The following is a 144,179-nucleotide window of genomic DNA, read 5'->3' on the forward strand; positions in this document are numbered from 1 at the left end:
AATTTCACTGTCCGGATGGTGCTTATTTTGTGTGCCTACACAGAATGGTACTTGCATAATTAACATTAGTAGAAAATTTTACATGCTTTCTTTGTTAGAAAGTCCAGCTAACAGCTATTGCATAGCAATCAAGAACATGTCACATGAGGTAGCTACTTACTAGTTACCACTTCTGGAAATGTTACTTACACAAATATACAGCAAACTAATACACCAACCACAGGCCATTTTCAACCCACTACATACAATATTTTGCCAACTACACAGTTTAGTGTTAATTAGTTTCCATATACAGGAACATACCATACAGAATCTAACACTGGTTCTGGAAACCTAATTCATATATTTCTATACTGTCTTCTACTGATGCAAATATATGGAATTATATTCCTAGTCAAGCTTATTTCATTCAGAGAATGAAACCAAAAAACTTCTGGAGTCACTCATGCTGAGAAATCTGACACTATTGAACAATCCAAAATTTAACAAAAGACTAACCTGGTTAATCTAATTTTTGTAACACCAGACTACACTATTGAACAACCAAACTTTTAATGTGAGACTATTCTGTTTAATCTAATATTTGTAGCACCAGACTAGTTACAAAAAGCAATGCTCATTTCTGAAATATTTTTCAGTTCAGTATATGATCAGAAGCCCATACTTTACAAATAAAAATAAATTTATTAACTAATCAAAGCACTGTGTCATATTGTCTGTAAGTGGTAAGTGTATCTGCTTCTAGTATGCAATGAGGACAGTTTATTCTTTCCAACAAAAAATAAACGAAAATTAAATAAGTTGGAAGAATCAGAAATGTGTGCCGCTAAATACACTAACCTTGTTGACTGAGTTAGTTTAAAACATCACAAACACAGAGTATGTAAAACTTTTAGTAACAGCTAAGTACTGATCATACATGAACAAAGAAACCAGAGTGGGGAAGCAGTTACTTATAGAAAGTATGATGTTAAGTCTGGGCAGAAAAAAAATAATTATAGGAAGTTACATCACCTCACATAGTCCTTAAATATAGTCACATTCGTTCAAAAACAAGTATAACATGAAAACCACCTCTAACGGCAAATATGATAGCTTAAGAGCAAAAGCTATGACCGTAAGCAACTACAAAAAATATGTAAAAGTAATGTCCTGTAAATATGGAATGGATGTATTCACTGCACAAACATTATAAAATATACAACTTATTACTTTGCAATAAAAGCAGTTTTAGAAACAGCACAAAAGAAGACATTCTGCTTTACTCTACAGCACAATATTTTAACAAATATTAATTATGACATTATTCTTTTCTAAGGTGTAGTGTTGGGGAGTAACATGACATGCTACTACAACTTTTAAATTCCACCAGTATTATTTATTTGTGTGTTCTAAGTGTGCACAGTTGGTTAGCAAATTTATTACTAATGTTAATATCTTTAAAAAGCCTAAAAGAACTGTCAAGAAACAAAATATTAAGCAAACTACAACCTATTATGCTAGGTCAGTATGAAGAGGATTTCATACTGTTAAACCCTTACATCATTGTCATCAATTTAATCAGTCCATATAAGTTGGCTTAACAAACCCAACTTTTGTTTAGATCATGTCTCTAACAGTCTGAGAACATCACTAGCAACACTGAGATACCTAACAACAGAACACTGGAATATTTTTAAGTTTGTTTTTAAATTTGTGGTGTTTTATTTTCATAGTTCTCACTCCCTCCCTCCTCCTCTCTCTCAACCATACTTTTATTCACATATTCCACCCAAAGCATATAAAATGCTTCAAAATTTCAGTGAAAGGACACTCATTACAAATTTTTTATAAGTAACACACTGGATAAATTGTTTCATTCTGAAGAACAGCAACAACTTTGAAAAAACAAACAGGTAATTCATTATGTTACACAGTGTGGCACAAAAATTCTGTACAAAATATAAATCAGATTTCTGAGAAAATGCTGAAATGTTCTATGTACATATTGCTTTTGGACATTATACTGGGAAATTGTATACACATATTTTCATTACCATGATATGCTTTTTACTGTTTATGTAATCACATTCTCATAGGAAATATAAAACAGAATGAATATGTCTCTCACACACACATTTATTTTATGCAGTTGTTTTAATATTATTTGTAAAATATACAAACACTGTCTGAAATTATTTCCTTATGTTCAATAAAAACAAAAGTTTTGCATCACATCACAAATGCAGTCTAGCCTAATTCAAAATCATAACATTATTTGTGTGACCACTACAGCATTCCAATTACAAAAGGAACAGCAAGTTTATTGGAGATCTTAAATTTCATGCAGAGTGCTGTATGTAAGTCTCAATGTTTGTACACCCAATCAGTTCAAGTGCGAAGTGAGATTTGTTGACTGGTCCAAAGCATGGCCCACTGAAATCTATTCAAGTCATTACTATATGAAGATTAATTCATCTTATAATGAATGGACAGTAACACGTGAACTCAGAATACAGGCAGATGGTTGAATCGACACGTTATGCAGTCTTAACACTTATGGCAGAAGATCATACAAGTAAGTCTCACAAAACCAACAGGCAGTTTTTTCCCCTAATTAATAACTACCATTTTTCAATTGCCCCTTTAGACAGATTATTGTGGATATGGTGCACTACTCTTTTTGCCTCTGCTCACGTGTGACGATCTATGGAGCTAACACTGTGACAATCCTCTGGATTAAGCCACCATATTTTGTGCCAGGAAATTGTGTAAGAGTGCACTGATCTTCAACACTATAGCACTATGTCAATTCCAGCTGAATTCTTCATTCAACTTCCAAAGCTGAAAAATTGGTCTACAAGGTATTTATATTTATTTGTTTACATCCAGTTTAGTCTTAGTACAGCTCTAAGACTTGTTTTAAAGTAGCTAAATGATATGTCGATTTGAAAATGAAAACTCTGCACACCATTATGAAACGTGATCTCCGAATTCTATGTACCTTAAATGCACCAATATTCCAGTCAATATATGATCTTCACCAGTACAGTCAAATATACAGCCAAACTAAACACAAACACTGCCACACAAAAAGGGATAAAGCAGATCCAGCTGCAGAGGAAACCTCTTGTTCAGAGTGGAATGTACCAAACAATTTTCATACTGCCAGGAGGAAGAAAATGCTTTGTAGCTTTTACTGTTATGAGGCAGGAAACAGCACACACAATAATGGTTTCCTGTGTGTTTCTGACAATACTGAATTCTTTCTCAGTGAGGATAGTATGAAAATTATTTCCCTCCACTCTGGTTTGAGATGATTATTGATGATTTACTCTTGATCTGTACAAATAAAAATTAAAATCACACACAAAAATAACACACAACACACACAAAAATCCACTATAAAAATTTTGACCATCAGATCACAAATGTTCAGTCATCTTAGTTATTTCTTAAAATTACACAAAGTTTTGCTTGCATAGAACAAAAAAGGCATGATTAAAAAAAATGTATTAAATAAAAATTCTCAACTTATTTTTAATGACAGGCTTTCTGTCAGGATACGGCTGTGAAACTATCACATGTGAAACCTGAATCACTGCATGTCAAATGAACATTTTAGGTGATCGTAATATTAGAAACCTTAAGTACATCACACCTTAGTAGCTGCTTATTAGAAGTGGCTTAAAACATAAAATTAACAGAAAAACTATTACAATAATGCAATTAAGAATATTACAGCACAAATTTTGTGTCATAAACACACATTCTTCTAACAGATTACATTTAAATATATAAAAGTGGATTTCCATGTAATACATTTTCATTTTTTGGTCTTTCATGACCATAAATAATTACAGTCTAAAATATAAAGAAATACTGGAAAGAAGCTGTCAACATGTATGCCAAGTTGTCTACAAACTGTTTGACTTTTAATGTTTAGACTTCATATAGGTCTAATGGTTAGAGGAAATATGTGGTATAAACAATGAGCCTATCATATGGGCATCTGAAATTAATAATAATAATAATAATTAAAAAAAATCAACTCAAGTTAATGCAAGCATGACAATATTGAAAAAACTTAAACCTGTCAAATAATTAGTTACTATGCATTTCAAAACTAGTTTCTCTTTTGTTCTCCATATACATAACTATGATGATCTTTAACCAAATTGTTAGAGAAACAATGTGGTTAGTGCAATAGTCTCAGAAGTACAAAATAAATGCTCTGCTTACAAAATTACAACTCTTAACAGGCCAGTAATGAACCTCTTCCTATTAACAATGTCACAGAATAATCAGTACAGCCACTAATCTTGTAAAATAAAGTAATGTGCCAACCTGTTCTTTTCGTGAAGTACAAACACCCAAATATCTTTACTCAAAAGGTACAATAAATTAATTTCCCATGTATGTTAAGCTTACTGCATGTATATTCCAGTCCATACCTATACCATCTCTTAGAAATTACAGTTAAGAGCAATAACAGAAGATTCCCATGAGTATTTTTCATTCAAAACTATGATACTAACTTAGAAAATAACTTGGCAAAACATTGGTACTTATGGCACATGTTACTGTCTATTGGCCCACGTAATAGGCACTAAATGGCAGTACATAACAAGAAAACATGGCAGTAGGTTGCATGATCGGAAGAACACCTCAAGTTCGTGATTCAAAGTTCAGGAAGAGTTCCAAAAATTTAAATTCTTCAACAATATCCTCCCCTTTTTCTGTTAAATTTCATAAAGTGCATATCTTTGTCAAATAGTGTACTTGCACTATAACTGGAATATTTACTTGAATGTAACAATAAAAGTTAAATATGTGACAGTGTACTGATAATCACACAACTGTTAAGACGGATGTCAGACAAGGGCAAGTAATATGGACAAGGGTAGACTGAAAGACAAGACCCTTTATTTCAAATGCTTTAACAACTGCTATGAGCAGTAAATTAAGTTACGAAGATTTAGAAAGCTGTACCATACATCAATCTGAAATTCAATAGATCAAGGGAATTTTGTGCGAATGTTTCTTAGCGTCAAATTCATGGCAAAAGTGGAAAGAGTATTAAAGATAGAAAACCAACGTGACAATCTGTGGAATTTCATTGCAGCTGCAACAGTTTGCATAATGAAGCCTCAAGGTCTGTCTTTCTAAAACATGAAAGTCCAATAATAAGGAAATAATGAACACCGCTACTGTTCACATTGTGTATTTTTATGAGATGCATTGTAACTGAAAATACTCTCATACACTTGGAAAAAGCTACAGCTAACAACATATGCCCTTTCTATCCTACAAAGACCACTCACTATAACAAAATTTTAATACTACAAGGGCAAGTGAAGGAGCACAAATGCAAAAGAACCAGACATGATAAAGGATAGTTTAACAAACATTGTGTATAAGCTGCTAGCAAAGTCACAAACACAAAGTGATCAAACTGTCTTTGTACAAAAGAGAATCGCTTCAATAACCAAATATGATAGTCAATAGAGGGGAGAGAGAAAAACAGACAGCAACATCCACTGCACAGATGAATCAGCAAAGATACAATACATGCAATGTATACCAATAACTAGTTTATCAGCAGTGAAGTAGTTGATAGTACTATTATAAGCTGAAATTGGAGTACTGGCATTTTCTCCCCGTAATATATTCATGATTTTACAATTTAGCTCTCCCAAAAAAAATTGAGATATTACAGTAAAGTTAATTTTGTTCCTTCTCCATTCATTTAATACTACATAACTGAAAAAGGTGATATCAAAATACTTTTTACAAAATGATTAAAATAATTCCATTATAATGTTTCATTGGTCATTCACCATTAGTCAGTCATTATAATTGGTGTTTATATTTACCAGTGAAAATTCTAATTCATGTTGTAGGACTTCTATCCAAGTATTTATTCCTCACTTCCTTCAACATGTTTATCACTTCTATTCTTTAATCAACAAGCTGCTTTTGCTATGGTCATCATAAGAGCAATTGTATATACCTGTGGGTGAGTAGCATACATATAATACGCCGAGGATAATCTACACTGAAAATTTAACTTCTTTCGCAATCTGTCTTCCCCATTTCTCCTCCATAGGGCCTAACAAACCTTCCTGAACTCAAATGTGTCACTGTACAACAATGGGTTGTTACAGATAACAATACTTAACAAATCTGTCCTGTTCTGCTCTTGAAAAATTTCATTAGGGACATAGATCACGTAATACCCTGGCATCTAACTCCATTTCCACTCATTACTTTAAGAATTCTGTTCTCTGATGATCCTTAGTTCTAACTAGTGTACAATCACTTCTGTTCCGACAGGCAGAGAAGAATCTCCATAAAACCTGTTAATGAAAGTTCCTGATGATAATTACTGTATTCATGCAAAAAAGAAAAATGTGAGACCACTGAAAGTGGGGAAGCAGGCTTGTGCAGTGTTTATATATAGTCCAGCAACACACAGTTTCAATACTTAAGCAGTTCACTGAAACACTCTACAATATACTGAAGATATCTTGGCAGGTGTTGACACTGTATCTACACACCAACTGCTCTGGAGCCTTTAACTGGGCTGACAGTAACAGCTACAGGTTGACAAGACTAATGACTGGTTCAAAATATGTTAAGTTTCCCCGTGATTAACTCCATTCTCTTATACATTCACTTAACTAAAAAAACTGTAATTACACTACTAGGATGTTGCTGAATTTCTCTTCTCTCCTAAAATAATTCTAAAGTATGTATCACAAATTGGAGACTTTTGTAGAAGGGTCAAAGTCAAACCTGACATAAGGACCAAACAAACAATAGTACTATGAAGTAAATGCAGAACTTGACACCCCAGATAAAGATAACATCCAGCTAGAACTGGGGTTAATAAAAAGGCTTATATAAAGCTGCACAAATGGAAAACATAATGTGATTAATGCAACCAAAAGCAAAGGAATGTGTAAGTACAATTATTCGAACAACTCTTAAATTACAATCTTAATCAGGTAACCCGTGTGAAGGAAATTATTTTCCTTTGAAACTAGTAACCATCATCCACAAGAATCTCATACCCAGCAGAAATGTTAGACATCTGAATTTAAATGCTAATAATGGTGTGTATTTGCCACTGAAAATTATTCTCTTTCAATTTTTCAGTGTGATATCTGAGAACAAGAACTGAGGACATCGGGCTTGCCTCTTGATTCCTCTCCACGGAAATGTTGCACCTAAAAAAAAAAAAAAAAAAAAAATATAGACTTTTATGTAATATATACCTACAAGACAAACATATCGGAAGGATAAAAGATTTTAAAAGCACTTACTTTGATACTGATCTAAATAGCAAGTGTGGAATTGTCCCATTCAAGATCTCTAATTTTTCCACCATCCCCACCTTCCTCCTCTTCCTCATCTGTTGAGTCTAAATCATCATCACGATAGCTCGAACCATCATCAGATGTGTCGTCGTCTTCACACGCAGCATTGTTACTGCTGTTACCACCAGGTCTCGGTGGTTGTGCCGAGCCATCCAGTTGCTAAAGTTTAAACAATGTTATTAATACAGTTACTCAGAAAAATGAAACATATGACATGTATCTTGCAATACCATTTAATGTTGCACTTTATCATGAACATCAAAAATTTAGTCTAAAAATTAAAATACAAAATTGAGAAAAATAAGACAAATTTTTAAGTTGGGTTCAAACAAGAAATAGCGCTTGACATCTTTGGATTTCTGTTTCTGTAACCCATTTAACATGTCAAGCCAATTGCAGTGCCCCTGGCAGATTATTTCTGTACTGAGACTCCTTTGATGCGAGTTATCATCTGTGTTTACAAACGGCAACAAAACTTCATGTGTGCCTAATGTTGTCTGCTTCTCAGTTTGGAGCCTATATCTGAATAGAGGAGGATACATATAAATAAAAAAGTATATCATTTACTTACAGGGGTTTTAATCATCTACTTGTACATCTAACAACATGCATTTTAATCATAAATGCAACTAACTGTTTCAATATTTTGTGAACACAGTAACTGGATAAAGATTTCATGACAATAGAAGCAGTGCTAAAGTTACCACTGTACTGCAGGAATAGAATGACCAATGAGACTGCAGGAGAGGTGGGTAGATTTGTTATTGACAGCAAAGCTTGTTAGTTAATTGTAGTCAGAATACCATAACGAATTCAGAAACTTGTTGAGGACACAGAAGAGGAAACCACCACACTTTTAAGCAAAACTTGCCAGCTGCCGAGGATCCACTCTCTTTTTTTTTTTTTTTTTTTTTTTTTTAGTTCTGAACCTTACCTACATAGTTGCCACCTACTTCAACCTCTCACCTCTCATATGCTACAAAGTACAGGATGTCTCCGTGACACTTCTCTACACCTGTATGTATCTGTCTGCACCTACCCACAACAACATGATCAGACGGAATACCGGAGACATAAAATTATCTCATTGTGATAAATTGAACTTTCTGATAAGCATGTGTCACCACTACAATGACGTTCTTAGTCCACTCTTTCTATGCAAAATACCACACAATTATAAAATACACGTAATTACACATCTATTGGAATTGTACCAATGACTTGAGAAATTTGAGTGCAACAGTGGAGTTACCTGCAGAATTCTTTAATGGCTCGCCGCATAAACTGTCCAGATGAAAACAAGTTAATTGTTGGATGTTTTTATGACTACCTGATTCAACTGTGATAGTTTTGGAGACGTTCAAACAAAGTTTGCAGTTAGTAGCGCAAAAATATCTAGATGCAATATTATTTGGAGGCAACTTTAACGTATCGCGTGTAGATTAGGAATGCCTACGTATTCACTGCAGGGGGTATCGACAGTATTGCGAAGTGCTTTTGAACAAGTTTTCCAAGAACTGTCTTGAACAGCTAGTTTGGAAGCCCACACGCAAGTGAAATATCTTCAACCTTGTAGCTACAAGCAAGGCTGGACCTTATCAATGGCTTTACTGTAGAGATGGGGGATTAGTGATTGTGGTATCATGGCAACTATGGTTACAAAAGTTAATCAATCAAGAAGGCTAGGAGACTATTTCTGCTGGAAAGAGCAATAAGCTGTTGTTAGCATCCCACTCAAGACAATAAACTGACATTTAATTACAAATGATAGGCATAGAGAAATTACAGGCAAAGTTTAAATGGATTTTAATTCGAGTTCCGGATAAGTATGTGTCGAGTAAGTGGATTAAGAATGGAAAACCCCACGTGGGATTAACAACAAAATTTGGAAAATGCTGAGGAAGAACAGTCTGTTGCACTCTCAGATCAAAATAGAAGGCACAAATGATGACAGGCAAAAGTTAATAGAACTTTGTATGTCTGTAAAAGAATTGATGGCACTACCACCATCATATGTTAGAAAAACATCTTGCTGAGAGCCCAGGAAAATTGTGGTCCTACATAAAATCAGTGAGTGTGTCTAAGGCATCTATCTAGTCATTCACTGACCAGTCTGGTGTGGCAGCACAAGATGGCAAAATGAAAGCAGAAGTTCTACATTCCACATTTAACAAATTGTTCATGCAAGAGAATTATACAAACTGTTTGGCCATCACACAGACTCCTGTATGGAGGACATAGTAATAAGCAACCCTGGTGTAGAAAAACAACTGAAAGAGTTTCAAGTAAGCTGCAGGTCCAGATGGAATCCCAACTCAATCTCTCACCCAGTGCTAGGTCCCAAGCGACTGGAAAAAAGCGCAGGTGACTTCAGTATATATGAAGGGTAAAGGAACAGACCTGCAAAATTATAAACCAATATCCTTAACACAACTCTGCTTCAGAACTATTGAAAATATTCTCAGTTCAAATAAAATTTCCTTGAGAGGGAAAAGCTTCTGTCCACTAATCAGCACAGTTCTAGAATGTATCGCTAGTGCAAAACACAGGTTGCCCTTTTCTCACATGATATGCTGTGAACCATGGATGAAGGACAACAGGCAGATTCCATATTCATAGATTTCCAGAAAGCAATTGACACAGTGCCCCCACTGTAGACTGTTAACAAGGGTATGAGGATACAGAATAGGTTCCCAGATATGCGAATAGTTGAAAGACTGCTTAAGTAAAAGAACCCAGTATGCTGTCCTTGACAGCGAATGTTCAAAGACAATGGTATCACCACGAGTGCCCAAAGAAGTATGATAGGGCCGCTACTATTTTGTGTACACATAAATGATGTGCTGGATGGGGTTAGCAGCAATCTCCAACTATTTTTTGATGATGCTACGGTGTACGGGCATACGGTTGGCTTCATTTTATTGGGAAAGTTTCAGGAAAGTGTAGCCCATCTGTAAACGGATTGCATACAGGACACTAGTGCGACCCATTCATTGCTAAAGTGTTTGGTATCTGCACCAGGTCGGATTAAAGGAAGACATCATCAAAGCAATTCAGGGGTGGGCTGCTTGATCTGTTACCAGCAGGTCTGAGCAAAACCCAAGTATGAAGAAAATCCTTCATGAACTCAAATAGGAATCCCTAGAGGGAAGGCAATGTTCTTTCTAACAAGGGAACCTCCCCATCGCACCCCCCTCAGATTTAGTTATAAGTTGGCACAGTGGATAGGCCTTGAAAAACTAAACACAGATCAATCGAGAAAACAGGAAGAAGTTGTGTGGAACTATGAAAAAAATTAGTAAAATATACAAACTGAGTAGTCCATGCGAAGATATGCAACATCAATGACTATAGGACTCAAGGAGCGCCGTGGTCCCGTGGGTCGCGTGAGTAGCTGCGAAATGAGAGGTCCTAGGTTCAATTCTTCCCTCAACTGAAAATTTTAGTATCTTTATTTTCGCAAAGTTATGATCTGTCCGTTTGTTCATTGACGTCTCTGTTCACTGTAATAAGTTTAGTGTCTGTGTTTTGCGACCGTACCGCTAAACCGTGCGATTAGTAGACGAAAGGACGTGCCTCTCCAATGGGAACCAAAAACATTTGATCGCAAGGTTATAGGTCAACCGATTCCTCCACAGGAAAACACGTCTGATATATTCTATACGACACTGGTGACGGCATGCGTGTCACATGACAGGAATATATTGTCTACCCACCTAACTTGTACACTTGGCGAATGGGTAAAAAGATTCTTCTACCTTGCCCGATTTAGATTTTCTTGTGGATGTGATAATCACTCCCAAAAATTGATGAAAATATAAGCGTTTGTTACATAAACTGAAAATAAAAAGTTAAACTTTTCACCCGATGGTAGGTTTGAACCAAGGACCTCTCATTCCGCAGCTACTCACGCTAACCACGGGACCACGGCGCTCCTGAGCTCAAATGAGCCTTGATGTTAGCTATCATACGTATGGACTACTCAGTTGGTATATTTTACTTATTTTTTCATAGTTCCATACAACTTCTTCCTGTTTTCTCGATTGATCTGTGTTCAGTTTTTCAAGGCCTATCCACTGTGCCAACTTATAACTAAATCTGAGGGGGGTGCGATGGGGAGGTTCCCTTGTAAGGAACTTTACTGAGAATATTTAGAGAGAGAACTGGCATTTGAAGGTGACTGCACAATGATCAATTCTACTGACACCAATGTACATTTTGCGTAAGGACTACAATGATAAGAGAAATCAGGGCTCGTACAAGGCATATGGAAAGTTGTTTTTACCTTGCTCTGTTTGAAACTGGAACAGGTAAGAAAATGACTACCAGTGGTACAGCAAACCCTCTGTCACACACTGTACAGTGGCTTGTGGAATAATCACGTACATGTAGACGATATTAAATGGGTTCTGTAATACAAAGAGCATCAGCAACCACACATCTGCTGTAGATGTAATGTCTTTTGTGTACTCAGAATTTTAGAGCTACACAGATGCCATAACCAATACACAATTGCTGTTGTTGATCGACTTACATTGTGGTTGCCAGCCGATTTACACACTGGCATGTCATGCACACCTATCACGAGTAGTCACCTTTAGACAACAAAGTCATTCCTGTGAAATGGGTTTAAGATTTACTGGTTATATGTGGAAACACTGGCTACAACTCAAACAGCAGTCACAAAACCATCAGATTATTCATGCCACATATAATTTTACTACACAATGAGAGGTATCAGTTTTTCAGAAGGAAACTTTTAAACACAAACTTAACCCTCAGATTCCAAACTTTTCTCCCAAATTTTACTAAAATTGTTACTCCACACACTGAATTATAAATTTAGTAAACAACAGCTGGCTATAAACATTTACATTATTCTGTGGTACAAAATTTGATAGTTTTCCTTTATTAAGGAAAAAAATTTGGTTGACAGTCTATCACCCTCCCCCCTTTACACTCATTAGGAGATGTGATACTTATATCAGATTCCTTGTCTCAAATTCATGGCATATTCCAGCTTTTTGAATGCAGAGGTATATAGCATAAAAAAGTATAGTACTTGCATGAATTTCAGGCTGGCATACATCAAGAATACAACTAGAAATATTAATTCATGGCTTAAGGGGGGGGGGGGGATTACAAGTGATGTGGATTAAAGATGGCTTACCAATCGTCCAAGCAAAAAGCTGTTCTTTCAACAAAGATCTTTTGCTGTATACCTTAATGCAACGCACAGGAAGCATCAGCCCTTTTCAAATTTACCAAGACAGTTAGAAGTCGCTAATCTTTAATCACATTAGCAAAGAGAAAGAATGATTAGGGTGAGGGAGGGGATTAGCGAGAGCGGGGATGGGGTGGGGGTGGGGGGGGGGGGAAGTTGTGGAAGAGATGGAGGTTGCACACCTACCTCTCCGCACAGCCAAGGGCAGTGGGGTCCCACCACAGAGGCTCCAGTGTAGGTCTCCAGTGCAAGTCTACAGCACTGGCTGGGAGCACTGACTCAAAATACCAGAGCCACCACTGTACACTTGTCTATATCTAGACCAATGTGAGCCTCCCAGCTTCAGTCTATGCCCTGCTGTCAACCGTTACTTAATAGTGCAGCCCTCAAAATGTGGAATGTTAGGTTACTGACCCTGTATTGCCTCCGGGCACTTTCATGTCATTGTATGTTGTAGCCTACCAATAAACAAATTCAATAACCAATGTTTGTGCAGTGTGCCATAACACTTACATTCTCCTCAACCCAGATAAGCTGTTATTTTCAAGAGAGCAGAGCAGAGCTTTGGTACTATAAACAGCACAGAAAAAATATCCAAAGAAACAAAATGTACAATAGTGTTACAAGTTTCTGCAAACAAACCTTTTATCAACTGTTTCCTCCACTCTTTAATATTCTACAATGGAGATATCAACCAAGACAAGATGCGAGACAAACGGTTGGTCTTTTAAGTCAACAGTGTCCAGACATACTCGTACATGGTGCGCAACGAGCAGGTACTGAGATGCTCCAGACACGGCAAGACTGTGGTTCTGGTGTTCCAACAGAGACTGCAATGTTATTTATGAAGCTCTCAGTACATGACACTCCAATACCGATGTCTGAGCTGCCTCCTCTTATTTACTCTAAAGACACTGATCTCAGATTCTAGAATTAGCGTAATGATTTTCATAAATTTTTTATTCAAAAAGGATTCACAACATGTGATAGTCTGGAAACACTAATCATGACAATGAAGCAGACTTTCTGACTTCACCATGTACTACTTTTTATCATAGTAACCAAATTTGAGCTTTTCTTACTTTACAGTGAAGATCCTTTAATGGGAAAGAAATATAAGTGACTTTAGGCCCTTGTACAGTTTGAATGGTGCTGCTGTTTCACTTTTTTTTTCGCAATGAGACCGTATACGTATAAAGAGCAATATTATGAAATTTGTCAATTAGGTCTTTTATCACTCTACGTAATCACCTCAAAACAATGAAAAATTATTCCTCGCTTTGCTTATGAGCATCTCCATTATGGAAGTTAGAAAAATGGTACAATATAAAACCCAAGATAAAACAGAAGACGCTACAAAAATCCTTTGATATGACAGATCAGTCCATCCTATTCCTTTATTATAAATCAAATAGTTAGTAGTGTATTTAACACATTGAATTAAATGGATACTTTGTCGTACACATTCATCAGTGACATACCAATCTCTTGTAATAGTGACTCCTTTCAGGTGAAAAATTTCAGTTCAACAGCAACTGATGAGAACCACTACATAAAACAGTATTTCATTTGTAATAGTGCTATTTCAACAAAAGCACCAACACAGATATACTGCCACTCTAATAAAACTGTTTCACCTATTTTAGGTCTCTCACACAAAGGACACTCTGTGAGAAATTTACTTCACTGCAAACAACTACGATCTCTACTATTTCGCCACCTGTGCCACATAGTGGAGTAATCTGATTTTTAATGTTCCAGTGAGAAATTTAACTTCATGAAACATCAATCCATTACACATTGTTTGATACAGTGTTTACAGGTAAGTTGAGATTTTTGATTTGGTTTCTAAAAACTGCACATACCTCCATTGGATTGACGGTTATAGTAAGGGCAGAGTCATCCCAGGCCATTTCAGTGTCAGCAATTTCCTCCTGTGTAGCCCGATGATGTGCAGCACGGATTCTGATTACTCCCAACACAATCATGAACAATAAGAAACCCACACAGACAACTATGATAATGGTGACTGCATGACCTGTGACACAAACAGACAAACAAAAAATTAACAAAACCTCAACAATCTTAAAATAATGTTTATGTACACTACTGTTTTAAAAGATAATATAATCTTTTCAGACAGATTTTCATATTCTTTCATTCCATGAAATGGTACTGAAAACTTGGAAGAATCCTCCACAAACGTTAATAAAATATCACAACTCAGTTGTTTCAGTAAGGCCATTCGAATTTTATATAACATTTCAAATCTGCGAAAGTTTTAAGTAAGCAACATTTATTTCTTTCACACAATTAACTTTTAGGTAAAGGACATTATGCCTATGTGAATGTGAGTTTACATGACTGAGTTACAGCAAAAAATGCCATGTAAATGACAACTGTTTTAAAACTGGAACATAAAGTAAGGATTACATGTTACTCTCCAAATAATGATTCAAGATTTTACTGTCTTGTTACATGAAGTAGGAGGTGGTATTAAAACTGGCTCAGTTTGCTTCTGCATCAGTATGCATGTGTCACCACTGCAATTTTCATGGGCAAATTCAGTTTCACCCACAATGCATATTACAGTGATGTTACAATTCTGCTTCATCCCACAGAGTTAATTATATCTCAAATATGATTGGGCGAAGACATTGTCCCTGTGTTTGGCATTCATCACTTATGGTGTAGAGTCTCTTTAATCAAGTGATGATTAAAATATTAATTCCTATTACAACCATTTCTTTGAACTTTCAGACATTGTTTGGAATACTTAACAATACCTTAACCCTATCCAATCCAGTTTTTCTACTCCCTGCATTCTCCCCAATTCTTATTTATTTTACATGGGTAAGGCATTACATGTTATAACAGCATGGTTTTAAAAAAAGTAAAATGCAATATGAGATCACTTAGACAATTTTCTATTCTTTTACACTACTCTTTGAAACTATATTGGTGTTTGTGTACAATTTTTTTCTGTATGATACTTCTTATAACATTCTCCCATGTACAGTACAGGCTTCCTCTGGAATGTTTTGTAACAGAAAATCTTTTTTCTTCTTCCTCCTTTCTCCTTGCATTTGCTGTAGACCATGCCATCCTTTGATTTTTTTTTTTTCACATTGTAAAATGCATTTTCCCATTTAGTCTTTCCTCAGTGCCAAGACAATAATGGTCTTTCTCTTTTCTTTGAATTTGTATTTCTCGCCTGGCCAACTAGCTGTAGGAAAGGTGAGTCTGAAGTTTTCCACGTTCATTTTTGTCTACTGAGTAAAGAATATAACTGTTCACTATAAGAACTTCATTCAGCCAGAATAATAATTTTTCCTGCCATTTGTGAGACTGCCTTTTAAAATAATAGCAACCACAGTACCAACCAGCTCTGTCAACTCCTCCCATAAGCTTAATGTATTCCAAAATATCAGTAGGTTTCAGGAACTGCACAGGCTCTTTCTTCCTGTAAAGAGTGGTCAATTTGGTTTGAGGACCAAAGAACAAACTCAATGTAGTCATTAACATCTTGCCATGGAATGAAAGACCCTATTTTCATCTCACTTTGATAGGCACATAACTCATATTCAGCAAGTTTTGTCTTTTTCAAATCGCACGGAAAATCCTTCCTACAAGGCATAACTGTACCTTTTATACGTGCAAATTGAGGGCTCGTGTAGAACTTGTCAGTACAGATCTGATAGCCTGAACCACCTGCACAAGCCAGCAATTACTGTTCCAAATGAACCACTATTCGGGTTGCGAAAGGTAAATCAAGAGGAATTAGACTTTCTGTAGTTGTCTTTCCATAATATGAAATGTGAGAAAGAAGAGAGACATTTTCTGAATCACAAAGACAGAAAACTTGTAAACCCCCTTTGTAGGCAGCACTTTAATACTTCCTTCGAATCCTACTGAGTTCTCATCTATAGCCACATTTCTTTTTGGCAAATAAAGTTCTTTGCATTTCCTGTCAATGTCATCAGGATAGTTCTTCACCTTGCTTATTCTCGAATGTTGACACTATTCAGCTGTGACAGGTGGAACTAAATTCAGCATCCGAAATATCTGAGAAAAATGGAGGTGAGAAAAAACATCCTTGGAAAATAGCGTTCATTGTAGCCAGTCTTCTGTAAAATAGTCAACTAATTCGGTCTTCAAATTCAAGGCTATGTTCAATATAACACCAAGAAATGTCTTCAGTTCTTCTACTGAAACAGTCCTCCACAAGTGCACAATGAGTTTTGTAAATGGAGTGACTTTCTGTATCTTTTCTTTGCATACATATTTGTAGCATTCACAATTTTTACTAATTAGACTTTCAGCGAAAGAGAGCTGAAAATACTCAAGTTCGGATTTTGTTCAAACTCCATGAGCAATGGTGAAACTTTGCTCTGTGACACAAACAGGAAACTTCATGAGATCATTGTTGCCATCACAATAAACTTCTGGTACTAGCTACATGTTGTGTCCACCAGTAAATACTGATTCACTAGAACTTTTATCACGGCACACGGTGGAAGTTTCTCCCCAATCACTTTCATCACTAAATTTTCCTTTGTCCTCAAATACATTGATAAGCCACCTGCCAATACAATCATCACTCACACATTTTCCACCAGATGATATCGTATTAGAAATATGCAAATGCAAAACGGTTTGAGTTGTCAGATCTTTGTAGAAAGTGCTGCCATGTGCCTAGTAAATTCCAACAATGAAGTGTACAGAAAGCACCATAATGGAAACATGTACGACATCTTCCAACATCGGAACAGTAACAGAAAATCATAATGTTGGACACAAGTCTGACAGCAAACTGGAAAGCTTTTAAGACTAGTTTTCTTGGAGTTCTACAAATGTTTGTTACAAAATCTGTCAACATCTCAACTTGCATTTATCATACACTGAATACTGGGGAGCACAGCCAAATATGCAGTATGTTGTACCCTGTCAATTTGATGCTCCATTTGGTCAGACTGTACAACCTCTTGTTACACGAGGTGACAAAATTACAACTTTTTGTGGTATATGAAGTTCAAGCCGTAAGTCAAGGAATTCATTTAAATTTTAATTAAGAATTCTAATCACAGACTAGACACTACATGGTTATGTGTCTTAACATAACATAAAGACATCAACCTCCTCCTCCTCCTCCTCCTCCCCCCCCCCCCACACCATGGTTATGTTAAGACCAAAGAGATCAACCTCCCCCCCCCCCCCCCACACACAAAACAGTTTATTAAGCAAAACATCCCTCCATGGAAGTAGAACACAAGAGAGCAACAAGGCTCTTACTATCCTGCAAAAACTACATAGTACTGCATGTTACTGGGAGGTTTACAAATGTATTCTATGTAAAATTACATACCTATTACTGCCAGTCATACTGAGCATGTGGGTAATGGAAAATACAAATCACCTATGTTAGCATAATTCAGAAAAATGGAGAGACACCAGTTATATACTGCACTGACGGTTTCGAGAACAGTGAAAGAATTTATTATATTTGGAAAATTTGAAGCCAGTTTGTATGTTGTTTTAATCTATGAAGTGTTATGTATAAATGGCTGATAAATCTAAGACATGCTTTAATTTTCTTTTGATTCAAAACAAGGAAGTAAGTTGTTATTCGGTAAGATAAAATGATAATCCTGCCATAGCAGGTACCAACATAGTCACATGACTGGGTATAGTCACATTCCAATTCAAAGTTGTGCAGCATGAAAAGTGATCTTGGAAAATACCTTTGCAGGAAGATATGACAACCTGCTGCTATCATTATTAATTTTACTGACAACGAGAACCAGGAAAGTGTGATAGTGCCAACAGCGAAAGTGACAGAAGGTGTAAGCAAACCTTGACAAAGAAAAGTTGAAGCAAGTCAATGGTGTGCAAATCATGGAAGGAGAGACACAATGTCAAGTCGAGCAGGATTTAAGTGTCTGCCCCAAAACAGAACTAATAAAACGCATCTAAGTATTTCACTGACGAGATACGTAAATGCTTTATTAGTCAGCAATTTCTGTGGTACTATGAACAATAAAGGAAAACTCTCTCTGCAAAAACTTCACTGCTTTTGCTGCACAAAACTGGACTTACAGGCTAGCAAAGAAACTAAGAGAAAAATCTATACCATCTACCAGATTTGATTTCAAAAGAAGTCTAAGTGACAGCATCCAACAAGTACTGTCAAACAGCAGTGCCAGGTATTTTTTCATTGTTCCGAACACAGGGTTTCACTTCATTGTCATTTCTCTTCTATGACGATAAGAAGAAAACTTCAGACTATCATGTAAGAATGGACAGTAAATAATCAAAAATATAGAGAGACAATGAAAGGCAAACTTTTTGATTGATTAAGAGCACCAACCTTCTCAAACTTTTGCACAACAATGGTTCCCCACCTCCTACTGCCATACCATCTAGTAAATCCTATTGAACTGGTCTGGAATCTTGCAAAGAAGAAGATCCATAGACATAATACGTCAAGCATCTCTCTGAACCCAAAATAAATAATGGTTGATGCATTTGTTGCTAATAAACAAACATTGTGTATCACCCTTCCTGGCGCAAGTCTTTAAATGTAATACTACTACTACTACGGTGATTTGCATGTCAATTTCACTGATTTTTTTTATTCAATATTAGTCTTGAAGAACCAAGTTTGCCCAGATCGCTAGCAATTCTTTTCATTACTATGACCGGTTCCAACAGAGCAACGGGTCATCATTTGCTCTGAAAGATACAAAAACAAACAGCGTAAATGAAGAGGGTCAAACATATAAGATTTCTTATAGCCACTGTATACACTACTTCAACATTAGACAGTAGCTTTTAACATTATTAGATGTACACGCTTGTAATACTGGAAGTCACATAGTGATGATGTGTTAACTTTTTGTTAAAAGTGGCACAGAAAATCAGTATATAACAAATAAAACAACACAGAGTTAAAATGTACAAGATAAAAGTGATGATTTCCCAGCATACACTAATGGCTTAAACCATGATGGTGACTTACACTTGGTGATCAAAAGTATCCGGACACCTGGCTGCAAATGACTTACAAGATTGTGGCGCCTTCCATCGGTAATGCTGGAATTCAACATAATGCTGGCCCACCCGTAGCTTTGATGACAGCTTCCACTCTCGCAGGCATATCTTCAATCAGGTGCTGGAAGGTTTCTTGGGGAAGGGCAGCCCATTCTTCATGGAGTGCAGCACTGAGGAGAGGTATTAATGTCGGGGTTCCAGAACATCCCAAAGGTGTTCTATAGCATTCAGGTCAGGACTCTGTGCAGGCCAGTCCATTAGAGGGATGTTATTGTCGTGTAGCCACTCCACCACAGGCCGTGCATCATGAGCAGGTGCTCGATCGTTTTGAAAGGTGTAATCACCATCCCCGAATATCTCTTCAACAGTGGGAAGCAAGAAGGTGCTTAAAACATCAATGAAGGCCTGTGCTGTGTGAGTGCCACACAAAACACGTCCGCACAATAACACCACCGCCTCCGAATTTTACTCTTGGCACTACTCATGCTGGCAGATGACATTCACCGGGCATTTGCCATACTCACACCCAGCCATCGGATTGCCACATTGTGTACCGTAATTGGTCACTCCACACAACATTTCTCCACTGTTCCATCATCCAATGTTTATGCTCCTTACATCAAGTGAGGCATTGTATGGCATTTACCGGCGTGATGTGTGGCTTATGAGCAGCCGCTTGACCATGAAACCCAAGTTTTCTCGGCTCCCGCCTAACTGTCATAGTACTTGATGCAATTTGGAATTCCTGTGTGATGGTCTGGATAGATGTCTACCGATTGCACATTTCGACCTTCTTCAACTGTCAGTGGTCTGTCAGTCAACACACGAGGTTGGCCTGTACATTTTTGTGCTGTACATGTCCCTTCACATTTCCTCTTCACTATCACATCGGAAACAGTGTACCTAGGGATGTTTAGGAAAGTGGAAAATTTCGCTTACAGATGTATGATACTAGTGACACCCAATCACCTGACCATGTTCAAAGTCCATGAGTTCTGCGGAGTGCCCTATTCTGCTCTTTCACCATGTCTAATGAATACTGATGTCGCTGATATGGAGTACCTGGCAGTTTGTGGCAGTGCAATGCCACTAATAGGAAAAACATATGTTTTTGAAGGTGTCCGGATACTTTTGCTCACAGAGTGCAGCTAGTATAAAATTTCTCAGATAAATAAGTATAAAGTTGTTTACATAGTGGTGTTCCATAATCTATAAATCGATACATGTACCACGCTGGAATTATGTCTTTTTTTCAATCTCATTAAAATTATTTTTAAGACAATTTCAGTAACATTTTAAATCACAGATTTTAAACAACATTCTGTTTTGAAAATATACAGCATCATTTTTTTTAAAAGTAAAATTTACAATTAAATATACATCATAGGTTTACATGTAATGGATGACAAACCATCATTTTTAGAAAGTAAGTTCACATAGTTCAGATTAACCATACAATATCACTCCACGAAATACTATGAGGTTAACATAATTGTATTCTTTGCACTATGTAAAATTAACTACACCATGTCATATCTGTCTGTGATGCAGTTCTTGTGATCTAAGTACAGCGCATTCATTAAAAAATTACTGGTTAATGTGTCAGTGTAGCAGCATAGCGGAATACTGAAAAATCTTGTGGAATTTGTGGTATAGTTCCTAAGCTATAAGAGAACATGCATCCATTAAAAAAAAAAAAAAAAAAAAGAAATTTGTGCATGTACTGTGGAATTCTAAGCTTACATATGATAAAGTGCTCATAGTTTGCCCTTTCTAGCTTTCAGTATAAGTAGTACATCAGCAAAACATCTTGTATGTTTTAATTGTGTGTTATTTTATTTGTAACACGCAGATGTTCCCCACCACTATTTATTACAAATTGACACAACATCATTATGCGGCTTTCAGTATTGTAACAAGCACCTGTACATCTAAATATGAAATAGTGCATGTCTGAGCCATCATCAACAGGGATGTTTGTTTTTGTAACTTGCAGACCCAATGATGACAACACAGATCTGTCGAAACTGGTAACAGTAATAAAAAGAATTGCTAGCAAATCTTGGAAAACTTGATTCTTTGAGAATAATATAACTTTCAGATTGCTCCCAATGATTGATGCAAAGTCGTCAACATATATTTTATATTCAAGTAGCTTTTCAGCTGGCCGCACAAGACTGTGTGGACTTCTTTGCAGGCGTTTCCACTAGAGACTTTAAGCAGTTGCCGATAATTGAACCTCTGGTGTCGGTGATATTAGCTGAACACATGAACCATTAGACCATTCGGTAAATTTGCTTGTGCAGTTATATTAGATTTTAGTGTTGTGACATTACACGACCCTAAAGGCTGTCAGTCATGTACTTTTAACACTCTGCTGTCCGGCGACACCACAGTGGTGTTGGGCACGAAACAACGGTCAATGGCCAGCGACACCACAGTGGTGTTGTGAGCACAGTACCGCGCAGTGACCGGCGACACCACTTTAGTGTCTTTTGCATTCTGTTGGTGTTCTGTTTAGGTAACAATAAGTTACACACATCAACAAGTTTTTTGTTTTTATAAGTACTTGTGCCCTTTCATCATGGCAGACAAAAGGGACGATACAATTATTTACAATGAATGCGTGGAGAAAAACTTGGAGGTTGCCACTACATCATGTACGTCTCATCACGATCCGGTTGACAGACTTTCTGGTCACGTAAAGCAATATCAACTAATAGGCCTACGTATTTCTGAAATGAATAAATGAAAACCAAGAAACTGCCCAAAAAAAAGCAAACTTAATGTGCAAGTCTTGTGGAGTTGCGTTACACCTTGGAGACTGTTTTGTTGTATATCATATTAAAGAGAAATACTAAGTACCGAAGACAATGTAAATAAAGAAATGTATGAAACAAATTTTTCATTTATTTAGGTATGTATATCTTCGAAATTTCATGAAAGAATGGGAACACGGTTGAGAACTTATGAGAACTAACGATGCGATTAGTAAAACTTAACAATTTATAATCTCTTGATAATGTCAAGAATGGCCGGCAACAAGTCAAGTAATTCGAATTAGCGATGCCGGCACCAATAAATTTGTACGAGACGTGCGGACAGCAAAGTGTTAAGAATACTGGATTGTACACTATTGCCTCCTCCCCTCCCTGCTTCTCAGGTACGAACATGGCAGTGCTGTCACTGTGGCCAGGTTACCAGTTTAATTTGCCATGTAATAAGTATTCTGAATATAAGGGCACCATGTTTGCCAAGTGATTTACAAAAAATAAATAACCATAGAGTGTTGACCTGTATTGCTGTGGGAGTATTATAACACACAGCACACTGTGACTCCTGCCATATACATTATGGATGAAATTTAATTGATCTCTGAAAACCAAATATCAACATTCCTTTGTTGATTTTGATTTCTAATTATCCTAAGGAAAATACACTAAATGATACAAGAACCAAAGGTAACTGGACTATGACAAGAAACCTATCAAACCTAACTTTTTTTGTTTTGTTTTTTGTTCTACTGCAAAATGTGCAATCAAATCAAGCCAGCATCTCAGTGATGAAAAGTTTCACTTAGGTTATACGCACGCATGCACACGTTCTCTTTTGTTCACAGACAACTATACTTACTACCACCAGCAACAGCTGCTTGTGTGGAGTCCATTCCCGAAGTTAGGTAGACATCACTAACAGTCTGAACTGGGCGAAGTTCTACGTGATGTTTGTCTACATGTGCATGCCCTTGCAGTGGCTGCTGCACTTGTTCAGATGCCGCAGCCACATCTGCAGCAGAAGCATGCTGATCTTTTTGTTCCTTCAATAGAGAGTCCTGCACAGATGCTGGTTCCACTGTAGCTTTTGCTGACTCAGTATTTTTACTCGGTCCTCTGTTAGCAGGTGGCCGTGGATGAATAACAGTCAACTAAACAAAAAGAAAATTAATTCCTGTGACTGCTTTATTTAGTGCGAAATTATTAAATCTAATGAACACTATATAGTTCATAAATAAATTCCCAGAGTACAAAGAATTATGAGGGGGTTCCGAATTCAGTCTATAATAGAAACTTAAAACCTTTTTACACAAATGAAAGCAAATTGAGGCAGAAAACTACTATACTACTAAGATAATTTTGTACTTACACATCTCAATCAATTATTAGAATGACAAAAAGTTGTAGAACCAGACGTCCAATAACAAAAGAGAGAACCAATAATGCAGGCATGTGGGATGGAGTGGAGAGGAGTCGGGGAGGAGGGGAGAGGATCATGATCATCATCATGATCATGATCATGATCATCATCATCTGCTGACTTGTCATTATTTACTAGCTTCCTGATATTTCAACGAGATAGACGATTTCGAAACACATCACATCATTCTGAAGTAGAACTAGAAACTGTTGTAACGAAATGAATTGAAGGAATACTACAATCAGGCTAATGTTCAAATAACCACTACTTGCTCAGATAAATGCTGGTTTACAGACATTTTTATGTACCACTGTCATATATTCCTGACTCAAGTTCCACACACAAGCTGTGCTAGACTATTGTTTCATGATATACTTGAAATCAGTGTCATTGGTCACTGAAAAGACAGTGTCAAAGAGCATCACACTCGCATAAGCAAGAAATGTATTTGTTAACACATGCAGACAATTAGGCACAAGCTCATAATTAACTGGGAATATCGTTCACAGAGACTGCTCGCACTGTCCAATTGTTGCCAATGTTATATTATCACCCAGGTGCAATGTATGCTATTCAGCACACTAGGGACTTTAAGAGTATTCTTTACTTTTGACCGATAGACAGCTCCCCAACAGACTCCCTCCTCTGAAACAACCAGATAGTAAAAGTGACTCCAATTCATCCCATCATTTATATGAATCCTAGCCTACCACTGCCCCTTTGCACCCAAATTCCTCCTAGGCAGCCTTCACACTTTTCTATAGCTCCACTTGCTACCTCAAAACATTTTGTATTTTCCATATCCTGGAAACTACCTTATTGTTGTTTTCCATTCCTTAGATTCACTTCTCTTTGTGTAACACTTTACCCTGTATGTTAAATTGGTTCCCTTTTTCCTGTTCATCAGATGTTTCACAACTTGCTCTACCTCACCCTTGTAGGTCTTTGTTTTTGTCTGGTCTGTGACTCTGAACTGAGTGGTGATTCTGTCCTCTAATTCATTGCTTGTTTGGCCTGTATGTGATTCCTTGAGAGGTATGGCATAGTCTGTAACATAGAAGTTATTAATACTAATATCACAAATCTACTCTGCATTATGACTGTAAATAAGTACACCACACGGCACTGGCTGTTGGGCTGGTTTGATTGGAGACCACCACAAGCCATTAGTGTTAACGGTCATCGTACCCTCGAGGCAGCTGAGAGATGACATAGTCACGCATTTACAATTACTGTATTTACCCAAATCTAAGCCACACCTGAAAAATGAGACTAAATTCAAGAGGAAAAAGTAGGTTGCACTTCAAAATCTAAAAAATGTTGATTCATTCTAGTATGACATTCAAATTAGACAGAATGGACGAAGATACAGATACAGTAGTTTGGTTCGAGTCGTATGCTTAACAGTCGCTTAAGCATGGTTTTTTGTAGATTAATTTACTCTTTCGGACATTACTTATAGTCGCAGAAGATTTAAAAATAAATACTAGAAGTGAGCTGCCAGACTTTATTTCTGACTGTACTACTATTCTGCACAAGAATAATACAAATGTAAACATAACATGATTTGTATATTCTTCCACGTTTGCTGTTGTCTCACACGAGTTCGTTAGCTGGACAGAATGTAAGTGAGGTAAAAGCTGAAATCGAAGAATACATGGCGCAATGTTTACAGTTGTGTGTTCTTATAGCAAAGAATGTATGTGATTCACAGTTCACAGGAATCAGCTCGTCACTGGTAGTGACACATCAAGATGTAGCATTGGCCACACAGGCTTGCCAAACAGATTTTCGTAGTAGACCTGAAATGCATGACTAGCAACAGTTTTTTAAAAAAAAAAAAAAAAAAAAAAAAAAAAAAAAAAAAAAAAAAGCAGCTTACAAATTAAAAGCAGAAATAGAAAACAAAATTTTATTAATAATACAAATTTTTACGAAACGTCTAAAATATCAATTAGATTCTATATAAGTCTAATCCATTCCAGCACCATGTCCTCCAAAAGCCACCCACTTTCATTTGCTTGTAGAATTACAGTTTTTAGAAAAACTTCTAATTTCAGTAGTCTTTTCAATTGAAAACTACGAATGGGGGTAACTTATGTTCATCAGCTGTGCAAGCAACCATGACAGACAGCTGTTTTCTGCTCCCTGACGTAACAATACTTATATCTTTCTTTCCTCTGGTGTCAACTATATAATTCGATGGCATGTCAAAATATATATATATATGAGAGTTTGGTCAGCATTCCCTATCTGGCCAAGAAGGTACTGGTTTTCAGTGCGTTGCCTGATTATGAAGCACTGAAATTCCACTAGTTTTTCTTTGTAATTTTTTGTCAGCTTCTGGGCAACTGAAGTTAGCATCTGAAGCGAAAAACCACTGCACTTCATAAAAAGAGCACTCCAGTTGCGACTAGCCTTAAAATTTTCAGTATTTTGCACTCTAGCAATTTCATGTGCCTCAATTTTAAAAGTTTCACCACTCATACGCAGGAATGTTTGACGCTGTTTCTTAACAAACTTGTTTAAAATTACTTCAAGAGCAAATTGGCCACATTTTGGCCCACTAAAGGCTTCCCTGCACTGGAAAATTCAAATAATTTGTCTATTTGCAGTCGCCATTATCTGACGTTACTCTCATTAATCCCGTACAGTATCGCATACCTGTCAGACAGGTAGCATGAATAGAACTTTTTTTCTGCACAAGAAATAACTTCCTTCTTGAATTTGGCTCTATAATGGAAGTGATTCATTATGGTTCATAACACAAGCACTTCACAAAATTTAATGAAACAATACATGAAATCAGAATGATCCACAGCTTACCAACTCATGCAAGAATCTTACAGCCTTATGCATTGTTGGTATTTATGTAAAGAATTTTAATATTTGACCTGCAAAACATGCCTGTGTAGCGTTGCATATATTCAATGGAAAAAGTTAGTCGTGGTGGCTCCTAGCACAATTTTTCAGGACTTCCATTTCCTCTGCACTTGATTCTAATCCGCAGGCTGTTTTTTGGACCCCAAAAACCAGAAAAAAGCGTGGCTGAGATTTGAGTATGTACGATAGTGACATGGCTACCTAATTAAGTGTTCATAACAACGAAAATCAATTATTGATAATATATATACACTCACCAAGTGGCAGCAAGGGAACACACACAGAAGGTTTTAACTTTTACAAGGTTTTGGAGCCACTGGCTACTTCTTCTGGGAGAAGAATTGAAGGGGGAAGCAAGAGGGATGAAGGAAAAGGACTGGACAGGTTCAGGGAAAGGGGTACTGTTCCGGAAAGTCACCCAGGACTTACCGTTAAGTCTCCCCTGACCAGGGGTTCTGGGTGACTTTTCTGAAGAGTACCCTTTTCCCTAAACCTCTCCAGTCCCTTTCCTTTGCACTTCTTCCTTCCCCTTCAACTCTTCTGCCAGGAAGAGGAGCTACTGGCACCCAAAAGCTTGTAGAAGTTAAATCCTTTTGTGTGTATGCTCCCCTGCCACCGCTTGGTGAGTAGATTTTTTATCTGTCCATGTACATTATATTATCAATAATTAAGTGACCAGGAATAATACGGCATCAACTGGGTTTTAAAGACGACTTGAAATTTTGGGGCTATAGGGCAATGTGTTATCTTGGTGGAATGCATATCCACTGCATGCTGAAGGAAAAATAAGCCTCTAAAACTTCCAAGAGCAGGTGTTGGTACTGAGAATACCAGAAAATTGTACGATTTCTAGACGACTGTGGTACCTAACAGTATTTCACCCATAAACAACTCCCATTTACCCATTTTATACAACCATGTGGAAAGACCTAGTATTTACAACATAATGAATGCTTATGCAGTCCCATTTACAGCCAGCGATTCATCCAAAACTACAACTTTTCACCAATATGTAGATTACTGGCCATATTTATGCATCCAATGTAATGTATACTGTTGATGTATAATCGCTCTGCTACAGGAAAGGGTAGGGGGGAGGATTAATTTTTTGCAAAAGCAAATATTTCACTCAAAAACTTCTTACTATACAGAATATAAACTATTTATTCACATTATTATTTCTTTCCTTTCTCAAACGCTATGTCTGGTTAAAAATGGAAAGTGACGCGGACCTCGATCGAGCGTGACTTCCTTTTAACCGTACGGTATATATTACATTGCATTTAGGAACTTTCGGGTAATTGAACATGTATCAATAATTACAGATTTCTGTAGTTGTATATATGCGTTTGGATGTAGCTGTATTGTGGATATTGTGTGGTATGACACCTGTAGTTGATAGTATAATTGGTATAATGTCAACTTTATCCTGGTGCCACATGTCCTTGACTTCCTCAGCCAGTTGGATGTATTTTTCAATTTTTTCTCCTGTTATCTTCTGTATATTTGTGTATTGGGTATGGATATTTCGATTAGTTGTGTTAATTTCTTCTTTTTATTGGTATGATGTCAGGTTTGTTATGTGGTGGTGTTTTATCTGTTATAATGGTTCTGTTCCAGTATAATTTGTATTTATCATTCCCATTGTGGTGCATACTTGTATGTGGGAACATGTTGTTTCATTAGTTTATATTGTACGGCAAGTTGTTGATTTATTATTTTTGCTACATTGTCATGTCTTCTGGTGTATTCTGTATTTGCTAGTATTATACATCCACTTGTGATGTGATCTACTGTTTCCATTTGTTGTTTGCAAAGTCTGCATTTATCTGTTATGGTATTGGGATCTTTAATAATATGCTTGCTGTAATATCTGGTGTTTATTGTTTGATCCTGTATTGCAATCATGAATCCTTCCGTCTCACTGTATATACTGCCTTTTCTTAGCCATGTGTTGGATGCGTCTTGATCGACGTGTGGCTGTGTTCTTATTTTTTTTTTTTCCTATGAGTTCCCGGTTCAGGTACGTTGTGTGGCAAACTTTTAAATCTTTGCATCTAATCGTTTACAAAAAATGTGCTTATTTAGCCAAAAAACTAGATACTAATTTAATCAAAAATAAATGCTACATTTTCAGCTCCCTCATAATAACATTTCAAGTTCAATTACAATTCATTATTCTTCATCTGCTTTGTTCACTGTCAAAATATCCACATCAGATGATACATATTACATCCTTCATAAAAATGTAATTTCGTGAAAGCATTCCTTTATATAGATGAAGAAGTGTTCGCTTTTGAAGATGTGTTCCCTTTTGGAATCAGTAATCATCTAATATGCCATTTTCTGACAAGTAGGAACAGCAACTCTACAACAGCTTGTCTTAAAATAACACTGCACCTAGAACGGGCATTCAAATGAACCCAAGACAGATGGAAAAAAAGTAAGTAAACTGTTCATTATTTCAAAATTAACTGCCATAACTATTACTACATTTATCCTACTGCTAGACGAAATGGTCAATGCCTTCATGAGAAAATGTTTGCAGCCACCTACGGAACCATGATGGTACCAAGATGTGCATCTCTTCGACTGAAGCAAATCAACGGCCACATACGTCTCTTCAGGGCTTCACAAATATGGAAATTGCTCGGGACAGATCAAGACTTTATGGGTGATGTGTATAAGGGCTCCCCAGTGAAACTTTTGCAGCGTACTCTGAAAAATCTCGGCAATATGTGGGTGGGCACTGCCCTGCAACAGCATGATGCTGTCCAGCAACATCCACGGGCGTTTGGACTTCATGGTGGGATTCAATTTTTAAAAAGTGTCCACATACTGCTGTGTGTTTATTGTGGCATGGCACTATATTCCTGGAAGTCAGTGAGTAGAAGGCCTTACAGTCAGGGGAAAAGCTCATCATGATTTTCCTTCAAGGGACTTGCCTGTTGTTTCGGCTATGCTGTAGAAGTTTCACTAGGAAGCTCTTACTCATCCTCCACAGTCCCGATTTCCCCCCATATGATTTCCATATTTTTGGAGCCCTAAAGAAAGACATTTGCGGCCACTGATTTGCTTTGGACGAAGTGGTGCATGGCTGGATACAATCGTGGTTCCATAGATAGCCACAAACATTTTTCCACCAAGGCACTGATCACCTTGTCTCACAGTGGGATAAATGTAACAATTATGGCAATTACTTTTGAAATAATAAACAGTTTACTTTCTTTTTTTCTGTCTGTCTTTTTCATTTGACTGCACCTTAAACTTCTTACTTCATCATTTTTATGCTCCTCACAGACAGCACGAGCAAACATTTGCACATCATACAGTAGTCTAAAATTTTTGAGTTTAATTTTGTATGATCCATTATGTCGCTATTTTGTTATGTATGGATGTAAATTATTTTTTCTTGTAAATATGTCGGATAGTGCTTTTCAGTGATTAAGACACTGTGCAAGTATTACAGGTGAGCTGTAGAATACACTGGCACTCATAAAAACCGAACCATTAACAAGTTCTTGGGAGAAAACTAGATAACTTACAGTTTGGACATATTCATTGCTCATAAACCTCCCATTCATTTCTGAGCATGTCAGCTTGAACACCCTGTTGAGGTAATATGCAGGCTTCCTATTAGTGTACTGTATCTGACGGAGAACCTAAAATAAGAATGTACATGGAGGTCACATGTTAATTCTGTTAAAAAAAAGCAGCAACTTTAGTGTCCAAATTTCTAACTTAGTCCATTTGATCTTTGATAGAAGAGGTGGCATTACCTGTTCATAATTGTATATCATGTCAGCCCCAGACACCATAACGCCATCTTTTGTAACCTTGGCAACAATACCAAACTGTGTTAGCATGTTCTCTGGGAGGGTCACTGTTTCATGATCTGGGTTAAGTGGCGGATAGACTGAAACAGTGCAAGAGTCCAACTGTTTCTCGATAACACTGATTGGTTCTCCTGAAATTCAAACAAAATCTTTGTGACAAACACTGCAAAATCTTTCATGAACTGTTAAGTTCAGTATTACAGAGCTACCATACACATACATAAGCTATTCACTGAAACTGATACTCCTGCCTTAATAAAAATTTAATATATGTCCATGGACAGCAGTAGTTAACTTTTGTACAGTGCGCAAACTACAAGCTCATGGCAGACAGATGTATATTAGAAATTATTAACAATTTATTGATGTATGCTGTTTGCACTGAATGGGTAACTGTAGTGGCATTTAATAAATGAAGTACAGGCATTGTATACTGAGCTCAATGTGTGTTACACATTGAATCAGGAAAGCATTTGATTCTGCTGGACAAGCATAGAAGTAACTGTTGATAACCACCATCTTAGAAGCCAAATGATAATGTGTGAATACCTGTTATCACTGTTTGACTATAGCCAAGCAAACCACGTGACTGCCTTACAAATTATGAGATGCTGCTCATCAAAGCTTGATACACTGCATTTATGTTTTTGGAAAGGATATACCCGAAAAGCAGTACCCCGTTTGGTTGGTTTAATGTGTCATTAATAATGTGATTAATACATTTAGAATGTAAGATACACATTGTGGAACAATCTCCAATGGCTTAATAAATAAAACAATTCATCTAATCAACAAATAATAATAATAATAATAATAATAATAATAATAAAGATTTTATTGTCTTTAGGCCATTACAGCAATTGACAACGTCAAATGAAGTTACAATTTATAATACAGTGTGATAAGGTATTGACTACTGAAATATTTTAGCTTATATTACAATAAATGTACAGTGGGTCATCTGTTGGATTACTACATTTTACAGTTGAAGAATTCATTGATATCATAGAACGGGTAGGCAATAAACCATTCATGCAGTCTTTCTTTGAATGTATGTTCAGGAAGATCCTGTATGGCATGTGGCAGCTTATTAAATAGTTTGTGCCCTGTGACTTCATAGCTATTTATTGATTTTGATAGTCTGTGGTAAGGCGTGTATATGTGTTTGATGCTTCTTGTGTTGCAACAATGTACATTTTCTCTACGTTTCACATCTTGTAGGTTCTTCTTCGTAAAGATTAGGACATTGTATATATAGAGGTTTATTACAGTCATAATTTTTTGTTTAGCAAATAAGGGTTTGCAGTGAGCCTTATGTGAAGAATTTGTAATTATCCTAATGGCTTTCTTCTGCAATAATAGGATGTCATGTATATGACTACAGTTACCCCACAAGATAATGCCATAGGATATTATACTTTGGAAAAATGCAAAATAAGATGATCTGATGTATGTTTCAGGTACACAATTTCTGAGTTGTCTAAATAAATTCCCACGAATTTAACAGAACTAGGGTCATCAGATAGTGGTTTGTCTCTTAGAGTGAAGATTATCTGCTGAGTTTTATTTTCATTTAGCAGGAAACCATTTGCTCTGAACCAATATGCTGCATGAGTGAGTGTGTTTTCAGCACATGTTTTAAGAGCATTAAGATTGTTACTGCTATGAAGAAAAGTCGTATCATCTGCATACAATACAGTGGTGGATCTAATAAACGAGGGGAGGTCATTGATCATTATCAGAAACAGGAAGGGCCCCAGTACAGATCCCTGAGGCACACCTACTTTAACATTTTCTATGTTTGACATTTCCTTACTAACACAAACTACCTGTTTACGGTTGTTGAGATAAGCTTTTATAGTCTGAGACTGTTTTCTTTGATGCCGTAGAATTCTAGTTTCTCTAGTAGTGGCATGTGCTCAACACAGTCGAAGGCCTTGCTTAGGTCACAGAATGAGACCTGAGCAAAGCCTTTGTTCTCAAAAACTTTGAGGATGTAACTGACTACCGTGTTGATTGCATCAATGGTCGACAGATTCTTCCTAAACCCGTATTGTGTAGCATTAATTATTCCTAGATTCTCAAAGTGAGTTGATAATTGTTGGTACATGATGCATTCTATTACCTTGGAGAATACGGGTACTATTGAAATAGGCCTGTAACTAGATGGAGAGTCTTTATCTCCCTTTTTGTATACTGGGACAATCCTAGACAGTTTTAACTCATCAGGAAAATATCCCTCAAGTAAGCACTTGTTTATGCAATGGGTTAAAGGGTAGAGAATGCAGTCACACACTTTTTTTAGCAGGTTGCATGATATGCCATATATATCTAAGCTATCATATGATTTCAGTTGTTTTATGACCCCTTGTACATATCTAGGCGATACTTCGGAGAAGGTTACCATGCTTGTATTTAGTGACTGTCTACCCCAATTTTGGGAGAGTAACTCTGATGGACTAATGTCTGGTTTGATAATTGCGTCTCCTATTTCTTTCACTGAATTAATAAAAAAACTCATTGAGTGTTTGTGGTGGGATATTAATTTTGTCTTTTTTAGTATCTCTGGCAGCACTGTTAATTACTTTCCAAGTGGTTTTGCATTTATTGGTGGAATTATGTATGCTGTTGGCATTGTAGGTTTTTTTGGCTTGCAGGATGTCTTTTTTGTATTCATTCCTGCATTCCACATAGGCTGATTTGGCACAGTCAGACTTCATACTATTGTATATGTTTTACAGTAACAAAACTTGTTTCTTTAGATCTGTCAGCTGTTTAGTGTACCATATATTTTGTCTGTTTTGAGATCTGGATTTGTGGCTACTGTCCATTATTTTGATTTTCTTTATGGGAATACTATGCTTAAATAGGGTCAAGAATGCATTAAAAAATCTATCAAATATTATTTTGGCTGGCAGGTCATTACTTGATGTGTAATGTCCATCGACACTACAATGGACAAACTAGTCTCTGTCAGCAAGGGAATTACGAAATGTGTTAATTTTATCCTCAGTTATGGGTCTGGTAATCACGACTGTTGGGACAGGTCTGTTTGCATTGCTCCTATTGAGGGGAATTTTACTTGCATAATTTAGAGATACGGAGTCATGGTCAGAGAATGGGAACACTACAACTTCGCATGTGTTTTCAGTGGTCTTGAAGTTTACAAAGATGTTATCTAAACATGCTTTGTTTCTTGTGGGCCTGTTATTAACATGATGTAAATTGTATTGTCTTAGTAAGTTTTCCAGATCTGCAACACTACCCTTACATTTAGTAACATCAAAATCAGCATTAAAATCACCTATTGCAATATCATAGTGTAGCCATTTAATATCACTTAATTCACTCAATAGCATGTCCATTTTTTCTAAAAATATGTTAATGCTTCCCTTTGGTGATCTGTACATGGATACTACTATTAGCTTATGACTATTAATTATTATACCTGTAACTTCAAAGTGCTGTTCATCACACAAGGAATTTAGGTATAGTTTGGTTATTGTACAATTGAGTGACTGGTTGGAATAAATTGCCACACCACCTCTAATGTGCTCTTTCCTACAGTAGCTATTTACTATACTAAAATTGTCAAATTTGGCAACTGCAAGTTCATTCTCATTAGCCCAGTGTTCACTCAGACAAAAATATCAAACTGGTTATCAAGACCAAACTCATGTATGATAAGTTCTTTATCTTTCAGTCCTTGAACGTTAAGGTAACATATTTTAAGATCCATGCTCTTATTGCTTACACACTGAACACTATGGTGATTGGTTTTCAAACGTTTTTCAGGGCTTATCTTTTGGATTTCTGCCTCTTGTTGCCTTTTACTAAAAAATTGTTCACTTGGAGTGGTAGCACATCTACTGTTGTATGCCTACTCTTCCCTCCTTGTGATGATATTTTAGATGAGGCTGCTACTACAGGAATTGATGGAACTGCTGTTATGGTGTGTGGAGGCACTGTTGTGGCATCTGGTGACTGAGGAGATACGGTGGATGCTCCTTCTCCTGCTGCTGTTGAATCTTGCTGGTGAAGTGTGATAGGTACTGCTGCTGCTGCTGCTGTAGGCATTGTTGTGGCAACTGGTGACAGTGGAGATCTGGATGTTGCTTCATCTTCTGCTGCTGTTGAATCCTGTAGATGAAGTGTGGTAGGTACTGCTGCTGCAGCGTTTGTTATGTGTGTAGGTACAATTGCTGCTTCCACCTCTACTTCTACTGCTGCAATAGAAGTAACCATTTCTTCAGGCTCTGCTTGTGTCAAGCAAGGAACTGGAAGAGCAGCAATTACTTCTTGGTTGTCAGATGCTTTCAGTATCATGCTGATGTTTTGGCACAGAATCTTCTTGCCTCCGTTATTAAGGTGCACGCCATGTCTCGTGTAACAGTCTCTTTGCAAGGAGTCCATACTTATAAAATATGCATTTTGGTAGCCCCTGCAAATCTTTGAGTATTGCCTGTTTGCTTTTATGATTTCCACGTTCACACATGACCATTCCGAAAGGTCATGCCTATGTGGAATTCAGACTACAAAAACTGATTTCTCTCCTGTTGAATTTAGTATTGCCTTAAGGTTTAGTATTGCACTGTGGAGGTCGTTTTTATATACATTATTGGCTCCAGCTATGACGATAATATGACTATCATTTTCAGTTGCTATGTTTCTAATGAGTTCTTGGATGGGTGCACCTGGTTTGACAATACTAGTTGCTTGTATACAATGACTGTAACGTAGTATTTTTGCGATCTCACGTCCATGGCTATCAGAGAATATTTTCACTTTGAGTTTGTCTTCACGTTTACTGCGGAAGTTTCTGCTCATGTGCTTGTCACTATATAGATTCGGCGTGTTGTTGTCGTCACAGTTTTCCGTGGATTCCACATTTATATCTGAATCTAGTGCATGAAAACGGTTTTTTGTTACCACAGGAATTCTACAGTCACTGGGTTTCACACGACCAACCCTTTTTGGCCTAGTAAACATATGTTGCCTTGTTGTTTCTGCCTTTAGGCCTATATCAACTTCAGAGCACTCGTTTATTGTAGGTAGGACACTGAAACTGCTTTTATTGCCGCATTTCGTTCCATTCGTTGTATTTATCACCTTTTCGCTTCTTTCTTCCGTGATCATGCTAGTCCTGTGCTCCCAGTTCCGTGTTTTACTTGCTTTGGCGATCGGGATATTACGCGCCTTTTTCAGTTCGGCATTTTCATTTTCTAAATGCGCAATGTCTTGCCTTAGTACATCTACAATTAATTGCAGGCTTGATACACGTTCATTTAGCTTCACTATTTCACTGTTATAATCTACGTATGTTCCGTTTTTCACCACACAACTATAACTTTTGTTCACTTTCTCACTATAAACAACTGTACCAGACGCCATGTTGCAACAAAGGAAGACATGACCCCCTGGAAGCTGCAGTATGACTATTCAACAGCTAGTTTTGAGATCTTCATTGTCTAGTCATTGTAATTGCTGGCTATTTTGAGCTATTGCCATCATATACCATAAATCATAAAAATATTAAAAAATTATTTATGTACCTGTATTATTGGCACAGTTTCTGTGACTTGTAAACTTTACAATAAACAAATTGATTTAATATAAAAATGAACTTTTAAGCTGCAGTGTACATACATTAACTATGCTGTTTGATACTATACAACATTTTATGGTCAGCCATGAAATAACATTCACTGTATGAACACTCATATTTTAATTATTGTTAAATGAAACTTTAGTATATATATATATATATATATATATATATATATATATATATATATATATATATATATATATATACACTCCTGGAAACTGAAATAAGAACACCGTGAATTCATTGTCCCAGGAAGGGGAAACTTTATTGACACATTCCTGGGGTCAGATACATCACATGATCACATGATCACACTGACAGAACCACAGGCACATAGACACAGGCAACAGAGCATGCACAATGTCGGCACTAGTACAGTGTATATCCACCTTTCGCAGCAATGCAGGCTGCTATTCCCCCATGGAGACGATCGTAGAGATGCTGGATGTAGTCCTGTGGAACGGCTTGCCATGCCATTTCCACCTGGCGCCTCAGTTGGACCAGCGTTCGTGCTGGACGTGCAGACCGCGTGAGACGACGCTTCATCCAGTCCCAAACATGCTCAATGGGGGACAGATCCGGAGATCTTGCTGGCCAGGGTAGTTGACTTACACCTTCTACAGCACGTTGGGTGGCACGGGATACATGCGGACGTGCATTGTCCTGTTGGAACAGCAAGTTCCCTTGCCGGTCTAGGAATGGTAGAACGATGGGTTCGATGACGGTTTGGATGTACCGTGCACTATTCAGTGTCCCCTCGACGATCACCAGTGGTGTACGGCCAGTGTAGGAGATCGCTCCCCACACCATGATGCCGGGTGTTGGCCCTGTGTGCCTCGGTCGTATGCCGTCCTGATCGTGGCGCTCACCTGCACGGCGCCAAACACGCATACGACCATCATTGGCACCAAGGCAGAAGCGACTCTCATCGCTGAAGACGACACGTCTCCATTCGTCCCTCCATTCACGCCTGTCGCGACACCACTGGAGGCGGGCTGCACGATGTTGGAGCGTGAGCGGAAGACGGCCTAACGGTGTGCGGGACCGCAGCCCAGCTTCATGGAGACGGTTGCGAATGGTCCTCGCCGATACCCCAGGAGCAACAGTGTCCCTAATTTGCTGGGAAGTGGCGGTGCGGTCCCCTATGGCACTGCGTAGGATCCTACGGTCTTGGCGTGCATCCGTGCGTCGCTGCGGTCCGGTCCCAGGTCGACGGGCACGTGCACCTTCCGCCGACCACTGGCGACAACATCGATGTACTGTGGAGACCTCACGCCCCACGTTTTGAGCAATTCGGCGGTACGTCCACCCGGCCTCCCGCATGCCCACTATACGCCCTCGCTCAAAGTCCGTCAACTGCACATACGGTTCACGTCCACGCTGTCGCGGCATGCTACCAGTGTTAAAGACTGCGATGGAGCTCCGTATGCCACGGCAAACTGGCTGACAATGACGGCGGCGGTGCACAAATGCTGCGCAGCTAGCGCCATTCGACGGCCAACACCGCGGTTCCTGGTGTGTCCGTTGTGCCGTGCGTGTGATCATTGCTTGTACAGCCCTCTCGCAGTGTCCGGAGCAAGTATGGTGGGTCTGACACACCGGTGTCAATGTGTTCTTTTTTCCATTTCCAGGAGTGTATAAAACAAAGATGATGTGACTTACCAAATGAAAGTGCTGGCAGGTCGACAGACACACAAACACAAACACACACACACAAAATTCAAGCTTTCGCAACAAACTGTTGCCTCATCAGGAAAGAGGGAAGGAGAGGGAAAGACGAAAGGGTGTGGGTTTTAAGGGAGAGGGTAAGGAGTCATTCCAATCCCGGGAGCGGTAAGACTTACCTTAGGGGGAAAAAAGGACGGGTATACACTCGCGCGCGCACACGCGCGCGCACACACACACACACACACACACACACACACACACACACACACACACACACACACATATCCATCCACACATATACAGACACAAGCCTTTTTTGCCTGAGAAAATAAAATATGCGAGCGTAATCTGGCTAGGGTGAAGGCATGTTTGCGGAGGGAATGTAAATAAAACTTAATGGGGTCGTTGTGGGGAGTGTTGTGAGGGTGACATGGTATTAGAAGGTGGAAAGTGTAACATGAGGTTGAAATGAAAATGAAAGATAAAAATATATGGGGAGAGATAAAGGTGAACTAGAAAGCAACTGGAGATCTGGTATGGAAAAAGGCGAAAAAGTGTTGGTTAAGTTGATCCTGTGGTGAACTTGGGTTGGTAGACAGCGATGTGCATGAAGGTTGGGTGGTTGTGTTGCCGCTAAAACACGTTAAAGGACGGGGAAATTTGGGAAAATTTCGAAAAAACGTGTAAATGTATTAAAAGGAGTGGTGTTGTGGTGAAAGATTACGAAAATGGGGCTAACAATTGTAAATAATGACGTTAAAACCTGTGGGGAGCAGCTAAAAAATGATCAGTGATGTGCGAAAAACGGAAGTGGAAATATAGTGAAAGTTATTAGAACTAGCCGAAATGGTTGTTTTATACGTGAAAGCAGCTGTTATTGAACTAGAAACGGTGGATTTTATAGCAGCGGTGGTGTTGAAAGCGGAAAATAAATTTTTTTGGTTATGGTTTGGAAGTGGGTTACGTATTATTGAGTATATATAGGCGGGATAAAATTGTATATTAGATTACGGTAAAAATGGGAAGGTGAATACAAAGTGAGACTACTGGTAAAAACAGAAAGAGAAAATAAAGAGAAAATAAGACTACAGGAAAGGTTTCGAAATGCAACAGCGACAATAACAAACGTAATTGTTGGGTTCAAATTAATGATATGGTTATAATACAGGGAAACATTCCACATAGGAAAAATATATCTAAAAACAAAGATGATGTGACTTACCAAATGAAAGTGCTGGCAGGTCGACAGACACACAAACAAACACAAACACACACACAAAATTCAAGCTTTCGCAACAAACTGTTGCCTCATCAGGAAAGAGGGAAGGAGAGGGAAAGACGAAAGGATGTGGGTTTTAAGGGAGAGGGTAAGGAGCCATTCCAATCCCGGGAGCGGAAAGACTTACCTTAGGGGGAAAAAAGGACAGGTATACACTCGCACACACACACATATCCATCCACACATACAGACACAAGCAGACATATTTAAAGACAAAGAGTTTGGGCAGAGATGTCAGTCGAGGTGGAAGAGTAGAGGCAAAGAAGTTGTTGAAAGACAGGTGAGGTATGAGTGGCGGCAACTTGAAATTAGCGGAGATTGAGGCCTGGCGGATAACGAGAAGAGAGGATATACTGAAGGGCAAGTTCCCATCTCCGGAGTTCGGATAGGTTGGTGTTGGTAGGAAGTATCCAGATAACCCGGACGGTGTAACACTGTGCCAAGATGTGCTGGCTGTGCACCAAGGCATGTTTAGCCACAGGGTGATCCTCATTACCAACAAACACTGTCTGCCTGTGTCCATTCATGCGAATGGACAGTTTGTTGCTCGTCATTCCCACATAGAATGCATCACAGTGTAGGCAGGTCAGTTGGTAAATCACGTGGGTGCTTTCACACGTGGCTCTGCCTTTGATCGTGTACACCTTCCGGGTTACAGGACTGGAGTAGGTGGTGGTGGGAGGGTGCATGGGACAGGTTTTGCACCGGGGGCGGTTACAAGGATAGGAGCCAGAGGGTAGGGAAGGTGGTTTGGGGATTTCATAGGGATGAACTAACAGGTTACGAAGGTTAGGTGGACGGCGGAAAGACACTCTTGGCGGAGTGGGGAGGATTTCATGAAGGATGGATCTCATTTCAAGGCAGGATTTGAGGAAGTCGTATCCCTGCTGGAGAGCCACATTCAGAGTCTGGTCCAGTCCCGCTGACGACAGCTTCCGCATCCCGCAACTACCCTCCCGGCCTGGTACAGAAGCAAATAACCAGAGCCACTTCCTCATCCCCAGAATCCCCCACAGAAGAACCACAAAAGTGCCCCACTTGTGACAGGATACTTTCCGACGACTTCCTCAAATCCTGCCCTGAAATGAGATCCATCCTTCATGAAATCCTCCCCACTCCGCCAAGAGTGTCTTTCCGCCGTCCACCTAACCTTCGTAACCTGTTAGTTCATCCCTATGAAATCCCCAAACCACCTTCCCTACCCTCTGGCTCCTATCCTTGTAACCGCCCCCGGTGCAAAACCTGTCCCATGCACCCTCCCACCACCACCTACTCCAGTCCTGTAACCCGGAAGGTGTACACGATCAAAGGCAGAGCCACGTGTGAAAGCACCCACGTGATTTACCAACTGACCTGCCTACACTGTGATGCATTCTATGTGGGACTGACGAGCAACAAACTGTCCATTCGCATGAATGGACACAGGCAGACAGTGTTTGTTGGTAATGAGGATCACCCTGTGGCTAAACATGCCTTGGTGCACAGCCAGCACATCTTGGCACAGTGTCACACCGTCCGGGTTATCTGGATACTTCCTACCAACACCAACCTATCCGAACTCCGGAGATGGGAACTTGCCCTTCAGTATATCCTCTCTTCTCGTTATCCGCCAGGCCTCAATCTCTGCTAATTTCAAGTTGCCGCCACTCATACCTCACCTGTCTTTCAACAACTTCTTTGCCTCTACTCTTCCACCTCGACTGACATTCTGCCCAAACTCTTTGTCTTTAAATATGTCTGCTTGTGTCTGTATGTGTGGATGGATATGTGTGTGTGTGCGAGTGTATACCTGTCCTTTTTTCCCCCTAAGGTAAGTCTTTCCGCTCCCGGGATTGGAATGACTCCTTATCCTCTCCCTTAAAACCCACATCCTTTCGTCTTTCCCTCTCCTTCCCTCTTTCCTGATGAGGCAACAGTTTGTTGCGAAAGCTTGAATTTTGTGTGTGTGTTTGTGTTTGTTTGTGTGTCTGTCAACCTGCCAGCACTTTCATTTGGTAAGTCACATCATCTTTGTTTTTAGATATATTTTTCCTACGTGGAATGTTTCCCTCTATTATAACCATATCATTAATTTGAACCCAACAATTACGTTTGTTATTGTCGCTGTTGCATTTCGAAATCTTTCCTGTCGTCTTATTTTCTCTTTATTTTCTCTTTCTGTTTTTTCCAGTAATCTCACTTTGTATTCACCTTCCGCTTTTCACCGTATCTACTATACAATTTTATCCCGCCTATACTGTATATACTCAATAATACGTAACCAAACTTTAAACATGTCTGCTAGTGACTGTATGTGTGTGGATGGATATGTGTGTGTGTGTGTGTGCGCGCGAGTGTATACCCGTCCTTTTTTCCCCTTAAGGTAAGTCTTTCCGCTCCCGGGATTGGAATGACTCCTTACCCTCTCCCTTAAAACCCACATCCTTTCGTCTTTCCCTCTCCTTCCCTCTTTCCTGATGAGGCAACAGTTTGTTGCGAAAGCTTGAATTTTGTGTGTATGTTTGTGTTTGTTTGTGTGTCTGTCGACCTGCCAGCACTTTCATTTGGTAAGTCACATCATACACTTTCAATGTTTAATCATTCACAGTATGTGACAACAATAGGCTGCCAAAGTAGCCAGTACGACTCAGTTATGCTGGCCATATGAAACCTGTATTGAAAGTAGTTGCTGAATAAATTGAAGTCATATTTCATCTTCCCTGCAGTATTACAGAGCTACATACACATACAAAAGCTATTCACTATTTTTAAACACATAGAAGCTGCATAAAACATATCAATTCCTTCGCTCACATCAGATTGCTCCCACATAAGAAAACTTATCAAAACAGCAAAACATAGTTTTCAAAGAATTCATTTTATTATAAGGTTATGCTACAACAGGTGTGCCACCACACTGTTTACAATGCCTGTAGAAGACAAAAAATTATGAAAATAACTATCACAATCCTCTCTACTAACAATAAATAATTGGGAAACAATTATTAATACTTGATATTAAGTATCGCTTTTATATATCATGAGTAGAACACCACAAGGAAACTCACCATGCTTCCATGGCTTTTGGCCTTTTGTTTGACCAACAGTGATTCGCACATCAGTAAATACTCGCACTCCAAGTCTGAAGTCTTCATATTCTCGGGCAACATTCCCTGTTCCATTTATGTCTATGCTTGGCTGCTGTGGCTGAAGGACCATTACATAGCTTTCTACACTAGGCACTTTCACAGAATGCTCACGTTCACAGCTGAGAAAAAGGATATTAATTTCATGAGTATCAAAGAAAGATTAACAAAATTTTGCATAAATTAAAACATAGAAGAACAAAAAAATTATATGAATGCCATTGTGTACAATGAGACAAATTTTACAATTGACAAATGCATGAAAGTTGCACAATATCTGAAAAGCTCCAGTAAAATTTGGAAGCCAAAATAAACCACTTCTCATTCAGGTATTAAGAAATATTGCTACTTGTACAGATCTGCAAAGTACTGGTAAAAACTAATGCCATTACCCAACACTTCAGCAATTATGGGCAGCCAGAACCATTCACATCTGTCACTAATTAGAAGACAAAACATGTGGAGAAATACACGAGTTATTAGAACCGTCTGAACAGATTATAGAGCCTTTGCCCCAGAGGTGCATTATGTTGGGGTTGGGTTGTTTTGAGGGAGGAGACCAGACAGTGAGGTCATCGGTCCATCGGATTAGGAAAGGATGGGGAAGGAAGTTGTCCATGCCCTTTGAAAGGAACCATCCCAGCATTTGCCTGAAGCAATTTAGGGAAATCACGGAAAACCTAAATCAGGATGGCCGGATGCAGGATTGAACCGTCGTCCTCCCGAATGCGAGTCCAGTGTGCTAACCACTGCACCACCTCTGTTGGTGGTGCACTATGCCACCTAGTATTTTCATACTACTGATCATTGTAGCTTTCAACTCAAGTTGTTGACTAACATTATTGGATGAGATCTTCTCTAGTTCTCCACATGCTATTACCTCCATCTGAAGGAACTATCAGAATCTGAACATTTACCTTAGTAAGAGTACAATGTGCATCAACGATAAAGCGCACCACCATAAATGGTTTGTTTCAGTCTTGTGTCCTCATAATTGTACAAAATAATTGAACTTTTGACATGTGTGTAGTCTACATATACACATACTCCACAAGCCACTTTACAGTGCATGGCAGAGGGGACAGTGTACCACTACTAGTCGTTTTCCTCTCCTGTTCCACTTTCAAACAGAGCACAGGAAAAACGACTGTCTATAAGCCTCCACATAAGCCCTAACTACCACCATCTCATCTTCGTGGTACTCACACAAAATTTATGATGGTAGCAGTAGAAGCATTCTGCAGTCGGCCTCAAATGCCGGTTCTCTAAATTTCCACTAAAAAGCTTTATGAAAAGATCATCATCTTCCCTCCAGGAATTCCCATTTGAGTTCATGAAGCATCACCGTAATACTTCTGTGCTGGTTGAATCTACTGGTAACAAACTGAGCAGCGCCTCTGAATTGCTTCGACGTCTTCCTTTAATCAAACCTGGTGGAGATCCCAAACACTTTAGCAGTACTTAAGAATGAGTCGCACTAGCATCTTATATGCTGTCTCCTTTATAGATGAGCTAAAGTTCCCCCAAATTTTCCCAACAAAATGAACTTTGGCATTTGCCTCATCTATTACCCATAGGGTCTGCAAAGACTAGATTAAGACTACCTATATTGAGCACACAGGTATTTACCTTATTGGTCATTCTTCCTATGTTCCATAAGCAAATGGCATGGGAAGAAACCCTAATATGTGGTACAATGGGCAATACCCTCTACCATGCACTTCACATTGGTTTAAAGAGTATAGATGTATAACAAATTTATTTATGTCATATCTGCGTGTGCTCTCTTTATGTCCACAAGATGACAGCTTCAATAAACCTACATGTTGGAGATAGAGATCTGGTGCATTACCTACCAAAGTCAGTCGAGAGCTACAACTGATGATTCTATCACACCGTAGCCTTTGGTAGCCAATGCTGAAACTGATTCAGTAGCACTATACTGACACTCTGCATTTGCATTATATTCTACAATATTTTTTACTCTTGTGTTTTTAAATAACCAAACAGGTTATGTACTTTCTTTTTCAATTTTCATACTCTTAAATCACTCTTGAAACATTGTCTCTCAATCATGGAGCCACCTTGTAATGTTTAAACTACTGGAAGCTAACAAATTCAGAAATAAAGGGATACTATCAGTTGGCATATATGTAGCTGTATTATTAGATTTTTCTCTTAAGATTTTAATTTATTAGAATACATATGAACAATTGGAAATACTTTTGAAACACTAACTGGAATATCATAGAAATCCAAGTAATCGAAAACAAGCAAAAATACGCTGAATGCTTACATCACAACAGTTGAAAGGTGCAAATTGCGTCTGCCAGCAGTGGGAAACTGTCTCAGATTTGTGTAACCAACTTTTCTCAAGAGAACAACAAGATTAGTCTTGTTATCACCTTCAATGCTTAGTTCTGTCAAATCTGCAAAAGAGATTAAACTGTGTACATAAAATAAGACAACCTTAATGACCAATAAACCATATTTATGACACAAAATGTTTCATGTTAACAGATACTTTTAATAAAATTAATATGATGAGCTGTGGTAAACAAAAAGGGGGGATGTCATACAAAGACATTAAAAATTTCAGAGCTTCAATATGAACACACAAAACAATTCTTGCTTGAGATAAGGCTTGTAACCCTTGCCCTGTAGACATGACATCAGCTAAACAAAAATTCATTGCCTGTGACTGTGTGTTTCTAATTAAGCTGCTCAAATGCCACAACATGAAACAAAATCACTACTGTTGAAGATTTTTAGACATGGCTCACTATTTCGTTTCAGCACTGAATGAAGAATATCTGCTTTGGAAATAAGGAAAATCACGTTAGCCGAAAAAGTTTAACAGAATCAATCATGCAGTAATACTAAAATTTCCTGAACAGATTTTTCAAGCAAAGTTTCAAACCCTATTACTGAATTTTCTGCCTATTTTACTCACCACTGTTTGTCAACAGCTCCATTCCAGGTTCCAGTAATTCCATAGCAGGTACCTCTAAACTCTCTTTACATTTATGAAGGCAGCTAAGAACTTCAGGTTTCTCAGTCTTATTTAGAAGTATTGATAAACCTGCTAGGTAGCCTCTGAAATGATGCTTCATCTTGCTGTCAGAACCTGGAGAACAAGATGCAGTCTGAAGTATATAATGAAAGTTTGAGTAAAAATATGTCACGGGGAAAATTCCAGCCAAGCTCACTTCATATCTGGGTTATTAAATGCTATATTTATTCCAGGAATGTCTTTCCTTGCAACCTATGATTCAAGGTATTAAAGAAATATCAACACATTTTATTGCTTTAGCAGCACTACTGCCTTTCTTAAACAACAGTAACTGCCGAGCAATGATACAGAAGGAGTGTTTTAACGAATTATCTGAAGACTTTCATGCAATATCAACCAATTTTGAGAACTAAACAGGAAACAGAACAATGCAAAACAATGGCAGAAGTGACACAGGAAAGCATCAATCTCAGTGACTTACAGACTATGAGGTTAATATTTCACTGAGATCAAAACAGTTTGGCATTCAACCAAGATCAAGAAAACTGCACACATGAGGTTGTGGATCAGCCAAGTGGAACGAGAGAAGTTCTTCAGCAAGAAGAGGAATCCTCTCTTTTGGCATTATTCTCTCTGAAATAATACAAATGTGTAATTACTAGCACTACCATTGTGACTCACCCTTATTCTGGGTTAAAGAAATGTGTTATTTGGGGCTTGCAAAACTATTTTCGGGACAACTCATGTCACCTGTAGTGATACTGTTACAAGGTACTGCAGCCAGAAGGTTGGTTTGCACACCGGCAGGTTGATTGTGTTCTATTAAGCATGAGGAACAGAAGAAATCTTTCTTCGTCCCTTACCAGTGGACTGTTTGATCCAGACCAAGATGTGGGATTTGTTACAAAAGTGCTACAGCTGAATATGGAATTACAAGCACAGTGGAACTTGCAATTCTTTTATATGCATAAGCATTGTTAAGCAAAGTGAGTATCAAATTACAAATCCAAAGGTCCAGGGTTGAATTTTGAGCCAGTCCTAAAATTTTTTTTGACACTAATTTTTTTTACATCTAGCAATATATTTGTTAATGTGCAAAATAGCATGTTGCACTGTAGTTCCAAGTTCACTTTAAACTGCAGGTTGTCTAATAACTGGCATACCACTTAAAATAATACCTAGCAAAGCACTCTGTTGTAAAATGGATTTCTGGGTTACAGGCTGCTTTACTTTTAAAAAACAATACTGGGAAAGGTACATTACGTGCTATGATAAAGATCTAGGAAACATATTTTAACTTATTTTGAAAGTCACTGGAAATGTTGTTTCAAAGAAGTAATTAATCCAATCCAGATCTTAATTCAGGGAAGTGGTTGACATACATTATGATACGAGGCCATCACAGCACAATTAGATTTTCCTTGTTGTTTGGGTCACATTAAGCACTTCCACAACTAACCATGCGATGACAAATATTGGAACTACTTCAGTGATAAACATCTCCTTTGTCACCACACAGTGAATGGCCACACGTCCCTAAACAGAGCTTACAGAATAGTCAGGCAAGGTTTTCCAGTTTGGTTTGTCTACCAGAGGATTTCTCAACATGTCTGGCAACCATTCTAATTGTTAGTATGTAAACAGCAGTAATCATAGGCCTTGCAAAAAGATAGAACCAGCAGAGAAGTGCAAGTAACTGAAGAAAGAATCAGTCTGAATGTTCATTTCTAAGGCAAAAGGTAATGTAACTTAGCACTGACTGTCTGAAAAGCTGAAATATTAAAAAAATTTACAAAGTTACATGGAATGTGTGAACTATGTGAGATCATCATAGACTCATGTACAGAAACTCGGTTTTGACATTTTTAAGGACATGAAACAAAGCTTACGGCACATAAGGTTGGGCAGAGTTACATTTAAAGCCCAAAAAGTTAATGTGGAACTACAGTTACATTTTCTACAGTAAGTAGGTATTATGAAAAACACTGTAGAAACTGGACTGAGTTATGGCCTAAGCATGCGGGATCTTTTCTGAGGCAATCTTGCATTAGGCTGCAGTTCCATTAAATACCTTTGATCATAGAAACATCTATGGTTTGCTAAAGTGGAAATAAACCATACTGTTTACAGGGAAGTCTAAATATTTCATTTTGGGTAACCAACTCCCATGCATTTAAATTACTGTGAGAAAACTATGTTTCCCAGGGTTTGGGAAGTAGAGACTGTCTGCAGTGTGCTTCTGGTGTAATTGATAGATTTTCGGGTGGTTGTGAGTGCATTCAGGTAGCAATAGTGCTTATGTAAGTGATGGCATAGTTAAAAATAAACATATCATTTACTTCTTATGACTATTATGCCTCATAAGGAAATCACACCTACCATATTTCACATGGACTGTGTGAATTATGACTGTGCAAACATTCTACTATAACAGCAGAAGAAGAAGAAGAAGAAGAGATGAGAAATTACAGTAATTTACAGGTTCAGATTCCACTTGTAAAGTTTTATCATCAGTATTTTATTTTTTCATCAAATGAGCTTAATGTTACCCATATCTGCTTAAATAAATATCTCAAATTGTACATTCCCAAACAAGCTTTTGTCAATCCCACCTGTATCTGGAGGTCTTACAATAATACCTCTCCATAATGATAAACTAAATGTATGTGTTTTATACACATTCTTGTCCCATTAATGTGACAACTGCCTACGTTGGACATCAACATGCAATAACCACTCTCCAACAACAGGTGGCAGCACTAGCAGTGGAGTGGTCGAATGATTCAGAAAACACTGCAGTTCTCATAAATAGGAAATTGAGTGATTTCCAAGTGATTCTCGATGGCACAATGGATCAACGTAAGTACACATTGACCTTGAGGACCCCTAATGCAGTATTTTTCCTCAGCACGGCGGCATCCATGACCAGGACAATGCAACATGTCACACAGCTCGTAGTGTGTGTGGTTCAAGGAGCATCAGGGTGCATTTACCATACTCCTCTGACCATCAAACTCCCCGTGGACTTTAACCAAAATCAGAATCTGTGGGAGCATCTCGATCAGGCAGCATGCACCACGGATAATCAACTGAGAAACGTAGCACAGCTGGCCACAGCACTGGAGTGAGTACAGGTACACATCACTGTCAGTACCTTCCAGAACCTCACTGGCACTCTATCTGCAGGTCTCGAAGTGGTCCACACTGCAAAAGGTGGTTATTCAGGCTTCTGACGGGTGTTCACATTAATCTGAGGGACATTGAATGTATGTATGTACCAGTTGGTTGCATATTTTATTATATTTCCAAGGAGTTTGAATTCTGTCCCTGGTTGGTGTAACAATTTTTATGGAAATTAATGAGACACTTTAACTCTGGCTAAGTTTAGCATAAGTTAAAAAAGGCAATATGCACTGTGGTTTTAAATCAGCATTAAACTCTCACACTCTGGGTAAATCAGTTCATTACTTGACGAAAGGAAAGCAATGGCATTGCAATACTAGACGAAAGTTCCCAGCATTGCACTTAGGTGTACAAACTGATCTTCAATTAGTGATTAATTTACTTTTACATGAAGTAACTTTATATGAAAGAACTGCTCTTGTAACTGCAATCTCACAAAACAGTACACAATCTGCAAAAACCTGGTAATACAGAGTTAGAAGTTCATCAACTTATTATATTAAACAATTTTAGTAGTGCTGGGCTGGGGAGTAACAATAGAACTGTCGACCTTACCTTGCCAGCATGCTCCCACAGTGAGTGTAGTATTGATGCCTTTTGTATGATGGAGTGGCCAATCATCTATGATTTCAGGATTCTTCTTCTCTGCTTTGAACATCTGACCATCCACATATAGGGTAATCTCAGGGAATTTTACAGACACTGCATAATGATGCCATTCATTATCACACACCTGATTAACAAGATTAAACAGTGCATATAACTGTATTGCCATGAAAATTTTAAGTATGCTGAAATCAATAAAGCTTTAGACATTTTACCTGTGTTTTAACCCCTAACAACACAAGTGGAGACTATTTGATTATTATTTTAAACGCAATCACATAACAAAAATAATACTAATTAGTTTTACACACAAATAGAAGCTGAGGATGGCCAATGTATGACTGGAATCAGTTATGATTGTTATATGATTGTATCTCAGATAACAAGAAGTGAGTAATACGTCCCAATAAACACATTGTCTGCCCCCCCCCCCACATAAATAAATTAATTTCAGACTCTTGTAAATTCTTTTCTCCAGATCTGACCTGAATATACATTAATTTATGAACTCCACTATATGTGCCTGTTCCTAAACCTTATTCAAACCTGCAAGACCACTACCTGTTACGCTGATATATAATAAAGGTTTCAAACGAAGTTTTTCTGCCACTATACAATGCTATGCTGTAGTTAATGCCATGCTAAGGTTAACTAACTAGGCTGAGATAAACTTTAAGCTGAAAATGATCACATCCATGAAAATAAAGAGTTTGGTGTTATAGCTCCATCTCACTTTCAACTCTGGGAAACACCAATTCTGAAGTATTTCTGTGTAATCTGAGATAATTAGATGGTTGCTAAAGAAAAAGAATGCATAACATAAATACAATGAAAAAATTGTACTGTAAGAATGTCAGACAATTACGTGTCGCAAATATAATTTAGTAGTTTTATAACACAAGGGCCCTTCCAGAAGTTTAAAACTTTTGCCTTGAAAAGGAAACTATTGCTATACATTTTGTGTATGGACTAGAGATCAGAAATAGAGTGAACACAAGTCTAATGTTGAGGGTTGCATACTTTATAAATCAAGGCACCATTGTTACACCATCAGTTCATTTCTGCTGTAGTTCTGCAAGTGGGACGAGTCAGAACTGTGTGCTGCAGCATACTTACCAACTCTTTCTCTCTTACTGAAGCATGCAGAAGTGTACAGCTAGTCATTACTTACTGTTAGTATGCAAGGCAAGTATATGATCTTGTTGCTGTAAAGTAGCATTAACAAGGCTTAACAACTAATTGTCAGGTTCAAATGGCCTTTAAATATGCTGTTTTTTGAGAGACAGTGAAAGGTGTAAGACAAAAATTAACTGAAGCAAAGTATACTATTGCAGATGTGTTCCATTAGGTGACGACTGAAGTCTGAAGTAAGTTTCATGCTGTAGTCCAAAAGTCACATGAAAAAACATACAAATTTCATCCAATGCATGGTCTCTCCATCCTAGATAAGTCCAGCTGGGAATAGCCCCAGAGAGGCAGGATGCAGAAGACAAAGCCTGACGAACCCAATTATATCCAAGAATCAAGAAAACCAAGAGAAAGAAGCAAGTAGAAGTGAGTGAGGGGTTAATGGGTGAAGGCAGGAGAGCTGTCCCACACACAAAGCAGCTGAAGGCCCCTGGGACACAATCATATGATGGGAGACGCACCCTCTGCATCTGACTGGTGCTTCCATACCCTCTGTTACCCCATGAAAATTAGTAACACAGACAAGTTGATAAATTCTTGTGAAAGAGAGCAATGACATTGAGACAGTAAACCAATGATAAAAAAGGGAAAGAAAGAATTAAAAAGGTGAGAGGGGCAGGAGCCAGGCTGGACCACCAGGGTCAGAGCAGGCAACAGGGCACTCCTCCAACGCCTCAAGGGTCCGACGAGGCTAATGTGCTTTATGTCACAGAGAGGAGAAGAAACTACTTTCACTGGCAAAACAAAACCCGATAAGCCACTTTGGTGTCATCTGCTAGCACCAGAGGTAGTACGTCAGCAAGTTTAAGGTTTTACCGTAAGGTGGCCAACTTAGGGCACTCCAGCAAGGTGTGGGCCACCGTCAGTGGATCCTCATTCCCAATGCTAAGCCAACAACAGTAGATTCCCTGCGAGAAGCATAGAAGGAAGACTGCCACATAGTAATGGTCTCCGTTATGGTTCACAGTTCATTCAGAGAAACCAGGGCACACCAATAAGGGTTCTAAGTCTCCAATTATTGACACCAGTTGGGGCACAGACTGCTCTACACTGTGTGTAGAACAAGTACCAAACAAGTCATATTTCAAGCCATTCTTATTTATTTTTCTTTTAGCTACCAATTTTGGCACATCACTGGTGCCATCCTTTGGCTCCTGTACGTGCTGTGCACACGTGTCACACAGAGCTTGTTGCGATACAACAGGAGCCATCAAATACATCCAGATTCCATGAGAATCTATGCACACTGTGAATGGAAGTACCACATAACTTGGTGTAATACACCAGGAGCTAACATAAAAGAATTTGGATTTCATAAATATTTTTTTGGAGTGGATACCCGAACAGTTCAACAGTAACAGTGTAGATGGCCAGTCAAAGACAACAGGTCAAAGATAACATGTTTTGGGCTGCCTTCTTCAGAAGAATATTCATGGAATCCAGATTTATTTGATGGCTCTTGTTGTATTGCACCAAGCTTGGTGGTACATCAATTCAGTTGCATAGGGGCATGGCAATGGCACCAGTGAAGTGCTGAAACTGGTAGCTTAAAGAAAAATAACTGATTGAAATAAAGCTGTTATTTGGTTCTTTTTCTACACACTGATCAGCAGCTGTCCCAAGTCAGTGATGGATCCTAGAAGGCTCTACAAAGCTCCAGTCCTGTCCTGTCTTGGTTATGGGAGTCTGGCATATAGCTCGGCATCATCTTCAGTGTTGCAGATGCTGGACTCTGTGCACCATTGTGGGGTCCAACTAGAAACAGGTGCCTTTTGAACCAGCCCAGCCTAATAGTGGAGGTGTGGGTACCCCTCCTCCCTCCCTCCTATCCCCTCCCTCCTTCCATTGCTTTAACGCAAACACCACACAGGGTATCTGCTCCAAACTACAGCTACTCCCATTGTCATCTCTTACAAGGGAGCAGTCACATAGGCCCCCATTTTGTCTGCCCCTTCCTCATATCTGTCTCAATCTACCCTTTGGACCAAAACACACTTGATCCCATTGTTTTTTGCCACCTGTATCTAGCCATCCTTTATGTATTTGTAGGTTCAAAAGTGTGCTTGAGCCCTCAGCCAAGTTCATTCTTGCACCGCCAAGACGTCCGCCGCTCGTGGTCTCGCGGTCGCATTCTCGCTTCCCAAGTACGGGGTCCCGGGCCTCGAGATGATTGGGCGTTTGTGCTGTCCTCCTCATTTCATCATCATTCATGAAAGTGGCGAGATTGGACTGAGCAAAGGTTGGGAATTTGTACGGGCACTGATAACCATGCAGTTGAGTGCCCCACAAACCTATCACCATCATCACTGCCAAGCCAAGATGTTCTTAATCGACAGTGACACCCCCAGTTTTTCTTCAGGCTATTGACCACTACTACACTGAACACCCATTTTTTGTGACCATCTATCTTCTTCTGTGGCCTCTAGCAAGCTGGACACTAAGTTGTTGACCCTCAGGTCACTTTGACATCCCAGGGAAGAACACACAGGTTGGCCTCCTTGGCTTTCAGGATACTGACTGTAGATGGGGGTACCGTTCACTATAGCTTCTCTAGAAAGCTCATGTACTTGCCTTGCGTACTAACAGTAAGTCATGACTAACCGTACACTTCTGCATGCTTCAGTAAGAGAGAAAGAGTCGGTAAGTATGCTGAAGCACACAGTCCTGACTCGTCATACTGGTAGCTAAAAGAAAAATAAATAAGAACAGATTGAAATATGACTTGTTTGGTTCTTGTTCTACACACAAAGTGTAGAGCAGTCTTTGCCCCAACTGGTGTTACTGAGGCAGCTTAAGAGTATTAAGGTGCAACTAGCATGTTTGCTTAAGTTGGCACAGATGGAGAAGCCACATCAACAAGGCACTGAAGACCAGTCCCAAAAAGTGGTCAAACTCCACCACACTGATCAACTAGTCGTTGAGTTAGAGTTGTGGGTGCGGATGTACAGTACAACAGTGACAGAAGTGCACAATGCATGTCTTGGTGGCTGAAAACCGGAAACCAGGGTGAGAGCCCAGAACTGCACCTTACATGTGTCATCCTACAGTGTAATTCCACAGTTAAGGAGCAACAGTAAATACATAAATCCATCAGCCCACAGGAAAAGTATCACTGTAGACACCACAGCTGCAGCTAGGTTATTTATAGCCACTAGAAAGAGCAGCCACACTACGGAGATCTGTGGGACCCTATTCTCTTGTATATGTGGGATACAGCGATTAGCATCAACTTTAATTCTATAGTGTGACAAGAAGTTTTCGACAAAAATCTGGAGCAGACCCCTGAGACTCCACTCGTGTAGGGTAATGAGGATGCAGTGATGTCATGTGATGTCATAAGCCTTTTGCAAGTTGAAGAAGATAGCAATGTGTTGATGCTAAGCAAAAGCTGACTGGCTAGCAGACTCAATTCAGACCAAATTGTCAGCAGTAGAACAGCCTTGGCAAAAACCATCCTGGGATGGAGCCAAAAGACCATGAGACAAAGTACCAACACAGATGCTAGCTAGCCATATGTTTGAGCAACTTGCAGATAATATTAGTGAGACTAAATGAGTGATAGATAGTGACAGGAAAATTTCATGATAACAATAATGCAAAAAGCAACATGAAATTTGTGGTTTTCAGTGAAATAATGTGACATGGCAATTTTTCCGAGACACGGAAAAATTTTTAATTTTGCCATAAAAAAATTTATAAATCTGAGGACAGCTGCTACCAATATTTGTAAATGATAGTTACTGAATGTTAAAAAACCACTGAATACAAAAATACGGTTCAAATAGAATCTGTCGAAGAAATACAAAAATTGGGAAAAAATAGCACCGAATTTGGCAAAATTATAACAGCAAATACGGCAAAAAGGAGAACACTGAATTTAGTAAAAAACACCGATTTTGCACAAGTAGCACTGAGTTTGACAAAAATATGAAACCAAATGCATAAAAAACAACACCGAATGTGGCAAAAAAACCAAATTTTTGCAAAACAATGATGAGAGTTTGGCAAGAAAACTGCACTTGGAAAAAAACTGCATTTGTCCATTTTTGACACCGAATGTGGGGGAAAAAACACCAAATATTGCAAAAAAACTATTATATATAAAGAAGAATGTACACTTGTTTATTTGTAATTCATACAAATCTACAGTTTTACTCCAGTTTTCATGAAATTTTGCACACTTGACTTTCAAGATGAGAGGAAGATCACTGTCTAAATAATATTTCGTCATCTAAATATGTATGTAATCTATAAAGGGAAAATGTTGCCACCAAAACTCTCTGAAAATTCTTGATCCAATTTATTTCAAATTTCTACACGATCCCCTAATGAACATTTGGACACAAATAAGCTATATGTTTTTTTAACATACACTAAGGTAAAAATGAAAGTCAAGGTATAGATAATGCACATATATAAATGTCAGCAATAAGCACATATATTAGATGTCAGTACTATCACGCACACACAGTATGAAAGGGCAGTGCATTGGCAGAGCTATCATTTGTACTCCGGTGATTCATGTAAGGAGGTTTCGGGCACGATTATAGCTGCATGATGGGAATTAACAGACTGAGTGCAGAATGGTCGTTGGAGCTAGATGCATGGGTCATTCAATTTCAGAAATCATTAGGGAACTCAATACTGCAAGATATACAGAGTCAAGAGTGTGCAGAGATTACCATATTTCAGGTTTTACTTCTCACCACAGACAATGCAATGGCCGACAACCTTCACTTGACGACCAAGAGCAGTGGTATGTGCATAGAGTTGTCAGTGCTACCAGACAAGCAACATTGCACGAAATAGCAGCAGATGTCAATGTGAGACAATTGCATCCATTAGGACAGTGCTGCAAAATTTGGCATTAATGGGCTATGGCAACAGATGACCAATGCAAGTGAATTTTCTAACAGCATATCGCCTGCAGTGCCTCCCTGGGTTTGCGACTATATTAGCTGGACCTTAGGTGACAGGAAACAGCGACATCATCATGCGAGTCCCGATTTCAGTTGGTAAGAGCTGAGGGTATGGTTTGAGTGTGGCGCAGACACCCAGGAAGCCATGGACCCAAGTCATCAGCAAAGCACTGAGCAAGCTGGTGGTGATTCCATAATAGTGTGGGCTGTGTTTAAATGGAACGGACTAGATCCTCTGGATGTTTGGCTACTTGCAAATCAACTGCAGTCATTCATGAATGTCATGTTCCCAAACAATGGTGAATTTTTATGGATGACTATGTGCCACGTTACCGGACAACAATTGTATGTGATTGGTTTGAAGAACATTCTGGACAATTCGAGGAATGATTTGACAACCTGGATTGCCCGACAGGCGTCCCATTGAACATTTATGGGACATAATTGAGAGGTCAGTAGGTGCACAAAATCATGCACCAGCAACTCTTTCACAATTATAGACACAGTATGACTCGGTATTTCTGCAGGGGATTCCAACAGCTTGTTGAGTCCATGCCCTGCCATGCCGAGTTGCTGCACTATGCTGGTCAAAAGGAGGTCTGAAACGATATCAAAAGGTACCCCATAACGTGGCACATGAATGTACATATAAAACATATAGAATGAGATTACTCTGCAGTGGAGTGTGCGCTGATATGAAACTTCCGGGCAGATTAAAACTGTGTGCCGGACCGAGACTCAAACTCTTGACCTTTGCCTTTCGCGGGCAAGTGCTGAAGTTTCATATCGGTGCACACTCCGCTGCCGAGTGAAAAATCTCATTCTGGAAACAACCCCCAGGCTGTGGCTAAGTCATGTCTCTGCAGTATCCTTTATCCCAGAGTGCTAGTGCTGCAAGGTTCGCAGGAGAGCTTCTGTGAAGTTTGGAAGGTAGGAGACGAGATACTGGCAGAAGTAAAGCTGTGAGGACGGGGTGTGAGTCGTGCTTGGGTAGCTCAGATGGTAGATCACTTGCCCACGAAAGGCAAAGGTCCCGAGTTCGAGTCTCGGTCCGGCACACAGTTTTAATCTGCCAGGAAGTTTCATAAACATATGAACGACAGAAGTTGTTACCGATCATTTTGAAAAGTACTTGACCAATTTACTTCATATTTCTACATTCAGATGAAAGAATGAAGATAATTAACAAAAAATTAAATGACTGAGCAAAGAAATACCTCATCAGAAACTGACTAATTCCTTACAATTACTGTCGCAATACTCGTATTTGAGAACGATAAGACACTACTAAATTGCACACCAAGTGAAAGCTCGAGAATTTGACAGAAAAACGACTGTAAATACTTATTTACTGATTAGTTGCTATTGTTACATATGACATAACAAAGAAGATACTTTACTCTGTGTTTCATGGTTAATTTTATTAGTAACACACTCAACACCAAGCCCATAGATTCTACGGGCAGCATGCCCTTCCAAAACTGCCAAGCCCTCAGGTTCTACGGGCCAGCGTATTTTGCTAATCTCATCCGAGAGCTGCAGTAGTGATAATGACATTACGTATAGTGCTGCTGTTCCTTCCACAAATGAATGTGATGCTGGTCCAGTAATAACAGTCAACACAACTCAGAGACAAATTCTCGCAGACACTGACTGCTTGAGTTCAGTGCTTGATTGAGTTAGTATAGTCATAACTGATGACATAAAGTAACTGCAGTCACAAATTAATCTCTATGCATCACAAACAATTGAAAGAAACATTATTCAGTACTCAGTTCCTGGAAGCCAGTTTCTCTTGCTGAAATTAGATGCTTCTTGGGCATTGTGTTTCATACGAGCATGCCACGTAGGCCAAAATTACCATATCACAGGAGCACTAACAATGTTGCCAGCTGTAACTTTTGTCCACAGGTAACGAGTCTTTACGTTTCGTGCAGGTATTGTCAACTCTGATCAAAAGAAACCAGGAGAACAAAGCTTTTATATAGTTTTCAAAGTGCTTCCTTGCTACACAATAATTTGAATGAGAGATGCGTTCCAACTTATTGCCCTCCTGAAAAACTGACTACTGATGAAAGTATATGCCCATTTCATGGCCGAGTCAGTTTGTGTACTTCCATGCAGAATAAATCACAGAAGTATGGATTGAAGTCACACAGGCCTGCTGAAGCAAACAGAGACTACGTCATAAACTTCGAAGTTTACGCTAGAAAACACAACAGTGATGACAATTCATCTTCAACAGTTGTTATGAGGTTGATGTCTAGCGGCAATTGCTCGAACAAAGGACATAATGTTTATTTAGATAGATTCCATTCTAGTCCAGAACTCTCTGAGCAGTTATCTCGCGAAGGTATCGGTACTGTAGGGACTGTGAATAAAAGCAGAAAGTCAATGCTTAGAGATCTATTTACAGCTAAATTGAAGAAGGGTGAAATGACAGAAAGATGAAAAGGAAAAGTCTTGGCAATGAAGTGGTAGGACACACAAAGGATGTATATTCATTGTCCACAAGACTGTAGCCACTTTTGCATCACACACAAAAAGGAAGGGAGTTGAAGTAATGAAGCCACTTCAAATCTTAGATTATAAAATGACCAAGGTTGGAGAGTACCTTTGAGACTAGCAGCTGCAGTACAATACGTTCATGCACAGAACTGTAAAACTGTGGTGGAAGCTATTTTTAATTTGCTCTTACTATGAGTATTGAATGCATTTTGACTACACAATTCCTTTCAGACCAAGAAGATTACAATAACTGATTTCATTACACACCTTGCTACACAGATGGCTCAACATCATACGGCAATAGCTCCAAAAAAACCAAAACAGACCTGTAGGCAAACTGATAGAGACATTTTCTGTAACATTTACCATCCACAAGCAAAATATATGCCTCTCATATATGTCATGTCTCTTCTTCAAAACCACAGAAAGAATGTGGAAAAGTATCTTCCAAGGAGACACATTATTAGTGCGAAGAGTGCTCTGTGGTGTTATGCGTGGAATGCTGTTATAAAATATTCCATACCAAAAAGCAGTACGATTCCACATAGAATGTGCTATTGTAGTTAAATATGATATTCATCACTGATCATTATGTATTTATAAACTCATTTACTCCACTTATTGGGCCAGTACACAGACTGTTAAAATCCACAGTGCCCTACAAACACAAAGGTAGGTTTGGATATAGTACCAACAAATGTCACTAGATTGGAGGCCGATCAAAAGATAGAACAGAAGCCAAGATTTGCTGAACAGTAACAACCTGTTTGAACAGTTCGAGTCATACTTAACCAGTGATACCTGAGCTCAAACAACAGAACACAAATTCTCTAGGAACACAATGAGATTCTTAGATAGTGCAACTTACCACCTTTCCATGCATAATTTGTTGCATGCCTTTGACACCGAATGATTCAAATATGCCAACTTAAAGTGATTGCAGTTTCCCATGTGGCTCGCACTGCCAGACTTTTGCGACATGTCAACTTGCACTTGAAAACGGTTACAGCTAAAATCGTGACTCTGTGAAAGGAATTTACATTTAAAGGGTGGAAAACTCTTACAAAAAGGTTATGTACTTAGTGGGAATGCCTCAAGCCCACGATCACGCTTGGGAACTTGTGTACTCACTCTTTTCTGAGTGAGTCGCATCCACTTGTACCCGACGACAGACTCTAGTGAGAAGTGGGCACAGGCGGGGACTTTAGGGTCGAGGCTACGAGCACAATGGGACAGCAAGTTTGGAAATGCTGCCACAGGACTCGCTGGAGAGTTTAAAGAGAGCATATGGAACTCATTTCTGATTTCTAGTACACACAGTATATATACGAGTCTCACCTATTTGTGATAAAAACCATTTACTTCTTTTCTTTAAAGAAAAATGAAAAGTCGTATTTCCTATGTAAAGAATAATGGATTTTCTTTCAATAACATTAATATAGCAAGTCTTTGTATACTGCAGAAAAATTTCAGCTAGTGACTTGGAAAATTGTTGGGATTATTATTTCATTTGCTTCTGCTTGCTCGAAACTCAATGATACTCATCTAACCTTAAGTTAGTTGATCTATCAAACACACATTAGTATAAAATTATAAAATAATATCCCTGTACTACAATAGTTTATTACAAACCTTTTACTCACTTGGCCTGCCTATTCAAACAACACACACAAAAATTATGAAGAATGGTACACACCTGAGATAATTTCCACCTCCACTCCGCCGGTCTAAATATATTGAGATCTCCTTCAGAAAAGTCTCGACGAAGAAGTAAGATTAAACGGCAGTTCCGGACGAACAAAGCATAATGGTGTCTATTCATATCTGTAAATGAAAGTAATTTCAGATTGAGATATATTGTATACAAACCTTCAATAAATTAATATGGTTAATTGAACAGTAAGGTCATTAACTTTATTTTTGTAAGACCTTAAATGTCTTTGGAATGATTGTATTGTCTCTGACACCTTTTTGGCTATAATGTCTTACGTCTTCTGAGAAAGTATCTTCTAAAAAGACAATTCATGAATTTATAGATACGAAAAAAAAATTCTGACATACTTAGTAAACAATTTCAATTTTCAGTTCCTGCTGTAACAAGAGAGAGAAATACAGCAAAGCACAACACATTAAGCGATATTGTAAATCATTTGAGGAAATTATCATTTATATTATCCACTTTGATATATGCCTAGTGAAAAGTTCTCACCCTGTGAGTGAAAGCATATTTCATGAGTAAAAACTCCAGTTCACTTTATCCACATCTATAAACTATCCACATACAACATAAGACGTAACTGTGTCAATGGACAGCAATGTTTTCCAAGTGCATAGGTCTTCACATGTAGGAATAGATGGTAGCCAGCAGGTGCTGAATCTTGAATATTGAGTGCATTTTTTTAATACTACCTCAATTTTTCCAGAACAAAAATCCTTTTTTATCCCAGAAAATTTTGGTCATAAACTTAATGGTAGATTAAGTTGATAGCTTCTCTTTCCACAGGGCTATTGGCTTATTACAGCTCATTCACTACCATATTGGCACAAAGCATTGGTGAATCTTTTTAAGCAGCATGAATGATACTAAGAAATTGATTTTTTGATTTGATTTTTGCCAGTATTCAATAAATGTAGCACCTATCTTACACAAAGCTTTCTTGTAGATAATTCTTCATGTAAAATATACAACTCTCCTCTAATATCCCTAAAGCTCAGGTAATTCACACACTTACACTAATTACCCTATACCACATTGCACACCTAATCATAATTTTTGTCTCATTGAATCTTCTGTGGATTTTCGAAGATAATGGGCACATATGCATTTTGCCAACCATACCTTGAAGACTGGAAGTGTAGTAGCAGATTCCTCTTGTAACTTCAATTATTTTACACTGGTGTGATTGCCCAAGCCGAAGAATTATATGACAGCATTACACACACACACACACACACACACACACACACACACACACACACACACACACACACACACACACACCAAATACTTTAAGAATAATAATTTAAACAACTAAGACAGTCGACACATGTTATGAAGCTAGACATCTTTCTTATCTATTATTTTTTTTTATTACATGTACCCAGAAGGACTACTATGGTAAATTTTGTTTTTGAAAGCAATGTTACATAATTACCTGACATTTTCAGGGCAGTAGTTTCTGTATCAATGTAAAAAACTTCCAAAATAGATGTTTTATAGCCCACATTACTGTTGATACATATCCTGATTACTAGTTTCAGCGAAGTTATATTGCTATCTTCCGATCACAGTATACATGAATTATAAAGCCCCTACATGTGGCGCATTGCCACCTGGCCATTGTAAACATGGATATAAACTCACAGAAAAGACACTCCACTGTAACACTAAGTACACTAAAATAAAAGCCGTAACTCTATCAGCAAGGCACAGAGGTGTCAAATACATCAGATAGAGTACATCCACTGTTGCCACACTGTGTGTTAACTAGCTCCACGTTATCAACATACACACATCTGACAGCAGTGGATGTGTTCTTTCTGATGTACTTCACACCTTTGTGCCTTGCTGATATAGTTATGGCTTTTATTTTCATGTACTCAGTGTTGCATGGGAGTTACTTTTCTGTGTGTGTACCTTCATGTTTTCAATGGCCAGATGGCACTGTGCCACACTTTTGCTTTATAATTCACATGTCTGATGACGGCAATACAACTTTGCTGAAACTAGTAATCACGATATGGATCAACAGTAATCTGGGCAATGAAATTGCTATTTTAAAAGCTTTTTTACAATGTTAAATACATTTCATTAACACAACTCTATTGTCAAAGAAAGTTCTTTGATAGTTTTATGGTTATAATCTTAATATCTTTTGGAGTATCACATTTGTATAGGCACAACATTGGATTGTTTGACGAATTTCTTCAACAAAATTTAGATCTTGTATATAATTTACATTAAAAATCCAAATTCAAAGATATTACTTGTTTTATTTGCTCAAAGATTAACATTGCAGAAACTGTGAATACATGGCGCAGACTGATCTGACAAGCTATTCATCATCAAACAGCTTTCCTACAACCAGCATGAACACTACCTACTAAATTCAATGTCTTTCATGCTATGACACCACAAAAATGTTAATGAATTTTAAATAGTTTGCATCATCAATTGCAACATTATAAAATATTTAATGATAAATTAGCAATATCTTTTGATGAAATATCAACTGAATAACAACATTATGATAAGCTCACAGATGGTTATATTAAGACACTTGAAAGAAAAATTACTTCAACACAGTTTTAAGCCAGTATATTACTGATCAGTGCAGCAACAGCTGGTTATTCAAATAAAGTTAATGAAATTAAAATGACATACTATGGTCATCAGCTGAGCAGAGTATGTGCTCCTTGACATGTTTATCCTGGTCAGGATTTTGTTTGTGCTTCATCCATGTTGCAATAGTGAAAACAGGAGATAAATTATGGTCCATGACATCAGAAGGAATAGTCACGGCAGAGCTAACACCATCAAATTCAAAAATCTGATCTGACTCTCTTCCTTCATCTGTTGGGAGAGACTTTGTCCATTCAGATCCTATTCCAGGACTTGGCAACAAATCAATACTTTCCATACTTGCTCCTGCAAATATTTTAACATTATTAAATGTGTATTATGAACAAATAGCAAATATTAAAATTAAATAACTGACACCCAAAAGACATTTTATTACACAATTACTTTTACGATAATAGTTGTCCACAAATTACATGGTGACAGACCACCACCACCACCACCACCACCACCACCACCACCACGTGAAAACAATTAGTGTGTATAGGGGTCCTATAAAGATATGCACAATACATCGATTTTAGTGATAGGTAAAATGTACATGAAATTTAAAAAAAGAAACAGTAAATAGGCTGGAAATGGGCACGGAACATGGAGAAGGACCTCAGTTTTGTTTAGTATAAGTCTGAGCTTATATAAATTCGAGATGGCAACCACATAATAAAGATATCTACTCAATCAATTAGTATTTTGTGTTACTTGAGTTTCTAGCTAATACACTGCAGCTTATGTAACAAATCATCTGGCTAATTGAAGACAAAAGAGCACCTCTCATCTTTCACCTTAACTGTGATGATAACTCCTGTAGGAATACACTACTGAATCAAAACTATCACAGGACAACATTCCTTTATTGTACTTGCTCATAGCACTTAAAAAGAGTGTTACACCATAGCATAAGCTGCAGTGCAACAGTTCATTAACTAACTAATTATTCCACACACTCATCTCACCTACAATTTCCACCTGCAACAATAAAAGGGTAGTAGTGTGGGATGCTCTTTAAATACACAGAACTGTGAATACCGTTCTGCTCGAAATATTCAAAACTGGCACACCATGTCTTACACGACTGTGATCTACACACTTAAATGAAATGTTAAGGCCAGAACCAGGACTATAGTTCAAATTTTCAGGCTGAGTGCTTAACAATAATTTACTCCCTATGTTTTCAGTATCCTGGTTATATAAAGAGAGATACTATGGACTCAAACATTTTTTCCAATAGTATCTCCACATAAAAATAAAAACATTTCTGCTTTTTGAAGTTTTTGGACAAGTAGAGATAATGCTTCAGTTACAGATTAAAAACAAGAAGTTCAAATCACACATTATGTCTTATGTTTGCACATCTTATAGTCAACAAAAATTTCAAAAAATTTAAAAGTCAACTTACACTATTGGAAGTATTTCTGACATGACAATTTGTGTTTCAGGGTTACACTCAGTATTAGTTTCTCTAAAAGTTTTACACTGCTGCTTTCAAACAAAGAAACAAAACAATTTAGGTCTTTATTAAGTCTTCACACCAACTGCACATAATAAATAACTGCCACTAAAGGTGCATCTAAAATTTCTGCTTTACCCGTTTTAGAAAAGCACTAGAAGTTACAATTACCTGCAGTCACAATAGGTTTAAAAACACCATAATTTAATTTCCCATAATTTGTAAAGGAACTCAACATGTACCATGTTTGGACTAATTCTGTTTTGGAGGCTTAAAAACTTACAAATGAGACCTCTGATGATGTATTAGTAGTAGAGCAAGTTTTATTTTACGAAAAACTTTTTGCATACATACCACAAAGTTTACGTTGGCTCTGAACAGAGTACGTGTCTCTGTCACATCCCTTTCCAATATGAGAAGTAGCAAGACTAAGTTTGGCCTCAACACTTCTAACATTGCAGGGCACATCACACAATTCTAAATCAGCATCAGGAAACAAATCCTGTCGACCAGTTCCAGGTGCGTAGTCTATTCTTTCAGGGATACCTACAATTATACACACATTATATGTAAAACTATAAACCAATTACTTAAATTTGAAGACAACCCACTGATTGAGGTATACGTATATTTGGAAACAAAACTAATCACTATTTGAAGTCTAGCAAAGATTTATGGTGAAACTAACTACTTTTAGAACTATGACAACCATTACACACTCTAAGAGAATTTTTCTCATTTAAATATCTTTTAGTGCTAAAGATAAAATGACTGTTACACAGTCATGAAATTCTGAAGACGTTTCATTGAAACAGAACTCACAGTTGATGGGAAGGTGAAAATTCATTTACAATGTGCAATAATATAAACAGGAAAACTTACCTTTCCATCCAAGTTTGCACACTCTATTCACTTTTATTGTTACCATGACAGGCACAGATTGTTTCATGCCACAGTCATAAGCAACAACAGATAGAATATGGTTGTGACTTCGTTCATAATCTAGTGGTTCTGTGTTACGAATTGCTCCTGCAAATTGCAAGAAACATTTAGTGCCTATACAAATGCCGTGCTTATAAATCATAATACAAAAGAGAGAGAGAGAGAGAGAGAGAGAGAGAGAGAGAGAGAGAGAGAGAGAGCAGGGGAGAGGGGGTTCCGACTTATCCACATGTAATATTAAGGCCATGAACTATACTTTTCATGACAGATCACTCAGATGACTAGATTAATGTATACTACTCAAATTTAAATTTGACATCATTAGCGCTCTCCAAAATCAATATTACAGTGGGTTACGGAAAAAAAAAAACATACCTTCATTATCAATGGTGAAAGGCTGGTCATTTGTCAGGATTTCATATTTGCAAACATCTCCATATTTTGGGGTACAGTCCCTATCAGTTGCTTCCACACGAACTATTTCTTCATACAATCTACCTTCGTCGACCTGATTTACATATGAAGGCTCCAAAAATGTTGGTGGGTACTCATTAATATCCACAACTGATATATGAACTGTGGCACTAAGAAAATTAATTTAATTAGTTTCATATTCAACAGATGATTTTATAGTCACATCACAAATTATTTTGTAAATATGGTTCATGCTCATCTTTTATAAGTTTTTTTAAGAACATACAGATGTGAATCAGTAACTCCTAACCACCACCTTTTACACATCACAATTTTTTCCAGAACAGGAGTAGTCAAGGGGGGGGGGGGGAATTTTTTTTTTTTTTCCAAATTTTACTTCGCCTTTTGTCATAATTTTTATCTCACTGGGTAAAAGATCAAAAATTAGTTACAGCATTGTGCACAGCATTTTGTGCAAAGATAACATTAATACCATGTAATGGATGCCATTTTTTTCTTTTGGTACAGTAAGTACTTATTCAACAGTGTTTATAATTACAACTATCTAATATTTACAGTGAAAACTAAGGCTGCATGCACTGCAAATACTTCACATGTAATGGAGCAAACTTGGCTTCAGTGGTATCATACTAGAAAGATTATGGCGAAACTAGGATCGTCATTTGATTAGAGACTGATAGTAACCACATAATGCCAAGTATCAGTACTATAAATAATTAGTTGTGTCAGTAGGGAATAACAGAACCAGAATCTTTAATCTGAACAAGTGGTTCTCACCTATAAACTTTAAGGCTTAAGCCATCTGTTAATGTTATTTGAACCTTTCAAGATGGTACATTGCATGCTCACGTCTAGCCTACTGGCATTAGATTATGTGGCTAACAGGAACAGGAATGCAGTTTTATTTAAATTACTCTAGTGAAGGAATTATTTGTCAAAAATAATTAAAATTTCGGATATTGTTGACAACAGACCTCTATTGTGCTTCAAACACACACAATCACTTAACATGAACCTTCAGTGCGATACAATTGGAAGCAATCATTGAAACAAAGCCTATAATACAGTTTTCTTCCTGTGGGTTTCCAGCAGTTTTGTTACAAGATGCTACCTGATGTTTACACGTGCACATTCCTTTGCCTTTCACTGGCTTGATAAACAATAAATACACTATGCACTGAATTATTTATAGCCTTTCAAATATTTTCATGTATCACTTTACACATTTTTTTCTTTCTGTAGACAGAATTTATAGTTCCCGATTTATTGCGACTCTCGCACTTCCAGAAAAAGATCTTAATGGTGCGTCAGCATAGAAATGCCTACACTTTGCAGTGTTGCCTGTCATTAGTAGATGCAGAGTATCACAGTTTTACATGTTAAACTGCAACTGTTGTGATTATTACGATTGGGTTATCACCAATGCAGGTGCTCATGATGTGCAAGTGCCTATGATGATTCCTGGCTTGAGTGTTAACAATTAAATACAGGGGGTTAAGGATACAGGTACAGATATTGTGATCACTGGTACCATAATTTTTATTCACTTCAGTGTGTTAGTTGTTTTTTCCTCTCTGGCTTCCCACAAACACGTCACAATTTATTACCAGATGTTTTCTGCACAGTTGTAACTGCACAGCAAAGTGGACTATGCTTGTCAATATATATTTTGCATTCACACTTTAATAAATATCTGACCTGTAGCCCACAGGTAAAATTAACATTTAACCTCCACCGGTTGCACTGTTGTACTTCGCTCATTTTCACTGCCCATCATTTCCGGTCAACTTTTCTGAATATTGGTGCCAGATATCATCATGACAACCTTCTTGCCACCTGCCCCTCCCCACCCCTTACTTGCGGTGTTTTTCTGCTTTCACATCAGTACACATCTAGTTGCTGTAAGGAACACAACATGTGATCGGTAGAAGGTTAACGGCTTACTTGTGCCATGCATACTTTGATGTAATAACAAACCTAAAAACATACTACTCTTAACAGGTATAACTATTAGTCTACAAAGGAATTAAATACTGATGTAACTCTGTTTACTACCTGTTTTCAGACATCAATAAAAGCATTTATATCCCCAACACCCCATATATAAATTCAGAATGTTACTTCTTGACTTACAGAGAGGGAAAATCCTGTTTATGGTCTTTCACATAAGAACCAAACAGGTAACATCATTCAAACTGATTTTACTGCCTATTTATACAAATTCAAACACAAAATTTATTTCTCTGAATGCTTTCCAAAAAATTTTAATACATATGGGGGCAGTGTGGAGATGGAAGGGGGTGGGTTACTAACTCGCAAAGAAAGCAGTTTCTCACAAGGTCAAAAGCTTCACTGCATTGGGGTTAATAATTCAGATGTGTGATATTTCAAAACAGTCTACCTTTCGCATTAAAGAACATTAATAGGTCAACCAAATTTAAAGGATCACAAAAATATATTTCCAAGGTGCTTTCTTTCAGAGTTAAGTGGCTGAATATTCACAATCAAAATTTTAAAACTCTACACACAGTTCAGAGTAAAAGTTGTAGTACTTACTTTTGAGAGACTTTCCCTGAACAGCTAACAGCAGCGATGTCAAACTTATAGTTTTTCCTCTTCTCGCAGTTCAAGGCTTTCCTAGCACGTAGTTCAGCTTCACCTTGGTTTTTCAGGATGATCTACACAACATAAATACCCAAATTAAATTATGTATTAAGCATCAGTTATAATTAAATCTTAACATACAGCTTCTTTGGAAGTTATATCTTTTACGATGCATCTAATCCCGCAAATTTTGCAAAATGACTTACTTACAGCAAAAACACGATACAACTTCCTCTACCCCATTTTTGTTGAATATGCGCATACCTTATGAATAGGAGACTTCACCAGTCAAATGGAAGAACATAACTTTATATACAGTTAAGTCCTTGTCTGATGTCAACTTCGGCAGTTTGTGTGATTATATTTACTTAAGTTAGTGCTGCCTAGAAGTCTCCTGAATTACTGATGAGTAATTTAACAGTCACAGAACTCCACATAGTACTTGATAAATTTAATAAATTACATGACAGGGATCATTTTTCTCTAGTAGTGATTCTTGCAACACAGCAAAACAAGACAGAGAGAAAGAATGGCATACCCTGAAGGATGTCACCTTCGTTCCAAATTTCAACTGCAAATTGAAAGATATAGCAGACTACACTGACACCTACATAAATTATTACTCTAAGTATTATTTTAGTTGACAAGAAAGCTACAGTGTAAAGAAGATACGTTACCTTGAATGGAGCTTCACCATGGTGCTTATTCACAATTCGAAACTCACAAATATGAGCACCAGTTGCTCTAATTCTTGGTCTCACTTCTACAATAGTTTCATTCTCTTTTACAAGCCCATGGTAGCCACTTTCCAAGCTGGGTAGCTCTAATCTGGGAACTGAAAAACATTCATTAACATTAGGTATGATTGTCTTACACACACTGCTAACTAACAGTACCAACTGGAAAAGTATTTTTTAATTTAGTACTTGTCTACCACACACACACACACACACACACACACACACACACACACACACACACACACACACACACACACACACAGAGAGAGAGAGAGAGAGAGAGAGAGAGAGAGAGAGAGAGAGAGACTAGTGTCTGTTCATCTACTACTGTAAAATTACTATGACTAATAAAGCAAACACTGTAATGACATATATCCATACATTTTACAAAAATGTACGTATGTATGTATCTATGTGTTTACGTGTTCCACATCTCCGCCTAAACCACTGGACAGATTTCAGTCAAATTTGGTACACACATCACGTCTTCTTGTGGTCTTCAGTCCAAGACTGATTTGATGCAGTTCTCCATGCTACTCTATGCCGTGCAAGCCTCTTCATCTCCGAACAACCACCACAACCTATATCGTTCTGAATCTGCTTACTGTATTCATCTGTCTCCCTCTATAATTTACACCCCCCACACTTCCTTCCAATATTAAACAGATGATCCCTTGATGTCTCAGAATGTGTCCTGTTCATCAACCCCTTCTTCTAGGCAGGGTGCACCACAACTTTCTTTTCTCCCTCATTAATTACGTGATCCACCCATGTAATCTTCAGCATTCTTTTCTAACACCACATTGAAAAAGCCTCTATTTTCTTCTTATACAAATTGTTTATCATCCATGTTTCACTTTTATACATGGCAACGCACTATACAAATATTTTCAGGAAAGACTTCCTCATACTTAAATCTATATTCAATGTTAACAAATTTCTCTTCTTCAGAAATGTTTTTCTTGCCATTGCCAATCTACATTTTATATCCTCTCTACTTCAGCCATCGTCAGTTGTTTTGCTACCCAAATAACAAAACTCATCTACTACACTGTATCACATTTCTTAATTTAAGTGCCTCTGCATCACCTGATTTAATTTGACTACATTCCATTATCCTTGTTCTGCTTTTGTTGACATACATCTTATATCTTCCTTACAGGACACTGTCCATTCCGATCAACTGCCCTTCCAAGTCCTTTGCTGTCTCTGACAGAAATACAATGTCATCGGCAAACCTCAAAGTTCTTATTTCTTCTCCCTAATTTAATTCCTACTCTAAATTTTTCTTTGATTTTCTTTACTGCTTGTTCAATGTAGAGATCAGATAACATCAGGGATAGGCTACAATCATGTCTCACTCCCTTCTCAACCACTGCTTACCTTTCATGCCCCTCAACTCTCATAACTGCTATCTGGTTTCTGTACACGTTGTATATAGTATTTTGCTCCCTGTATTTTATCCCTGCAATCTTCAAAATTTCAAAGAGAATATTCCAGTCAACATTTTCAAAACCTTTCTCTATGGCTATAAACGTAGGTTCATCTTACCTGAACCTATCTTCTAAGATAAGTCGTAGGGTCAGCAATGCCTCATATGTTCCTAAATTTCTCCAGAATCCAAATTGATCTACCTCGAGGTTGGCCTTTACCAGTTTTTTCATTCTTCTGTCCTCATTCGTGTTAATATTTTGCAACCCTGACTCATTAATCCGATAGTTCTATCATAGGCATTTCCTGTTTTACTAACTGGAAATCATTGCTGTTGAGGTAAGAACCACCTACCTATCAAAGATGTAGGAGTGAAAAAGTAGTGTAGCCCACCACACGCGAATACCCATACTTTAGTCATCCAGTATTTGAGAATGAGAGCACTTTGAGACTTGCAACAAATGTAACACAATTTCAAAGCTTTACCAAACTACTACTCACTTGTGACCTCCACAAAATGATGAAAGGAAAAAAGTTCATTGTTTACAACATTTTCGCTATTCATCCAGTAAAACTGCCACATGAAACATGACTTTTTAATTTATTACTTCTTGACTACGAACAGTATTTGTAATATTCTGCACACAGTAATCACATGTTTTGCTGAAATACATGCAAAATTACCGTATTTACTCGAATCTAAGCCGCACCTGAAAAATGAGACTCGAAAAGAAGGAAAAAAAAATTTCCCGAATCTAAGCCGCACCTGAAATTTGAGACTCTAAATTCAAGGGGAGAGAAAAGTTTTAGGCCGCGCCTCAAAATCGAAACAAAGTTGGTCCATTGTAATATGAGACACAATTTAGGTCGAATGAATGACGATACAGCTACAATAGTTTGGTTCGAACCGTAAACTTAGCAGGTAAGCTTTACAAGGTAGCCATTGCTATGCGTGAGGCGCTCCATCCGTATTTATACGGGTACCCTTCGTTTTTCACGTGCTTCGTCTGGTTTGAATTGAGTACTTATTTTTCTTTGATCTAGTAAGTGCCGTTCTCTTTGTTATAGGTGTTTACGTCACTCTAAGCTGAAAATACATTACTGTACTGTGTCATGCATTGTTTGTCGCATTCTGATAATGAGTGTTTACGACCTGTCGCCGCTCGCGGCATGGTTTGCTTTAGTGTGTGCTACCGCCGCTTACAATAAAAAAAAAGAAGAGAGGAATTGTCTCAGTAGCGAAACAATGGCAAGAGACTGCTATTTGTTATTATTTACACTGCTGCTTTCTTTGATAATGATCAACAAGGACCAAATAATAAACTGCGTATGATAGAAGATGTTCTGAATGAGAGTTTAGCGAAAATTTTTCTCCGTTTGAAATCTGTGCAGACGCCTCTTCAGTACATTACTTTCTGCACAGAAATTAGAGTCATCTTAGATTTAAAAATCTAGTCAATTGCCGTGCTTAATTTCTGACTGTATCACTATTAGGCATAAGAATAATACGAATATAAACATGACACGATATGTGTATACTTCCGCATTTGCTGTTGTCTCACGCTAGTTTCGTAGTTTGTTAGGTAGACAGGATTTAAATGAGATAGCAGCGAACACGAAAGAATACATGGAAAAATGTTTATATTCGTATTATTCTTATGGTGGAGATAATACTGCATGTGATTCAAAATTCATAAAAGTTCCCATTAGCAACCATCTCTTCTCACACGTAGGAAAAAATTCAGAACGTAGAATTGGCCATACTGACAAACATCGCAAACAGTCTTGCCAGACCGATTTTCGTAGTACACTGAAAAGCTGCTACATTCGAAGATGAACAATATGGAATTTGTATTTACTTCGTTGGATAAAGTATGAAAATGCAGTGGTCGAAATTCGGGGTGGAGAAAAAAAGCTCGTCTTCCACCTTTTTTAAAAATTTATTTACTGACACAGAGGTTTTGGTGCCAGTATTTATCTTTGTGCCTGCAAAGCATGCCTGTGTAGCGCTACATATATTCGACGGCAGAAGTTAGTTGTGGCGGCACCTACCAACATATTTCAGAACTTCCGCTTACTTTGCACTCGATTCTAAGCCGCAGGCGGTTTTTTGGATTACAAAAATCAGAAAAAAAGTGTGGCTTAGATTCGAGTAAATACGGTATATTGTTGTGTTACACAGTTCAGAATGTAGGATGTCAAAACAAAGAGAAGCGTGAAAGTGAAAAACTGCCGCAGCCAGCATGAAGATTTGATTTATTACTTCTTTGCTACTACCTCTATTCACAACACATTTTCCTGACAGTAACCACATAAACCACTAGATATACCTGCAAAACAATATCACTGTGCAACACATAGTTAAGGAGATATGACGTCAAATATTGAGGTGCATGAAAATTATGAAAATACATGTGAAACTAGTTAAAGATACGTTAAATATATTTGAAATGTGCGTACACTAGTAAAGCCGTGAGCTAAAAGCTCATCCTAAACCCCTGGAATGATTTAAACCAAATTTGGTATACATCTGGAAAGAAATGCTGTGATGGTAAGAACAATGAGCCTCCTACTGCAGCGAGCATGATATCATGGGAAGAGAAAGGGCAGAGGAGGAGATGAGCACTGAGAGGGGGAGGAGGAGATGCAATTACAGGGAGTGGGAGGAGATGCAGTTAAGAGGGGGGAGGAGGAGATGCAATTAGAGGAGGCAGGAGGAGATGGAATTCGGAGGGGGTGGATGGGGTAGGAGGAGGAGATGGTCAGAGAGTGAGAGGTGGCAGAGATGGACTAACAGAAGACTGGAATATACGAGGGCGGTTCAGAAAGTAACCTCCGATTGGTCACAGTGCGGGTTGTGGGGGGAGTAGCGACGCCATCTGTGCGTTCACGCACTCAACAGGTCAGTCCGCATCAAGCCGTGGTCGAGTGAACGTCGTACCTGCGCTAGTTTAGTTTTTGTGGCAGTTTGAAATGTGTGCTGCAATAGAAAACCCCGCCAAATGTGAAGCGCGTGCTGTCATAAGGTTTTTTACAGCCAAAGGATATTCTGCAGCAGCTATTCATCGTGAGCTTTGTGCCGTGTACGGACCAAGAGTTATGAGTGAAGGAGTTGTCCGTGAATGGGTACGTTTATTTAAAAGTGGACGAGAAAACGTTCATGATGAAGAGAGGAGTGGTAGGCCATCATTGGTGACTGACGAACTCTTTCAGACAGTTTATGCAAAAGTTCGTGAAAATCGACGTTTCTCAAAGTGACAGCAAGATTGGGTTACCGTAAGTTCTGTGCACGATGGGTGCCCAAAATTCTTACCGACCACCACAAAACTCAAAGAATGGCCTCTGCATTAGACTTTCTGTCACGTTATGAGGACGAAGGAGAACCATTGTTAAACAGAAACGTGACTGGTGACGAAACCTGGATTAAGTACGTGAACCCTGAGACAAAAGAACAATCAAAGATGTGGGCACATTCAAATTCGCCTACCAAACCAAGAAAAGCCTCGCAAGATTTTTCTGCCAGAAAACTGATGGCAACGGTGTTTTGGGATGCCAAAGGGGTGTTGTTGGTTGAATTCATGGAACGTGGTACGACCATTAATCAAGACGTGTACTGTGAAACAATAAAAAAGTTACGACGGGCTATACAGAACAAACGCCGTGGTATGCTGACTTCCGGTATCGTTTTTTTGCACGATAACGCCCGTCCTCACTCTGCTCGCAGAACAACGGCCCTTCTTGAGTCCTTCAAGTGGGACGTTATCAACCATCCACCTTACAGCCCAGACCTGGCGCCAAGTGATTTTCACCTCTTCATGCATTTGAAGAAATGGCTCGGGTCACAGCAGTTTGATGACGACTAAGAGCTCAAAGATGCGGTCACAGGCTGGCTCCAGGCACAAGCGGGTGATATTTATGCAGAAGGAATTTCAAAGCTTGTGAAGAGATACGATAAGTGCCTCAATCGCTATGGAGACTATGTAGAAAAATAGTGCAAAGATGTAGTTGTAAGATGTATATATTAAAATATTTTTATTTAACTTGGTGTATTTTTTTAAATCAACCGGAGGTTACTTTCGGAACGGCCCTCGTATATGTACACAGGCAATGCCAGGTACTCAGCTAGACAGCCTGTTGAACTACACAAATAATTTACTGAACCTGACTACCCCCCCCCCCCCCCAAAAAAAAAAAAGGTCATACCTGGCTCATAAGTTAATGACAGTTTTGTCTCCTTCAAATGAAAATAAGTAGTTTATAACTACAAACAAAGCCATAATAAAATATTTTAACTTCACTAAAAAATGACAACCTGGTTGATCACTTGATTGCAAAAGTAACATTTTTTCGTGTACAATGCTATGCCTAAGACACTGACATTGTCAAATAATTCAGTTTAATTCAAAGAGCCAGTTCTTGCTTGTTCTCGTCATCACCCCACATAACATTACTGTATGAAGTTTCGAGTATAAATGCCGAATAAAGGAACACGCATAGTCCATATCAATTCAGGCAGCCTAGGAAAAAATCCTACCTTCATACTCTCAGATGTTATTGAATTTAGCATATGTTAAAATGAAGGACTAAGTAAGGAACACATTTTTTTTTTTCTCTCCAAAAAAATTTCTGCTCCGAGATACAACCCTCCAAAGATGACACTGCGCATACCATTTTGAAGATAAGTATTTTGGGAAAAAAATTTAAAATGCTGTCTTTCTGGAACAGTTCTAGATATTTTGTTGGTTTTTTCTTTTTATTTGAAAGATAATTGCTTTATGACTGCAAAGAAATCCATCACTTGGACTTATCTGTTAAAGTTCTTTTACTATAGCATTCTGAACTTTTTATAGTTTATGGAAATTTTTCCTTTTCAAAAATGTCAATCCATAAAATTTTGATTTTTTGTTGTTGTTGATTAGTACCGCACAGTTCTACATTTCCTGAAAAGAAGAGCTTCCACTTTCAGGTTAAACAGGTTTTATAAACAATTGAAATTTTTGTCATACATTAAACCTGTTATCACCACATAACAGACTCATAAAAATCAAAACCTAGCCTTATTTAACATAATTTTAGTTTTGAAATATGAGTAAGAGACTCATTTTTAAGCATTTTAAATGGTTCCAAAAGGTATGTGAAAGGTCCACAGTCTTAAAGGTTTCAATTTATACAACTTCTGTGCACTCTGCTTTGTACTGAAATTAGCCAGTCAATGAACTAAAAATGCATTTCACTGCTTCAATATCTTCCTTTGATATAGAATGATGTCTTCCTGTTAAACCAATAGGAACTGGAGCAATTACAATCTTCAAAACATTGTAAACAGGAAGTGAACACTGATGGTGGTGTTGCCATCCAGTTGGAATCCTATATCCACAGCAGCTGGTACATGTGGTAGCACTAAGTTCACTACAATTTTGTTTAACTCGCAACTGGTGTCTATAATCTCTGCAATCCACCAATCACAATGACACACACATGCCACAAACATCCCCCTTCTCAGATTGTGAATCCGAATATTATCCTGCTGTTTCTGAGGTGTTGGCCGAATGAACAAAATTTCTTCTTTCTTGCTCTTTAAAGTGCATGCAACTTGAGTTCGCCCATCACTTTGAGTCCAAAAATGTGTCTTCTTAATTGCTGTCACATGAGTAGTTTAGACCATTCTTCTTCTCACAGAATTCTTCAATTTCCTCTTTGGACAAAAGAATGAGGGCTGTGGATGTGCAAGATTTCACAACTCTCGTAAAATCCTCAGAATTCTAAATTGCAACTGTATTTGGTCTGGAAAGATTATGTTTTGTAGCATGTGCTCCAGCAGGCCTCCTACACCATCACAAAGCCTCTTCCCGTGACCAGTAGCACTGCATACCCAGTCAGCTGGCACAAGTGACTTACTCAATTCAAACAGCTGGTAACGATTTTTAAAATGAGTACGAGCACCATCATAAATAATGATGATCTTCTCTGCTCCTGTTTGCAGTTCAAGAATTTTGCGCATTGCTAGCAAAGCATGTCCTGAGTCATGTCCTGTGTCGTCACTTTTAACTGTAACACTTGTGGTCTTGCTTTGGAAATATGTCACTCCTGTAAAAATTGAAACCTGGTCATTACTCCAATGATACCCTTGTACTTCTTCACGGAAAATTACAGACCAGTTCTCAGCAAAATCACAGTGAAGCAGTAAAAATAGTTCTCCAGCCCGTACACACCCTTTCACTTCTGCAATGTGTTGTTGCAATTTCTTCAGATGCTGGTGTGTTACAGCTTTGACGTTCATCAATGAAACTGTCAAAGGCAACAGTTTTCTTAATTAGTTTATTTTCCTCCTATGTCACATGTGTGATTTCTGCAAGGCCAAGTGTCTAAAGACAATCCTCCCTTTCCAGGGCAGTCTTGAAACAAATAAGTCTCTCACTTTACATCACAGACTACTAATGACTTCACATGCCCAACCAAGGCGTCATATGTCATGTGCTCCAGCAAGTTCTTCAAAGTTACCACACAAAGTTCAAAATTCGTGCAGTACACACATAAACAAGAGTCTCTAAGTGGGTGTGGAACTACCCACTTACGCTGCCATGCGTAAAATTTTGATCTTCCAATATGTGAAGTTGTATAGTTGCTCTTATAAATTGCAAAATTTTCTTTAATACTACGAGTCATGTACCTCTTCACTTTCACAGCTGTTACAGTTTGTGTCTTTTTTGTTGGCACTCTGGCAAGAACAATTTGTCTTACAGCTAAAACGACTGCACTATTTGAACATGAGTTGCTTCTACAGGATGACCATAATAGGGATCTGGTCTTCTAAAGACTCCTTTTACAGACCTCACATTTCTTGATTTATCTACCATGTACTTTGATACTGACGGAACATGGTTCAAAATTGTTTTCTTTGAAAATGTTTCTGGAATAATAGTTAAAACTTTTACCTTTTCACTGTAGGATGCACAATATTCAACAACTGAATTGATATCTGTGAAAAATTCCTGGCAAGAGGGGCAAGAGTCCTTTGGTTCATTTTCTTCTGAAGATGGAATTTCTACTTTGAAGAGTGTGGCCAGTTTTACTGCAATGTATTCACCCACAGCTTTAGTAATTTCTCTGCGCTTTCTTGATGCATAGAGCTTATGACTCTACTTCATTGACTATGGTTCCTTAACAGGACTAACACCTACTTCGGAAGTTGACTAATTATGGGTATTTGATTCTTCCTCTATTGATGCAAAATCTGCACCATGGGAGGCTTCACCTTGTTCAGATACTATCACTGTTCTATTCTGTCAAAACATTTAGAACATAAAAATCTGTCACTGGACACATCTTGACTTTAAAACAATCTTCAAATGAGAACACTTATTCCCAATCTGAACAAAGTCTTTTTGTTTTTCTTATATATCACTTTTATAGATATTCATATAGTCAGCACACTTCACTCTCCTGTGGCCTCAGTCAGAAGACATTTCAAACAGTCCTTTTCACAAAACACTGTGTCAAGTGGCAAATTCCTCACGAAAACAGAGAACTCACTCGATGGTCTCAGATTTCTTAGAAGCCTCATCAGTAAACAAATTAGCACTGAACAACTACAATACAGAAGAAACCTACACTGAACAATCACGACAAAGAAACTGACAAGAACCTACAATGAAGTTTAAGAGATATCTGCAACAATGAAAGTGAAAAGAAGTAACTGTAACAAAGCCAATAGAAATAAACATTGTAACAAAGAAACAATGTCAGTGAAGACATACATTACCCTCGAAAGTTAAAAAAAATGATTTTTTAAAATAAAACATGTCCAACTTAAAAGTAGAAGCTCTCCTTTACAGAGAATATAGTACTACATGGTACTAATCAACAAAAAATCTAACTTTTCTGGATTGGAATTTTTGAAAAAAAAAATTTTCAGTAAATTATAAGAAAATTCAAAAGGCAACAGTAAAAGAACTGACAGATATGTCCAAACAGAGGATACCATTGTAATCATAAAGCAATTATCTTTCAAATAAAAAACTCTAAAAAAAATATCTACAACTGTTAAAGAAATATTTAAATTTAAATTTTTTTCCGAAATTCGCATCTCCAAAGTGGTGTTCGCAGTGTCATCTTTGGAGGCCTGTATCTCGGGGCACGTATTATTTTATTTATTTTTTTTTCTTTTTGAGAAAACAAAAAAAAAATGCTCTGATTGTTGCCAGCATCACATCACTGGTATACTTGGGAAGGCAGGGGAACCAGATCTGTCATTGACTATATAAAAACAGATCAGGAATTCAGGAAGGCTGCGAGGGACACACGTGTATTCAGGGGATTCTTTGACAACACTGATCACTATTTAATCTGCAGTGATATTGGAATTCTGAGGCCGAAAGTGCAGGAGGTCAGGTCCATATGTAGGAGGATAAGAGTGGAGAAACTTCAGGATAAGGAAATCAGGCACAAGTACATAACAGTGATCTCGGAAAGGTACCAGTTAGTTGAATGTAGTCAATTACAGACATTGGAAAAGGAATGGACAAGGTACAGGGATACAGCACTAGAAGTGGCTAAAGGTCTTGGAACAGTAGTGTGTAAAGGTAGGATGAAGCAAAGAGCTTGATGGAATGACACAGTCAAGGCAGCCTGTAAAAGGAAAAAGGCGACATATCAAAAATGGCTACATACTAGAACTCAGGTAGACAGAAAGTTATGTTTAAGAAGGAAACAAAGCCAAACAGATAATTGCAGCATCCAAGAAGAAATCTTGGAAAGACTTTGGAAACAGGTTGGAGACTTTGGGTCAAGCTGCTGGAAAACCATTCTGGAGTGTATTTAGCAGTCTTCGAAAGGGAGGTAAGAAGGAAATGACAAGTATTTTGGACAGGTCAGGAAAACTACTGGTGAATCCTGTTGATGCCTTGGGCAGATGGAAGGAATATTTTGAAGAGTTGCTCAATGTAGGCGAAAATACGATGATCAGTTATGTTTAAGATTTCAAGGTAGAATGGGATAGGAATGATGGAAATAGGATCACATTTGAGGAAGTGGAGAAAATGGCCAATAGATTGCAGTGCAATAAAGCAGCTGGGGTGGATGAAATTAAGTCAGAACTCATCAAATACAGTGGAATGTCAGGTCTTAAATGGCTGCACAGGATAATTGAAATGGCATGGGAGTCGGGACAGGTTCCATCAGACTGGACGAAAGCAGTAATCACACCAATCTTTAAACATGGAAACGGAAAAGATTGTGGGTTAATTCTTCTCAGGTATCGTTGAAAGGAAAGTGCGAGTATTAGTTGAGGACTAATTGGATGAAAATCAGTGTGAATTTGGGCCTCTTAGAGGTTGTCAGGATCAGATCTTTAGCTTATGGCAAATAATGGAGAAGTGTTACGAGTGGAACAGGGAATTGTATCTATGCTTTATAGATCTAGAAAAGGCATGTGACCAGGTTCCTAGGAGGAAGTTATTGTCTGTTCTACGAGATTATGGAATAGGAGGCAAACGTTTGCAAGCAATTAAAGGTCTTTACATGGATAGTCAGGCAGCAATTAGAGTTGACGGTAAATTGAGTTCATGGTTCAGAGTAATTTCAGGGGTAAGACAAGGCTGCAACCTGTCTCCACTGTTGTTCATATTATTTATGGATCATATATTGAAAACAATAGATTGGCTGGGTGAGATGAAGATATGTGAACACAAAATAAGCAGTCTTTCATATGCAGATGACTTAGTTGTGATGGCAGATTCAATTGAAAGTTTGCAAAGTAATATTTCAGAGCTAGATCGGAAATGTAAGGGCTATGGTATGAGGATTAGCATCTCCAAAACGAAAGTAATGTCAGTGGGAAAGAGAGATAAACAGATTGAGTGCCAAATAGGAGGAACAAAGTTAGAACAGGTGGACGGTTTCAAGTACTTAGGATGCATATTCTCACAGGATGGCAACATAGTGAAAGAACTGGAAGCGAGGTGTAGCAAAGCTAATGCAGTGAGCGCTCAGCCACGATCTACTCTCTTCTGCAAGAAGGAAGTCAGTACCAAGAATAAGCTATCTGTGCACTGTTCAATCTTTCGACCAACTTTGTTGTATGGGAGCGAAAGCTGGGTGGATTCAGGTTACCTTATCAATAAGGTTGAGGTTACGGATATGAAAGTAGCTAGGATGATTGCACGTACTAGCAGATGGGAACAATGGCAGGATGGTGTCCACAGTGAGGAAATCAAAGAAAAACTGGGAATGAACTCTATAGATGTAGCAGTCAGGGCGAACAGGCTTAGATGGTGGGGTCATGTTACACGCATGGGAGAAGCAAGGTTACCCAAGAGACTCATGGGTTCAGCAGTAGAGGGTAGGAGGAGTCGGGGCAGACCAAGGAGAAGGTACCTGGATTCGGTTAAGAATGATTTTGAAGTAATAGGCTTAACATCAGAAGAGGCACCAATGTTAGCACTGAATAGGGGATTATGGAGGAATTTTATAAGGGGGACTTTGCTCCAGACTGAACACTGATAGGCATAATCAGTCTTAAAAGATTATGATGATGAAAACAAAAAAAAAAATACATGTTTCTTACTTACCCCTGAATTTTAACATATGCTAAATTCAATCACATCCAAGACTATGAAGGTAGCCCCCCTACCTGAAGCGATATGGATTATGCCAATATGAGTTCACTATTGACTACAAAATTTGACCTAGAATTCCTTATCTATATTTTTAAGCGACTATCCCAAAATCTGGTAAAGTAGCAGGTTGCCTACCTAACAGCTTCCAGGGGGCAACAAAAACATGGCTTTCAATATTTCGCATAATTACTGACCATATTTAAAAATCTATTAATCTACTCATTAAGAGGTATATTGTTATGTTAAAAGTTTAACACAATAAGTATTACAAATACCCGGAACTTATTCATTCAGTACTTGATAATGGGAGCACTTGAGTGTTCCCACGAATTTTGCACAATTTCTAACCTGTACAAAACTTCTCTCACTGACTACCCCCTTCCCATACAAAATAATTAAAGGAAAAGAAAACTTATACTTACTACATTTTTACTTTTCATATAGTAACATTTTAGCATGACATATGAACTTTAAATTTATTACTTCTTTACTACCAACTCAATTCACAACACAGTTTGCAGACAGTATCAACATATACCACTGAATGTACCAACAGAATTATATTGTACAAAACAAAGTTCAGGAGATATGACATGATGAACGTTGAATGGAAGGCAGATCGGGTTTAATGTCCCGTCGATACTGAGGTCATTAGAGATGGAGCACTAGCTCTGACTGTGTCAAGGATGAGTGCCCTTTCAAAAGAACGATCCCACGATCTGCCCAGAGTGATTTAAGGAAATCATGGAAAACCGAAATCATGGAAAACCGAAATCATGGAAAACCGAAATCATGGAAAACCGAAATCATGGAAAACCGAAATCATGGAAAACCGAAATCATGGAAAACCGAAATCATGGAAAACCGAAATCATGGAAAACCGAAATCATGGAAAACCGAAATCATGGAAAACCGAAATCATGGAAAACCGAAATCATGGAAAACCGAAATCATGGAAAACTGAAATCTGGTTGACTGGGCACGGGTTTGAACTGCAACTCTCCCGAATGCGAGTCCAGTGTGCTAATCACTGCGCCACCTTGCTCTGTCACGAACACTGAACTGTGGGGGGGGGGGGGGGGGGGGAGGGGGGGGAACCTTGCTTTTGCTTAAAATGGAGCACAAATTACCCATATTATATAAATCCAGTGTTTCATAATGAGAGCACTTGGCAGTTTCCAACAATCTTTAGGCATAATTTCAAACCTTGTCCAAACTTTATCTCACATACATGCTTAACATTATGTATTTAACACGTTAACTCATATGCAAAGTAATCAGATGTTTGAAGCTGTTTCCTACATGATAGTTTAATTCTTTAAAGAATTGGGGGTTTTCTGGTGTACAACTGACTGCCAATATATTTCACAGAAAAAAATTAATGAGGAAGGCAAATGTTTACTCCATTTTCATTTTGTCAATTGTTCTGTCTAGTGACCGAGTAGAGGTTCAAACTGAATTCTGATTACTTGGATGTTTTAATGTTGCTTATGAAAGGCAAAGTAGTCGATCTGAGTCAAAGTCTGCTACATAGCTGAGAAGGGTCATCAAGGGTAACTTTCAGTTCAGTTTAAAAACAAGATTATTTAGCCTTGGAACATCTGAGCACACCCACAATGATGGAGGAAAGTGAGAGCCTAAGCAACATATCTGAACAACAAACCTTAGAGGAAACATTAAGAAATGGTTACCATAGGATTCTATAAAATGAAAAATTTCTTCCAGAAAATTAAACATGACAAATTTAAGACAGATTAAAAGAACCGTTTGTTGTTTTTGCTTTAATATTATGACTTCCAGTCACAATGAAACAACCTGCATAGTTAATTTATGGTCCATCATTACTTAGTACTGACAGCCAACTGTTTTCCACTATTTCAAATTGTTCTTAGAAGTCTTTTGCAGTTTTTCCTTACAAAACATATTACTGTATAGTGTGTCACTTTACAAAGAGTCACATTACACTGTCACCACACTACAAGTAGAGAAACATTATTTTAAGTTCTCTAAAAGTCACGAGTCAGAGTGCCATTTACCAAGTGGAATTAAACAACTTTCTAGTTAATTCCAGTGAAACTGACAATTGTTTCTCTGACCAGATGCCCCTCCTGACACCACACCATGTTAACTTTACGGGTAGGCCTGTTGTGTGTGAGTTGAAAGATTACGCCTTTATTTCTGTGCATTAACACGTTTTAACTGTTTGAGTGTGTTGTGTTATTGATGTAAGGATTGACAATCCTGACGGTATCCGTTTAAATGTGTGTGAGGAGACTGGCTAAAACTGCACTGGAATTCAGCAGTGCACCAATGTTTTCTGCAACATCATCATAAATACGGGTTTTTGAATGGATTTAGGTAACAAACTCTGCTGAACCCAGTGGTTAGGATTCTCTAACGCTGCTTTAAGCATTAGATATGCCACATCAGCATCTCAAAAGCCCCCCCCCCCCCAATGTTTCTAATGACCTGATTTTACAAAGGTTTTTTAATGAGGAAAATGAAATATTAAGGGATGACACACTGCAACTTCTCAGTCACATTTAATTTCAATCACGAGATTTGAACTTTGGAATTATATTAATGTTTGTAGTGGTGTGCATTATGTAATTATCCCAAATTAGTGCAGCATCATAATGAAATATCTTCCCCAGAAAAATTGCACTTGGAATGGTTCCAATTAATTCTACCCAGTCTCCACAGCCATAGTGCCTAGCACAAATGAGTGGAGGCACTTGACTGACATACCCAGCCGTAGATGGTGGGGGAAGTAGTCCATCATCATCATCATCATCATCATCATCCTTATGCTGACAGGAGCAGAAGCATAGTAGGAATAGTTCTTTCTTTCCAGGCTACTTACCATTGTCACAGAGTAATTACATACAAAACTTCTGAACAGTGTCTTATGATGTGAGAACATGATGGTGGCCAGTCCTTTGATGCTAACAGAATGGGGAAGGCTATATATTGCCAATAGGTTTCGTTCACTCCGATCCTTCACCATTTGCACATTGGAAAACTGCAGAACCACAGCACTACCACTCCTAACATCATACAAATACACACTCAGTACCATGTACGAGGAAGGTAACTTCTTATCTCCACTAGGACCATACAAAGAACAATGTTGGGTTCTTGTGATGTCACCATGACTCACTTGAGTGAGGTTGCTTGCGTATATAAATGTGCAAATTCCTCAGAAAGAGATACCACAAAGGCTATCAGTGAAGTGACACAGCAATTACACAATGGACATATGGTTGAATTTACACTCGTTTAATGACTCCAAGCAAGAATATTACTTTGTCGGGAAATGGAGAGTCAACTTACTTCAACTGCCACCTGAATTTAAGATTCACAGTCAATACATTACACAATTTAGAATCCTATTATATTATGTATACAACTCGCATATCAAGCAGGTAACTATTAGTAACTAAGTTTTAGCCAATTATTATAAAAAGTGTTACTTTGTAGTGGCATTTAAATTTAAACACCTGAAACTAATTTTATGGTCATTAATAGAGCCACCTAAGGAAAAAAATTAAGAATGTTTACACGATCAATTTAAGATGAGTCTTTTGACGAAAATAAATGGAAGAAAATGTAACAACAAGGAGGGAGTTAGAAGGCATTTAAGAATACTGCTGGTTATTCATAGTAGCTTTATGAAGAGCTAGATAAATAGTTCTGTAGTAATAATGCATGACTGAGATAAATAGTTCTGAAGTAATAATGATTCACAACATTTGAAAATTCTGATCTCCCCCCCCATCCAAAGAGATGGAGTACTAACTCAAATTAGTCAGGACGAGTTTTCATCAAATGTGACCTTGACAGATGCAATTCACAACTCGTAAGCAAGTAAGAAAGACCATTGGAGATTATATCAAACTGGGTAGACCCAATTTCACTCAGATGTAAAGTCAGTCTTAACCTTCACACTACCAAGCAGGGTCAACCGAGACGTCAACGCTATATTTTTTCTTGTTTTGACATGAAATTGGCAGTTGTACTTAATGACACTTTTTGTTACCGTCAGATACACTTGTTACCTCATGTATCTTGGGTTGGTTACACAACTAAATGAATAAGATGGAAATAATATTTGATGTCTGCTGTCAGGCCTACTTGACGATTACCAACACTGCTGAAGTAGGCTACTCTGATTAGTCAAATCAGTTACAATAACACAATACTGTCAGATACTTTGTTTTCTTGCACTGTCAATAACTACCTTGAGGTCACATGAAACGGGTCGACAGAAGCGTCCGATCCCACGCGTCGGCTTTGACCCGTGACGTAAGGGTGTTGTCGTGTGTGACGTCATGACGGCGCGGAGTTTGGTTTGAGTGTGGCTGTCTCCAGTTCTGTTTTATTTTATTTACTTTTCTGATCTGTTCGTTCTATCTCTTGAGATTTTTTTTGTTAAATTTAAAAACACTTATTACTTATTTTAATTATCTGTTTCCTCCAATTTCTGTTCTGATCTGTTCGTTCTATCCCGTGAGATTTTTTTTTAAAAAGACAAAAAACACTAATCAGCTACTGTAGCATCTTTATCTTCTATAGGTTGCATGGGTTACTACCCCTGGGGAGGTGGGTGGGTATTCATGCATGGCTGTCTTCACTTACACGTTGTAGCTACGCAAGGCGTCTAAATTTGTTTACATTTAGTTTGCCCCCCCCCCCCACCCAAAACACCCCATTTCCCGCACTTGTCCCGTTAGTGTCATTAGGCTTCTTGTGGAAAGTGTGTGTGTGTTTGTTTTAGATTTCCGCCATATTTGTGACGTCATGGGTCAAAGCAGATGGGCGGGATCGGACGCTTCCGTATTTCCCATGAAACACCTCAAAAACTTATAAAAATTTTCTTCAAGTTGATGGCCTGACATACAAAACCCAAATTAAAGTATTAACATAAAATTTCTCTCTCGCATCAGAACGTGATTATGTAAACTGGTACAACTTTGGACAATACTTATTTAGCCTACTCTGATACAAATTTAGAAACGTGAAAAAGCTATCTTCAACAAAACAAATGCAATAAATATTTCACAAACTAAGGCACAGGGCATGACTTGATTCTTACTTAGGTAAGGTGGCAGTGACAGTTATTTGAATGGGCTGTGCACCTAGCCAATGCAGAATAAGCAACCAGATTATTTTCATATTCAGGACAGGTTAAGATGGATAATCTTGCTGTGTCTTATTTGTGATGATAATGCAAAAGTAATTCAGCAACACTATGAAAAAAGTCTGTAATAAAAGTGGAACTCTGTAAGAACTGATACAAATTTAGGGTTGACAAGAATGTTCAATATGAGGCATTAGTTTTGGTGAGTGACGTAATGTCACTGGCTGCTGTCATGTCAATGTTTTGGTGCATATATTCATAGTTTTGTTGTTAGCTGGTGAAGCCACTGAATGCGGGGAAAAAAACCCTGGTTGTGGTGAGAGACTGATCTATATAGTTTAGTCCATCTGAAAATAACCACCAATAACATGTTACAGTTGCTATATTGTTTACGGATTTTGTCGTGTGTTTCCTATGTAATTGGTCAAAGCCGACAACTCTTCTCAAACATTCCTCATTATTCGGAATGAACAGAATCTTCAAAAGGGTAATCAATTGAAGAGCACTCAAAAGTGAGAACAGAAAAAAACAACCTACTAGGATAAGGAGGAATATTCGATACTAGTTATTTGCTTTGACCAGCGGCATAGGAAACCCTGTGGTGATGTTTTCAAATGGGCTAAGCTACTGATCAGTGTTACCACAACCAGCTTTACTGGTTTCACATTCACTGGCTCCACCAGCTACCTACTAAACTGTGAAAAAACAAAATGTGCCACAGGTCAAAGCAGATGGCTAGTATTGAATATTACTCTTGACCCACATAAGAACTTCAGAAAGTTCCAACCAATATGAATCCACATGTAAACCGACATACCTGTAGTCTCCGTTTGCAGTTCACATATCTCTTCCTGTCCACAGACAAACTCACTAATATTACGCTATGACCTTACTTGATATGCCATCACAGGAATGGGAGGTACTTAACTGAATAGGCCCAATTTCCCATTACTAGTGTAGGTGTACATTACAATGGTTTACTTTTTGTGAATTATCTAGCACCAGGTGGGGGAAATGGAGATTAAGTTCCTCATTTGAGATTCATCATTTCTTCAACTGATTAAGGAAGGCACGAACAATCATTTTTGGCCTCTCTGAAATACTTGGAATTTACTTGCACAGCTCAATTTAATCACAGACAAACAAAACAAGATGGGTATTTACATACAAGCACAGCGCCATCTTGCACTGAGAATACAAGACTGCCACACATCAATTGAGATGGCTGCTTCAGTATGATGATAAGATATTTCCAGCTACAACATAGTCTGCCACAGGTAAGCAAAGCTCTGCGATTTTGTGACATACTGCACATTTAGGTATCATGTCATACTGAACTGCAAGAATCTCCCCAATATGTCAGCAGCATATATTGCTGTCATGACCAAGTTATCTCTTAGACTGAATACAGCATGAGTGTTTGAATGTATTTGACACATTAACTCACCAGCTCAATTTTTTATGATCAGACAGGGGTAATTAGATCTACGGTATTCAGGGGTACTTAGATCTACAGTCAAGCCAACTCACTTGACGAAGATAACATACACTCCTTAATTATGAAGCGTTTTCTATATCATCATCTAACAAAGCATTTGAGAAAAACTTAGCAAACAGGGACACACTAACAAAAAACTGCAATGATTAATGTGTGGATGCGCAGGGACACAAGGAAATGCATGCATGGCAGAGAAGGAGGGAGAATGAGAGTGCCTATAGCTCACTGATGGAACATGTAAACAATAGGGGAGGGGAGGGAGGGGGTTAAAAAATAGTATCTAACTAATGTTTTATAATTCAATCCAGAAGGAAAATGTGGAAATTTTTTTTCCGGCTTCTACAGAAATAATGGGAAACGCGTTTAGCTGCTGAGGTCACATATCCCAACACTTTAGCACAACAAAGCATACCAAAAATGACACGTTTTTTGGAAATCTTTAATGTGGTACAGCAATTAAACTGCACGTTTTCATAGTACGCAAGTATAAATTCTAAAGCAAAACATTTTGTTTAAGGCTCAATATTCCAACATGCACTGCTACTACGACATTTCTTGTATTTACCTAACAACAAATACTGTTCACACTATATGAGGGCAACGTCATTGTTGATAGTGTGGTACCCAGGTAAGAAGTATAGGAGTATCCGATGCTGAGTACACAACATATTAAATGCCGCTCTAAACGGGTAATCAAGTACTATGTACGTTTCCGACTTAAGAGGTTACCGCAAAGTACAGTAACTTGAGCATACAATAACTTGGGCATTGTGTTAGACACTGTCTTTAAAAGTTTCAACTGTAACACACACACACACACACACACACACACACACACACACACTGCCTATAAGTCGTCATTCACTTCTTCCATCATAAACAAGAACAGCTACTAAAATAGATCAATAATTCAAAAAACAAGGCCATCCCTGAAAGTAATCGCCCACTCCGCAAATCTCACACATCATGTTATTCCTCTGGACAAAATTTGCAGCTTCGCATCAGTATCACCGGTTTCACTCGGAGATACTATCACGGTGAATTCGGAAGCCCAGAGAAACAGAAAAAGCAGTACGGCTATTGCCCAAACACGCTGATACTGCCTAGCTATCTCTCATTGCATTGACATTTTGTTTGGCATGTGGTATTTCCGTACAAATTCAAAATGTAAGGTTTCCCCCCCCCCCTTTTTTTATTTTTTTACCCAGTTACCAACGATTTAGTCATGAGTTTTGAAGCCGTTCGTTGCATACACATGAATCTTTGTTAACTACAAGCCCACAACTGACTGAAGACAGCAGATTCCTGTGAGACAAGTTTCTTGGTAGGGTTTAAAAAATCCGAAATCTGAAAATGAAAGAACATGGCGACCGCATGAAGATGACATGACAGAAAAATCGACACTATTTAAGGTACGGAAATGTCTCAAAAGTAGTTGCGGCTCACTTCATAACAAACATTTCGTCGCTTCTTGTCAAATACGTTTTGTAAATTTAATTTGCTGTCATATTTAACGAAATAAGAAACACGCTTGACGTTTGTAAGTGTGCTCTTCATATAATATGCTTAAGTAAGTTGAGATTTACTTCCAAAACACCAGGATTATTCTAGTGTCACATGTGTTCAGATTTCAGAATCTCAGAGCTCGCCATTAACCTGTTTCACTCTTAACTCACCTCCATCTGCCGATACAGATCCCGGCGTGGCGTTTGGTGAAGATGCAACAAAACCTAGGAACGCTAACGCTAAAACGTATTTACCCATGCTAGGAAAGTAACTTAGAGTTCTGAGTTCCAGTGTACAGAAGTCCATGTCAAAACCTTCACACGCACATAACGCTCGCCAAACCTTTACGTCAAGGGCCCAGATACTACGAAAAAACACATCGGCCACAGCAGATACGTCAAAGCTATTTCGTTGCCCCGTCCCTTTACTGTATAGCTTCAATATTGTACTCGTAGATGGCACTGCTAAGCCCATTTGCTTGGCCAATGAGAAACCGCTACGGAGAGCGCAGCCGCGCAGTAGTTTGCCATCTTGCGGATATTTACTAGAACTAAACTCAAAGGGGTATATGCAGACCATATCCGTACTTGATTAAAAATCACAATCAAGAAAATCTATGGCAACCTATCGCACCTGCGCACATAACGTGACCCATGACGTCACAATATTGAACATCAATGATCGAAAATGATCTCGTCAACAATAACAATAATTCACCTTTAGGACGTTAAAAATCGAGATACAATTAATAGCTGTTTGCTGAAATGGTGTTTCATTTGGCTAGTACCAAAACGCCTACTATTACAGCAACAAAGATAAGTTTCGATTTAAAAAATGAAGGAAACATCCTGAACATCCAACATATAATCCAATGCTAGGACATTCGCGGGGCTGAGGTTTAGTCATTTCACTTGCGCGGCGTGTGTGGATTTCGATCTTGTGGTTTGGTCTTTAACAATATTTCGCAACTTCTATCATTCTGACTTCGAAACTATGAGAAGTTCATAACTGCTGCGGTCTTCCAAAATACCGGTTTTAAAGCATTTGTGGGGTTTGATACTTATGATTCGATATTTTCTTCTCGTTATAAAAAGTGTTGCTTTGGCACAGTATTATAGAACTGATGGAATTAAGACTTTCGTAACTAAGCCACATCACTCCATCTTGACAGCATCTGATATATGACAGTCGTAATTGTTGTTAGTACTGCGGAGAATAACAAACGCAGTATGATGAGAACCCTTTCTCACAGTTCGCATTATAAATATGGCAATGGAAGTTCTTGTAGACCGTAAGTCTTACATCGGCATGAAGTCACTATTAACCGCTACCCGGTAATAAGCATCTAGATAGTATTACTAGGAAAGCAAACATCCTTCCCCCCCGCCCCTTTCACCTTTTTTTTCTTTTTATCGGAATGTTATTCTGCAGCAGTCAAGGGCACGAGTCACTCAAATAGTCTAGCATCAATGGCAACAAAATACTATACAATGTCATTCCATAATTACTACTGTTTGCGATAATGTATTTTTTGACTCATTCCGCTCCCGGAAAATTATTAGTACGTGGTGGGCCTACGGAACATGGCCAATGAAAGAATATACTGGAGGCCAAGTCGACCTTTTTCCGTCAGATTCAGAAATCATGAGCTAAAATAGGATAGTCACCTGTTAAGTTTTTACAAACGGCGAGCTTGATATGTGACATAACTATTATTTTAATATTTGTCTTTTATTATTGATAAAAATGACAACTCAGAAACTGGACGAGTAGATAGTTTACAGCAACTGTTTAAAGAAATAGTGTTGTGTCAAAAATGGAAATTTCACTTGAAAGTTTCTGTTGGATAACTTTATACGATTTTGGTGAAGTACAAAGGGCGTTTTAAAAGTTTTGCCTATTTTTTTATTTTTTGTAGGATTTTTTCTCCTTCGGCGTCTATTTTTTTATTTTTTGCAGGATTTTTTCTCCTTCGGCAAAAAATAAAAAAATGAGAGACGACTGTGCAAAACTTTTTGAACGCCCTTTGTAACTCAACAACAATCTCTCTAATCGTGTCGTTCAGTTTTTGTTAATAACCCACCCTCAGGAAAGCCTGTTTACAATTGGTTTGTTTAATTTTGTCATGACCGACACTCTGTCAGCGATTAATTTCGTGAAGGTCGACCAAAGTCGGTTTTCGTAGCAGAAAACGTGACTTGCTGTGTGATGAGCCATTTCGAAGACTGCAGTATATTAGATTATGCACGAATACTTGGCAGCGAAAAAGCCATCTCTCTGGTGGATTCCGCGCTGTTTGACCGAAGCTCAAAAACAGGAAATGCTAAAAAATATTTGACCGAGGTAATGCAAAATCTGGATTCAACACCGTAACAGGAGACAAATAGGAAAAAAAATCGCAACACAAAAAATAATTAATGTATATAATGAAATTTCGGGAATACATTTTGTGTAGGTAAGTTATTTAAATGATTATCATTGAAAGATCACAGGTTAACGTAAGCAAGAGATAAGCCATTGGAAATGTGAACTGCTGGAACTTTAAATGCTGGGTGTCATTTTGTGAGATGGAGTTCCACGCCTGTTGCACTTGCTCGTGCTCGGTCAGTACAGGGACGGTTAATCCTGTTTGTGGATGACGCCGTAGCTGTCATCCGATGACGTCCCGTATGTGCTCGATCGGAAACAGATCACTTCATTGAGCAGACCAAGGTACCAAGTCGACTCTCTGTAGAGCATGTTGGTTACAACAAAACGCTATACTGTTGGAAAACACCCCCTGGAATGATGTTCACGAATGGCAGCACAACAGGTCGAATCACCAGACTGAATCTGCAGCCAGGCTTCGTGAAATAGCCACGAGGGTGCTCCTGGTGTCATACGAAATCCTTCTAATCACTGGCTCCGAGGCGGAATCAGCTTTCTTCGGAAAGCGCAGTAGACTTCCATCCTGCCCTCCAGCGGGCTCTCTCTTGACACCACTGAAGTCGTAAGTGTGAGTGGAATGCACGCTACAGGGCGATCGGCTTGAAGCTGTTCTTGAAGTAACCGATTTGCAACAGTCGGTTGTGTCACTGTGGAGCCAAATGCTGCTGCAAATTGAGTACGATGTCCCAGAGCCCCACACCGAACACGATGTTCGTCCCTCGTGGCCGTTCAGAGCCCGGTCTTCTTGCGACCGAGCGAGGTGGCGCAGTGGTTAACACACCGGACTCGCATTCGGCAGTACGACGGTTCACATCTGCGTCCAGCTATCCAGATTTAGGTTTCCCGTGATTTCCCTGAATTGCTCCAGAAAAATGCCAGTACGGTTCCTTTGAAAGGCACGGCCGATTTCCTTGCCCATCCTCGAAACGATTCGAGCTGTACTCCGTCGCTAACGACCTCGATGTCGACGGGACGTCAAAGCCAGTCTTCCTCCTTCCTTTGTCTTCTTGCGACTGTACCTTCTCGTGACAACCGCTGCCAGCAAACACGTATAGTGACTACATTACTGCCAAGCCTTCCTGCAATATCGCAGAAAGAACGTACAGCTTCTTGTAGCCCTACTGCACGATCTCGTTCAGACTACGTGAGGTGTTTGTCGCCTTAAAGTCATTCTCGACTAACATCAACTTTTCGCGTCCGATCTCAAAGTTAACTAACGTTGACGACCGTTACAGCGCATATTTGAAGCAAACTTGCACCGCCGTATTGTCGCTACTAGCGACTGGCCCGGAATTTGAATAGGTATCATCTTTCAGATGTAGAAAAATGGATACCAACTTCCATTTATGTTGCAAAACTCCTTAGTTTTGCGATTTTATTTTCCGACAGTGTACTTGCAAAAATCGTAAACTGAGCATCAGTTAACTGTTTGGAAGTTTCGAGATGAACCGAAACCAACAAAAGTGGTTCGCTCGTGATAAACTTATTATCGCCTGGCGACTTATTTTTGCTCCCTTATGAAGAACAAGAATGCGTGGGGGAACGATTTTCATCACGTCAAGACGCTGTTAAATACTTCCAAAAGTATGTTTCTGATGTACCAATACCCGAATTAAAAAAAGGTTACACTATATTTATTTATATTAGGAGTATCTACCAATCTTTCCACCAGGTGCTGATCATATTCAAGTCTCTCTGTATTTCTGAGCAATTTCATGACATCGCTTTCATGTACAAAACTGTATCGTTTGCGAACAGAGTTACGGACGTTATATGCAAATAAATGATTTTTCCTGCGTGAGTACCACAGTCATATAGAAGTTTTTGAAAGAAATTCCCTCCATTTGACTGCAAATTACCTCTCATTTATTTCACTCCGCCATGATTTCAGTTTTATAGCCAATCACATGTACAAGCTGAAATGTCACAAAATGACCGACATGCCTTAACGACATGTCATCTTATAAAAGACATATATTTGGTCTTATAAAGCAGTCGTCGTATTACTGGCTATGAGTGCACAGCGAATAAACGTTAAAAAACTGTAATGCGTATTTGGTAGCCAATACAGTGCTCTGACCTGCATTCATGACGTCGATACGCATTACACATTGTTAACGTTTATTCACTGTGCACAATGTCAGCCTTATTATGTGTTTTTGACATGTACTCACATCCATTAATACGATGACTGTTTTATAAGACCAGGTCTACATCTACGTCTACATTCCCCCTCCCGGATGACGAACTTCGCCGTGACATCTACCCTTCCTTCCACCTATAACCTGGCCTTGCCCACCCCCCCCCCCCCACCCCAGGGCTCCCTATTTTCCTCTTCCCTCCTTCTCCCTGAGCGGATTTTCCTCCTTCCCTCCCCCCCCCTCCCCTGCGACCCTGCACCCCATACTTGCCTCTCTCCTTCCCACATCCCTCCCTACCTGGCCCTCTTCAGCGCGCCCCCCGCTCATCTCCCCCATCTCTTCCCCTCCCTCCCTTCTTCCGGTCCCACTCATCTCCTTGCGCCTGGCAGATCCTCTGTCTTGATCATCGTCAGTGTACCACATCAGTGTTTTGTTTAGTGCTGTTTCTCCTGTGCGTCAAGAGGTGTGATTTTAATTGTGTACTGCCTTGAGGTTCGCCATCAGTGTTTGTTATGTGCTACACCATCCGTCGATACTTTTCATGCTCCAGTCATACTGTGCCTTGTGTTCTTTTAATTGTCGCAGTGTGTGGCTTATTGTGTGTGCTACTTTTAAACTGTTTTAACAGTTTTTTATCTCCATTTTACGGTCACCCCGTTTTTGCTCTATTGCCTTCCATGATGTTCCCCCTTTTTTTTATATCTATGTTCACCATATTCTCTCCTTTGTTCTTTTTAAATGTCTTCTATTGTTTGTTCTATGTCTTTCGGCTGAAGAGCAGCGCATATGCAGCTGTCAGCCCGCCCCGATGGGGAATTGAAATACAATAAAGAAAAAAAAAATACGTCTACATAGATACAATACGTGGTGGGGGATACCGTGTACCACAACTACTCAATTCCTATCCTGTTCTACTCGCAAAGATGCATGTTATTTCAACGATGACTTAGCATTTAGGCATGTCGGTCATTTTGTGACATTTAGACTTGCAATTGAGAATGTCGATAAACCATGATTGTGTGAAATTAATGAATAGCAATTTACAGTCAAATGGCGGTAATTTCTTTCGAAAAGTTATATGCAAATTCATTTATAGATTGTTGGCTATCAGAACTTCAACACCAGCAAGGCCAACAGTTAAAGAAATTTTACTTATTGTGCGTATACTGCGTTGAAGGAAGAATGTGTAATTTAAGAATTTGGGGTCTGCAGGATTCGAAGTTTAGCACACAGAGCTTGTTGTAAATGTTACTTGATTTAATCATCCAGGTGTAACATCAGTTTCAACTCCTGGTGGTGGTGGTGGTGGTGGTGGTTAGTGTTTAACGTCCCGTCGACAACGAGGTCATTAGAGACGGAGCGCAAGCTCGGGTTAGGGAAGGATTGGGAAGAAAATCGGCCGTGCCCTTTCAAAGGAACCATCCCGGCATTTGCCTGAAACGATTTAGGGAAATCACGGAAAACCTAAATCAGGATGGCCGGAGACGGGATTGAACCGTCGTCCTCCCGAATGCGAGTCCAGTGTCAACTCCTGGTGTAGGTACTGCTCATGAATATAAAACATCCGATATTTTAGTTAAGATTCGAACTTCTGTAGTCATAGATAGTGTGGTGTCACCGCCAGACACCACACTTGCTAGGTGGTAGCCTTTAAATCGGCCGTGGTCCGTTAGTATACGTTGGACCCGCGTGTCGCCACTGTCAGTGATCGCAGACCGGGCGCCGCCAAACGGCAGGTCTAGAGAAACTTACTAGCACTCGCCCCAGTTGTACAGCCGACTTTGCTAGCGAAGCTACACTGACCAATACGCTCTCATTTGCCGAGACGATAGTTAGCATAGCCTTCAGCTTCGTCATTTGCTACGACCTAGCAAGGCGCCATTACCAGTTATATTGAGCTTATTATAAAACCTGTACCGTCAAGAGCAATGTACACCAATTATGGATTAAAGTTAAGTATTACATCATCTACGTACTTTATTTGCAATTCTCAAGACATTGTCCTGTTCCAGACCTCACGCCAGTCTGCGTGTAATTAAACGCGTGCATTTTGGCCTCCTCTAGCAACACGGTGTTGGCACTTCTGCCAATACTTCATGTAGGATTGTTCAGTCATCTACATCCGCACCCCCCCCCCCCCCCCCCCAGAGCATACGTTTTTCATATTAAGTGCATTGCGCTGCCACCTACTGCCAGATACTCCATATCAGCGACCTCAGTAGACACCGTGAGAGAGCAGAACGGGGCGCTCCGCGGAACTCGCGGACTTCCAACGTGGTCAGGTGATTGGGTGTCACTTGCGTCATACGTCTGTAAGCGAGATTTTCACACTCCTAAACATCCCTAGGTCCAGTGTTTCCGATGTGTTAGTGAAGTGGAAACATGAAGGGACACGTACAGCACAAAAGCATACAGGCCGGCCTCGTCTGTTGACTGACAGAGACCGCCGATAGTTGAAGAGGGCTGTAATGTGTAATAGGCAGACATCTATCCAGACTATCACACAGGAATTCCAAACTGCATCAAGATTCACTGCAAGTACTATGACAGTTATGCGGGAGGTGATAAAACTTGGATTTCATCCTGGATTTCATGGTGGAGCGCCTTCTCATAAACCACACATCACGCCGGTAAATGCCAAATGACGCCTTGCTTGGTGTAAGGAACGTAAACATTGGACGATTGAACAGTGGAAAAACGTTGTATGGAGTGAGGAACCACAGTACACAATGTGGCGATCCGATGGTAGGGTGCCGGCCGCTGTGGTCCAGTGGTTCCAGGCCTTCAGTCCGGAACCACACGGCTGCTACGGTCGCAGGTTCGAATCCTGCCTCGGGCATGGATGTGTGTGATGTCCTTAGGTTAGTTAGGTTTACGCAGCTCTAAGTCTAGGGGACTGATGACCTCAGATGTTAACTCCCATAGTGCTCAGAGCCATTTGAACAATTTTTGAACCAGTTCATAATGCACGGCCTGCGACGGAATGGTTACACGACAGTAACATCCCTGTGATGGGCTGGCCTGCACAAAGTCCTGACCTGAATCCTATATAACACCTTTGGATTGTTTTGGAACGCTGACTTCGTGCCAGGTCTAACCGACCGATATGGATACCTCTCCTCAGTGCAGCACTCCGTGAAAATGCGCTGCCATTTCCCGAGAAACCTTCCAGCAGCTGATTGAACGTATGCCTGCGAGAGAGGAAGCTGTCATCAAGGCTAAGGGTGGGCCAACACCATATTGAATTCCAGCATTACCGATGGAGGGCGCCACGAACTTGTAATTCATTTTCAGCCAGGGGTCCGGATACTTTTGATCACGTAGCGTAGTTGTGGTAATGAGGGTGATGCAATGAAAATAAATGTAATAGTAGGAAGGGCCGTTCAAGTAGTTTCGATTAAATGTCTGTGCAGCATATTTCGGTTTGTGTAAGCAATAACTAGTTTATAAATAAGTGCATAATCTACAGTTACTATAATTAATAGTAGTACAGGAACAGTATGATAGTGAAAGAATGATAATTGCTCCATTAATGATGAAGTTCCGTCTTCCATAGATAAATTTGATCATGTTGCCATTAATTTATCATCATTTGTAGAACTTAAATCTACTGCATTAACCTGACATGTCAGGATCTAGAAATTAATGGTAGTTTTGAATAACTGCGTTCTGCAGGAGGATTATTTTGTAATCATTCTGTTGATCTGCTTATGTCAGATTTACATATAATTGCTCAGTTTGTAATAATTATTTGTCATACAATAATGACAAATATAATGAACCCAACAACTGAGACAGTAGATCCAATACTTCATAGTACGTTTCTTGATGTGTAAGTGTTGCACATGACTTCATACTCAACAGTAAGGAGAGGTGGGCTGCAGAGTGGTGCAGCAACTGGCGCCTTGCCGGCCGGGGTGGCCGAGCGGTTCTAGGCGCTACAGCCTGGAACCGCGCGACAGCTGCGGTCGCAGGTTCGAACCCTGCCTCGGGCATGGGTGTGTGTGATGTCATTAGGGTAGTTAGGTTTAAGTAGTTCTAAGTTCTAGGGGACTAATGGCCTCAGAAGTTATGTCCCATAGTGCTCAGAGCCATTTGAACCATTTTGTCCTTAGGTTAGTTAGGTTTATGTAGTTCTAAGTTGTATGAGACTGATGACCTTAGAAGTTGAGTCCCATAGTACTCAGAGCCATTTGAATTATTTTTTGAACTGGCGCCTTAGGAAAGCTGGGCAGGAGTAGAAATGATTAGTGAACAAGTTGACACAGTAAAGAGAAGATTGACTTAACTCGTGTTTCTCCAAGCGAATGAAGGCTCAGTACAAATAATGCAGCAAGAAACAAAGAGTCCAGCTCATCGGTGTCATCGAGAAAGAGTTGCTCTGTAGTGAGCACAAACTGCGGTGTCAGAGCCACGACCGGATGGAGTCTGCACGGTGTGACGTGACGTAACGGTTCCGAGCACAATGGGGCCGAGTGGCTGCGGCTGGCCATCCCGTACCACGCTCGTGGCACGGAGCCGCTAGAGGTGTGCACCACTGGCTCTGCCAGCTCCTGCGTGACCACTATCGGTGCAGACGGAAACTTGTAATTCCGTTGCCAACTGCGAAGATGCCTGTGGGGTGGCATCAATACGTGATACCACAGCAAGCATTTAGATAATCTGAAGTCTCACTTGACATCACTGAAATCGTAAATGGCGGTGGTTCGGAGTGAGTGGATCGCACACTACAGGGCGTTTGTCCTCGGAGTAACAGTGTGGTGTCCGAATAGTCGGTGCAGGTGCAGTGCGATGCGCCACAGCTGTACGCCAAACACGGCGGTCGTCCCTCTCGGTAGTGCCACGTGGCCCTCCGTACATTTCCGTGACCACCACTACCAGCAATCGGGTGCAGCGGATACATTTGTGCCGAGTCTTTCTGCAGTATCGCAGAAGGACCATCCGGCTTCTCGTAGCCCTATTATTCGACCTCGTTCAAACTAAATGAGTTGTCGATAATGGCATCTTTGTCGCCTTAAAGACATTCTCGACTGACATCAGCTCACCACGTCCTGTCTCGAAGGTAACTAACACTCACGACCGTTACAGAGTGTATTTAAAGCATACCCTCATAATGGCGCTACTAGCGCCACTGGCGCGAAATTTGAATAGCTATCATCTTTCAGATGTAGAAACACGACTACCAACTTTCGTTTATGTCGCACAACTCCTTTTCGGTACTGCGATTTTTTTCTGTCAGTGTACTGCATGTCGTACATTCCACTGACCGAGGGAAAAATACAAGTCTTGACGAGACACACTCTGATGAGCCAAAACATTACGACCACTCGGTTGATACTGTGTCGGTCCACCTTTGGAACGCAATACAGCAGTGATACTGCCTAGCACAAATCCGACAGGTCCTCAGTTGGTAACAGCCACTAGATGTTTACGCACAGGTCACACAACTGTCGCAAATCGAGACCATCCCCTGCGTTCCATTGTGTTCAGATCACCCGTATTTTTTGGTCGAGACTTCAATGTCAGTTTACTATAATATTTGTCAAACCACTGTAGCACGACTCTGGTCTTGTGGTATGGGTAGTTATCCTGCTGGACAATGCCATCGCAATTGGGGAAGATACCACGATGAAGAGATGCAGACGATCCACAATAATATTCACGCCGTCTAAAGCAGTCACGCAGGTCCCAGGGAAGCCCAGCAGCATAGCGTGGTGCATGTTTTGAGCAGCTGTTCGCGTGGGAGAAAATATTGACCTGATGTAACAAGAAGCGCGAATCGTCTGAATAGGCGACACATTTCCATTGATCCGTAGTCCAGTCTAGATTTTCCCTCGCACATTGCAATCGCGGTTAACGACGGGTAGAGGTCATCTAGTGCGGAGCCCCATTTTCTCCAGTGAGTATTGAATGGAGCGCACCAGAACACTTCTGCCTACGCCACCACTATAGTCTGCTGTCAGATCTGCCGCAGGTCGACTACCTCGTTTTACAGGGCGGAAAAGCCTGCGACATCCGAGTTCCCTGATGAGGCGTGGACGTCCGATACCGTGTCGCCTCATCGTGATTTTACTGTTTTTCAACCACATTACAATAGATGCTCACAACTGTAGCACATCAACAGCCAACCAACTTCGCCATCTCCGAAATCCTCGTTTCAGGTGCTGGGCCATAAAGATCTGCCCTTTTTCAGTGTCTCTTATGCCAGTGAATTTCCTCATTATCGGCTCGTATCGTCTCTAGAATAAATCGCCATCCACCTCTGTTTCCCTTATACGGGGTGTTTCACAATTCGTGTTACACACTTGTGGAGGTTGTAGAGAGGACGTAGTAGATCAAGTTTTACATGGGAACTAATACCCGGAAGATGAACAAGTGCTCTTAGCTCCTCAGGTATGCATTTTAGAGCACATGTTTACTAGACATTTCCCCTTGTTTTGGTTCGTACTATGCCGGCCAGTGTGGCCGAGCGGTTCTAGGCGCTTCAGTCTGGAACCGCGCGACCGCTACGGTCGCAGGTTCGAATCCTGCCTCGGGCATGGATGTGTGTGATGTCCTTAGGTTAGTTAGGTTTAAGTAGTTCTAAGTTCTAGGGGACTAATGACCTCTGATGTTAAGTCCCATAGTGCTCAGAGCCATTTGAACCATTTGGTTCGTACTACCACCTCTGAAAGTTGCCTACCCTGTAATCTTAGCAACAACAGTACCGGTATGTGTATTCCATTGTTGGAGGTATCAGAACGGTTTTCGCTTATAATTTTGGACTCTTTTATTTCCAGTTCAGGGATCCTTACCTCAGATTGATACATTTATCCTTCTCCATCATCCCAGAAAGTTTGTAACGTCATCGCGGAATCACCCTGTATATATCTCCATTTACAGGCGCCGGAGCCTATAACTTTGACGCTCTGTAGCATTATTGCATGACCTTTCCGGACGTGGATTCCTATGTAAAACTTGATCTACTACGTCCCCTTTACAATCTCTAGAAGTGTGTAACATATCCTGCCTCGGGCATGGATGTGTGTGATGTCCTTAGGTTAGTTAGGTTTAAGTAGTTCTAAAGTCTAGGGGACTGATGACCTCAGATGTTAAGTCCCATAGTGCTCAGAGCCATTTGAACCATTTTTGTATAACATGAATTATGAAACACCCTGTATACATTCCTTACCACGTCACGTCCCCCAGCGCCACCAGGTGGCATTAAATCCCACGATGGGCAGTAATGGTAATGTTTTGACTATGTGCACACCATCTGTCACTTATTTTCTAAACACATACAGACAACACAACAGACCTGTGGATGTGGTGATATCGTCACCCCAGACTGTATCTACTGGCAGAGCACCACCCACGGATATAGTGACGTCAATATTATTGTTTAAAACAGCATCATGTTAGGAACACACACGTCAGTTATGTTCTTAGTAGGGGTTCCGCAAAAACTTCCATTTGTAAGAATGAGATTCTGCAGCGGTATGTACGTCTTTCCTGTGATGCGTGTGGTCTATATTTCCATCTGGTGGATGGTAATGTTCATCACATACGGTTTAAAGGACGAATAGCTGTAGCATGATGACATCACACATGCAGAGTAGGCGTCTTGTACTCCAGAATTAAATCTGGTTTAACGTGCACGGGACGCTTTAGGACGAATCGTTGGAATAGACCACTGCTGATTTCCAGAATGCATCTGTGTGTGCGGCTGGTCCCGGCGGAGGTTCGAGTCCTCCCTCGCGCATAGTTGTGTGTGTTTGTCCTTAGGATAATTTAGGTTACGTAGTGTGTAAGCTTAGGGACTGATGACCTTAGCAGTTAAGTCCCATAAGATTTCACACACATTTGAACATTTTTTTAGCATCTGTGTAACAACGCAAGGCGTTCCGCAGAGCTAAACGGGATGGTCCGATTAACAGTACCATTAACATAGCTACGCAGTTCGCCAGTCAAGGCTGGATAGACTGCGTCAGTATTACAACGTTAATATTACACAAGCATTATAATAAAAAACCCAATTAGCATAAGTATGCATAGTAATTCAGAACAAACTTGCGTAAGTAGAGCATAACACTTAATGACATATATAGAGAGAAATTTTTAACAAGTACATGTTCACTTCATTTCACACGGCACTGCATTATTAGGGAGTCCAATATGCTGTTTCACTGTCAAAGAACTCATTTAAACTCTACAGTCGTTTTTGGCGTAGGTTTTGCGACATCTTTGCTCAAAATTTCACCAAGTCCAATGACTGCAGTTTAGTATTTGGATGGTTGAACATTTTAGTAGCTACTGTTGGAAAAGTGTCCCACGTCAAAGAGAGTCGACAGCTTGAGATGTTTATGCCTTCCTTACTGTGCGTGAGATAATTGTGCACGTCACTCCTGTTGGTGAATGTTTCATATTTTCTTTCACAAACATGAGACAGGTGAAGACATGTTGACTGAAAATTGTCATTATTCCTAGACGTGTGAAGATGGGTTTGCAGTAGTCCAGTTTCTTGCTTGATGTTATGATCCTTATTGATTTTTTTATAGTATTAGAATTTTTTTGCAGCCTGTAGAGTGACCCCATAGTGGCAGGCCATAGCTGATATCGCTGTGGAACAGTGAATAATATACTGTCAGCAGATACTGATCAGTTATCACCTGCTTCACTTTCTTCAGGAGATATATGACTCTTGACAGTTTGTCACATACAAGTGCAGTAGGCTTTTGCCAAATGAGTTTATTATCCACCAAAACCCCAGAAGCTTCACAGTTCCTGCACTTTTTCGGTATCCTTTGTCACTGAGGGTACTTAGCCTTTTTATTCGTTTTTTCTTCATTTATTTTTATTTTGTGTATAACAAACCATTCCTTTGAAGCATCATACATTCTGTATTGACATACGAGGGCATCACACCCCGTATTCACTTGTTGTATACAACCAGCCGACGGCCACCGTGCACGTCCTCCCGTGTCACCGGTGTTCCGGTATACCATTCGTATTACTGTGTCACGTGTCAACCTTTTAGCTGCCGTGCTTCATTTCGTTTCGTAGAACACGAAAATTCTTAACTCATGGACAGTAATTTACTTTAATGGAAATGGACTTGTCTCGCAAATTCAAAAGAAGGTAATTATTGTAGAGAGTGCTATTCACTTCGCAGACGTTGCATTTCGTTGGAAGCAGTTCATATTTACGAAACTGTTGTGCTCTGGAGAGAATTATTGGGACTCAGACAGTGCACTGGGATAAGAGGGACGACTATTTGAAGCCGCAGTGTAACATCGTGACAGACAAGCTGTTTTAAATACAGGACGTTTGGTGTTGAAATTTGTAGCCCTTCAGGAAAGACAGTCTTTGCGAATGGAGACCGCTTTTCACGCATAACGAATTAAGAAACATTGTTTTGTAAGAGTCTGACTCAACGCCAAGGCGGCACAAAAATACCTCAGACTTGTTGACGAAAACAAAATATTCCTGTCACGCTTTTCGATTGCTAACTGGAACTACAATCGTACCACTTTTCCAACGACGGGTGTAGTTGGCTTCTTAATATATGTAGCAACGTTTTTAAATGCGCCGCATGGTGCTCTGTCTCAAACGCTAATTGCAAAATTTAGATCAGGTGTATGACATACAGAGTACCCAAGTGACAGCTGACTTTGTGTTAGGAACTATTGCAGTACAAGGAGTCTCAGGAGGAATGCTCAATATTCAGGGATATGACAGGAACGATGATTCGAAGCAAAAAGTTTGGGCCGGCCGTTGTCGCCGAGCGGTTCTAGGCGCTACAGTCTGGAACCGCGCGACCGCTACGGTCGCAGGTTCGAATCCTGCCTCGGGCGTGGATGTGTGTGATGTCCTTAGGTTAGTTAGGTTTAATTAGTTCTAAGTTCTAGGGGACTGATGACCTCAGAAGTTAAGTCCCATAGTGCTCAGAGCCATTTGAACCAAAAAAGTTTGGTATACATGGGCTCTAAAATGCATACCTTAGGGGGTATGAAATGGCTCTGAGCACTATGGGACTTAACTGCTGTGGTCATCAGTCCCCTAGAAATTAGAACTACTTAAACCTAACTAACCTAAGGACATCACACACATCCATGCCCGAGGTAGGATTCGATCCTGCGACCGTAGCGGTCTCGCGGTTCCAGACGGTAGCGCCTAGAACCGCTTGGCCACTGCGGCCGGCTTTAAGGGGTATGAGCACTTGTTCAGTAGAAGAGATGTGTTTCACAGTAGCGAAGGTGAAAGAGTATTCATAGCTCCTAAGGTATACATTATAGAGCCCATCTTTACTACATTGTTTTGCTTCGAATGATCGTTCCTGTAATATTCCTGAACATTGACAATTTCTCCTGGATCACCCTGTATAAGGATCGCACTACGCTCAAAATTTGAAAACTGTTAAAAAATAAATTTATGTACAACGAAATTACAATGAAGAATAGATAACAAACATGCGAAATTTCCTCCAGTGATGCGAGAAGAGCGATTGCTGATCCAGTAATGGTTGTAGTATCAGGAGATTAATGACTTTGCTATCTTAGGTTACAATGACTACATATGGTATAGGCGACCAACATATTTATCCACATATTTTGGGAAGTCACGCTGAACGAATAAAAGACATGATGCTTTGTTGTATATCCAATATATCATCGACGATCTAGACTACTATAAACCCAACAGCAAAGGCCACGTATGGGAACTTGCATACGGCAAAATCATATTCCTTCTAAAGCACGTGTCTGAAGCCGTATTCCATTTCCAACAAAACAACGGCCAGACACGTATTGCATGATATATATATAAGCCTTCTTGTAAGCGCAGTACACGGTATATCCCATACCTGTAGTCTCGAAATAATACAGACGCTGGCGGATCCTAACTGAGCACTTAGTTAAGGAATCAATGATCGCAAATGAATATTTCATGTGGCACGATTTCTTGAATGAAAAATTGGTGTGAGACACGTGTTTGGGAACTGCTTATGATTCATAAAAAGTCACTACCTGACGCTGGTGACGCTAGAATGCCAAAATGAAAAGGTTCGTCTATAATGAGATTTACCACTATTTACAGTTCGTGTCTGGTTGCGGAAGATGGAATAATCGTTCTAAGAAACTGCGATCATTCGTTTAATGTATACAAGGTGATTTTGGTAAATTAGACTGTTTTCTAGTCGATACCGATGTAGAATTTAGTGGTGGAGGATTGTGGATGGGATTTTTTTCCCTTATAAGATAGGAATGAGAAAAGTGATGGTGGATGTGTTGGATCCGCGACTCGGAGGGGTGGAACGGATGATGAGTCATCAGTTGCTTCATCCCTTGTAACTTCGCTCCTAAGCATTCGATTTTAATTTTTTTGAAATATGTGTTTCAATGCACTTTACATATTATGTTATTAGTAACGCTTACGTAAATGTAGCCTTTTGGTTAAAATTTCAAAGAAAAGTTTATTTCTAAGGATTACCACACGCTACTGGCTCTTATTACCCTTCCTCATTAACAGTACAACTGCAGTCAATCGTTGTAGGTAGTTCAGGGTTCGCAGTATGTGCTTTACGCCATATTAGGACTTGAAGATGTGCTATTTTATAGCCCGACGCAGCATATCTTGTGTTGGAGGCATGCGTGATCCATCGACTTGCTTTTTAGTGAAAAACAACCACCGGAATTCTTTCGGGGATGTTATTTTCGGCATTCCTAAGTATACAGAGCATATAAAAGCTTCCAGATTTCGGAACATTTCTTCACCAAAATCGTCTTTTCCCAGGAATGACAAAGCGTCAAGAACTGCCTCATCAGCGTTCATTAATGTATTAAAGAACCTGCTTTTGAGACTGACCTCAAAATTTCACTCATTTCCTCGCTTTTCTGCTACCTAGAACGAAAATATCCTTTTGTGAGAAAAATGTTAAAATGTGTGTGAAATCTTATGGGACTTAACTGCTAAGGTCGTCAGTCCCTAAGCTTACACACTACTTAACCTAAATTATCCTGAGGACAAACGCACACACCCGTGCCCGAGGGAGGACTCGGACCTCCGCCGTGACCAACCGCACAGTCCATGACTGCAGCGCCTGAGACCGCACGGCTAATCCTGCGCGGCATTTGTGAGAAAACTATATAATGTAAAGAGAACGTTTATAATCAGAGGTGGATTATAATACAGTTAAGAAACTCAACGTACACAAGTATTAACAGGGAGACAGACTGACAGAGGTGTTTTTTTTTTTTTTTAATTGTAAGCAACACGGCTACATTTTCGTGAAAGGTACTAATAACATGATGTGTAGAACGTACTTAGACCTTTCATTTTTTAAAAAAAGAAAATCAAAATCGAACAATTAGGAGCGAAGATATAAGTGGTTAAATTACCAGCCACGGGTCTTACGTGTCTAACGTCACTTTCATGAATCCCTACTTTATAACGGACAAAATGTACCATCCACATTACTCTGCCATTAAACCGCACACAAGACGACAAAAGTGACCACTAGAAAACTGACCAAATGGGGAGAAGCTGCAAGAGACGATCCGTGAGAGGATAAGAAGCAAGAAAGGTCATGTGGACATACGGCTGCAAAAACGTTCCAGGGGAGGTACAACCACCTGAAGGTAGAGATAAAAGGTGTTCGAAGTGTAGGTTTCAATGGTTGAAAGCATACACGAGAAAATACCAGCCGAGTGGGAATGTTCCGTCTGTTCTAGCGTTATAGCTCCACAGTCAAGAGAGCAGCAATGTTGTCCGTGACGTCGGTACGCTCACACATCTGTACTACATCTATACTCTGCAAGCCACCCTGCGGCGTGTGACAGAGGACATTTTTGTACCCCTGTCACTTCCCCCCTTTCCTGTTCCAGTCGCAAATAGTTGACAGGAAGAGCGACTGCCAGTAAAGCTCATTGTGGGTTCGAATCACTCTCATTTTATCTTCACGGTCCTTTCGCGAGATATACGCAGGACGAAGCAGTAGTATTTTCTGACTCTTCTAGGAACGTACACCTTCAGAAATTTGATAGTAACCACATTGTTATGTAGAGCACCTGTCTCGAGTTGTTTGCCACTGGAGAAGATTAATCATCTCCACGAATCTTTTGTGCGTACTAAGTGAACCTGTAACACAACAAGCTGGTCTACTTTGGGTCTTCTCTATTTCCTCTGTCAGCCCTATCTGGTACAGATCCCACACTGACGAGCAGATTCGAGTATTGAACGAATGACGGGTTTGTTAGCTACATCCTTTGTCGACGGACTACATTTCCTCAGGATTCTTCCAATGGAACTCAGTATGGCATCTGCCTTCCAGCAGTTAGTTTTATGTGGTCGTTCCACTTTAAATCACTCCATGTGCATACTCCTAAATATTTTATGGAGGTAACTGCTTCCAGTGACTGTTCTGCAACAGTGTAATCACGCAATAATACACTATGTGATCAAAAATATCAGGTCACCCCCCCCCCCCCCCCCAAAACGTACGTTTTTCATATTAGGTGCATTGCGCTGCCAGCTACTGCCAGGTACTCTATATCAGCGACCTCAGTAGTCATTATACATCGTGAGAGAGCAGAATGAGGCGCTCCGCGGAACTCGCGGACTTCCAGCGTGGTCAGGTGATTGGGTGTCACCTGTGTCATACGTCTGTAAGCGAGATTTTCACACTCCTAAACATTCCTAGGTCCAGTGTTTCCGATGTGTTAGTGAAGTGGAAACGTGAAGGGACACGTACAGCACAAAAGCGTACAGGCTGACCTCGTCTGTTAACTGACAGAGACCGCCGACAGTTGAAGAGGTCCGTAATGTGTAATAGGCAGACATCTATGCAGACCATCACACAGGAATTCCAAACTGCATCAGGATCCACTAAAAGTACTATGACAGTTAGGCAGGAGGTGAGAAAACTTGGATTTCGTGGTCGAGCGGCTGCTCATAAGTCACACATCACGCCAGTAAATGCCAAACGACGCCTCGTTTGGTGTAAGGAATGTAAACATTGGACTATTGAACAGTGGAAAACCGTTGTATGCAGAGACGAATCACGGTACACAGTGTGACGATCCTATGGTAGGGTGTGGGTATGGCGAACGCCCGGTGAACGTCATCTGCCAGTGTGTATAACGCCAACAGTAAAATTTGGATGTGGTGGTCTTATGGTGTGGTCGTGTTTCTCATGGAGGGGGCTTCCACCCCTTGTTGTTTTGCGTGACTCTATCACAGCACAGGCCTACACTGATGTTTTAAGCACCTTCTTGCTTCCCATGTTGAAGAGGAATTCGTGGATAGCGAATGCATCTTTCAATACGATCGAGCACCTGCTCATAAGGTACGACCTGTGGCAGAGTGGTTACACAACAGTAGTGGAACTACGTTCGTTTTACCTCACTCTCCATTGTTGCCACATGTATCGAAGATGGCGGCGATGACGTCATCCAAGATGGCGGCCTGTACACTTGGCAACAGCTCATGACGACATCCAAGATAATGGCCATGACGTCATCCAAGATGACGGATTTTGGCAGGAAGATAGGTCAATTGGGCTACCTCCACTATACTAACTCCCTCCCCACCCCTCGCCTAGAAAATGGGGGGAAGTTCAAATTCCATCAGGACAATGCAACACACCTCTAATAACATAAGAAAATGGCCAGAAAATAGGTCACTTGGGCTACCTCCACTAACCCAAGTCATCCAACCCCCACCTTTTCCTAGGAACTGGCAGGAAGTTTGAATTTTGGAGGGAAGATCGGTCAACTGGGCAATCTCTACTAACCTAAGAAAATGGCAGGAAAGAAAGGCCAGTTGGGCTACCTCCACTAACCTAAGTCATCCGACCGCCTCCTCGTCCTAGGAATTGGCTGGAAAAGGACTCGACCTGTGCTGGACATAAGTCTTTATTTCACATGCACTATTTATTTAAACAATTAGAAGCAGTACTGTCATCAAGTTTGTTCACCCCAAGGTCCGGAGTCCAACTGACCTAGTACACAGTACTGCCACCAGAGGGTGCTGTCATCCATTCTATGATGTAATCCAAGATGGCAGTCTGGGGTGGGGGAAATGGTGGGAAACAGTGTGGTTGCCATGGGGTCCGGAGTCCAACTGACCTAGTATACAGTACTCCCACCAGAGGGCGCTGTTGTCCATTCCGTGAAGTAATCCTAGATGGCCGGGGAAAGTGGAGGGAAACAGTGCAGTCGCCATCGGGTCCAGAGTCCAACTGACCTGGTACACAGTACAGCCACCAGAGAGCACTGCCCTCCATTCTGTGACATAACACAAGATGGCTGTCTGGAGGGGAAAATGACTCAGCCTACACTGGGCTGCTAGAGGGAGGGAGGAGTGTACTTTATTTATTTTGGAATAATTTATTTAGGGATAGATTTTAGATAGTATATTTATCACACTGATACAAAACACATGCTCTGACATGCTTGGGGTCACGCCACACAGCCTACAGACCTGTAAACTACTCGTAAATTACCGAAATAACGCTCTACAGACATGCAAACAATTCCTAAATTACCGAAATAATTTAAGTACACAGCACACAGACATGAAAACTCCTCCTAAATAATGCTGTTCACTGATGTACAGACATGAAATCAACTCGTAAGCTGTCCAAATAACGCATAGCACAACCGACAGACCTGCTCGCAAAATAATGCAACAGATACGCAAACAATGTGCACAGGCACCACCCATCACCCCCTGTCCACTGGACTGCACAGGAGGCTATCGCACACGCTCCCAGAAGTCGGGATGCTCTGGCAGCCCATGCAAAGTGACGCAGCCGTCAGCTGCCAAGCCATGCACGGGTGCCCATTCAGCATTACTTTCATACTTGACACCTGAGAAATTCCTCTCGAAATACTTGATCACCTAGGCACCATTGCTGACGCGATCGCATGGGAGCGAAGACCTATTTGCAGAGTGCAGATGCTCCAAGGGCGTGCACGCCTAGACGCTGCTGTGAGTCACCCCTGGATGCAAGCCAGCACAAGCCATTGATCTTATGCCGCTGGTGCCTACAGCGAGCAGGTGAAAGTTGGGTCTTTTTTCGCGTATACAGTTAGAGTTATTCGAGTGTTATACTGACATCACAGAACTGCAAGGCACGCTCGCGCTGGCCTATACGCGAGATGCCTCTGGGCAGCACGTGTGTTTACCATTGCTGGTGTGATCCCTCTATCTACCTGCGGCCCTGCGAAGACCTGATTGCCAAACGACTCACCCTCGCAGATGCTGCACAAATCCGTTCCAGAATAGCACAGGGTGCATTGTTCCCAGTGATCCTAACAGGACTTGCGAGCTGCTTCTAGCCATTCATGCATACCGAGCGTGGCTGACGCATCGCTCGAAATGTCGTCCTGCTATCAATATACGTCTCAGAAACGTTAAACATTCTCACCGCTAAAAGCCTGTACACATTTGCGAAAACATCGTTAGTCATAAAAGCATTCTTGTTGTTTGGGAGGAGAGCACTTTTTAAGCACAGATAGGGGGTGGGGAAATCAGAACAATTACGCAAATAGAATTCGAAGCACTGCCTTACAGAAGAGAGAAAAATGGCCGGAATTTTCGGTATCCTACAGCTACAGGTCTGGAGATGTCCTAATGCCACAGTGGTGGCATCCCCACCAGAGATGGATGGTCTGCTTCAACTTGTCTTTGAACACTTGCTTTCTCAGAACTTTCCGTACATACCTTGTCTCCATCTTGTTCGAATCAGTTTGTAGACATTCCTACGTCCTGACATAAAGAATGTCTTCTAAATGAATTGGTCATTATGATTGCGTCTTGTCGAATTTACCCTCCGAATTACATGTGTGTCTTCTGCTTGGTGCAGAACTATTTGTACATGGGAACAAGCATGTGACAGCAAGAGGTATCCGAGAAAACATAGACATGGAACCTAAGGGAACCATGGAAATAGTCACATTTTTCTCTCGAGGCAGCATTCTACTGTATGTCTATTGAGGTAACAGTGATACACGCGAGTTGACTACTGTATTGCCGGCCGCGGTGGTCTCGCGGTTCTAGGCGCGCAGTCCGGAACCGTGCGACTGCTACGGTCGCAGGTTCGAATCCTGCCTCGGGCATGGATGTGTGTGTTGTCCTTAGGTTAGTTAGGTTTAAGTAGTTCTAAGTTCTAGGGGACTGATGACCACAGCAGTTGAGTCCCATAGTGCTCAGAGCCATTTGAACCATTTTTGACTACTGTATTTGACGCTTTTCAGGAAGACAGAGAACTATCTGCCTCTAAACTCACTTGCATCTGCGTTAAAGGACGACATAGAGTGGATGGATTGGCCACTTGAGATGGAATTGTAACGGGATGCGATTTGATGGTAGACTGATGATGCATTCTAGAGAGAGAGAGAGACGGAGAAGTTGCTGGAGGTCATTTGACCATTTTCTACCTGATGTTCCGTCAGGATGCATCAATTGTGTGACATAGCCTGCGTTCGACTCATACACAACTGCTTGTTCTGTGTGGGTCTTAGAGCAGTGTCTACTTGCGATCGTTAACGGTAAACCTCTTTGTCATCAGAGGACTTCCATCTCATGTGTGATGAAACGTGCCACATTCCTCGAAATGAACGATTATTTATGTGATGTACTCCATTCACCTGTCGCATATTAAGTGTAAAATCGATACTTCAGTTTCATAACTAAGTTATCGATAGGTGTTTGTCAGACACTAAAATCCCCTGTGTATACATTTTCTTGACAGATGTGCTTTTTACAAAGTTAGTGGCGACATGGCTTGTAATTTCACATGTCGGACGCCACTGCTATGCGTTTATCTATTTCCTTGTAAGAGGTATTCTCCGTTACTCACGATAATTTTATATACGACTGATGTGGGTATAGTATAATTTCTGAACCATGAAGAGATGTGGACAGTGGACGCTATACATATCTGGAAAGCTATATTGTGCATGTGTCACACAGAGCCATTGTTTTATGGAAGTAGTTTTCTCGTTTTACGGTTCAATATCACAGTTTATCGTAGAGAAACCTGCAGGCAGGATGTATATCATGCGCTGGAAATACATTTCTTACATTGGAGTATTAACAGCGCTGCATTCCACACGACTGATAGGTCGGACATTGGAGCGATCTGACATTGTAGCATGTTTTAAGGGCAGAATGTTGTAGCCTTAGGAGTGCGTGTGTTTATGTTCTCTCCTACCAATACCTTCCCGGTACTGATCCTAGACTCCAGAACAATACTTTAGAGTTGATGCCATAGTTGATTTACGTAAAATGCTATCCGTCTTGAGCTATCATTCATAAAAATCACTCGATTCTTGTTCTTCTTAACTGTGTGCTATTACATCAAAGCACTTTCAAATCTGTTACTATACACCGATAAGGGGTGCTAACCTCCTCGACATGGGTGCATCTGGAGAAATATTGTGTACTTGGATGGGCGAGGACTTGGCTTGCTCCATTCATACACGAGACGTGGAATGTAGCGGTCTACTTCTGGTCAGTTGCAGATTAAATCGGTAATGGTGCTGCAGGGCAGGGTGATCAATGACAGTGTGAGGGGTCTTTCAGTCTCTAATTTTACCCTAATACTGTGAGAATGCTCTGTGACTCCCACCAGCATAGAGATAGATCGTAAATTAAGCACTATGGTCGAGGTGTTAGAAACATGTAGAGCACTGTCTGGTACACTTTGATGATGTATGTGTTCGACAATTAACAATGAATGGACGTACTGCAGAGTCAGCTATTTAAAATTCGCAATGATACTCGATAAGTAGAAAGGGGGGTGGTTTACCTATGATACTGAAATGGGGAAACATGCTGTCGCAGCATTGCTTGGTGTTGAAATTACTGTAAATTTGCTAAAATTGTTCGCACTATCAACTGTGATGCTTATTACTAGAGTAGATTGATGGTGTCTTATCCACCCCATCTGTGAACTGGTACGCTGTTGGTCACCACATTATGATTGACTGACATCGCTTGTTTGAGATGGAGATCGAATTTCGGTGGAGGGATAACACTTTCTGGGCACCGAAACAGCGATCGTGTACATGACTGAAATGTGAGGAAACAGCCGAAACGGAATGCAGAGTCATCAGCTATTCCATCACGATGACAGATGAGTTTAAATGTAGAGGTCGTCAATCATTTTCGGACAGCAGTTTGCAAACTCTCCACAATGCCATCAAATTCTTCCAGGTTCCTTATGTTGTAACTGTCTTTTATTTTAAAGTATCCAGTGTGTGTGGTGTGTTATGGTAGCCAGAGTAACAAGATGATTTACTCTGTGTGACGTCTAGTTTTCTGTGAGAGGCAATGGATCAGAACGTGTTAATGTCAGTTTAGAACCTGACATAGACCTCGAAGTTGTGGCGGAAAAATAAAATATATGGCAGTGTACAAAGCGTGTTACAGCAGAAAAAAACAATGTTTAATCAACGACACAGGGTCACAGGGAGCGTCTCTTGAGACTTACAGTATGGTCTGTGGGACAGTACAGGTAATGAAACTTTCAATTGGTCTGTGCAGTGGGTCAACACCTGTATATTTAATAGGTTCGTCACATGTGCTCGATGCCGTCATGCGGTAATGAAATTCTAAACTCAGATTGGAATGTATACCGCAGCGACAGGCTGGACAGTGAAGGGGGAGGCTTGTTTATGGCGATAAGAAGTGCAATAGTATCGAAGGAAATTGACGGAGATCCGAAATGTGAAATAATTTGGGTGAAGGTCACGGTTAAAGCAGGCTCAGACATGGTAATTGGATGTATCTATAGGTCCCCTGGCTCAGCAGCTGTTGTGGCTGAGCACCTGAAGGATAATTTGGAAAATATTTCGAGTATATTTCCCCACCATGTTATAGTTGTGAGTGGAGATTTTAATTTGCCGGATATAGACTGGGAGACTCAAACGTTCATAACGGGTGGCAGGGACAAAGAATCCAGTGAAATTTTTTTAAGTGCTTTATCTGAAAACTACCTTGAGCAGTTAAACAGAGAACCGACTCGTGGCGATAACATATTAGACTTTCTGGTGACAAACAGACCCGAACTATTTGAAACAGTTAACGCAGAACAGGGAATCAGCGATCATAAAGCGGTTACTGCATCTATGATTTCAGCCGTAAATAGAAATATTAAAAGAGGTAGGAAGATTTTTCTGTTTAGCAAAAGTGACAAAAAGCAGATTTCAGAGTACCTGATGGCTCAACACAAAAGTTTTCTCTCAAGTACAGATAGTGTTGAGGATCAGTGGACAAAGTTCAAAACCATCGTACAATATGTGTTAGATGAGTATGTGCCAAGCTAGATCGTAAGAGGTGGAAAAGAGCCACCGTGGTACAACAACCGAGTTAGAAAACTGCTGCGGAAGCAAAGGGATCTTCACAGCAAACATAAACATAGCCAAAGCCTTGCAGACAAACAAAAATTACGCGAAGCGAAATGTAGTGTGAGGAGGGCTATGCGAGAGGCGTTCAATGAATTCAAAAGTAAAGTTCTATGTACTGACTTGGCAGAAAATCCTAAGAAATTTTGGTCAAAGCGGTAGGTGGATCAAAACAAAATGTCCAGACACTCTGTGACCAAACGGTACTGAAACAGAGGACGACAGACTTAAGACTTTTTCCAAAGCTGTTTCACAGAGGAAGACTGCACTGTAGTTCCTTCTCTAGATTGTCGCACAGATGACAAAATGGTAGATATCGAAATAGACGACAGAGGGATAGAGAAACAATTAAAATCGCTCAAAAGGGGAAAGGCCACTGGACCTGATGGGATACCAGTTCGATTTTACACAGAGTACGCGAAGGAACTTGCCCCCCTTCTTGCAGCGGTGTACCGTAGGTCTCTAGAAGAGCGTAGCGTTCCAAAGGATTGGAAAAGGGCACAGGTCATCCCCGTTTTCAAGAAGGGACGTCGAACAGATGTGCAGAACTATAGACCTATATCTCTAACGTCTATCAGTTGTGGAATTTTGGAACACGTATTATGTTCGAGTATAATGACTTTTCTGGAGACTAGAAATCTACTCTGTAGGAATCAACATGGGTTTCGGAAAAGACGATCGTGTGAAACCCAGCTTGCGCTATTCGTCCACGAGACTCAGAGGGCCATAGAAACGGGTTCCCAGGTAGATGCCGTGTTTCTTGACTTCCGCAAGGCGTTCGATACAGTTCCCCACAGTCGTTTAATGAACAAAGTAAGAGCATATGGACTATCAGACCAATTGTGTGATTGGATTGAAGAGTTCCTAGATAACAGAACGCAACATGTCATTCTCAATGGAGAGAAGTCTTCGGAAGTAAGAGGATTGCAGGTGCGCCGCAGGGGAGTGTCGTAGGACCGTTGCTATTCACAATATACATAAATGAGCTGGTGGATGACATCGGAAGTTCACTGAGGCTTTTTGCAGATGATGCTGTGGTATATCGAGAGGTTGTAACAATGGAAAATTGTACTGAAATGCAGGAGGATCTGCAGCGAATTGACGCATGGTGCAGGGAATGGCAATTGAATCTCAATGTAGACAAGTGTAATGTGCTGCGAATACATAGAAAGAAAGATCCCTTATTATTTAGCTAAAATGTAGCAGGTCAGCAACTGGAAGCAGTTAATTCCATAAATTATCTGGGATTAGGCATTAGGAGTGATTTAAAATGGAACGATCATATAAAGTTGATCGTCGGTAAAGCAGATGCCAGGCAGATTTATTGGAATAATCCTACAGAAATGCAATATGAAAACAAAGGAAGTAGGTTACAGTACGCTTGTTCGCCCACTGCTTGAATACTGCTCAGCAGTGTGGGATCCGTACCAGATAGGGTTGATAGAAGAGATAGAGAAGATCCAACGGAGCGCGCTTCGTTACAGGATCATTTAGTAATCGCGAAAGTGTTACGGAGATGATAGATAAACTCCAGTGGAAGACTCTGCAGGAGAGATGCTCAGTAGCTGGGTACGGGCTTTTGTTGAAGTTTCGAGAACATACCTTCACCGAGGAGTCAAGCAGTATATTGCTCCCTCCTACGTATATCTCGCGAAGAGACCATGAGGAGAAAATCAGAGAGATTAGAGTCCACACAGAGGCATACCGACAATCCTTCTTTCCACGAACAACACGATCCTGGAATAGAAGGGAGAACCGATAGGGGTACTCAAGGTACCCTCCGTCACACACCGTCAGGTGGCTTGAGGAGTATGAATGTAGATGTAGATGTAGATGCATGCGGTATTTGTTTCGATATATGGGAGGAGAGAGATGGGATAAAAATCTTATCGAGTTCTCTATCGGATGAAGTTAGTGGAGCTTTTATAGTTCGTAGTTTTTCTCTGGTGGATGGAATATAATAATGATGATAGAATGTTGGGGTCATAGATGTCAATGGGCCCTGAAGGACGTGGATCCATAGAACCTGCTTGTAGTTTGGAGAAGCACCACAATGCAGTAGCAAAATCCACGTCCTTCCCCAATGTCCCGTACTGTCTCTTACACTACCCCATGTTGCAGGAGCGGGCTTCTCTCCAGCAGCCCAGCGCAGGCTGAGTCATTTTCCCTTCCAGACAGCTATCTTGTGTTAAGTCACGGAATGGAGGGCAGCATTCTCTGGTGGCAGTACTGTGTACTAGGTCAGTTGGACTCCGGTCCTCCAGGCGGTACTGCCTGTAATTGTTTAAACAAATAGTGCATGTGAAATAAAGACATATGTCCAGCACAGGTTGAGTCCTTTTCCGGCCAGTTCCTAGGACGAGGTGGCTGTCGGATGATTTAGGTTAGTGGTGGTAGCCCAACTGGCCTTTCATTCCTGCCATTTTCTTATGTTAGTAGAGATTTCCCAGTTGAGCTATCTTCCCTCCAAAATTCAAACTTCCCACCAGTTCCTAAGAAGAGGTGGGGGTCAAATGACTTAGGCTAGTGGAGGTAGCCCAAGTGACCTATTTTCTCGCCGTATTCTTAGGTTATTAGAGGTGTGTTGCATTGTTCTGACGGAATTTGAACTTCCCGCCATTTTCTAGGGGAGGGGTGGGGAGGGGGTTAGCTTTGTGGAAGTAGCCCAATTGACCTCTCTTCCCACCAAAATCCGCCATCTTGGAACATAGATACCTCTACTCAGTGCAACACTCCGTGAAGAATGGGCTGCCATTCCTCAAGAAACCTTCCAGCAGCTGACTGACTGTATGCCTGCAAGAGTGGAAGCTGTCATCAAGGTTAAGGGTGGGTGAACAACTTATTGAATTCCAGCATTACCGATGGAGGGCGCCACGAACTTGTAAGTCATTTTCAACCAGGTGTCCGGATACTTTTTATCATATAGTGTGGGTGTTTCTGTTTATGTATATGCAGTACCTTGTCTTAGTTTTTCGTGAGTTTAATTTGCTACTCTGTGCACCAAGCGTACATCCTCTGCAGGTCATCCCGCGTTTTGCTACAATTTTCTAGAACTGCGACTTGCAACAGCATCATTCGCGTTGTCTGCAATGTCATTTATATACATTGAGAAACATACTGAACCTACGGTCTGCCTCTGTGCAGCTGACTGACGAATCGAGGACCTGGGTTTGTGTCCCGATACTGCCAGCAATTTTTCATAGCTGGGAGGACTGGGAGGCCAGTTGAGGTGCTACTTGACTAGTAGTGGCTCTGGCTCACGAAAACTGACAGCAGCCAGGAGAGCGGTGTGCTGACCCCCTGACCTGTCGTACTGTGCTGATGATTTTATAGACAGTGGACGATGCTGGGGACAGTCAGTACCGATGGGTCTGCCGGGGCCTGTGGGTGAAGTTTGCGTGTAGGTAATGGGCCACTGTCACTCGCTTGGGGTATGCTGGAAGCTACGTTTGCTTCGGAAGACTTATTTCGATTGAGAATGACATGCTGTTGAAATGATTCAAATGGCTCTGAGCACTATGGGACTTAACATCTGAGGTCATCAGTGCCCTAGAACTTAAAGCTAACTAACCTAAAGACATCACACACATCCGTGCCCGAGGCAGGATTCGAACCTGCGACCGCAGCGGACTCGTGGTTCCGGACTGAAGCGCCTAGAACCGCTCGGCCACAGCGGCCTGCTGACATGGTGTGTTCTGTTTGCTAGAAACTCATCAATCCAATCACACAGTTGGTCTGATGTGCCAGATGCTCGCATTTTAGCCGGCCACTGTGGCCGAGCGGTTCTAGGCGCTTCATCCGGAACCGCGCGACCGCTACGGTCGCAGGTTCGAATCCTGCCTCGGGCATGGATGTGTGTGATGTCCTTAGGTTAGTTAGGTTTAAGTAGTTCTACGTTCTAGGGGACTGATGGCCTCAGATGTTAAGTCCCATAGTGCTCAGAGCCATTTGAACCATTTTCAGCTCGTATTTTGTTCATTGGGTGGCAGTGCAGAACAATATGGAAGGAATTCCGGAAGTCGAGGAACACAGTAACAACAAGGGCGCCAATACCTACTGGTTTGTAGATCTCGCGGACGAGCAGAGAGAGCTGGGTTTCACGTGATGGTTGTTTTCAGAACCCGTGTTGATTTCTACAGAGGAGATTTCGGACTCCAGAAATGTCTTAATACGCGAGCATAAAACGTGTCACAAAATTCTACAACTAACTGACATCAGAGATATCGGCCTATAGTTTTGTGCGTCTGTTTTTATGACCGTTCTCGAGAATGGAGATGACCTGTGTCTTTTTTTCAGTCATCAGGAACACTCGGCTCCTCCAGAGGCCTACGGTACACAGCCGCTAGAGGAGGGGCAAGTTGTTTCACACACCAGGGGCAGCCGCGGCGTGTGATATGCAGCGTGTGCGGGCTGCGGGCGCGCCGAAGCTTGGCCTGTCACTCGGCTTTGCTCGGTCCTTCTCGGAAATACGCCGAATACGTTTGGCAGAATTGTGGTGCCAGCACTGTTATTTGTTCGTGGTATGAAGGATGTTCACAGGTCCAGTGGTTATCTGCACAAAAAGAAGCAGTCCAGCGATATGTCGTCACAATCCTTTAAAATGAATGGAAATAACAGAAGAGAAGGATGAGAATTCTCAATTCGCACAAGCGACAGGCACTGCGTACTTGCTAGGAAACGGCATTATAGTGCCATGCAGTAAGAATTTGAACTTTTAGATGACAATGAAAGAGGAAAAATTTGCAACGGCAGACAGACAGGATTCATTGTTCTCTACACCAAGAAACCCTTGGTGCTAAATGTTCAGGTACAGAGCACTTGAAAACTTGGTTGGTATGAACAGTAAAATTTCTGAAGTCGCAACCATTAGTCCATTTTTAGTTGCATCATGTTTCAGTGAAAATGAACGAAGCGTATAGAGGCTTCATGTACAACTGCAAAGTGAATTGGTTAAGTCAAGGGGCATGCCTGGAACGATTTTTCGATTTAAATCTCATTATTGTTGAATTTATGAAGGATAAAGGAGTGCAGGAACGAAAATTAGAAAATACGGAATGGACTGCACATTGCCCACAGTAAGGCATTGCTAGGCTACTTCTTTCTGATTTGACGGGGATGCATTTAAAAAGGAAATCGCGTTCCAGAAGGGACACGTTCTCACAAAGATAATCCAGTTCCCTAAGTTCACTGGCGTTAAGGAAAGCCCAAAGTTTGAAGAATTCATTGTGGCCTTGCAAGAATTACAACGATAGTTTTACAGAAGTTTTGAGGGCACTGCCAGTCTTTCTTGTGTTATCGAGCTGTTTTCGAGACTTTGCCGTTTCAGTTGAGAGCGCCCTTGTACATGCGAAGTTGTAAATCATTGACCTCCATAGTAATTCCAATTTTAATTAGAAATCATTTTGCGTCAAAACTGTCCAGGACGTCTAGATTGCTTTTCTCAGGTAGATTTTCCAAGTCTCCATAATGATGTTTCAAAAGTGCAACAGTATTATGCGAAAGATCGTTTTTTGATTATGGAACTAAATAAGTCGCGATTATTTGGCAATTTGAGTGCGAAACTCTGTGAAATCGTCAGCATCCGTCTGTATGCCGACAGTCTGTACTAGAGAAAAATCATGTCTTCAGCGCGCCAAAAATAATTAATTAATACTGATATGTTGTTTTGTTTGTGATCTGTGTTGTTGAGAAATGTGAAATATAAAACTAAGTCATGTGCAGTGCGACTGTACTGTCATTTAAATGCGGCGCGTTCACTGTTTTGCCCTCTTCCACCTCCTTGCGTTCAGACAGCGAGGTGTGGCAGTGGAGGAAATAAGCGAAGCTGAGCGCGGGCATGGTCCACGAGCCGAAATCTTTGTCATCCCTGACAACTATGTAGAATCGTATTGGTATCCCGTCAGGTCCAATGGCCTTTCCTCTGTTGCTTTTCTATCCCACGGTCACTTATTTCAACTAGGGGGTATCCGCTTAATTGTTATTGTTGACTCATTTTTGTGAGTATGTATCGTTTAGTGCACCACTGGGAGACGATGGCCTGGTATATCAAACAGTGACAGGTCGATATGGTCTTTACATATGGACAGGCAAATGGCAATAGGCGGGCAGCAATATGACTATACCAGGGCAAATATCCCCTTTGCACCGTTATCGTGTCTTGGCGTAGCACAGCGGAAACGTACCTGAACATGAAGGGGGTTCAGGTCAATTCGTACTCTCTGACCGGTAAGGAGCAAATGTGGCAAGACTATCGTCCAGTGATGGCAAGTGGTTGCTTGGGTAAGCACCAAACACTGTCACAGGGCACCTACGAGAGTTGTGAATTTTGGGACTTGATAAGGATACTCGTAGGGGACTCAAGGAACTCAAGGGTAATTGTTCAATTAATTCAGACTAAACTACTAAACTGAAGGCTATTTCTAAGAGTTAGAAAAAGCAAAGGATGCGACTGTTGGCACAACAGAAGTCAGCGCCTGAGTCCGAGGGTGAGACCTAACAGAAGTAGCAATCACTAGCAGCATCATGAAGTACAAACATCTGAGAACTGACTTGTGGTTCTGCACCTCCTTGGTGCTTCTGGCCAACCACATTCAGGTCCTTCTCCTTCTCCTGCTCCATAGGTGGGGATGTTCCTGGCCTTTAACAGACTCCATGTTGACACACTGCACATTTGGAGTTCGAAAGCTTCTTCCATTACTGTTTACTTTGTGTAACCCAAACGCTACCGCCTATTGCTGCCGCCTGCCGCCTGCCTTACGTCTCTGGTTTCCTGTCTTGGAGTGTTCTAGCGGGCTTCCTACAGCCTCAAGCTTCATAAGCCTTCAATACATGAAACCAAAAACGGTTTGCGGTAGTGTTTCGTCGCTTTTGCGAGACGGGCTCATTTTCGAGACTGGTTAATCATAAAAGGTGGGTGTGTCCAGTACGTACACCATCCTTGGAGGAACAGGAGTTGAACACTGTAGAATATGACCCATTACAAGCACCAGGCAGGTGGCCCGCCGAGCTTGGGGAAAGCCAGAGAACAGTATGGAACATTGTCCACGACAACTGCCAATATACGTACCGCTTGCAACGTGTGCAGACCTTATTACTGACGGATTTGCCTCTGCTGCGACGGTTCTGTTGCTGGTTAATCCCACAGGCCACCATGGTTATGGGATTTCTGTTATCCATCCTATTCACAGATGAGGCTGTCTTTACGTGGGGCAGTATCGTTTATCTTCACTCTACTCACCTGTGGGCTACGAAGAAATCCTTCAGTATAGTGGCAGTGAACCATCAGCACTAGTTCAGCCTAAATGTGTGAACGGGGATTATTTTCGACTCCATCGTGGGTTCAGTCATCCTCCCACAACAAGTCACAGGCGAAGCATATCATCTGCACTTCCTGCGAGTGAGCCTGCCTCCTGTGCTGGAAGATGCGCGTTTGGTGATACGAATGGTAAGGTGACTACTACATATTGGTGCTGCAACTCACTTGCGCATTTGCGCGAGGAGGCATGCCGTCAACATCTACCCTGTCCAGTGGCTCTAACAACGTCGTCCAGTCATATGGCCCGTCCAGTTGCTGGACTTGAACACGCTGGATTTCTGCATGGTGGGCACCTGAAAGAAGTCATGCATGCAGAGCACGTCGAGGACGTGCAGACAAGATATTCATGCTGCCTGTGAACCCATTCAATTTGGCAAATTTGAATGTGTGTGTCAGTCGCTGATGCGTCATGTTTGTAGATGCCTAGGGATTCGTGGGGACCATTTTGAACACTTTATCTAATGGTGGTCTTATCACAGTGTGTTTTGCACCACAGTGCAGGCCTGATGGATTGATAAATACCGTGTAACACAGACAAAATGCATTTCTGACCATATATCCATATGACCTTTTTTGCTCTTTATCCCCTCTGGCATCGCTTCGTGCAATTTTCCCCCATTTAGCGAAAACACTGTTTAGACCAGGAAGATGCAGTGCATGGAAAGTTGAAGGAATGTACAGAGAAAGCTTCCCAAACGGTATCATCCAAATTGCAAGAAATTTTATCATCGTGGACAGAAACTTACGAGACAGTGGGTCGTTCAAGACTCAGAGGGTTGACCAAGCTCCTCAAAAAAGAATTTTTGGCAGAGAAGATCTTGATGAGATGCTACTAGATCACGTGACAGTAGGTTAATGCATAAGCGTCCGTCAGCTTGGCCGTGAAATGCATTCTTTGAAGACTACAGAACGGAGCAGCAGTCACACCCCTATCATAACGGGGCCATCTGATTTTGAACCCAGAACTCAACAACGGATTATGTCGCAATGCATGCTTTGAGATTTTGAACAGTTGCTATGAGCTTAATTAGCTGCTATAAAGTATAAGTGGTTTATTCCAGTAAAAAACTAAATATTATTTCTGCTATTATGTCGAAAACTGACATTTTGAACCCGTGGCTGTGTACAAAATACAGCTTGACTCTTACAGAGACGACAACAGCAACCAACTACTTTTTACGATGCTATTTATTTATTTAAATAGCGCCGTTAGCGGTTTCGAACCGAAAGGTTGATCTTCAGACGGCTAGTTCATGTTACGATACATTTTAAATTAGCTTTCACTTTTTGTTTTTCCTTGGGGTGGTGATGTCCTACAACCAAAACAAGATGCGAGATATTGTCTTTTTCACTGTAATTTTGCCTCGCAATGATTTTAGATGAGGTAAATAAATTATTCTAGTGGAGATGTTTTGGTTATTTACGTTGAAAAAAACCGCGCCATTACGTTCCAGTGCCGACTGCTCGTTCGATGCGGTTTTTTCAATGTAAGTAACCAAAACATCTTCACTCGAATGATTTATTTTATGATCTAAAATCGTTATGAGGCACTGTTACAGTTAAAAAGACATTGTCCTACATCTTTTTTTGGTTGTGGGACACTACCACCCCGAAGGAAATTTCATCATTTGGGAAAACAAAAAGTGAAAGCTAATCTAAAATGTATCGTATCGTGAATTAGCCGTTTGAAGATGCACCTTTCGGTTCGAAACCGGTAACGGCACTATTTAAATAAATGAATAGCATTGTAAATAGTGGCTGGTTGCTGTTGTGTTCTCTGTAAGAATCAACCTGTAGATATTATTTTCTGGCCATCAGCTCCATGTCGCAAACTACTGATTTTAAGACTTTCTTTCATCTGTATAAGTGTGACAGTAAAGATTTGGGACACCTCGTATTTTTCGTCGTTCCTATTGATCCCACGTATCACAGATCAAAAACATTTTTGATAAGATCACCTGAAATGGGGCTATCAGCTTCATGCGGAGTCAGAACCAGTAATTTCTAGACTCGAAACAAAATAGGTTGGCACGCAATACAATAAAAAGCTCTCCGATATATACTGTCGACTGACATTAACGTCACCACCTGTGAAAAGACTGAAGAACCTCCTTCTGCACCACGGATCACAGCGAGGCGTGCAGGAAGAGAGCCAATGAGGTTCTGGAAGGTACCAGAAGGGATGTGGAGCCACGCCAACTCTGGTGCCACGGTCTAGCGCACTAGGTTTCTCGGTTGAGCATCCGTGGCGCGAACAGCCCGATCGAGGCGGTCCCACAGATTCACGATTGGGTTTAAATCCGAGGAGTTTGCTAGCAAGGGGAGTACGGAATACTTAACCGGGTGCTCTTCGAATCACGAACGTACACTGCGAGCTGTGTGGCACATTTATTGTCCTGCTGGTAGATGTCATAGTGCCGAGGAAAAGTGAACTGAATGTAGAGGTCGAGTTGGTCCCCAAGGATACGTGCATACTTGTGGTGATACGTTATGCTTTCCAGAATGACGAGATCACCCAGGGAATGCCACGAAAATATTCCCCAGACCATAACGCTCCTTGTACCTGCCTGGAGTCTTCCGACGGTTGTTGCAGGGTGTGTACTTTCAGACGTTTCACGCCGTAAACGCCAACGGCCATCTGTCCGATGGAGCATAAAGCGCGATTCATCTGAAAAGGCCACCTGTCGGCACTCAGTGGACGTCCAGTTGCGATACTGGCGTGCAAATTCCAGCCTTCTTCGTCCACGAACAGCAGTCAGCACGGGCGCACGAACAAGGCGCACGCTGCGAAGGCCCGTACACAGTAACATTCATTGAATGGTCGTCGAGGAGAGTGTTGGTAGCCCCTCGGTTCAGCTGGGTGGTCAGTTGCTCAACAGTTGCACGTCTGTTCGCCCTTACACGTTGCGGCAGCCATCGTTCACCTCTGTCATTAAGGTCTATAGTCCACCACAGTTACCTCGGCACCAGTTTTGGGTAGCGCCATTTTGGCATGCACGGTATACTTTAACTTCGGCGGCACTCGAACGGTTTTCAGACTTAGCGGTTTTGGAAATGCTTCCACCTCGACCCCGAAAGCAAATGATAGATAAATCGCTTCTTTTCCCCATTACGACAACGACAGCACTGTTTTCCGCGTCCCCCAACACGCTTTAAATACCCTCCACTGCTAGTGCTGCCACATGCCGTCTGTGAGTGCTTATCGTATGTTGCCGTCGAACATAGGTGGTGGTCGTGTTAATGTGAATGGACCGTGTATTACTTGATACGTGGAAAGATTCCTTGCTGTTGTATGTGGTGTCACAGAATACCATTTCTTTCGGAATAATGTAGTTGTACTGGTCTGAAACTTAAATCATTTATTTGTGTCACCATCACTCACGAGTTTCACAACTTTTACGTATTTTTTTACGATTCCTACACCATTTTGCGTTTTGTTCCTGACAGGGATTTGGAGGGTGAAATTTACAAGGAAGTTATATAAGTTGGAACAACTAGACGATTACACTAGCAGCGTCACTGTGTACGTAGCGCTGCCTAAGTGACTCTTCAGTGGGGAAGAGATAATCTCAAAATCTTGATCGCTAATAGAAGAGAGGAGACGAGAGGCGTAAACAAGCGCTGCTCAGCACTGTACCGCCAGGATACGAGAAGACAGGAGTCAGTTATCCCGCGAAAACGTAGCTACGAAGATTCGAGAAGTAATATTAAGTGGGGAGTCTAGGAACGCACCACAGCCCACAGTGATCGGTAAGAGAAAACGGGACTACTTACAGCATGCGCAGAGACTTCTAAGCATTCGTTATTCCCGCCCCCTATTCGCGAATGAAGGAACTATGTTACGTGGTACAACTTGAAGTGCACTTTGGCATGCACTGCACAGTGTTTTCCACAGTTTGGTTGTAGTTGCAGAGATGTAGATTAAGGTAATATCGGTAGACGTATCGAACAGAGGTTACCGAAAGACCTAACAGGAAGTGAACTGGGGAGTTCGTTTATATGAACTTAAAAAAAAAATCCTCAGCTGTCTTTGACGAGAAGAAAGGCGCTTTCATGTGACCACGTTGACGGGCGACTGTTAAAATCAACAGGAGAAAGCGGGCGAGGACCGCGGTGGCCCACATACGGCCACGCACGCCGCTAACGGTACAACTAAAGCAAAGCATACGGAGGCTGCAAGAGACTACGAGATTCTCTCTCCTGAGGTGGAAAGTAGCTACAAAATGTAAACTACGTGGTAACTTTTCCGTTGATGTTCGTATACGCAGGGCTGTCACTCCTGTAATGTATGCCGAAAGTGTAACATGTTTCGGAAAATACTAGATGAAACAACGAACGCTAGCTCAGATTTTGTAGCTACGTCCGCTTTCTTAAGGCTACTGAGGAGCTGGGTTAGGAAGGGTTTACTTTTCAGCATTTCCTTCATCTGCTGAGTGTGGTGAGTATTTGTGTAACTTCTTTATTGTTGTGTTATGTCTTGTGTGTTTGCGGAACGATTAAGTTAGTTAACTATTTAGGCGATTAAAATATTCTTCTTTCTTCGTTTCACTGCGTCATCTTCCAAGCAGTGCAATAAGTTGTCGATGGCGTTCATTTGTGTCTCGGGGGGGCCCCAAACTTCTGATGAGGGAGGTACTGGTAGGTTAAGTGCCATGGGAAAGAGCTTATTTGGCGAACCACAGACAGTTATGTATTGCACTAAACAGACGCATACGTGTTTGTTTTCCATATTGTACCTAATTTTCGCTCGTGACAGTGACTCATGCTGTTACTAATCTTGTAAACTTGTGTCAGGACTTTTTTTGACGCTTTTGAGCTCATGTATGCATAAAAACATAGGATATTTGTAGTAGCGCTGGAAACGAAAACAGTTTTTTGTATGCATAGTTATTGATTTATAAGAGAAAAATAGTTATTGTTACACATTTGCCCAATGTCTTGCAATTTCGGAGGTACAGTTAGTACAGTTTGTATCAAGTGAGTAATGTTAATCGCCCGTAATGGAGAGACAGGAGACCGAAAACACAAAACGTGTACGCTTCCACTTTTATTGCTTTTCTGATTTGTTTAATTCCAACGGAGACTCTAGTTGCTATGTAAAATGGGGACCTAATAAGAATCAGAACAACTGAGTGATACGTAGGTTAGAAGTTTTAAGGAAATTACCACTTTATCACTGTTTTGTTATTTTATCTGAATATATGATAAATATTCCACCTGTACTCAGAACAGAAGTTTAAATTTACTATGAGTTCAGTATGCGATATAGGACTGGTACTAACCGCAATAAAACTTATTTTAGAAGTGTTTTATGCCAGTAGCGAAACATCATCATCATTTAAGATTGATTATGCCTTTCAGCGTTCAGTCTGGAGTATAGCCCCCTTATAATATTCCTCCATGATCCCCTATTCAGTGCTAACATTGGTGCCTCTTCTGATGTTAAACCTGTTACTTCAAAATCATTCTTAACCGAATCCAGGTACCTTCTCCTTGGTCTGCCCCGACTCCTCCTACCCTCTACTGCTGAACCCATGAGTCTTTGGGTAACCCTGCTTCTCCCATGCGTGTAACATGACCCCACCATCTAAGCCTGTTCGCCCTGACTGCTACATTTATAGAGTTCATTCCCAGTTTTTCTTTGATTTCCTCATTGTGGACACCCTCCTGCCATTGTTCCCATCTACTAGTACGTGCAATCATCCTAGCTACTTTCATATCCGTAACCTCAACCTTGTTGATAAGGTAACCTGAATCCACCCAGCTTTCGCTCCCATACAACAAAGTTGGTCGAAAGATTGAACAGTGCACAGATAGCTTAGTCTTGGTAGTGACTTCCTTCTTGCAGAAGAGAGTAGATCGTAGCTGAGCGCTCACTGCATTGGCTTTGCTACACCTCGCTTCCAGTTCTTTCACTATGTTGCCATCCTGTGAGAATATGCATCCTAAGTACTTGAAACCGTCCACCTGTTTTAACTTTGTTCCTCCTATTTGGCACTCAATCCGTTTATATTTCTTTCCCACTGACATTACTTTCGTTTTGGAGATGCTAATCCTCATACCATAGTCCTTACATTTGTGATCTAGCTCTGTAGTATTACTTTGCAAACTTTCAATCGAATCTGCCATCACAACTAAGTCATCCGCATATGCAAGACTGCTTCTTTGGTGTTCACATATCTTAATCTCACCCAGCCAGTCTATTGTTTTCAACATATGATCCATAAATAATATGAACAACAGTGGAGACAGGTTGCAGCCTTGTCTTACCCCTGAAATTACTCTGAACCATGAACTCAATTTACCGTCAACTCTAACTGCTGCCTGACTATCCATGTAAAGACCTTTAATTGCTTGCAAAAGTTTGCCTCCTATTCCATAATCTCATAGAACAGACAATAACTTCCTCCTAGGAACCCGGTCATATGCCTTTTCTAGATCTATAAAGCATAGATACAATCCCCTGTTCCACTCATAACACTTCTCCATTATTTGCCGCAAGCTAAAGATCTGGTCCTGACAACCTCTAAGAGGCCTAAACCCACACTGATTTTCATCCAATTGGTCCTCAACTAATACTCGCACTTTCCTTTCAACAATACCTGAGAAGATTTTACCCACAACGCTGATTAAAGAGATACCTCTGTAGTTGTTACGATCTTTTCTGTTTCCATGTTTAAAGATTGGTGTGATTACTGCTTTTGTCCAGTCTGATGGAACCTGTCGCGACTCCCAGGCCATTTCAATTATCCTGTGTAGCCATTTAAGACCTGACATTCCACTGTATTTGATGGCTTCATTCACCCCAGCTGCTTTATTGCACTGCAATGTATTGACCATTTTCTCCACTTCCTCAAATGTGATCCTATTTCCATCATCATTTCTATCCCATTCTACCTTGAAATCTGAAACATAACTGATCATCGTATTTTCGCCTACATTGAGCAACTCTTCAAAATATTCCTTCCATCTGCCCAAGGCATCAGCAGGATTCACCAGTAGTTTTCCTGACCTGTCCAAAATACTTGTCATTTCCTTCTTACCTCCCTTTCGAAGACTGCTAATTACACTCCAGAATGGTTTTCCAGCAGCTTGACCCATAGTCTCCAACCTGTTTCCAAAGTCTTCCCAAGATTTCTTCTTGGATGCTGCAATTATCTGTTGGGCTGTGTTTCTTTCTTCAACATAACTTTCTCTGTCTACCTGAGTTCTAGTATGTAGCCATTTTTGATACGCCTTCTTTTTCCTTTTACAGGCTGCCTTGACTGTGTCATTCCACCAAGCTGTTTGCTTCATCCTACTTTTACACACTACTGTTCCAAGACCTTCTTTAGCCACTTCTAGTGCTGTATCCCTGTACCTTGTCCATTCCTTTTCCAATGTCTGTAATTGACTACATTCAACTAACTGGTACCTTTCTGAGATCGCTGTTATGTACTTGTGCCTGATTTCCTTATTCTGAAGTTTCTCCACTATTATCCTCCTACATATGGACCTGACCTCCTGCAGTTTCGGCCTCACAATACCAATTTCACTGCAGATTAAATAGTGATCAGTGTCGTCAAAGGATCCCCTGAATACACGTGTGTCCCTCACAGCCTTCCTGAATTCCTGATCTGTTATTATATAGTCAATGACAGATCTGGTTCCCCTGCCTTCCCAAGTATACCGGTGAATGTTCTTATGATTAAAAAAGGAGTTTGTGATTACTAAGCCCATACTGGCACAGAAATCCAAGAGTTGTTTCCCGTTCCTGTTGGCCTCCATATCCTCTCCAAATTTACCCATAACCTTTTCATACCCTTCTGTTCGATTTCCAATTCTGGCGTTAAAATCACCCATGAGCAGAACACTGTCCTTGTCCTTTACTCTAACAACTACATCACTGAGTGCCTCATAAAAACTATCCATCTTATCTTGATCTGTCCCTTCACAATGCGAATATACTGACACAATCCTAATTTTCTTGCTAGACACTGTCAGATCTATCCACATCAGTCGTTCGTTTACATACCTTAATGCAACTACGCTGGGCTCCATTTCTTTCCTGATGTAAAGCCCTACACCCCATTGTGCTATTCCTGCTTTGACTCCTGACAGGTAGACCTTGTATTCTCCCACTTCCTCTTCTTTCTCACCCCTTACCCGAATGTCACTAACAGCTAAAACGTCCAGCCCCATCTTACTTGCAGCCTCTGCCAGCTCTACCTTCTTCCCAGAGTAGCCCCCATTGATATTAATAGCTCCCCATCTCATTACCATTTGTTTGCCAAGTCGTATCTTAGGAGTCCCTGGTTTGTCAGTTAGAGGTGGGACTCCGTCACCTCCAAAGGTCCGAGGCATTTTGCTCTGATTGTTGCCAGCATCATATTTAAAGTACCAGGGAAGCAGGTTGCTAGCCTTACTTGCCCCGAGTCCCATTGAGTTTTACCCCTAACGGTTGAGGGACTAACCGGTGGATTTGGTAGCCTTTGCCGTATGAGCACAAAGGTGACCACGACTCAGAATATGTTCGAGATGCCCAGCCTTATTCCAAAGTAACTGGTATCCCGACTATCGGGACCACTTACTTGGCCACTCATACGTTGCCCGTGCTTCATGAACTAGGACATGACTACAGGAACCCACACCATGAACCACGTAGCAAAACATAAATAAAATAAATATTATAATAATTGTGAAATAATTCTTGCAGTTTTCTTCTGACCTAAGTTTTTTATTTATTAGTTTTGTTAAAATCGTAGCTCCTATGTCGTAATCACACTCTTAGTTGCCTTATTGAGATACAGAAATGCGTCTCTCGATCGATAATGAGGTTATGCGTAAGCGAAAATTACGGAGCTGGTGGGTGAAGCATATTCTGCGTCCTCTAATCTGGCGCATCTGCTCTTCGCCCTTGCAGCAGGAGGCAGGTGCATCGGCAACTTACTTGTGACGTCAGAGACGCGCAAAGCCCCGCGACAAAAACCGGTTCCAGCGCTAGTGTTCAACTCGAGCGTACTGGATTTGGGGCTCGATTGCTCGGCCGCAGCACAAAGGCATTAAAGAGAACTTCCCGGCAGTCGCTAATACCCCTTTAATTATCGTTCCGGTTGCGAGACAAAGTTTGCTGAATTTCTCTTTAGTACGTTATAAATACTCCGAAAGGTGGTTGACCAGTCAGATATTGCCAATTTGACTACAATGCTCTGTTTCACTAAAACATTGAATATTATACAGTATTTCAACTTATGAATTGTTTTGGCTTCTAAGTTTCGATTGCTTAACAGAAACGGTTCACGTTTAACCTCTGTTGCCCTAAGACCTTGGAAACTCAAGTTATTTTGGTCAGAACGTTGCAGGCACGATTTATGGCAATTATTGTCGAGTTCAAAGTAAATGTAATCCTGTTATCAGATAAGAATTTACCGTACATTTCATTAAAAGGCGTGATTTTCCAGTTTATTATGCCACAATGTACCCATTCTTTTATTAATCTTTTAACTATTTTTGGCCCTTTTTTCCACTTATATAAATAAGAATATTTGAAATTTTGAATCAAACACAATCGAATAATGAGAGAAGAAAGTAAAAGAATGTGAGCACTGCTTGGAGCCGAATGACGACCGTTATGCCACATTGTGATAAGATGTAGATATGCATTGCACACGTATTAACCTTACTGCAGAGACTGCAAATATGTCTGCAAACAACAGGCCTGATAAAACACACACAGGCACACACCCAGACCCACCCACACATCCACCCACCCACCCACCCACACACACACACACACACAGACAGAGAGAGATATATATATATCTAATTGGTTCAAAGGGCTCTGAGCACTATGGGACTTAACTTCTGAGGTCATCAGTCCCCTAGGACTTAGAACTACTTAAACCTAACTAACCTAAGGACATCACACACATCCGTGCCAGGCTGGATTCGAACCTGCGACCGTAGCGGTCGCGCGGTTCCAGACTTCAGCGCCTAGAACCACTCGGTCACCCCAGCCGGCGAGATCTAATTCATACATTTTGGTTATCCGTGTATACGATTAGTCTCACAATGGTTGTATAGTCAGTCTCAGGTTCTGAAGGGTGAATAGATGGAGTAAGTAATATCACAACTGAGTGCTACGCCGAAATTAGTGCTGGTAGTAAGAATTTAACGTTTCTTTCCTAACATTCTATTACTTAAGTGCCTCGCTAAAGTAATCTGCGCAATACAGCTGCATCTCTACAAGAAAGCCCAGTCTCTAATTGTAGTACAATAAGTAGAACTGAGAAATAATATGTTCGTTAATGTTAAGAATAATAACATATACATACACTGCATGACAAATAAGCGAAACACCCAGGAGATGAGGAGGAAACGAAATGAAACTTCATGGGTTGAGAGGGTATGTGACGTTATTTCGGCGATTACAAAAATCAACTCAGTTTTACAAAGCATTTGGCAGTACGAGCCCACTTATCAGTATGACGTTGAAACCCTTCTGACCTAAGTGCACTGATTCGGCTGCGAAGAGTATCACGAAGCTGTTGTACCTTTTGTGGAGGTAAGGTGGACAACAACTGTTGCATCTGGTTTTTGATGTCCTGGATACTGCCGCTGGGACGGAGTTGCCGTCCGAGCTGTTCTATCAGGGACGAATCGGGGGGGGGGGGGGGGTTGCTGGTCGTGGGAGCTCCTCGACATCGTGCAGACACTACCCGTGCCGTGTATTATCCTGTTGAAAAATGGCACCGAGATACTGTCACACGAGAGGTAAGCTATGTCTCACGTATTACCTCTTATGCAACAGTATCGCGGTGTTATTTTTCAAAAGGTCACTGCTCACATTGCAGAATGTCCGTGACAAACGGTTGTGCCGTCAGAGTTCCCTCGCTCACTACTAGCCGCGGCCTGAAACCGTACCCGATAGTTCATCACACTACGACGCCAGGATTACACTGCTGTGACTCACCGAAACATTGGGAAAATGGGACCCCCGCTCTAGCCACCATGTGGGGTAGAACAGAAACACAATTCATCTCTAAATACAGTACGGCACCATTCGTCAGCATTCCAAAATTCCTGGCGACGGAAACACTCAACACGCTGCGGCTTGTACTGTGGTGTCAACAGCCTGGCTATTGGCTAGACTGGCTGCTGCTAGTGTCCAGTCGATGGTGCGTGGTGACGCAGAATGTTGCAGGGAATACATTACTTGTTCTCGGTCCAGCAGCTTAGCTGAGTGGTTGCGTGCTCGCCTCCTACGCAGCGGGCCCGGGTTCGATTCCTGGCCGCGTTGGAGATTTTCTCCGTTCGTGGAGTGGGTGTTGTGTTGTCCTCATCCTCATTTCATCCTCATCACCGGCACGCGAGTCGCCCAATGTTGCGTCGACTGCAATAAGACTCGCACTCGGCGGCCGAACTTCCCCGGATAGGGCCTCCTGGCCAGCAATGCCATACGATCGTTTCATTTCACTTGTTCTCGGATGGCAGGCAGAGATGTGAAGGGGTTACAATGTGATCCTCCCTTGTAGTGGTCAAACGTGGTCGACCAGAATCTTGACAATGAGTTTGCCTGCCCTCAAGTTTTCATACAGTCGAACATCGTGCCACTGTCGCGTCCGAATGCTTCACAAATCTGGATATTGTGCGATTTGGTAACTTGGCTCAACAGAAACTCACAATGTGGCCCTTCCCAAACTCTGTTAGATGCTGATAACGCTTTCTCAGGCGTGTACGTGGCATTTCCGTGTCCTTCACAGTGATAATTCAGTAACTGACACCGTCCCCGATAGAACAGCTCGGACGGCAACTCCGTCCCAGCGGCAGTATCCAGGACATCAAAAACCAGATGCAACAGTTGTTGTCCACCTTACCAGACAAGTAACAACACTGAACATGAACAATACTAATGCCCTTGGCGGCCGTTGCTACTTGACACAGAGGGTCGTAGCTCTGACCCAACCACGCCTTTAATTTTTGAATCTTGGCTTCCAACGACCACCAAGCAACAAGAGTTTTGTATAGCTAGTAGCAAGTCTGACGATTCATATTTTTGGGGGCAAAAGCACTCTGAAAATAAATTTAAAATAATCTCGCGCGACATATCTATGTTCTCACGGGCAGACCCCATCACCGATGTGCACCGAGTGGTTAAAACTATGGGGTTGCTTTCAGGAGAAGCGAGGTTTAAATCTCTGTCCAGTCATCCAGATTTAGGTTTTCGTGATTTGCCTAAAACACTTGATGGAAATCCCGGAATGGATTCCATGAGAGAGTCAGACGATTTGCTACCCAATACTTGTCCAATCCGAACTCGTTCGCCATCACCAATGCCCTCGTCATTGACGGTTCGTAACATCTTAATCTTTTTTCTATCTTTGCCAGTAACGAATGGAATAGACGATCAGTCTCAAAGTTTTGCCTAGAAATTTTCTGTTGTTGTTGCTGTTGTTGTTGTTGTTATTGTCATGGACTTCTGTCTGGAGACTTCTTTTGTGCAGCTTTCCACGCTAGTCTATCCTGGGAAAGGCTCTTCATCTCTGCATAATTACTGCAACTTACATCCATTTGAACCTGCTTAGTGTCATTGGCGTCCTCAAGGGGGAGTGGGGGCAGCAGGGGACAACCTCCTGGAATCTAAGTACAGCATTTTAATTCATTACAGAATTCTCGTGCATAACTAAAAATGATTGTCTTTGATTCTACTAAACCGAAGATTGACCACTGCGGAGTGTCAGGGAAAACTATGATGTTTAGTAAAGGCTAGGTTGCTTGGTTGTCAGGCTGTTCACGGGAAATTATGCAATTTTATTGTAGCAGAGACGGTCTTGGCGCTCTTAGACAATCTTCGCAGGTGCGAACTTTTGCAGAACACTACCGAAATACACTGAGGTGACAAAAGTCATGGGATACTTCCTAATGTCATGCCGAAACTTCTTTTGCTTGACGTATTGCAGCAGCTCGACGTGGGATGGACTCAAGTCGTTGGGGAAGTCCCCTGCAGAAGTACTGAGCCAAGATGCCTCAATAGCCGTCCATAATTGCGAAAGTGTTGCCGATACAAGATTTTGTGCGCGAACTGACCTCCCGATTATGTCCCATAAATGATCGATGGGATTCATATCGGGCGATCTGGGTTGCCAAAAAATTCGCTCTAATTGTCCAAAATGTTCTTCAAACCAATCGGGAATAATTGAGGCCTGGTGACATAGCACATTATCATCCATACCATGTTCTAGTTGCAGTCGATACATTAGCATATTAATCGTAGCTACGCTTTCGACCCAAATCACGTTTACAGGAATGAAAATAAAATCCATTTGCCTATACACGTGGTAATTTAGATCCCAGTATTAATGCCACCGAGTTTTAGAAGTGCGAGCATTCCCATTGCTAGCTAGCTTAAGAAACACTTCCGCTAATGAACGTTTTCTGGCTGAGGCGAGTCTAATGAAGAATTTGAAACATTGTAGAATACGTTTGGCAGCTATGTAGCGCTTTATTTCCTGGATTGGTGCAGAATTATCCTACTAAATTTAATCGCTAATAACAGTATTTTGTTATTTCGATAAACATCCAGAATGATTGTCACATAAGCGGTGAGGTAAAGGTAAAAAATTCATCTTTTTGAGACCTGAAAGCTCTATGCAACAGAAACTGCAGATCATTTTGCCATTTTCATTGCGAAGTTGCCGGCTTATTCATGTCTGAGGTAATAATAGAGGGCTGTTTGCCTGGGTTGTCTGCTAGCGTAGTGAAAGGTGTTTGCTACTGCAAGGGAGGTCTGGTTTGTTTTCGGTTCTAATCTCGATGGAAGTGATAGACTATCAGTAAAGCAATTTTAAGAAATTATCGTGCCCCCAATATGTTTTATTCCTACCTTTATTCTGTACCCGGCGCCCTGTGGATGTAAATATGAAAATCTTGTAGAATTTCATACTTGTTACTGCCTACTTTTTCCGCTTCTGTCAAAAATTGAATTGACTTACGTGTGGCACTGAATGACTTTTAACTGAATTTCTTTATGAATCTTCACGCATTGCTAAATTTGCACACTTTCATGGTAGGTCAGCAACGGTAATCCAGTATGACTGGTCTGAACGTTGACACAGACCGTTTCGTGGCCGAATGCGCATAATGATTTGCTAATTCGTAATGATCTGGGGTACTTTGTCTTACTAAAACAGTTATATTATCTCGATAAGCTGAAATTCATATTTATTAGTACAGTTCATACTAATTTCTTCTTTCATTTATATCTTATATTTACATGTTGTGTTTAACACACTAATCAGCATTAATCTAGTCTTACACATGATCGAAAACAGTCTGACAAAGTTCGGATAGTTTGTCAATTTCACACGTGTGCATAGTATGTTGGTAGCACTTCGTCGCCTTGCCTTTTATGCTGTGTAGCAGATTTAAATCAGTGCGGATCAGCATAACGAAAAGACGAGAGTTCTCGCTCGTTTTGTCCACGACTTTACATAACATATAAACGTACAGGAATTGTACAGATAGTAAAGTATGGCTAAAAAGGAAAATTTAAAATTGAAGAAATTAATACAGATATGTCACAAACACAGGTTAAACTTTATCAGCCAGTGACATGTGGACGAACACGAGTGTAAAAACAAGGCAAAATATGGAGAATAAGAGAAATTTCAATATAAAAATGAATATAAAAATATTACATACACAGGTAAGGTCATGGATATCTTGTAGCGATCCTTGAAAAGGAGTATCTGAGATTTCGAAGGCCATGTGGAAGATTATATACTCAACAGTATATTAACATTTGTCTTGGACAAAGTGACTACACTCAGTTTTACACTGTAGAGCGATTCTGGTAGAGAATGGTTATGCCGTAAGGTGGAAATGGTGTTGGGAACTTTTCAAACTATATGGGGCGCAACCCAGCGCAACATGCAACCATAGGGATACACGTTAGGCCACTCCAGTTACCATGGCTATAAAATAACTTTTCAAACCAGGGACACGAGGAGTATTTCGTTTCAGTCCAAGCCTGTTACGGGCTGCTGGCACTTTACCCGTTGGTAGTTGCTTTGAAAGGTTTCCTCCATCCAAATTCTTACTAACTATTTATTATTATTATTTTCGTATGAACATTACACGTTGCTTCTTGATTAACAGATACATAACACATGACGTACAGGAATTCTAAAAGCATAGTAAAATAAGGAAAAAAGAGAAATTTAATATTTAAAAAAGGAATACAGGTTTATCACAAACACAGGTTGCAGTTTTTCAGCCAATGACATAAAGACCAACAGGAAGTATACAAAGTAAAGCATGGATAAATACAGATATCTCACAAATACAGGTAAGGTCGTGGATTTCTTCTTGCGACCCTAGCGACGATTTCGATGGCTATGTGGAACATTGTTTGTTCATGGTTTCACAGTTTTCACATGAAGGATTTTCGGTCATTCCCCATTGAAACACTGATTTACTGCATATTCCCTGTCCAGTGCGTATTCTGTTGAAGTTGCACCATACTCTTTTACTGTGGTCGAAATGGCGACTTTTCTTGTGGGTCTTTTATGAGATTACAGTTTCTGACTTCTTGTCACTGCTGTGATCACCAGTGCTCGTCTATGGTAAAGCTGGGTTGCTGTTTTCATTGACACCCGCTCCCCTGTTTCAGGCAATTGGGTGGCTGCGAAAAGCTGGCCGTGTATAGTTATGTTGTAAACTGTACTTCCCCCTATAACATCACTGTCGAACAAGATGGCGTACGAGATAGTGGCGGAAAAAAATGGCAGCGGAAAAAATGACAGAATGGCTCCCACTGTAAATTGTTGTATAGCTGGTGACATTGCATTTGCTTACTGACCCACACTAGCAACCAGACACGGCCCATTTTATGTGTTCTGTTCACTTTAGTGGAAGGTTTAAAACCATGTAACACGAGCAGCATCAGCAGAGGTCGCTTTCCCCCTCGGCAGAATAAAAAGAGGAATGAGACCACCACATTAGAATTTAAGTATTATTATTAACGATTTCCTCTAATTGTTAATTACACATATGTGTGTAATTTCACGAATACTTACAGTTTTTATTCTTTTCCACAGCACAGCAGAACTGTTCGATTGTGTACTGTGTTGCACCACTCATGGAGTGGCTGCAGCACGTCAATGGCCTACCACATTTATGGGATCAGCCATTGTGTACATTGGCACAGCAGCACACCAGCACCCTACCTGATTTATCGGTCTTCAGGTTTCCACCGTTGCAGCAGCTGCACCCACCTCATTTATCGTCTGACTTAAGTCTGCACCGTAACAATACTTAAATTTCTGTCCATCAAGTAAGAGCTCTCAAAAAGTCAACATGTCAAAATGCATAGCAGCAGTACACTCATCGTTTAAGTATTAGTGAAGACGATCACTGAGGTAGAGTGTGGCTGTAAAAATGTATATGTGTCACTTATTTTCATTTCTCCATGTAGGTGAGGCTGAGCCATCCGATATGAAGGCAATGTTGTCGAATACAGTGTGTACTTTATAATCAGTGGCAACAGTAAATGCATCAGTGTGGGAATTATGTCAAATTGTGAGTTCTACCCAGTGCTGGCTTTCGAAAATCCTCAATACAGTGATACAAAAGACATATTATCCCGGGATGAGTGGAATCGCCGATGTGATGCTTCAATGCATATTACTACCATGTCCAATGCAATTGCTCAAGATCCCTCAGTGATATTAGGGGATCATGCAGTCTCTACATGGGACTTCCCATGAAGAGTTAAACTTTTTAATGTGAGAGAGTGCACTCATCTACAAGAGCAAACATTTAAAAACCCAATGCATGCCAGTTACATAATCCAGCATGCTCTATACAAAGGAGAAAGTTGGCAGCCTTATGTATACAGATCCTACAAGAGAATATGGACCAATCTGGTGGAGCCAGTGCACCAAACTCAGAGGCCATCAGAAGAAACCGTCGCCTAAGTTTATAACACCTTCAGCACATCAGTAAATGCAAATATGTATGAATCAGAATGCCTGATGTAGGCAAAGAACTATGTTCTTATTTAAGTGTGTATATATACTCAAAAATATATTAGAACTTATGAATAACAAAAGTTTAACAGACATGATTTTTATTTTTCTATAAAACTTCTTACACGCTAATGTTGTCATAAGTCATCGTCATGTGGAAGGGGGTAAAACACTATCATCACAAGGGCTTTATAGTACCGAGCCAGTCCATTAATAGCACTGAAGCCTAGGAGAAGAATGGAACTATCTTTCCTCATAACATATGAACGATAATTGTAGGTCCATCTGACTGCAGCATGATGAATGTTATCATGCCAGTACTAACACATACAGATAGAATGCGCTTTGAACAGGTGTATCTATTTTCAAAAATATTATTTCGGCCCAAATACCAGGAGATATTGCATGGCATTAATGCTGTAACATACACAACAATCAATGAAAGCAGCGATATCCCACCACCTGAGCGCGTAAAGCCAAACACTGTGTTTATATTTGACGATGTTGCAGTGGAAAACCAGTATCAAATACGGAAATATTTCTGTTTTGGCTGTGATATGAGGGTTGGCGTCTTTTATTTGAGTCAGACATAGTCTAAGGTTCCAAAATAGTTGGTGGGGAATAATGCAAACCTTATTATTTATATTTCAAACAAGACAATATAAATTTAAAACACATTTATCAAGCATGTGTAGGAACTGACATGACATTCAGCGAATTTATAAAGATATGTGGAGATTGCTGGAATGACACACAGTACTGATTTCTGGCTATTGATGAAACAAGAAGACTGAAACATGTATGATATAGACAAAACAAAACATATATCAATCCTCCCTCAGGCATGGGTGAGTGTGTAGTCCTTATTGTAAGCCCAGGGACCAATGACCCCAGCAGTTTGGTCTCATGGGAATTTACCAAAATCTTCCAATTTCCAGTATATATATATATATATATATATATATATATATATATATATATATATATATATGAGAGTAATGAAAGAGGTTAGCACATATACATTACATCATGAACCAATTTGCATGCATGTCAGATGTTGAGCATGAGAGGGGGGGTCTATGGACAGAGAATCCATCCATACATGGATGGAAAATTTGAAGGTATCAAATTGAAGCAACCAATAAAACCCAGGCTGTGAGAAATGCAGCATTAAGTGATAATAGTGAACACCTCAGCGAAAATCAGAAACATATTACTATGCATATTGTAATGTGCAATGAAGTTTTCAGATAGCGACGTGAAGAGAAGTAATAAAATGAGCTCTAACATGGCAAGTAAGCGTTTCCGGACACATGTCCACATAACATATTTTCTGTCGTTGTGTGTGAGGAATGTTTCCTGAAAGTTTGGCCATACCTTTTTGTAACACCCTATATATATATATATATATATAGGGTGTTACAAAAAGGTATGGCCAAACTTTCAGGAAACATTCCTCACACACAACGATAGAAAATATGTTATGTGGACATGTGTCCGGAAACGCTTACTTGCCATGTTAGAGCTCATTTTATTACTTCTCTTCAAATCACATTGATCATGGAATGGAAACACACAGCAACAGAACGTACCAGCGTGACTTCAAACACTTTGTTGCAGGAAATGTTCAAAATCTCCTCCGTTAGCGAGGATACATGCATCCACCCTCCGTTGCATGGAATCCCTGATGCGCTGATGCAGCCCTGGAGAATGGCGTATTGTATCACAGCCGTCCACAATACGAGCACGAAGAGTCTCTACATTTGGTACCAGGGTTGCGTAGACAAGAGTTTTCAAATGCCCCCATAAATGAAAGTCAAGAGGGTTGAGGTCAGGAGAGCGTGGAGGCCATGTAATTGGTCCGCCTCTACCAATCCATCGGTCACCGAATCTGTTGTTGAGAAGCGTACGAACACTTCGACTGAAATGTGCAGGAGCTCCATCGTGCATGAACCACATGTTGTGTCGTACTTGTACAGGCACATGTTCTAGCAGCACAGGTAGAGATCCCGTATGAAATCAAGATAACGTGCTCCATTGAGCGTAGGTGGAAGAACATGGGGCCCAATCAAGACATCACCAACAATGCCTGGCCAAACGTTCACAGAAAATCTGTGTTGATGACGTGATTGCACAATTGCGTGCGGATTCTCGTCAGCCCACACATGTTGGTTGTGAAAATTTACAATTTGATCACGTTGGAATGAAGCCTCATCCGTAAAGAGAACATTTGCACTGAAATGAGGATTGACACAGTTGGATGAACCATTAGCAGAAGTGTACCCGTGGAGGCCAATCAGGTGCTGATAGCGCCTGCACACGCTGTACATGGTACGGAAACAACTGGTTCTCCCGTAGCACTCTCCACACAGTGACGTGGTCAACTTTACCTTGTACAGCAGCAACTTCTCTGACGCTGACATTAGGGTTATCGTCAACTGCACGAAGAATTGCCTCGTTCATTGCAGGTGTCCTCGTCGTTCTAGGCCTTCCCCAGTCGCGAGTCATAGGCTGGAATGTTCCGTGCTCCCTAAGACGCCGATCAATTGCTTCGAACGTCTTCCTGTCGGGACACCTTCGTTCCGGAAATCTGTCTCGATACAAACGTACCGCGCCACGGCTATTGCCCCGTGCTAATCCATACATCAAATGGGCATCTGCCAACTCCGCATTTGTAAACATTGCACCGACTGCTAAACCACGTTCGTGATGAAAACTAACCTGTTGATGCTACGTACTGATGTGCTTGATGCTAGTACTGTAGAGCAATGAGTCGCATGTCAACACAAGCACCGAAGTCAACATTACCTTCCTTCAATTGGGCCAACTGGCGGTGAATCGAGGAAGTACAGTACATATTGACGAAACTAAAATGAGCTCTAACATGGAAATTAAGCGTTTCCGGACACATGTCCACATAACATCTTTTCTTTATTTGTGTGTGAGGAAGGTGAGGAATGTTTCCTGAAAGTTTGGCCGTACCTTTTTGTAACACCCTACCTAACATTACCGCTGGATATATTTTATAAACCAGATCAAATACTGACGAATCGATTCCACAGACCGAACGTGAGGAGAGGGGCTAGTGTAATTGGTTAATACAAACCATAAAAAAAATGCACGGAAGTATGCTTTTTAACACAAACCAACGTTTTTTTTAAATGCAACCCCGTTAGTTTTGTTAGCACATCTGAACATATAAACAAATACGTAACCAGTGCCGTTTGTTGCATTGTAAAATGTTAATTACATCCGGAGATATTGCAACCTAAAGTTGACGCTTGAGTACCACTCCTCCGCTGTTCGATCGTGTGTGTCGTAGAGCACCGAATTACGTAGGGATCCAAAGGGAACGGTGATGGACCTTAGGTACAGTAGAGACTGGAACAGCACATTACGTCCACATGCTAACACCTTTTTATTGGTCTTTTTCACTGACACACATGTACATTACCGTGAGGGGTGAGGTACACGTACACACGTGGTTTCCGTTTTCAATTACGGAGTGGAATACAGTGTGTCCCGACATGTCAGGCCAATAGATGTTCAATGTGGTGGCCAACATTTGCTGCACACAATTGCATTCTCTGGCGTAATGAATGTCGTACACGCCGCAGTACATCTGGTGTAATGTCGCCGCAGGCTGCCACAATACGTTGTTTCATATCCTCTGGGGTTGTAGGCACATCACGGTACACATTCTCCTTTAACATACCCCACAGAAAGAAGTCCAGAGGTGTAAGATCAGGAGAACGGGCTGGCCAATTTATGCGTCCTCCACGTCCTATGAAACGCCCGTCGAACATCCTGTCAAGGGTCAGCTTAGAGTTAATTGCGGAATGTGCAGATGCACCATCATGCTGATACCACATACGTCGACGCGTTTCCAGTGGGACTTTTTCGAGCAACGTTGGCAGATCATTCTGTAGAAACGCGATGTACGTTGCAGCTGTTTGGGCCCTTGCAATGAAATGAGGACCAATTAGGTGGTCGCCAATGATTCCGCACCATACATTTACAGTCCACGGTCGCTGTCGCTCTACCTGTCTGAGCCAGCGAGGATTGTCCACGGACCAGTAATGCATGTTCCGTAGATTCACTGCCCCGTGGTTTGTGAAACCCATTTCATCGGTAAACAGGTAGAACTGCAACGCATTCTCTGTTAATGCCCATTGACAGAATTGCACTCGATGATTAAAGTCATCACCATGTAATTGCTGATGTAGCGACACATGAAACGGGTGAAAGCGGTGACGATGCAGTATGCGCATGACACTACTTTGACTCAGCCCACCAGATCTCGCAATGTCCTGTGTACTCATGTGTGGGTTCATGGCAACAGCAGCTAACACACCAACTGCACCCGCTTCTCCTGTGACGGGCCTGTTACGGACCCGTTTGCGTGCTACCTGTTGCATACAGTTGGCGGTAGATGTTTTGCAATGTGCAGCACGTTGGATGCTCTCTGTCCGGGTACCGCTCTGCATACACCCTGCAGGCTTCAGCTGCATTTCGTCGACACCTGCCATAGATGAGTGTCATCTACGCCTTTTCAGAGTTGGAATACACCATGGTCACAGTTCCTACAACACTACACTATCACAGACGTCTGGTAACACGGTGTACTACAGTTGGTCTGCGTGCGGAGACGAATGCAGAATAACAATAGCAGCAAGCGCTACATGCGGACACTGCGACAGCTAGACCAAACCACAACAGTTCACTACAGCCACACTCGTATACACGGTCGTCATCGTAAACATGTCCCTGCAGATGCTGCTCGCCGACGGTGGCCCGTGTTTGTTACAAGACGCAATTGAACGTCGGAGGTTTCAAGCGTCAACTTTAGGTTACAATATCTCCGGATGTAATTAACATTTTACAATGCAACAAACGGCACTGATTACGTATTTGTTTATATGTTCAGATGTGCTAACAAAACTAACGTGGTTCCATTTAAAAAAACGTGGGTTTGTGTTAAAAAACATATTTCCGTGCATTTTTGTATGGTTTGTATTAAACAATTACACTAGCCCCTCTTCTCACGTTCGGTCTGTGGAATCGGTTCGTCAGTATTTGATCTGGTTTACGAAATACATCCAGCGGTAACGTTAGGTGACTCACCCTATATATATATATATATATATATATATATATATATATATATATATATAGAGAGAGAGAGAGAGAGAGAGAGAGAGAGAGAGAGACGCGAGGGATAGCTGTGCGGTCTAAGGTGCCTCGCCACGGACTTAAACAGGTAAGACTACGAAGGATGTATCTGGAGTACGACAAAACATCGATTTTGGCCACATCAACAACTTTTTGCGACTCCATTATCAATAAATCCGTTGAAATACGCATTGCGGGAAATCTAAAGAACCGTGACAGGGTTTACCAATTAAATAACGCATGGAATCCCGTCATTTCCGAAATTTGCTCGAGACGAACACGCCAGAAGACTTCGATAGCTGCGGCCAGCGACAATACCGACGGCAGCTGAGTATTGCAGTTCCACCAGCGAGGGCGCTGTTGCTGGGCGGTGTGGCTCTTCTGTCTCCTCGACTTCAACGCATGCGCGGCAGTACTATCAGCGCACTATATAAGCTGGAGCGGAGAACGTCTTCGTCAGCTCCTCTCCGGCCGTACGTGGCATCTGGACCCCTCCACCATCCTCCACATCTATAAATCCCTCATCCGCCCTATCCTTTGTTACGCCCATCCGGCTTGGATCGCCGCCCCCCCTACCTTTTATAAATCCCTCCAAATCCTTGAATGCCATGCTCTCCGCCTCGCCTATCGCGTCTCCCCTCCCCCACGCGGATCCTGTACGATCTCATCCCCTTCCCCCACCTCCTCCTTTTCCTTGAAAGGATACAGATCCTGTACACCTCCCGTAAACTCGATCCTCCTCACCCACTAGTCTCCCCGATCCTCTCCCACCCCTGCCCGCTGCCGCGCCTGTATTCCCACGTCCCAGCCGGTTTCCATCTCTCCACCCTCCTTACCCTCTCCCAAGGTGGCTTCCGTCAGCTCCCCCTCCCTGATGATGTTCTCCTCCCCTCCATCTACCCCTCCTATCAACTTTGACCCTGCCCCACCCCCCCCACTTCCGGTGTCCTTTCCTTTAGGCACCCTCCCTCCCTTCTCTTCCCTTCCCTTCTCTTTCCTTTTCCCCCATCCCCTCCTTCCACCCCTCTTCCCCCGGGCTTCCCCTCCCCCTTCCTCCCTCCCCCTTCCTCCCTCCCCCTATCTCCCCTGCCCGTGGCATCTCTGCTCTCCCCTCTCGCTCTCCCACTCCCCTTCCTCCTCCTCCTCTCTTGGCAGGTCCCCGGACTCGCACACGCACAGTGAACATTCGCGTGCCGGAGATCATCGCCATCAGTGTCTCATGTGTGTGCCTTCGTTTGTGTTTAGTGTTTGTTCGCCGTCACGCCGCCACTGTTCCCGTGTACCGTCGCCATCATCCTTGTTATGTGCGCCGTGTCAACTAGTGTAAGTGATGTTTTCTCGTCCAGCGTGAACGGCTCCATGTTTTT

The 144,179-nt window shown here is 40.5% G+C and overlaps 1 protein-coding gene and 1 non-coding gene across 2 annotated transcripts; one reads left to right on the forward strand and one right to left on the reverse strand.

The window, feature by feature from the left end:
* Positions 1–1,672: 1,672 nt before the first annotated feature.
* On the reverse strand, positions 1,673–88,741 carry LOC126248058 (calsyntenin-1). Its single transcript, XM_049948696.1, has 18 exons — positions 88,535–88,741; positions 68,111–68,268; positions 67,386–67,507; positions 64,770–64,978; positions 64,335–64,481; positions 63,807–63,998; positions 62,030–62,293; positions 59,342–59,469; positions 48,980–49,157; positions 45,182–45,355; positions 44,525–44,657; positions 42,151–42,350; positions 30,492–30,679; positions 30,258–30,374; positions 23,269–23,560; positions 14,451–14,623; positions 7,308–7,520; positions 1,673–7,211 (listed from the first exon to the last, which is right to left on the reverse strand). Exons 1-17 carry the CDS (start codon positions 88,668–88,670, stop codon positions 7,320–7,322), a joined length of 3,012 nt encoding a protein of 1,003 aa, XP_049804653.1. The 5' UTR covers positions 88,671–88,741; the 3' UTR covers positions 1,673–7,211; positions 7,308–7,319.
* An 8,102-nt stretch (positions 88,742–96,843) lies between these two features.
* Positions 96,844–96,927, forward strand: Trnas-gga (transfer RNA serine (anticodon GGA)). The gene is given in 2 exon segments: positions 96,844–96,883; positions 96,893–96,927. It is a non-coding gene; the product is annotated as a tRNA-Ser (tRNA).
* Positions 96,928–144,179: the final 47,252 nt, after the last annotated feature.

This window comes from Schistocerca nitens, chromosome 3 (assembly GCF_023898315.1).
Source record: "Schistocerca nitens isolate TAMUIC-IGC-003100 chromosome 3, iqSchNite1.1, whole genome shotgun sequence".
Taxonomy (NCBI): Eukaryota; Metazoa; Arthropoda; class Insecta; order Orthoptera; family Acrididae; genus Schistocerca; species Schistocerca nitens.

What these genes read in the sequence shown, in the direction of transcription:
- LOC126248058 (XM_049948696.1), bottom strand. Translation starts at nt 88,670, where the DNA reads ATGGACTTCTGTACACTGGAACTCAGAACTCTAAGTTACTTTCCTAGC. An exon ending in TGATATACAATTATGAACAG is followed by an intron (nt 30,375 to 30,491) that starts GTAATGCCACCT and finishes TTCTTATTTTAG; the next exon opens with GTTCTCCGTCAGATACAGTA. An exon ending in AGCAGCTGTTGCTGGTGGTA is followed by an intron (nt 14,624 to 23,268) that starts GTAAGTATAGTT and finishes TTTGTGTCACAG; the next exon opens with GTCATGCAGTCACCATTATC.